General features: G+C 37.4%; 1 protein-coding gene across 2 annotated transcripts; it reads right to left on the bottom strand.

Moving 5' to 3' along the window:
* Positions 1-10,356: 10,356 nt before the first annotated feature.
* On the bottom strand, positions 10,357-95,981 carry zdhhc7 (zinc finger DHHC-type palmitoyltransferase 7). Of its 2 annotated transcripts, none has more exons than XM_028809855.2 (8): positions 95,463-95,981; positions 84,260-84,350; positions 43,070-43,390; positions 36,273-36,397; positions 28,625-28,721; positions 24,629-24,710; positions 24,117-24,247; positions 10,357-15,262 (listed from the first exon to the last, which is right to left on the bottom strand). In XM_028809855.2, the coding sequence occupies exons 3-8, from the start codon at positions 43,373-43,375 to the stop codon at positions 15,086-15,088; spliced, it is 918 nt and encodes a 305-aa protein (XP_028665688.1). In that variant the 5' UTR covers positions 43,376-43,390; positions 84,260-84,350; positions 95,463-95,981; the 3' UTR covers positions 10,357-15,085. The 2 variants fall into 2 exon arrangements, with proteins under 2 accessions (XP_028665688.1, XP_028665689.1); XM_028809856.2 differs by having other exon boundaries at positions 43,070-43,387.
* Positions 95,982-111,359: the final 15,378 nt, after the last annotated feature.

The following is a 111,359-nucleotide window of genomic DNA, read 5'->3' as shown; positions in this document are numbered from 1 at the left end:
AGCCGGATCACCCTTGGGGAATTGCACCACATGGCAATAGCGCCGTGACTGATGCTCCTTCACAATGCAGGTAACGTGCCTCATTTGGGACTCAGTGAGGAACTGCTCATGCAACACAAACTCAAACCAGCAGTACCCAGGGATTCTCTGACGGGACACAGTACTGAAGGAGTCCAGTCTTCATCTCAGGTCATTGGATAGTGTCCATGTCTTGCAATCTTATAGCAAAACAGGAATCACCAGGGGCCTCATGTATAAACGGTGCGTACACACAGAAATGTTGCGTACGAATGTTTCCACGCTCAATGTATAAAACCTAAACTTGGCGCAAAGCCACGCACATTTCCACGGTACCTCATACCCTGGCATACGCAATTTCTCCGCTCGGTTTTACAGACTGGCGGCACCCAGCGTCAAAGTTGTGCTACTGTTCCTGTGTGGTCACCCTTTCTTTCTTAGACCCACATTCCTGACTCGGCTTTATAAATACACTGAAATTAACTGTATATTGTTTATGAGTGTAATGCATCTGATTGTAATTAACCTGTAGCAATATAATGGTCCAGGGAATAGCCATAGTATTCCAAATACCATAACTGCTTTAGCATTGTTACGCTCACTGCATCTTCTTCTTCTTTCAGCTGCCCCCGTTAAGGGTTGCCACAGCAGATCATCTTTTTCCATATTACTCTCACTGCACCACTCCGAGTATTTATATCACTGTATCTGAGTGGGGAATCACAGCAGCAGTTGATCAGAAAGAGAATTATTGGTATACAGTTTCAAGCACACACTACCTCAGCCACAACGCGTCAAATCCTTTCCTGTACGGACCTCGCGTTTCAGAAACAGTTTCATCCCAAGAACTATAAACGCACTCAATCAGTCCATCAAGTGCTCCTTGTAGAACTGTTTGTACTTACTGTATATCACCCATGTGAAAACATAATTGCCCCTTCAATCACTCAGTCAACCATTGAACCAGATTTAAATAAGATAACTTAGACTAGACACACCCAAGCTTGATTGGTGTCAGCCCTACTAAATCTAAACATAACTTAAATAGAACCTTTCCAGCAGTGTGAAGTTGGCTAAATGATCTCAAACAACAATACTTCAATCAAAAGAAATTCAAGAAGATGTGAGAAAGAAAGTTACTGAAATACATGTACTGTATATCATTCGGGAAAGGGTTATAAAGCAAGAAAACTTGGAACAATGGTAAATTTGCCTGGGTGTGTCCTATCTAGCAAAATTACTCCCAAGAGTGCACTTAAATCTCATCTAGGAAGTCACAGAAGAATCCAGGTGAATATTTAAGGAACCGCAGGCCTCTCTCAGCTCAGTTAATGTCAGCATTTGTGATTCCACTATTAAGATGACACTGGACAAACATGGTATCTGTGGGAGAGTTGCAAAATGAAAACCGCTCATCTAACAGTTGCCTTTTTTTAACCCCAAAACAGTTGGGATTATGTTCTGGTGAATAAAAAGTACAACTTTTTGTAAGACATAGCTTTACGTAAGATATTACAGGACCTAACACAGCTTTCCACAATAAGAACGTCATGCCCATAGTTAAATGTGGTGGTTGTAGTGTGATGGTATAGGGATATTTTGCTGCTCCAAGGCCTGGGCGAGTTGTCATAATTGAGAGGACCATGATTTAAGCTCTCTACCAGAAAGAATCAAGGGAGAATGTCTGGTCATCAGTCCGTGATACGAAGTTCAAGCACAACTGGGTTATGCAGAAGAACAAAGGCTTGAAGCACAAAAGAAAGCCCACTTCTAAATGACTGGAGAAAAAAAAAAAACCAGTAACAAGAAAAGGTTTTGGAGAGGCCTAGTCGAAGTCATGACTTAAACCCCAATAAGATATTGAGTTCATAGTCTACAGAAAGCTTTAACAATAAAATGTTTATCAGTGAATCTTAAGGTGGGAGCTCTTTGACTCTGTATACGTATATCGATATGCTCGAAATACTGAGGGGGGCAGCCTCTCAAATAAAAAGTTTAATGAAGTTTAAGTGTAGACGTCCACAAAAATATACAGTAGAGTACTGGCAGTAATTTGCATCCAATTCAAGCAATAAGTAAAATATGTTTTAAAGTTAAATGAGAGTGGAAGAGCTCAGAGAAGGATGTACCTAGACACTCATAAAGGGGCTAAGATCCTGGTACCATCAAATTCTAGAAACAACCCTGAAAATGATTCTAACCACTCTGCAGTATATTAGTCAATGCACAAAAATATTTCAAAATTTACAGCTGCAATTACAACATATGTAAATTAAAATACATACTAACAGAGAAACACAGTGATGTTGTTATAATCATTGCTGCTACACTGTCCCAAGAGTCTAGGTTTGAATTGTACTCAGTTCACTGTATACAGTGCTGTGAAAGAGTATTTGCCCCCTTACCAATTTCTTCTATTTTGCTTACTCATAAAATGTAATTGTTTCTGATCTCCAAAAAATTAGTGTAATACAAAAGACAATCTGAGTAAACACAATACACCATTTAGAATGATCACTTGATTCATAAAAGGAAAAAAGATCACCAACACCTGTATCATTCTAGAGGAAAAGTAATTGCTCTTCTAAATGTAATACTTGTTCATGCCACCTTCAGCTACAACATTGCATTGGTATCTGGAAGGTTGCCAATTCAAATCCCATTACAGCCTGATGAAATCTTATTCCGTTGAGCCTTAGAGCAATTTTTTAGTTAAAGGTCTTGCTCAAGGGGTGCAATACAATGGTTGACCCCCAAAGTCATGCAAAAAGACAATTTCCCTTTGGGGATTAACAAAGTATATCACAAAAAAAAAAAATTAATTTTGCAATCACTCACTTCTGGTATGAGGAGCCCATTGCTGTCAATAAATTTAGGCCTGCACTTTTCTACAGAATTGTTTTAATGTGGCCATATTTTAGGGTTTTAGTGAGGGGATGATTTGTTCCCTTGGTGGAATGACATTGGTAAATTAAATGTACTCCTATGGATTGGTATAAGTAAATTATCAACCTTTCCCTCCCAATGCCTTTGCATATTTTTATTTTTTCAACCACTACTGTGTTTACTTAAAAGAAGAGGACGACATGCATCAAGACTCTTTGCAGTGTTGGCTCCTCAGTGGTGGAACGAACTTCCTCTTGCTGTACGAACAGCGGAGACCCTCACTGTCTTCAAACGTCGCCTGAAGACACACTTCTTTCAACAGCACTTGGACTAAAGTCCCCATACTTTTTTTTTCTCAAAAAAAAAAAAAAAAAAAAAAAAAAAATTTTGTACTAACTTACTATTTTCTTCTAGCAGGGTTTTGTATACAACTTGGTCAGCGGTAATTTGTTTAATGACAGTAGATTTAATCCTAGCCTTAAAGACTGAAGAACAGTCGTAGACTACTAAGCACTGTTGTAAGTCGCTCTGGATAAGAGCGTCTGCTAAATGATGTAAATGTATCACTTTTTTTTGTTTAGTGTGTTTACTATCAAATCTCCACAGCAGTAAAGAGTCCTAATGCTTATTGCTTTCTTAGTACTCCATTTCATATCATCATTAGCTTTAATTCTAAATAAAATAATACTTACTACTTTTAGATTTGCTACTGTTATTCAAATTAAACATTCTCAAAGTAGTTGCTGTTGTTCTGGGTCATTAAAGAGCAGACACTAACATAGAACCACTTGGAAAACTGAACCAACTCCAACCAAACAATTAGTGTGATTTTTACATCAGATAGTACAGTGGATAGTGTTGCTACTACACAGATGCAGCAACCTGGATTCAAATCTCACAACTTGTTGTGGTCCAAGAGCAGTTTGCATGTTTTTCCCATGTGTAGAAGGGTTTTCCTCTTGCTATTTCAGTGTTCCTCAAACTTCCCCAAAGATATACTGGCAAGGCTGTGAGTGCAACTGATAAACTGTAGCTTTGTCAAATTTTATTTCCTGCTTTTTTATATAAAAAGAGCAAAGCACGATAACAAAACAGAACCCAACATTAAAAAACAGCAAATACAATAATATGTTTTGGAGAAAAGCCATCAAACACAACACAGAGCAACCACCTGATTTAGAGAGCCCCACCTAAGGTGGTTCTTTATATAGAACAAAAACAGCAAATAAAATAAAATAAAAAGTTCAGCACAGGCCTGGCATGCCGACTTCACAATTACATTAATGAACTGTTACCAGATTCCAACAAAAACAGAACAGATCCTTACAAAGAGGATTATGTTTTTTTCCCAATTTGAGATAATATACTGTAGAATATCACCTTCCTGCTGAGTTATGGAAGATGGAGTAGGATTTTTCCAGTACAGCAAAATCAGTCTTTGTGCAGGTAGTGAAATATAGGATGACATAATGGATTTCTCATAGCATAATGTTAGCCCATCCAATTTTATTTCACCACTGCGCTAAGTCCACATCTTTGGCATTATTTTACAAACTTTTATCAAAGTATAAATGGCATTACAGTTACTAAGGGGATGTACATTTTCACAGAAAACTCTGGGTTTGGATCAGGTAACTGGTCATGGTCTGTGTGGAGTCTGCATGTTCTGGCTGTTTCTACGTAGGCTTTCTTCTCACATTTTCATAGAATAGCAGGATATGTTAACTGGCAACCATAAAGTGGCCCCAGTTTGAGTGTGTGTGCCCAGAGATAGTCTCATTCCAATGATTAACAGGATAGACTGTTTAAGAAAATGCATTCCTGAATTGCATTAAGTAAAGGTGGGTAGCACAACAGTTAGCATTTCTGCCAAAGTGGAGTTTGGACATTCTTCCCATATCTGAGTTTTCCCCTGATGTATTTTTACTTTAAAATTATATGTGTTCGGTTAATTGCTGACTATGCATTTCTCAAGCATAAGCAAGTTCAGGAGTGTGACATGTATCCTGTCCAAGGGTGGTTCCTGCTTTGCGCACAATACTACCAGGATAGGTTCTGTGCCCCATGATCCTGAATTATATTAAATTACCCTTAACTAGACTAAATGATAGTGATTTATTTGATCATGTTTCACACAGTTTTCACTTCACACTTTAAAGTAAATTAAATTCATAATTATTACTACACCAGAACATTCAATTTCCTACTCAGATCATACACTTAGATATCTTTCATGTTACCTTCAACTCATTCTATAAGTGAAGTGAATAAGCCAATAAAATGTGATAAAATTTAAAAGCACAATTTAAATGGCTAAGTTATATAATTTTTCATATGTGGCTTTATCCTATCTTTAAGATTATACAGTACATAAAAATTTGAAAGGACAATGGCACTCAAAATGATAGTTTCACACCTGTGTCAGACATGTGCACTCCAAATATAATTTCTTCTTTAAATAATCTAGACTATCTTTCTTGCTTAACTCAATTTAAACAATTTTATACTTATTCCATTCAGTTTTGAATTTACTCAGGGCTGGGGGAATATGAAGCCTATTCCAGCATGACTACACTTAAGAAAATAATCATTTATATATATATACATATCTACTGGAGTGTGAGACCTCGATTGCCTCCACTGGACTTTGGGTGAGGTGTTCAATATCTGCCTACAACTTTCTAACTACTTACTGTGGATCTTCTCCAAGTTAACTTTGAACAATCTACCCTACAGGTTCCTTATGGGTTCCATTCCATTCACACCCTGGCAATATTGTCTCTGTTTCTGTCTCATCACGGAACATGACCTCCAAATCTGTTCCTTGTTTTTGGGTCAAAAGTTTTTGATATACCTGACAAAGTATGGAGCTTATCTCAAATCACATTAAATACAAAGATGTGCATGTTCAACAGAATGTCAAATCAGTATTCTACAGCTGTGAGACACGAAAGACAATGAGGATAATGATTAATAAGCTCCAGCAGCGGCGTGCGTAGAACTCACACTATAACATGGCGTAAGCACAAAAGCGGGAATGTGCGTACGCACAGAAAAATCCAGATGCAGGAATCTGTGCGTACGCAAACTTTCACGTTCTTCCACTACATAAATCCCGATTAGCGTGAAAAGTAACGCACGTGCACGCGCCTTCTGTCCCGCCCCAACTCCTCCCAGAATTACGCCTCTTTGAATATGCAAATCGATATAAATAGCCTTCTGTGAAAAGACAATGGGAAAAGCACGGGAGAAAATATAAGAATTTCAGCGAATACCAAGTGGAAGCAAAGGAAAAACGTACTATTTGTTGGTTTAAACAGTGGTATAAATCAACAAAAGGCAGTTGATCGAGTGACAGAGTGTCGGAGAAACTCGAAGGCTCAAGTTCACAAAGTCGCACAGTGCCCGAAATAAAAAAGAAATCACATATCAAAGTCGACGTGAAAAGGCGAGTCGTAGCCCACCGTCTGAGTGTCATATGAAAGCTCATTAGGGTACAGACAAAACAAGTAGGCACACAGTGGGGGGAAAAAGCACGAAATGTCAACTTTAATCTCGAAATTTCCACTTTAATCACGTAGTTTATTTTGCCATTAAAGTAGAACATCATAAACTTAATCTTAAAATCTTTTAATTTACTAGTTTTTCAAATCCCATTGTAACTAAAGTGGCATGTTAAATGCTTTGTTCTGTATTTGATCTTCTATGTGCTCTATGTGTGAATCACTACCTACTTTTTAAACGGGCTTTCTCTTTCTCCGACAGGACACATAATCCATTACATTCGTGAAATTACAGCTCTCTGAATAATTAAAATACTGAGATGTATGTATACGTGATATCTTTTTCATGATGATAGGAATGAAAGCATGTTATTAAACATGGGAACACGGTGGGGCAGTGCTTGTTCGTCTCACGCAAGAGGCTTGCTGCGCCATGCGCGACCTTCAATGAAATAATTTATCACAGCAGTACAGGCTCTTTCAAACGTACTAACCTCCAATTCCTGTCCTTACTTTTCTTTCTCCAAAAACCCAATCGGCACACAATCAGCTATGTAATAGACGTGAAGCCATCTGTAAGCTTAGAACGCCGATTCTTCAAAGCTTGGAACATTGAAATATCTTCGTAGTACGTGTTTAATTATTATATCCGTCTATCTTTCCAGTGTCGCGTCAGCACCAGCAAGAATACAATGCAATGCAGGAACAATTACTGAACTAGGTAGCGCTGCGGCACCGTGTCCTCACATGTTTAATTATTAACAATACAGATTATTTAAATGAAGATAAAGTTTTATCTGTATAATATAATCAACATATTTTGCTGCATTTCATCTTAAAAATGAATACCGTCATCATATGTAAATACGCGCTTTATAAAGTAGCGCAGGTTGTGCAATATTATAACTATCCCAAGTTTACAGTGAGGTGATTGTACTTATAAGTACAAACAGTTCTACAAGGAGCACTTGTTGGACTGATGTAGTGCGTTTATAGTTCTTGGGATGAAACGGTTTCTAAACCGCGAAGTCCGTACAGGGAAGTCTCTAAGCGTTTTGCTGTGGCTCAGGCAGCATCTGTTTCATGCTGTGTACCGATAATTCTCTTTCCGATCAGCTGCTGCTGTGATTTCCCACTCAGATACAGTGATAAATACTCCGAGTGGTGCAGTGAGAGTAATATGGAAAAAGATGATCTGCTGTTATAACCCTTAACGGAAGCAGCTGAAAGAAGATGATGCAGCGAGAGTTACAACGCTAAAGTAGTTATGGTACTTGGAATACTATGGCTACTCCCTGGACCATTATATTGCTACAGGTTAATTACAATCAGATGCATTACACTAATAAACAATATGCAGTTAATTTCAGTGTATTTATAAAGCCGCGCCAGGAATGTGGATCTAAGAAAGAAAGGTTGATCACACAGGAACAGTAGCACTGCTTTGACGCTGGGTGCCGCCAGTCTGCAAAACCGGGCGGATACATTGCGTACGCCAAGGTATGAATTACCGTGGAAATGTGCGTGGCTTTACGGCAAGTTTAGGTTTTATACATCGCGATTTGAGCGTGGAAACGTTCGTACGCAACATTTCTGTACGTATGCACCGTTTATACATGAGGCAGGTCTTTGTCAATAAATATCTGAGAAAAATAAGTGGAAGAATAAACATCCAGAATATAGAATTGGATTGGTCACGTCCCAACAAAAAAGGGAGAGACAATATTGCCAAGATGTGAATGGAATGGAACATGTAAGAAAACTGCTGGGTAAATTGTCCAAAGTCAACCTGGAGAAGATCCACGCTAAATGAAGCCAAACATGTCAGTAATTTGTAGGTAGAAATCAAACGCTTCTTTGTCTTTGAAGCAAGATCACATAAAATCAATGTGAAAACTCACCATTTAATCTTGATTTTGTAAAACAACCTGCGCAATCTGTCTGCCGTTAATAACATAGCAGTAGCAAATATTGCTAGCACTAGCTTTCTAGATTATAATTTAAACACTATTTCCCATCTGAGCCTGCCTGGCAGAATATGTCTACTGACCATGTTAGCTTTGTGCAGGAATTTACTGGACTCAGATTAGCATCAGCATGTACCAAATCTAATCGGGGTACTCACTATGGCTCATCAGAACTGAGGTAAACAGCCTTCTGTTTTATGTATGGTACATCCATTTACTGTACCTGAGGAGCAGATTAATGCAAAGGTAAAAGGCCCATGCATAACAAATACTACAGAAATAAAACACACCTATAAGGATCTCAACATTATATCACACAAAATGGCAAGTGAGACTACAGAATTTAAATGAACACTAATATACTTGAGCAAACAGCAGTTTCTTTCAGATTTGATCTACACCATGAAATTCTACCTTTTATTTTTTTTGGTCATATGTGGTGAGCTACCTTAAACACCATACTACAGTATAATTTGTACTTTGGCCAATACCATGTGAGTGTTTCTGTATTATATACTATACTATAAATGCATGTAAAAATTCTCAAACAAGCTTAAATAAAATGTTCCTGCAATTATTTCTAGAACCTATTAACCAAAAGCAATTATTATTTATATGGTAGAGAAAGTAAATGGCCTAGTTTTTTGCACACATTTTATTTATAAATTAAAAAAAAAAAAAAAAACCTGCTAAGATGAGAGTGTTTTATCAGCTTGAACACCAGCATATACTTCTTACACTGAAAACATACCTAGGAACACAAAGTAAGATGCTGCCCTACCCCCATATGTATTAGTGGTTAAAAGTAGACGTGGTTACAGAAATCACTTATATATAAAAAAAAAAAGGTTTCACCATTTTCCAACCCGCTGAATCCAAACACAGGGTCACGGGGGGTCTGCTGGAGCCAATCCCAGCCAACACAGGGCACAAGGCAGGAACCAATTCGGTGTGTGGATGTGTTTGTGTGTGTCCTGCGGTGGGTTGGCACCCTGCCCAGGATTGGTTCCTGCCTTGTGCCCTGTGTTGGCTGGGATTGGCTCCAGCAGACCCCCGTGACCCTGTGTTCGGATTCAGCGGGTTGGAAAATGGATGGATGGTTTCACCATGATTTGATAAAAGTGTGAAGAGTTAAGCTATTATGCTGAAGCATTTTAAATATTTGCTGAAAGCACTATATAGAAACTTTTGTGTAAATGAGCAAAATATACCTGTACTTGCTGTCACACTTTTTATATTCTGCAACTTAATAATAAAAAAAATAATAAAAGCAAAAATTTTTTTAATCAGTGAGAGAAGAAGTACATTTTTCATTTCTTGTAGCTCCAATATATTACATAGCAATAAATAAGATTTTGCCTTCTTTTTTAAGACCACTGTTGTTTTAGTATATTATTTGTTGCTTACATGTTAGTATCAGATACTGGGATGTTAAAAGAATTACTGACCTCAGTTTTGTACATATTACTCTGAAACATTAGGAGTATGCATAAAAACTGCAATTTTATTACCTGAAAATGTAATGTACCACACTCGTGTAAGGCTCTTGTGGCAGAGTAGCCCAGCTCTTCTTCAGAAATGTAAATCTCTCATTGCTCACATGAAAACAGGTATTATCTTTATACTTTTAATATTTAATTAAATGTTACATTTTTAGGAAAATTATGTAGAATATCCAGCACGATAAATGTAATTACCTATTTAATCTATATACCACTACGGTATGTTTTATGAGAAAACAGTACATAAAAATTAATAGAACTGATGTGTAATAAAAATACCAACATTTTTGTTAATCTAGAGCAATCTGGTAAAAAATGCAAAGATGAGCTAGTTTTGTAATGAATGTCTATTTGCCTGAAATTGTATTTTTTTAAATGAAAAAGAAATCATTCAAGAAAGTACTTTTTCACCCTCTCCTACTCACCATATGTTACTAACAAAACTGTAACACATTAACAGAAAATTAAATAAACAAAACCAGTTTGTTTGCAATATTTATTTTGTTTTCCAAGAGTCATCCTGATCAATACACTGCAAACATAGGCTTAAGTTAATATACCAATAAAAAAAACAATAACAAAATTACATTGCATTTCTCTTTGTAATCTACAATATTATAATAATTTCTAAAATAGATCTGTAACTCAAATAAATCTTAGCTGTAGTCTTCAACATTTCATCAAGATGAAGTTTTGCTTAAGCAGTGTAATGACTTAATTTTGAACTTTGGCAGAAGCCTTGATTTACCAATGTGTAAATAAACTAAACCCTGTAGCACCATTTTAAAAACCAATTTAAAAAAAAGAAAGGGAAAAACGATTACCAGTATTTTTATACAATATTTGGTGATATGAAATAGGTACCCAACATGATATTGTAATAAAAAAATCACTTTTCAGATATTTTACATTAAACTTTTTTTTCTAAATAGTTATATATGATTAAATATTTACATACAATAATTGAAACTTAGGACAATGGGCAACATGACTATTTAACACTACATTAGAAACCTGCCAACACTTTAAATGTTACAGAATCCATCCACATCCATCATGGACTGGAATATCAACGAACTCTGTACTTTGTAGACCCTCAATAACAGTTTCAGAAATTTATTAATGTTAGTTTTATCTCCTGTATGAAGAGAAGGCTTTTGAAAACATTTAATGGATATGCTTCTTGAACTCATCTGACCACTTAGTGTACACCAAATGTAGGTGCCAATAACTGCTGCATCTAATCTTACTAAGAAATTTGCTCTTAGGAAATTGTTAATTAGAAACAAAATAAATATGAAGCCGTCTGGGAGTTGGTAAAGTAATTTTGCTTTCAATATATTAATTTTAAAGTATAGACATACCCAACTGGGACATATATTGAATGTTAAAAGTAAAATGTACATTCTAAGTCACTTACAACTTAAACTGAAAAGAAAACAATATTTAGAATTTGGCTTGTAGATTTAACATAAAATGCTAAGACTAACATTTGTTTAAATAAAAATACTAATATATTTGGCAAATATATTTTCTTAGCTAGTACTGCTAAATATTTTAGTGGTTTGGTTCATGATCGGAGTATAAATAAAATCCATGATTATTATAAACCTCAAGTAATGTTTTAATAATTGATTTATATGAAAATGTTCTTTATTTATTTATAGTCTTTTTTTAAATTAAGTACTTGAAGACGTTTTCTTTAATACAGAGGTTCTCGATGTCGGTCCTGGGGGCCCACTGTGGCTGCAGGTTTTTGTTCCAACCAGCTTCTATTTTTAATTGGACTCCTGGGCTAATTAATCGAACTGTTATTTGTCAAATTCTGTGTTTTGGGAAAAATGTAGAAATTTGAATGTATATTAAAATGTACCAAGCAGTTATATTGGAATAATGTATTTTGTTTTCTTTTCAACAATATTTTCATCTTGATTTTCATTCTGTTTTTTGCAGAGTGTTCTAATTGTTTAATTAATTCATTATTTTCTAATTAGTGGGTCTAACGCTGAAGTAGTTGCAGCCTTTGATTATTCATTGTTGTTTACCTGGCTGTCTGCTGCTCTGCTGGTTGTCATTATTAAGATACAATGAAGGGAGCAAACTGCACAGAGAAGGGGCAAAATACAATGAAATCATATAATGCTATAATTAAATCTATAGCAAAAATGGAAATATTCCTAAATGTCTTATTAATGTAAAAATCATGCTGTGGTGCTTTCTTAATGTAGAATAAGAGAAAAAAACCCAGCTAATTAAATGAGATCAGTGTTGTCTGGTGTTGTCACCGATTATGAATCTGGTTGGAACAAAAACCTTAAGCCACAGTGGGCCCCCAGGACCAACTTTGACAACCCCTGCTTTAATACTATACTTTGGCCATTAAGTATGTATATCAGCATCATCTACTGCATGTCCTAGTAAGTGGAAGAAAAAATAATAAATCTAGTGATATGAATTAAAATTAAATTTTAATATTGCCATCTAATTAAGGTAAATAATTCTTTACACACTTAAGCTAGAGTAATAAAGGAAGTAAAAATGAAAATTTTTCATTTCTCCCTGCAACTTTAACATTTAGTTCAATAATAAAATATTAAAAATACTGTCAAGAAATTGAAATCTTTGCTCAGTCTTTTTTCTGAAATATAATATACTACTAAAGATTATTTTTACTTCTTGTTACTAAATATTCATGCAGGGTTTTGAACATGCCAGGATTTACAGTGTCAAGTAATAGGCAACACACTTCTGACAAAACTATTGCAAATCAATTTTCATACTAAAGCGGATTTTATTTTCAACTTTCTTTTACACACATACCTAATCAACTATTTTTAATATTTATTTTGTAATTAAAACACATTCAATCTCAGATGTTTATACAGTAAAATATAATGACCTGGTGGTATATGAAAAACATCAAAAATTTATAAGGCTTAGAGATTTTAGGTAAATTGTTTTACACAATAAAAATACTCATTGTACTGTGATGGGCTTTGGAATACTGTGATAATGTTGACTATCAAACAGGACCACAAAAAAGAAACTTATTAGTATCACAACCATGAATAAAAATGTTACTGTGCCACTCCATCCTAAAATTGTTATCTGTTATGAAACAAGCAAATAAAGAAAATAATTGATCTACCTTCATTTATTAATTTCTCATAATAAATGCATCTTGCGCTCAGTTGCCTTATTTTGGAAGTTTTTTACTTACAATAACTTCTTATTAATTCATATTTATCAGTTGCTTAAACGAGTCAGAGAAGGGATTTACATTAAAGATATAGGCTATGCTTTAAAACCAAAGTCATTTGATCAAGGTTATTGTTATTAAGCATTGCATAGTATTGTAGTGATTTTTCCTAAGTATTTCATGATGTAAACGTAAAAGTACACATATCAATATTGACAAAGTAATCTAGCATTTTTACCCATACACAGTACCAATACATTACTCAAGTTTATTTTTCTTAAAATAACAGCAGCAACAATGCTTAAGACAGAATAGCATTATAAATGCTGCTGCATATGATGTATTCTGATTAATTTAACTTCCTTATTGATAATTCTGTTTTAGAATACACGCAGGATGGTTAAGTATTTTTCCATTTTTATACTGAATATACTTTCCCAAAGTAGCATAATTATGCATAATTTAAAAAAAATGCATATTTGAACCTTACTTAAACAATGTTTTCAAATACTGTACTAAATAACATCAGGTAGAGAAATTACAGTTGACTTACTTTCATTAATCATTTTAATAAATGCAAGTTATTTAAATCATATGTAATATGATCAACTAAGAATCTAGACATAATCAGCATAATATCTAAATGTTGCCTTAATTGAATGTCTGAATGTTTTATGAAAAAAGATTAAACACTGCATAACCTGCATCATTCTGAGTGAGCAAAGTTGTCCATTTTACTTGACAATTAAAATATTTGTATTTACTAAACACATCATGATACTATTATAGTTATTATTTACTTTTTGTGCTATGATTTTAATTTAAATGTTTTGCACACTATACTGATTACACATAAACGCAAAGTTTAACTAGGAAAAGACGAAATCCCACAAAATAATTTTAAACATAAAAAAGTGGTTGCATAATCAGTGCATTGGAGAGATTTTATCATCGAGCTGAGCATGCTATTGCCAGCCAATGTACAAATTCTCACACAGCATAAATACTTATCCCCTTCCACATGTATGAAATTAAACATGTGATACTGTAATAAGTTTTACAGCAGGTGTCAAAGAAATCCTTAAGCCAGTCCCTAGGTTTTTAAAATCCAAAAACCCTGAAGAATCTTATATTCATCAGTATAAACCAGATTGTTCTTCATTCCACGGGTAGTGTTACAATATCGTAATGGAAATTAATCTTTAACAAAAGGCTGACTCTTCCAAAGACAACCATTTAGAGTAAACACAATTTAAGAAGGAGGAACAAAACCACTTTGCCAACTGAGATGAAATAAAGAAAAAATGGCAATGCTGGATCAAAGTACACTGTGTTATGGATTATATTTTTATTTTAAAATGTGCCATACTTGAAAATAAGTACCACTGGATTTTGGTAATAATATTATGAGATTATAAATTCAACTCATAAATACATTTAACAGTGGCATAACATTTGTTTGGTAATCTTTATAAGTGTATGTTAGCCAATCGTTAATTGCCTTTCCCAATAAAGTAATAGACTTTGAATGTCCACAAAAATACATTTGAATTTCATCATTTAGGTTCTTTGTTTTTACATAAACGTTAGGTTTGAGAATCTAGACAGCTTTTTTGAGGGGTGACATTTGGTAATCCAAAACTAGTACAATGATTTTGCCATTTATTCTCATATTTCCTATAAATACCAATTTTATGGTCAGAAGCAATCATGTTCCTTTTAACAGAATTCTTTAATTGCTTACATAGCATATTTAAATTCATAATTTAAAAAGCAAATCAGGCACATTAATACTTATTCAAAATAAAAAAGAAAATTTGGAAATTCAGGCAATCTCATGGAGATTCTAGCTGTCCACATATAGTAAGACATCAGTCCTGCCAGCAGAAAAAAAGCAATATTTCTATAATTGCAGCTTAAAATAAGGGTGTAGTCCAGAATGACACCTTATGATACATACAGAAGACCAATTTCGATTTAAAATTTTTTCAACACAGTACATAATTGGACTCAAACAGAGAACTCTGGTCCTCCTTTTCTTGTCCTCATCAATATGCGTCGCAGTCGAATGCCAGCAAATGGATTGATCCATAACAAAGATGGCTTCCCTCCAAATACTGTTTTCATTCCTTCCCACCGCATTCTTCGTTCCCAAGTTGGTTTTTCATTCTTCAACCGCTCAATTTCCTATTTAAAACAAAAAATCTTACTATTACTGCTTCTAAACAATTTATTGTAATCATAAATCAAGAATGATAAACTTTCTTGCTTATTGTATTTAAAATATTTACATTCTGAAGATCTCCGTCCAAAGTAATCTTTTTATGTTTAGTATACTTTCCTATACAATATATTGTTGGCATGGATGCTTGCTTCATGCATTATATCAAACAGCTATATCCAATTTTATAATGCTACAATTTATACTTTATAACTTGAACCTAGGTATTAAGCATCACATCAAATAATAATCTAATTTAAAATCTTTGATGCAAAGCAATCATTCACTGTTATTATTTAAAAGAAGTTGTTCCTTTGTGGGCAGCCTTCACAATTATGCAGTGTTGAGTAAGGGAAGCTGAACCCACTGCAGTTGTCCAGTCAAACCCAAGACAAAAGAAATCTTTCAGATTAAGCCATATATTTTTACCACCTTTTTACAATTAGAACTGTAACAAAGAATCCTATTTTCAATACAATACACATGGTTTTCTGAAAGACAAACAAAATGAACTTTCATAAATCAGCAAAGTTAAAATACTACATTATTACCACTGTATATCTGCAAGATGGCAACAAACGATTAATAGTGTACCTTACTAAACTTGCTTGAAAGGAATGTCAAGTTGTACATTTAGAATACTGATATATGAATCTGCTGAAACATAACATTTGGCTGTCCACATTAACATAGGTAAATATAACAAAAGTATTGAACTTAAATGAAATGAGAACATTAAAAGGGTAATATATTGCATACACAGAAATATTTATTCACCATTCTTAAAAAAATAAAAATTCCACACAAAAATTATGTTTTAAGTTAATTTCCCTGTGTATTTTGTAAATCAAGATATTGAATTGACTATCACCAATGCCCCATCCTCACAGGTGGCGCAGTGGTAGTGCTGCTGCTTTGCAGCAAGGAGACTGTGGAAGATTGTGGGTTCTCTTCCCGGTTCCTCCCTGTGTGGATAGCGCTTTGAGTACTGAGAAAAGCGCTATATAAATGTAATGAATTATTATTATTATTATTGGTTAAGAATCCTACCAATTCAAAAGTGCAACCCTGTGTGAAGGGGCTTTCTGTTTGTAAACCTTCCTTAAATAGTCATTTACAAATATTTTAGAAAAAAATACATGTGGTTTTAACGCTGCAAGCATCCAAATGGATGATTTGACATGTAGATTATGTGACACAAATAACACAAGAGTTCTTCATGAGTGTTTTTTGATTTTTTTCTGTTGTCCAGAGCTGGACACCATAATCTTCCATTGTATCAGACATTTTGTTATCCCGATTCTACATAAACACATGAGAATAAAGTTTTCTTAGCAATTACTACAAACTACATGGGGTTAGTAACGTGTGAGAAAAAAAAAATTTGTGTGGAGTGTTCCATTAAACAGAAACAGTAGCCAGCATGCCACTCTTCAATGAACATTCTAACACCAATACATTCCCAGAGGACAACATCCACTGACAACTTCAAGTGAAATCACTTATTTTATTTTCTTATTTTCAAGTACAATCTGAAAGAAACAGAATTTAAGCACGTCAGTTTCCTGTTGACTATACCATAAGAAGGCATCCTTGTGGTCTTGTAGGCAGGAGCAATTTCAGTGCAGCAATTTTCAGGAAAGGCAGAGATACCAGCAATATCAGAATAAATCAAAGGGAGAACATTTTTAACTATCACCTTGTCATCATGTTTTAAGTTTCATTATAATTATATTTTGTGAGCATACACCTAATAAAAATGCTCTATTAAATATAAAAGCTGTTGCGCATTATTCTGACCACAACTAGGCATCATGTTTAATCTTTCATGTACATATAACAGGATGACTATTACAGCATATTAGAATTTTTTTAACCGTTTAAGATGCACATTCAGAGACATTTTATTATTATCTGAAATTAAATTTTTTCCACAAGATCTCTGCAAATATGCCAGCTAATGAAATGCCTGTTACAGGTTATCTCCCAATCCTAATGTATGGATAGATGTAAGACAAACTACAAAACCAGTAAATGGAGAAGAAAACTGAAACAAAGGTAAAAGGTTAATATATTATTTACAATTCATGATGATAATGAGCACAAATTCTCAGCCATACATATTACAATAGAAAAAAAATTAATATAAAACCCAATATGAAATAACTTATTATATTTAACATTCTAATCTTCTCTGCTTTTTTAAAGAAGGAGTGCAAAAGTTCTTGAAATTCCCAGGTAAAATTTTCCCAGATCATAAAAGTTGCTCTGCTACTTACATGAATTCAGCAACTGAAAAGCTTAAATCAAAACCACATTCTAGAATAATGGAACCACATACCATGTTTTACTGCCTACTGCAATTTATTTCAAAGAACTTGCAGGCTACAAAATACGTTTTAGTAATAAGGCACTCAGTTCCAAAATACTTCAGTACAATTTTAATAATGCATTTCTCTGTTCTATGAGAATAATATAATACAATTTTGTTCAAAGAAACTGTAAATCACAGTGTTCTTTGATATTGACTGGATAAATCATGCTCTCTTTGATGGAAAATATATTGCTTTTACTTTTCAATATGTAAATAATACATTCAAAAACGAATAAACCGTTTGTATTATGAAACCATTTATGAGACATGCCCCATACTATCCAATAGTTAAGACCAATATGAATGCTTCTCAAGCTGAAAACAAGGTAAAACAATTTATTGTATAGGGACTAAAACATGAACATAAAATAAAATTGCCAGGGTATCAATTCATTTATATATTTTTTTTTTTATTTAATATTGATTAATGGTGTATTTCTGGGCCATTTATGTCTGTAAGTAAATACTATGCAAGACAAAAACTTTCAGACTAATATAGTTAGTACATTTATTTTGGTATTTGGTACATTGTATTAATCCCTGAAGGGAAATCGTTTTTTCCTTTAGGGGTCAGAGCGCAGGATCAGTTCTTAAGTGGGTTTACATTAACAACTGGAAAAAATGTAAACATAATGACTATAACTGTGACTTTTACTTCTTCTTCTTTCGGCTGCTCCCGTTAGGGGTTGCCACAGCGGATCATCTTCTTCCATATCTTTCTGTCCTCTTCATCTTGTTCTGTTACACCCATCACCTGCATTTGCTAACTGTGACATACTTTTTAGTTTAAGACATATAGTATATAATCAGTTACTAAACAAATGGATTTTAAATTATAGGATTTAAGTGCTAATTTTCATATCAAAGTGTTAGGTGTCATTACACAATAAAGTACCTCAAATCTGACATCAGCCTATCACCTTTAGAAATACCGTAAATGAATGACTATGCTATGCAAATAAAGAGCCTTCAACTTTACATACCTGTGCCAAATACCAAAAATGCCTCTTGGGTAATTCCATGTCAAATCATCACACTTTTGGACCTCATCGTCACAGATTTTTAAAGATGCTGATTTGGTCATATAAGTAACCCATGGAACTGAAATTGCACATGTCCATAATCAATATTAAGGGAGACTTAAGGTAACAAAGCCTGAACTTATTGTGGGGGGGGGGGGTTGGGGTGGGGGCTTATTTGACTTTGACTGATTATATCACCTGTGGGGAACAGCCCGGACACAGACAGGTAGACACGATGGTTTCACCACACACGTTTATTTACACTATTTACAGCCATTACAGTGCACATACCCAGTGCAGCAGCACCAATCACCCCTCAAGTCCTTGGCCACAACACAATGCCTTCTACAGTCTCTGGTCCGCCTCCACTCCTCTCCATCAAGCTTCGTCCTCTTCCACCCGACTCTTGCCCCTGACTGGAGGGAGGCAGCCCCTTTTATACACCCCGGATGGGCTCTAGGTGCATCCTAAGGGCTTCTGTAGCCACACCCCTGTGTGGCGGAAGCTCTGTTGGTGTATCCGGAAGTCCTCTGGGTGTCCCCAATACTCTTCCCCCCCAGCACTTCCGGGTGTGGCGGAAGTACTGAGGTCCAGGGCTCCCAAGGAATCAGGGCACCCCCTGGCAGTGACCACGGGCCCCTACAGGGTCGAGCTTCCAAGCTCTGTACCCATGGCCTCCACAGCAACCAGGGAGGACGCCCCCTCATGTTCTGGAGGAGGCACAAGCCCTCCTCCGGTCCTCCTGGGCATCCCAGCCGGGCATGAACCCCCGCCGGGTACCACACTCACTACATATAAACTGCACAGAAATGGTTCCCATATTAAGAGCTCTTTTTCAACTCATTTTGCATAAATATGCTATCCCCAAAGTGAAAAATTACCATGTTATGAGTGATTATAATATTACAAAATGAATAAGGAAAAAAATCTATATTTTAAAATTGGTCTTTTTTTTTTTTTTTTTATAAAACTAAAGCTAGCTTATAATGTCAAACATCTCCAGAAAATGTGGTCTTTGGTTTTTGAGTAGTTGCTAAGCTATCTATACTTATAGATGGCATCACATGGATTCATATCACTAATGGGCCGTTTCAAAGCAGCCATATTCACATGAATTAGTATTGCAAGCACAGGTGTAAGTAATGACATTAATTAAAGTTGCAATTATGCTACACTGAAATTGAACAGAAACTTTATGAGACATTAATGACATTTGTGCTACCCATCATCGCTAAGTAAACTTCCCAAGGGTAAAAATTTCACAACAAAATATAGCCTATGGTCTTCCCCTGTACACATGGGGAATTATGTGCATAATTTGTAAGACAGATTCAACGCTGTGGATATGCAGATTAGTCAAACACACTTTTGGCATTTATTTATGTTTCTTGTCATATCTGGGTTACAGGGTTGCACAGGCTATGGAGGTACTTTATTTTGGTACATGGAGGATCAGCACTCAAGCTTTATTCCCCAAGTGTATGGCACGGTGGCGCAGTGGTAGCGCTGCTGCCTCGCAGTAAGGAGAACTGGGTTCACTTCCCGGGTCCTCCCTGCATGGAGTTTGCATGTTCTCCCCATGTCTGTGTGGGTTTCCTCCCACAGTCCAAAGACATGCAGGTTCGGTGTATTGGCAATCCTAAATTGTCCCTAGTGTGTGCTTGGTGTATGGGTGTGTGTGCATATGCGTGTGTGTGTCCTGCGGTGGGCTGGTGCCCTGTCCGGGATTTGTTCCTGCCTTGCACCCTGTGTTGGCTGAGATTGGCTCCAGCAGACCCCCGTGACCCTGTGTTAGGATATAGCGGGTTGGACAATGACTGACTGTATGTAAATTTCTGACTTCAACTGTACATCATCCCATATACTTTAAATCATGTCTAGATTACTTATAATAACTAATACATTATAAATGCTAGGTTAATAGTTATTACAGTAAAGTATCATTTAGGGAGTAATGACAACAAATACAGACGCAAACATGAGTATGCCTAACCACACTTAGTTTGCTATAATTTAATGACCTGAAAGAGAAATACATGCATTAAAACATAGACAATTTAAAAAGTAAGTACATATGGAAAATATAATGAATAGAGAATATATAAAATTATTTGCTTGCTCACACACACACATATACTCTCACACATCTGTGCTAACACTCCAATTGCAGACTTTGATGTGTTGGAGGACACTAAATAATAATACTGTAATAATCTGTGGGATGCTAGAGATAGATAGATAGATGAATGTATTTAGTGTCTTTATGCTACTTATTGGTGAATGGCCCTAAAAAGGACTGTCTGGCTTTTACAGTGCAAAGCTGTTTCTACCTTGCCTCTCAGGTCTTCAGCCTCACCATACGCTCCCAGCTGTTTTCTCTCTTTGCAATCTCATACATGCCGCCTGGCTTGAAATCACTATGTGTGTCACAGGCAGCTCACAAATGCCACACTGATCCCTCCCCCAGCTCTCACCAAGCAAACCCAAGGACATAGTCCAAATGTGAGACTTGTTGATGACCAAGCATTCAGCCTGATGGGCTGTAGCAGCTGGGATATGTAATCAAAATGCTCTGTAAGTGCTGTATCCATGCCCCACCTTTACCTACCGCTCATGGTGTTGTTTCATAGCCGGCTTCTCTGGGTATTCCTGTCCCATCAGGCAGTCCACAGCCACATGAAGAGCATTTCCTTCACAGGTTCAGACTATGAGGTTGCTACAAAACTAAAGTCAGGATCTGTGGAGGTTAAGGGCTGAGGTTCAAGAGTTGAAGGTTGAGGCTTCACAATTGCACATGATTTAGTTAGAAACATTGTTATAGGAAGCTGTTTCTTCTTTTTCTTTGCATCATCAAACAACTCTTGCAATGGTTATGGGCATGTTTGTTATCCCTTGGGTAGGCGGGAGGCTACAGCAGGGTATGCCCACATATCACTTCATTTGTGTGGATTCAGCGTAGTGCTCAGCAAGCAAATTTAAGTTTTGGTTTTTGGAACTTTCTGAATTTTTCTTTTTTTGGTCTACGGTTGGTTACATCTATGGATGCAGAACATAGTTGGATGTTTCTTATGAAATCTTTGGTAAAATTGTGATTTCTTAAAACTGGATAAGACAACAAAGAAGCTTTCAAATCAGAAAAAAATATTATGCAATCATCTGACCAGACAATAGGTTGATTCTTGGGACCTTTTGTCAAGGATACAGCCCTACTAACAAAGTTGGGAATAAAACGCCTGTAATGGCCGGCTAGCCCAAAGAAAGCACAAACCTGTTTTTTGTGTTTCAGGACATGGTATGCAAGGACCTTTCCAATCCTTTTTATTTGTGGTCTAATCAACTTCTTACTGAATGAACAACCAAAGCAGTCAGTCTGACATCCCAAACGTAGGCTCATTTAATGGCTGATCCAAAGAAGTGTTTCTTGGGATATTGAGAACCACTTGCAGCCATGTCAAATGCGTCTGCAAGTCATTACTTAAAATCAAAATGTCATCGAGATACACTCCAGGTCCATCATATGGTGGAATGTGACTGACTTTTTTGGCCATAATAATTGGTCCAAAATAGATTGCAGATGCTTCCCTAGCAATCAGGAATACTTAAATGATGATTCCACCATCATAATCCACTCAAAACTAGTTCCTCCTTCCTACTTTGATTTCAAGGCATTTCACAGAGTTAGGTGGAAGTTCCCAAACATTTCTGTGATTTGGCCGAGATCATTATTCACAAATAACAGTCTGATACGAAGGAGCTGCACACGTGTCTTGTGTGATGAATTGTGCAAGCAGTGTACTAAAATGTGGGGGATGTGTTGAGAGAGATCTACAAAGGAGGTTGTCATATTCCTTTGTGTTGATGGGAGCAAGAAAACACCCACAGACACTCTCTGATGTGCACCAGAAGGATAGAATTGTGTTGTTGTTCTATTAACAGAATTAATACCAGATATTACAATTAGTAGTTAGTTATTTTGTTTGACTGTTGTGTTTCATTTTACTTAGCGGCTGGGTCTTATTGTGCAACCTAGTATGTTTCAGGTTTATATTGAGCTGTATTGCTTAGTGTTTGAATGGGTCAGAATTTTTAATTTTATATTTACAAGACATTATTTGTAGTCCAAATGCTCCATGTATTTGAATATACCTGGTATGAAATAACTGCTAAACTAAAGTCAACTGCTCAGCAATCCACATTTATCGCAAGCGATTGGTAAACAAATTGAGAAGCCTACTTTTTTCAACATATTAGTTTGAAAAGTAAAACAGTCCATAAAACAGGTACTAGTAAAACCAATAAAATTAAATAAAACATATTGAACCTTACAAATAGTTCATAAGGAAACCAATATCAAGGCCCACAAAACAGTATATGAAACAGATACTAATAAATTAATACAATTTAACATTCATATTTTGTGCCTCACAAATACTATAAAGCTAACAGAAACCAAGGTCAAGTTCATAATTTTTGTAACTTGCCACCTACCTAGGATTAAACCCCAGGTCTCATGATTTCACCCCTGCTATAGACATACACTTAAGCAAGCATATTGGGCTGGTGTCACTACCTTCTGCAGGGTCTAAATATAAATGCATTGCAGTTGTGAACATGGTTACAATATGCACAATGGGGTAAAAGTATTTTGTATCTTGGCTCTTTATTGATGGTTACTATATGCAAAAGTAGCCTTGATGAAGCTTAATGGTGGATTTGCAAATTTTCTTTTATACTATTTTGCCACAGTAAAAATAGCATCCGAAGAAAGGAAGCAGGGCAAAGAAATGAGGCAAATTTAGTTGTTATTTAGTTAAAAAAAATCCAGGACCTGGGAGACTGATACACTGACCAAACTTTTAATCTAATGAAATTGAAAGACACACGTTTCTTAAATGATTGTTTAATAAGGATGCTCTCAGAAATATTTTTCACAACATCCACAAACACTGAAACCTGTATTACCACGGCACCAGATCAAATAGGGTTACCATGTTGATGTTACACATTGCAACTTCCAGGTGTCATGTGCTAGGATGTTGTTACCAACAACAAAGACATGCAAAATGCTTAAAAATGACAGTGAGATAATAATGGAAATCCCAGCAAAAAATGTCAAGTCCAAAAAACCAAAAGGACAGCAAAAAACAAAACTAAATATCCAATACAGAACAAAGAACCTAATTCATGAAACACACAGGGTATTTGCATATAAGCAAAGGCTGCAAAATATTCAGGAACCACCAAGCAAATCAGCGACAACTGTTTTATTCTAAAACTGATGTTTAAAAATGACAGTGGAGTCATCAGTAACCCTAAAATTAAACTGCGAATAAAATTCTTAATATTGAAACCTATAGTTTTTTAATATGACCATGGAACATACTGACAGAGTACGTAAAAGTCTAAATGCTCTTAACTTCTTACCGTTTCATCATTACATATTGAGTGGATCTGGGTTCCAAACATCACAGCAGTAAAGGTGAGGAAGAGCATTCCTTCAAGGCAGAGGAAGATCATCAATATAACTGTCACTGGAGGTGAAAAGTCACTACATTCTAGGAAACAAAAATTACATTTTGTGCTGTTTTAAATGTTATTGAGAACAAAGTAAAATTACCAAATTATCAGCTTTCATTCACAAACACGGCCATTTCTCAACAAGAACAACACCCATCCTATATTTATGTACATGATTTCATTTATTGATTAATGAAGGTAAACAATTCAGAACTATAAGTCTTTAAAAAAAACAGTGAAATACTTCCCCGACTTTGGTTCAAAAATTTTTTGCATTTTTGCATGTAAATTAGTAATTAATTAAGCAAAGGACCATGCATTGTCATATTATTTATTAACATAATCTGTACCTTGACAAACTTTTAGAAATATTAAGACAAGGCAAAATGTAAATTTACATTATTAATCCACAAACTTACCACTCCACTGGTCTTTTACGCAAGAGACAAACTGGAAGCCGCACATTATGAGAGCATGAGCTGAAATCATTGCTATATACATCTGAAAGGAGAAACATTTATTAAAATGGAGTTTAAAAGCTATTAAGGACATACAGAAATATGTGGATTATGCAAGGTGATGCACTGGCTCTATATTGCTTCTGCTTTTCAAAAAAACACAATTTTATTTAAGAGGTTTGTTGGAATGATAATTGTAGACAGCAACACTCATTACATTAGTATGTTTAAAGTCACCTTTTCCTATAAACCCTAAATCAGTAGGCAGGAAATATGCACTACTGGCTCTGATTATGTTCAATAGCTTACATGTAAACAGAAAATAATTCTATTTTGTACTTTATTATTATTTACATTGTTGTACTCTGTTAATTTGAATGTAGAACTACATAATTTGTATCTACAATTTGTGATACAAGGTTGCTTTTTTATGTAGTACCGGAGAAGGGCTTTGGAAGATAGAGGGTTGAAGATAAATATAAAGAAGACAGTATATATGAAGTTCAGTGATGATCAGGATTCAAAAGTTAGCCTGCATGGAGAGCTACTAAACAGAGTTGATAAATTTAAATATCTAGGATCAGTGGTAGCCTGAGATGGGAAAACTAGATGCATAGATAACTCAAAGTGCAGTGTGGATGGAACAGTTAGAAGAAGGTAACATATTGTGTTGAAGAATTAAGGTGAAGGTTAAAGATAAGCAGTGATGGATGGTTGAGACATAGGCAGTAGAGGGAGTGCAGGAGAAGAAGTTAGATGTGGCTGAAATGAGCATGTTAAGATGGGTGTGTGGAGTTACAAAAAGGACAGAATAAAAAATAAGACAATCAGAGGTAGAACAAAATTGGAGAGATATCTAAGAGTACTGGAAAGTAGGTTGAAGATGTATGGACATGTGAGGAGGAGAGACAATGAATATGTGGGCAAAAGAATGATGGGAATGGACGTACAGGGTAAGAGAAAGTGTGGGAGGCCAAAGTGGAGGTGGATGGATAAAGTAAAAGAAGATCTGAAGCAAAAAGACTTGACTGGTGAGGAGGTACAGGACTGAGCTGACAAAGGCTGATCAAGCACATTGACCACACATAGAACAGGAAAAGATGAAGACTATCTGCTTTAAAATCATAAAACAACACAACTACTACTGCAAATAATAACAACATTAAAAGAAAATTCTCAAAAAGCATTGATTCTTGGAAGGCTAGTATAAATACTTATGCAGAAATAATTACAATTTTTTACCATATTTAGACAGATTTATCTTTTACTAATGCAGCAAATATATATGTAAAATATTTTAGCTTGCACTACAAATATTTACACACTTTTCAGAATAATCTTTAAACTTTAAAGCAAGCTCTTTTTCATACTCCTTTATCTTTCAAGAAGTTAAGGTAAACTTAAAGTCAAACTAAGTCTTTCTCATTTGAGTGTTTCATTCTCCCATCTCCTCTTGTTTAGTCTAAATATATATTATATTTATTAGTTGTTTATGCGTATATTTTGTGTGCAACTATAACATACACAATGTGTGGATAAACTTAATGATAAGGGACTTCTCAGGTTGATTATACAAGAATATTTGTATATTTCATTTGTTTAAAGCTTGGTTCTATGGGTAGGTCCTATAATTACTTTTCTGGGCAAGGTTCTCATAGTTTTTGTTTAAACTATCATCACAGTCTATTGCTAATAACATAAGTTCCATTCAAAATTATTGTTGCTTCTGTTTATGATGGAACTGTCTACAGTTAAAGTGTCCTAAAAAACCCTATTAAAACATATAAATGTGAGTAGCGTGTGCAGAGTGCACACTGCACATTTAAAAAAAAAAACGTTTATAAAAATATAATCTGAGGCAAGTAAAAAGCCTTTTTATAGCATCAGATTATACAATAGCATTCAACAGCATCAAAGGACAAACCGTAAACATGAACAATATATTTGGGCAGGTGATGTGTGCACTGTGGTGTTAAGTGTGAACGATACAGCAGGTGCTATGTGTGTAATCTGTTCAGTGTTACAATAGTGTAGCAGTTGATGAAAGCTTGAAAGAATTAGGAGCTATATTTATGAAAATATGAACTACAAAATAAACATTTGACGTAAATGGTGGGTTACACTGCATTAAAAAGACTGTCATTAAGAGAGCTGATGATGAAGTCACAGGAGATGTAGATTTCACTTGAATCAACAAATCTGCCTAATGATACCAGTAAATGCACGGATAAGGTTGCATCTTCACCTTCTGACTGTACGTCTAAACTAATAACTAAAAAAACATAACCTTACTGTCTAACTTGAAATGCAAACAGGCCATGACAAAAAAGCCACAGCATTTTAACACATTGTACACCCATAGACCACAATGCTTATCTAAACTCTATTTGCAGTTGTTATATCATATAGTGATGCAACAGTTATAATGCCGGTGAGGCACTTTTCAAACGTGTGAAACCCAGTAGCTACGTGTGTTTGTCTGTCTCAACTGTTGCAGTGGTCTTTACAAAATGCAAATTTTGTTAAGCTTCAGTTACCTTGTGCTATAGAGCTCCTGAATGAATAACAGCAATTTTAGTTTTTATTTTCTATCAAGACTTACATTCAGTATCTTTTGCTCTGTCCCTGTATCCTCGGCAATGGTTTAAAATTCACAGACTGTAGAAACTGGTGGTGGGTGTTTTAAGAAGAAGCTCTGTGGTGTAAACTTTGTAGCACAGGATTTAACTGGTATTCACTACACACTTTTTAACGTGTTGTCCCCAGATGTGTACTTTCATATGAAAATCTCATCTGACTCCGCTAAACTAAATGAAAATCCACAGTAAAAAGTGTACCATAGCTCAACACATGTTCAAAAACTGTATATTTAGTATATACAGTACATTTTGTTTGGTTTTGTTACTTGTGTGTGTTGGAGAGAAGACATGCTGCATTCATTGGAACTATGTATCTCAATTACGGAGTTTCATGTTCATAAAGGCTCCTTTAAGTTGACATGTGAGGGTTTTTTTTGTTAGAAAAATGTCCCTTTGCAAGTGCTCTAGGGAAATGCAAACTTCAGCAATTGGCGAAAAACAAGAGTATGACTTTGTCATGGCACCAAAACCATTCTGTTCATACCCCAGAGGTTGTCGCGGATATTGAGAATCATATGGAAAGATCACCTTTGCTATGCTCTCTCAAGGATGTCATTCTTGGTGCTCAGATAGAGAACGACCAGACCAGCTTTTCCAAGTAATTCTGTTATAAATTATACGGCAGTTGCCTGTAATACTATCAGTAACATTACTTTCTGTTTTTGCTATAACATTTTATAATGTCCTGTTAGTGGTTTGTCATATTTGTTGTGGTCTGCTTTCTTGTTTATTTTCAATGCTAGTTGTTTGTCATGTACGAAGCACTGTCTACAGTGCACTAATTAGATGCTTTGAGTGGTTGTGCAGACTTTTGTCCAGTTTCTGTGGTGTTGTGGTATGTGTAAGCACTGTAACTTGAGTTAAAGATGCAAGTGTGGGTTCTACTAATGGATTTTAAGTGGAGAATTAAAAATATAAAAAAATGAATTAAATGTATGAATCATTATAAGACACTGAACTGAGTACTAACCCCACCCCACCAAACAAGCACCAAAACTCTTCTTTGCCTACTGGCATACTCTCCCAAAACCACTTCAAACAGATCCTAAAACAAGCAGGTTTCTCTATGTATAATGCTTGCAATAAAATAATATCCATTACATTTAATATTCAGAAAATGGGAGAAATGGAGACACAAGTGGTATTTGGACTGCATGGGTAATTAACTTTTCCTAATTTTGACAGGGACAATATTGACCCTGTATTTTTCACTAAGTCACACTGATGGACAAGTTTCAGTATATTACGCAACAATTATAAAGTAGGAATTAATGGTACCTAAGTTGAAAAGTAAAGCAGTGAAATAATAAACACTTACAGTAAAGAGAACAAAGAACTTCTGATTGTTTTCCCCAACACAGTTATTTACCCAAGGACAGTGGTGATCCATTTTCCGAATACATCTCTTACAAATACTGTTTAACAGAAAGGAAAATTGGTTATTTTACTATTTTAGAAAATGAATAACAAGCTACAATAAATATTTTCTCATTGGAATTTTCTAATGACACTTAAGCAAGAATTTCCTTGTTTCCCCTTAGTATAAAAATAATTACTTATACAAAGATAAGTGTTTTGGCCAGCCTCAAAAGCCAGCAATTGTCAGGTGTATATGCTTAAAAATACTGTGTCCTTAAAACAGAATGGATCTCAACTCCCACCAGAACACAAAGGTCTAAAGATTAGTCTCATTCTATGGCCTACATGGATGTGGGTGGGAGAAGGAGAAATACAATTGCCTAAGTCATTCTGTTTATATCAATGTAAATCTGAAATAAAACAAAACCACAATGTAAGCATCATTTTTAGAATCAATTTTTAGACGTGATGTTCCTTGCAAAACAAACTGTAAAGTAAAGTACAGTATGTAGGTAAAAAAGTCACATTAGACTGGAAACACAAACATGATTAATGAACATTAAAAAAATATAATCTACACAGTAAATATATACTGTATCTATTATTTTGCTCTGTGATCTACTGTTCCCCTACCCAGTGTTGGTTCCTACTTGTGCCAGATGCTGCCAGGATAGGCTTTGGCTCTTTCCAATTTAAACTTTACTAAACTGCTCTCAATAATTCATATATTTTATTTTTATAACAAAGGTATACCCTAAACCCAAGTACACTCAATACACAAAGAAGCAGGCACAGTCATATCCCTTAGGGACAGTTTATACTTCATGCACAGAACACATATGCGCATGTATCATGCCTGCCATGCATTCCCAGCATTCACTTGACGCATTCTTCGAGCACATCTTTAGAAATTAACGTGTCGTGTGTGTGATTTGCAGTTCCAGCAAAAAACTGGGGGGCGCAGTGTGTTCAAGTTGGAATAGGACGTCAGACTCTCTGTTTACTATTAACATGTGCCAGCAAGCCGCTTTGCAGAACTTACAGGATCAATGTCCGTGCTTTGATGTTTGAAGAATGGTTCAATGTGGTGAAGCAAAATACTGACATACAAATGTACTGTATTTGTGGTACTTTTCCTTTCAAGCGATGCATATTGCACCTTCACAACACCATCAGAATGCACGGAAGCATATTTGATCAACAGAGAAAAAAAAATTAGGGACACAGTGAAAAGGTCTATTTTGTGATTAAAGTGGATTAAAACCGACCCAGTTGTTAATCACTATGTGCTACCAGGGCTTCCTCCTGCACTGACAGCAGTAGCAGGCAGCAACTGCCACAGAACATATTAAATTTACTATATTCCAGCTCACTGAACACTGAATCCTTAGATTAATACTTGATATCACTTTCATGATGAAATGAATTAAAATATGTATATTACATTTTACAGATAAGTCGTTAACTTCATTTAAATACTGAATCTTCTTCTTCTTTCGGCTGCTCCTGTTAGGGGTTGCCACAGCGGATCATCTTCTTCCATATCTTTCTGACCTCTGTATCTTGTTCTGTTACACCCATCACCTGCATGTTTTCTCTCACCACATCCATAAACCTTCTCTTAGGCCTTCCTCTTTCTTTGGCCTGGTAGCTCTATCCTTAGGACCTTTCTCCCAATATATTCAGCATCTGTCCTCTGCACATGTCCAAACCAAAGAAATCTCGCCTCTCTGACTTTGTCTAATACTGATAATAATTACACATGTGGGGGTGACACTGTCGCAGAACGGTAGCGCTGCTGCCTCGCAGGGAGTCACATCCCTGCCTGGAATTTGCATGTTGTCCTGTTGAGTTTCCACAGTGTGCTTCAGTTTCCTTCCAAGGAGACGCAGGCTTGGGGATTTGGTGATGCTAAAATGACGCTAATGTATGTGTGTGCTTTTTTTCACCTTGCGATGAGCTGATGCCCCATCCAAGGAATGTTTCTGCCTCGCGCCCAATGCTTGCTGGAATGGGCGCACCCCTGGATTGATGGAGGTAATCATTAAACATCCATACTTTTCAGAGATATTTTGGCAAGGTGTCCTAAATTTAATGGATGTTTCAGGCAATTCACAACGCAGCGAAGCCAAATGTTGTTATCTCACCGTGAATATATCTTCCACTGCCACCTAGTGGAATCTTCTAGATTTATGTAAAGTACACGTGCAAGTATAAACAGTACACCGCTTGTGTAGCAGTAGCATCTGCAGGAGCATGCGTCGCGTCACTTGAAGTATAAACCCAGCCTTAAGCTTCTTCATGTAACAATATAAATATCTACAGTTTATTTCAAAGACTGTTGAATTTTTGAAAGTTGTCTCAACTTTCTATGCAAAGACATAGTTTAGAAATATTATGTACTGTATGTCTATGCTTATGATCAATTTACTGTATAAATGGACAGAAAATACAAATATTCCAATACTAGGAAGAAAAGTGCAAAGGCAAACTAGCTGAATCGAGCTGTTTTAAGTGCAAAATGATGTATAATTCATTAAAGACTTCATTTCATTAAATGTAACCCTGCTTCCAATGTACTAAAGAGTGTTTCCTTATACTGTTACATACTTGTATCTAATAATTTATCTTCAATTCCTGCTGTTTACTATTTAAGTTGATGCTTGCTTTGGCTCTCTGTTTGCAAGTTTAGAAATTGCCAAAAGTTGTAATCTTCTTTCTTTCTTAGCCAATTAACTGAGAAGCGCAAACAATGCAACATTTAGCTCCACTGATCCTGTATTTGTAATGAATAATCCGTTTTAACAGATTATTCTGAGAGAACTGAGAAAGAAATGTTGAGGAATGAGGGAAAGTAATCTACTCTATACCACTCAATGAAAGATTTTTGCTTTTTCTTAGGAAAGGACAGCATACATTGCTAGGATTTTTTGAAATAGCAAAAAGAAAGCAGATTGAAGACACATAATTAAATGACACTAACTCTTAAATGCAACAATGAGTTTCTAATTGGATGGAATAAAATCCTGTGGCTACTCTGGCATCCAGCGATCTAAGATCGCTACTCCGATACAAACAATAAGGCAAATGTTTAAAAAGAGATTATCGTGATGACAAAAACTTTTTAAAGAAAATCAGCAATATGTGAAATGTTTTTGTGGCAGTAGATGCACAGCCTTTATTTAAAAGTTGCAGCACACAACTAATAAGTACACTAGCACACATGGAGAACATGATTCTCGCTACATTTTCATTCAAATTTGGAATCTCTTTATTTTCTGCATAATTTTACTGGTTAAATAAACTGAGGGGGGTTCAGGGCAACAATTTAGATGCGTTAGGAGGATAAAGTCCTCAAGAAAAACTAATGCTATGTTCACACCACAGGATAGTTCTGATTTGTTCTCTCATATGGGATGAAGATTGAATCATTTTAAAAGAAACTGCAACATCAAAAATCCACATGGAATCATAACATTTCAGAACACATTAACACATCATTTATAAGTGGTACTAAACAACACATACATTCAGTATATGGCTTGAATGTGACTGGATCTGACCGCTTGAATCAAAATTGTCTAGAAATTTACACTATTGTTCCTCACTCTTTATACCACTTTTTTTATATCACTATTAATATTCAAAATGGATTATAGTACCAAAGCTGCATAATAGTGGAAAGAAAGGAAGGTGGGTGGACTTAATGATTTAAGCCAATAGGTTCCAGCAAAATTGGACTAATTGCTGTATGCTTTGAGAAATGGCGTTTCTCAAAAATTTGCAAATATTTTTTCCAAGGGAGTCTTGCAAATAGACATCATAAGTAATTCTACATTCCTCTCAATATTCATAAATTGTCAAGCCACTGTTTTGCATCCAAACCATCTAAATCTTTCCAGGAACACGATGTAAAAAGATCTTTCAATAAAGTGAACACCAGGAAGGCAGCAGGTCCAGACAGCATTACAGGATGTGTTTTCAAGATCTGTGTACCAGTGTTCTTGTAATATTTCTTCTCTCCTTAACCCAGTCTATTATACCTATGCGCTTCAAAAGCTCCAACATTGTACCTGTACCTAAGAAATCGCATCCAACCTGCCTGAATGATTACTGTCCTGTTGCACTAACACCAATAGCAGTTTTGAGAAAATAGTCAAAGATTACATATGCTCTTCACTGGGGCTGCAACGATTAGTCGATGTTATCAATGACGTCGACTACAAAAAATCGTCGACGCGGATTTTTTTTTATTGTCGACGCGTCATAAACAGAACCTTCAATAAAGGCTCCAGTTACAAAGAACCACATTAGTTTTAGTAACTGCAATGCACTACATGAACGTCTAGGGGAAGTATCATTTTTTATTGTTTGTCAAGACTGCACACAGTCCTACCAACGAAGAAGAACGTCTGAGTAGAAGAAGAATGTAGAGGAAAATAAACGTGGTTGCAATGGCAAGTCGGATAGAGGAGGGAGAAGGAGATGGAAAAAAATTGAGACAGAAACATTCTAAAGTGTGGGAGCCCTTCACCAAAAAAGAAAAAAAAGTTGAATGCTAATTATGCAAAGCGGAAATTTCTTTTCAGGGCAGCACCACCGCGATGCATGAGCATCTGAAATGCAAGCATCCTGAAGCTGTGATGCTGCCGTCTCTTGAGAGGTTAAGTTTTAGCGAGTAAAGTTAGTGTCACATGTTAACGTTGATGTTTGTACTATAATGTGTATATCAAGGTTTTGACAATGATAGTTAACCCTTAAACCGACACATACTTGGGGATTAATGCAGCTAAAAAGTATTTGGCGTCCAGGGGTACACTTTTTAAGTAAATGTCACAATTCACAAAGAAAATGTGAAATTTTAATGGAACACTCAAATTCATGCAAAGAGCATCACAATTACTGCAACACTGATCATTTTACACACTGCAAATGTACTATAAAAAAAACTACTGAAATAATCTATTATGTGTTCAAGGTGCAACTGAAGACATTGATGAAATTCAGTAAATCACCAAGCCAACTGCGCTTGAACTGGCTGCATGCAGGCACACAGAAGTAAGCGCTGACGCTTGCAGACCAGTATAGTGCAGTGGCTGAATCCCGGGGACAGTGATGCTGCAAGGCGCCAGTGTTCATGAGCTGACTGCTCAACGAATATACGGCACTGACCGATCAGCTCCGGCGTGCTGGCAAATTGCTTTGTGAAGTGACTATAGCCGGGTGCAGCACTCGATGAATGTACGTCGCCGAATATACTCGTCCCCAGCGTGCTGACAAATTGCACTGAGACACGACTATAGCTGGTTGCAGCATTCAATGAATATACATCGCTGAATATACTTGGCTCTGGCATGCTGGCAAATTGCACTGAGAAACAACTTTAGCCGGTTGCGGAGTTCAATGAATGTATGTCACCGAATGTATGTTGCCGCATATACTCGGCGTGCTCCCAAATTGCACTGGAAACCAACTCTAGCTGGTTGCGGCGTTCAACAAATGTACTTTTCCGAATATACTCGGCTCCGGCGTGCTGGCAAATTGCGGTGGTAAACGCCGGTTTAAGGGTTAAGCAATTATAATTTCAGTTACATTTGCTAAACGAGTGAATAGGAGTAGCTGAGCCGTCCTAGTTTTTTTTTTCTTCTTTTTTGGTATAATATTTGAGTTCATATGAATAGTAAACCATCTCTAACTAAAGTTAGGTAACTTGTGTTTTGGAGTATATCAGTAATTAGCTTGTTACATATTTTAGTCCGTTATTTTTTTTATTTTGGCATAATATAGTACATGATGTGATAAACTACAACACTTTTCCTTCAGAGTGTTATGATTAAAACATCTTTGTCTGCAAAATCATTCTTGTGTTTTCCTGCTACCTCTACTCCCTCTGAGCATCTCTTCTCAGTAGCTGGGAACATTGTCTCAAAGAACAGAGCCAGCCTCACACCAGAGCATGTCGAAATGCTCACGTTTCTGCACTGCAATCAGGACTATATGAACTGAATCTTTTATAAACTGTACATTATTTTTTATTTTATTTGAACTGAAGCTTTATTTAAACTTTTGGACTTTAAGACACACCAGTGGCCATTTTTGGTTAAGTTAAATGCACTTTTTTTGTTTAAAGACTATGTGCACTTTAGTTTCTATTGTTTAATGTATTTCTTTTTTATTGTGATGGTCACACTAATATAAAACATCTGATTATTTTCAAATTCATATGTTTCACTGGTTATTTTAATTTGATTATTATTCATTTTTATCGTGTTAATACCGAGACATCAGGGTGACATTCACAGGTGGACAGACGTGAGCAGATGAGGTAAGACATGCACTGGAGCCCAGAACAGAATGTGCAACCACAGGTCGCAGGCATCAAAACAGTCAGGCATGAAATAATCGTGACTAATCGAAAAAAAAAATAAAAATTAACAATTAGTCGACTACCAAAATAATCATTAGTTGCAGCCGTACTCTTCACTACCCAAAGAACTACATCCATGACAGTTTGCATATTGCTCCAGCAGATCAACGGATGATGCCATTACCTTGATCCTACATATAATACTGATAAACCTGGACAACAGGAGAGGGAATATTTGTAAATGCTGTTTATAGACTATAATTCAGCAATTAAACAAAATAACATCCCTCAAATCTCATCACCAGGCTCAGGGACTGCATGTGAACACTATGCTATGCAGCTGTTTTTTTTTTTTTTAACTTCTTGTTGGGCAGACCACAGAGGGTTTGAGTGTGTGGTCACAATTCATCATCCCTAACCCTCAACACAGGGGCTCCACAGGACTGTGTTCTGTGTTCTTCATCCTCTGCTGCACTTCCTCAATACATATGACTGTATGGTTGCACTGATCTCCAACAACAATGTGCAGGCTTACCTGGATGAAGTGGAGTGTCTGATATGTCGGCATCAGAACAGCAGTCTTATGAATATCAGCATTGACAAAAGAGTTGATTGTGTACTTATCTGTTATGCAACATGACCAAACAGATTTTTTCATGAACATTTTGATATTTTTTGCTGTTTGTTCAGCATTAGTCCCTATAAAAGCCTACTGTGTTAGGTACATTGTTATCTCTATTCTCCATAAAAATTACATTACAAATTATTCGGCCATTACCTATAAATGACACTGGGTATGAAAAAGACACAAAAATCATTATTTTTAGGTTGAGTATTCCTGTAATGGTGAATGAACAACTGTTACCATCTGTAGCCTCTGTAGAATGTAGTATACTAGAATGCAATTTCATAATCTCCTAATTATTGATACTAATAATAATAATAATAATTCATTACATTTATATAGTGCTTTTCTCAGTACTTAAAGTGCTATCCACACAGGGAGGAACCGGGAAGCGAACCCACAATCTTCCACAGATTCCTTACTGCAAAGCAGCAGCACTACCACTGTGCCACCTGTGAGGACTAATCTCTTTCCTAATTTATAATATGACAGTTCATCTCAAAATGGATACTACATCATATTTAAAGTATAAATTACAGTTTGAATTACCCTTTTATAATCAATAAATGTATTACTACATTGCTTAACACTTACCACTATCTAAGCATTTCATACCTGCAATGGTGGGCCCTCTCAGGTTTGATACTGCAACATTTGGGGCACTTGTAGATTACTTCTCCTGGCTTTAATTGCAAACTTTCCATGTATTCCTTTGTGGCATTTCCCTTTGGCACAGCTCCCTAAATTTGTGAGGGTAACACAAACATACACGAACAGACTGCCATTAAACATAACTCAGCTTTCATAATCTAGTGTGAACTAAAGAACAGCAGAATGTTATGCTAGAACTGGATACAACCTACAATAAACAAGCAATACAATTACCATTACATAAAAGTCTTGCAAAAGTTACTAGCTAATAATAACAATAATAATAATAGTAATAATAATAATTATAAAATAGTATTCATTTACAGTGGCATTGTATGAAATTGTAAACTTTGCTCAAAGATTTATAGTTTTTTTAGTACACTATACTTAACTGAAGTTATGCCTTGATGGCTGATTATACTTACGGCATAAGATACTATTACTTTGGCATATTTACATTGTGTCATGAAACATTATTATAAAATAATCAGCATTTGCAGAGAAGCAGTTTGAAGCTATAAGTACATTACACATTATGCCACAGACTTCCAAGGCTCTGTAGTTTGCTGCACTACATCTGCATATAATGTTATTTTGCAAGAAGATGTGTACTTTTGTAAGAAAGAGCTGATTTGCCTTTGGCATATTTAACACCACTTTTCCAATAGCATCAGGCCGATGCAGATTAAATCTGCTTTCCTTTGTGCTTTTGCTCTTCTCCTCTCCCAAAAGTTCCTAGAATCACCTGTTAAATTTAATGATTTAGTTGGCTCCAGCTGAGAATTAAAAACTTGTACTAACCAAGTGATGACCAACCAGTGTGAAGTGACACAGCAGTCACTAACCAGCTTCAGCTAATGTCAACATGCAGTAGACAAGGCTACAGTCAATGTATCGTTGCCTGCGTTAGCAGTAGTCTATATTTTTTTAAGGAAGATTAGTTGCTTTTTGTGTTAAATGTAAACATCATGGAACTAGAAGGGAGACAAAGTGTAACAATTTTTGCAGGTATAGGCTTATTACTATGTTCAATGTGACTTGAAAAGTACTACATTGGAAAATTGGTGCCCAAATAATTTCCTTTATATTCTATGGATAAGTAATTGTTCTGTGGTACCTGCTATTTATTTATGTGGGATTCAAGGCTGGGGGTGTGTCAAAAACAGGCACCATTAAAGCCCACTGAGGAATTCCTTGTATGATTTTGGGATATACAATAAATAAATTGTTGTTGTTATGTTTGATGTAAGCAATATACAATAAATGGATGTGTAGCATATTTGCATTTTATTAAACACCAGCAACAAGGCCAACAGAATAAAACTGGTTTTCAGGTGGTTCTCGTTGTTAATGGAAAAGCCAACTAAATTTAACATATTGCATTTAGTTATTCATCATTCATATCACTAAAGTGCAAGTCTCCACAATCTATACCCAAGAACATTTTTTAACCACCAAGCATTAAACATAAAATTAAGAGTGTGCCATTTTCAATAATCGTGCATTTTGAAAACTCAGAACTATAGTGCCTATTAAGGTAGTCACAAACCAACAACAATACTTTTAAAGTGCTCACTCACTGTTGTTACTCCATTAACACTTACTACATCAACAAAAAATTAGCACTGCATAAAGGTTAATCTATAACTGCATGTTAAAACCAGATTAATAACATCAAATCATTTATGTTGTAACCCTGCAATCTGAATTTCCCATATACTTAAATTTGTTTAAATTATTCTGAAAACTATTCAAGAAAACTGGATACCTTCAGTATTATATAGATCACAGAATTACTCAAATAAGTTTTATTTTTGTTTAGTGTACCGTACTTGAGAAGAAAAGCATCACATTTACACCTGAGAAAGATTTGATGCACTGAAAATACATTAGCAAAATGAGCAGTTATGTTTACAGTCTTGAGCTAAATTATTAGCTATTAGATTAAAGATACATCTTGCTTAAGACCTTATACTAATATAATTTAACTAAAAGAAAGTAATTTCCCCATAGCATGTAGCAGATATACAGTGGATGGAATGCTATTGGAATTTTAACTTTTTTTAATAATCCATTTATTTTCTCCAAAATATTTTTGGTTAAAGTACCCTATCAATGGTGCAAAAAATCTGACATGACTTATCTTGATTTTAGCCTCGACATCAAAAACAACTAACATTTTACTATGGGTGTAGAGGCTTTTTGATATGCATTTCAGATTATTTAAGTAGTTTGCATAAGCTTCATTTATAGTAGACAGTACTATAATTTTACTTTATAGACAACTTACTAGGATTGATCTAAACTCTAAGAAGTGAGGTTGGTATGTATTCTTGCTGTAATGTTAAAAGTATTTAAACACAGACAATGTAAAAAGACTTTCATTATATTATCCTTATTAAATGGTTTACTTCTATATAAATTTGAGATTTAAAAGCTTTTTAGATAATATAATTTATGCATATCTATGACACTCCTTCTGTATTACAGTTGGAATTGTGAATATATAGTCATACTATAAATAACTAATACTTAATTCTGGCTAAGTATACATAATTAATAAATCTAATTAAATAAATAACTCTTGAAGCAAAGTTTGTTACCAAAAAAAAAATAAATCAGCCAATAAGATGCTGTGTGTGGGGGTGGGAGGGGTCGACCTGCACCTTTGGTGACAAGCAGAGATAACTTGTTATAAGTATTGTATACGTTTCAAAAAAAATAAAATTTTGAGAACCTGCATAATTTACTTATCTGTTAAGCTTTTTAACACCATTATCTCCTTAGCACCATTGGTTTCTATGAAGTCTGCATGTTCTTTTTATATCTGCATGAGTTTTCTCTGTTAACCCCAAGTTTCCTCCATTGTTTAAATCTGTAGAGTGCCAGCTAGCAGACTAGTGATACTGTGAGCATGATTGTGTGCTCTTCATAGTGCCAACCACTGTACAACTGTGCTTCCGTGAGATCAAAGAAGAAAGAACATAGTAAGAGATGCGCAAACTTTGTAAATAGTTTGACGAACATGGGCAAATGCAGCAAATTTGCTGTGAAGACACTTCAGCGAAATTTGCTGATCAACACTATTGGGCACATACAATTTATTCATTCAATTAATGAAGTCGAACAGATATATTGCATTTTGCTCATGAGCAAAAATTAAAAAAAATGTGGATTAAACAAAGCTAGATTATTAAAAATCATTCACAGCTCATTTAAATTTTCTAAAAATCACAATTATCTATTGGCATCAGAGTCTAAGAGAACAGTTGCCTGCTTCATAACATTCTGGACTTGCAAAACTAATTTACTCGCAGGAAAAATTTATATTTTTTGAAAAAGAATAATGTTTTCCATCCATAAATTCATGAATGACCAAATCCGCCTAATATAGTATAGCTTATACAGGGATGGACTGGTATCAAAAATTGGCCCTGAACTTTTGTTGAGATTGGATAACTTTAAGCACCAACAACTCTTGACAGGATATGTGCAAATAGCATTCAACATCAATTTGCAACTGAAGAAGCACTATGTTCTGATTAACATAAAAGTAGAGACTTTGGTGCTGAAGTGTCCTTTTTCTCTATAATACTCTTACCACTCCAATGTCCTCCTGCCTCTGGCAAACTATTTTATTTTGCTCTAAAGATGCTGCAACTGGCTGTAGTCACTTTTACTAATAAGTATAACATCTATTTATATTATAAAACTCAATGACCGATAGTTTACTTTATGGCCATTATAACAATAGGGGCATAAAGTATATTTTGATGAAACTCACAAAAGTATAGTACTATTATACAACAGTAACAGTTCAAAATGTCTCCCAAACAACCAACTTAAAAAACCCTTTGGAAATACTGTGTCAAGCAGATAAATAAAACAAAGAGTCAGAGTAAGAGACACGGAGATCAACATGATAGGCTAACAAATGTCACAACTTGCATGTAATGTGGTAATAAAAGTTCTGCTCATGATAGACCTAAGTTGTTTATCAGAAAGAAGGAAAGTGAACAGGGTGCTGTGGGATAGATAGGCTCTAATTTTTAGTCTAGATGAGATGAAAAGAGGGGAGAATAATTATAAGAGAGACATGATGTTCTCTGTATGTTACTGACACACCAGTAAAGCAAACTGTCAAAATCCTTTCAATTACATATCTCTAGAAAAGGTTCATTACTCTCTATAAAAGTCTAAACTTCTTAACTTGCCCATGAAAAGTCTCTAGTGATAACTCTGCCTTAACAGATGCACTGCACTCCTATGAACAGTATGCTGGAATTAGCCCCATTTAACAAAATTTGTATGTGATGCATTGAAGGTAAATCTACTTCCTGTTAGTTAGCCAGCAATGAATCATGTTTATTCCATTTTTCTACTTTTACTTCCAATCATCAGTTTTTTCACTGTAAAACATACTGTTGAAAAGCACTACACAAAAATTAAAACTGCAAAAGGCTATGATATTTTATGGGTGAATTCTTCTATACTTACCTAGGTATGTTTATTAACTTTCTTATGCCAATATACCAACAGTTTTAGTTACTGTGTTTCTAATGATTTCAGTATATTGTAACATAGAATAAACAAAGTAAATTAGCTGTAATCTTACAAAACAATTGTATTTCATCTGTTTACCTAATGACCATGTATCTTTGCATCGTTTTCAAAAGTTTTTTCATGTTTGTTGTACATGAGTTAAGTTCCTATCATCAAACAAAATCAGCATACAGAATTTAAACTATTATTCTGAAAAAAAATGTTTAATCATGCTGCAGTTACGTTAAGTTGTATTTACTGACCAGAAGCAGGTGAGAAGGGACCTGCTGTGGTATTTCCCACACCTTAACAGTGAGACAAGCATATGCTTTTTCAAAAGCCGATCCCCATGTCAGTACAATATAGATGTCATTCAAGTTAAAAAGGAACAGCATCAATCTTAAATCAGCACATAAAATATATATACTCATCAGATTTATAGTGGCAGCTGCAAACCTAAGTACTGTTAAGTAGCACAAAATTGTGGTCCTTTATCTCTTTTGACTGCTTAAATCAATTTTACTCAGTTTTTTTGGTGGGAAAGCTGTTGAAACAAGGATGGTTTTTTTTAGAATTTAAACACACAGGGACACTACAGAGTTCTTGTTTTATGATTTTGCCATTGTTTTGAGTAACCAGAAGAGTCTACTTGTCAATGGCACTCAATGACACCTCCTAGAGGAAAAAATACGGACGTGTGACTAATTGGGCTAATTGGAAATAAGGATTTAACATCTGGCCACTGATGTATAAATTAATGGCCAGCTGGTAAATTTCCTTGTTTAATAGTTAGCTACAATTTATTTTTCTTAACTGAAATTTACTTCTTGTTTTTATTTTAAGCTATAACAACTGAATTAATTACCAAATGGCTGAAAGCATACTCAATAAAAAATTAGTTCTGATTCCAGTAAGAATGCTGTAATTAGCAACATGGACATTCCAAAAGAATCAGAATGTAAAATTCAGTGACTACTGTAGAATGAAAAAATGAGCTACAACAATAGTCTAAGTCGGCTAGGCATTATTTGTTGTTAATTTCACTTACCCTTAACAAATCCCTTTTAATAATGCTACATATTTGAAATAAAAGCAGAGAACATAATTAAGCATAAGAGAGGAGAAAAACACTTTCTCATCTATAAGCAAGTACTCTTTAGACAGTGAAAGATTTCATGTATTGTAATTTTCAAAATTCTCCCAGAAATGGAGACTCCAATTACCCAGTTCTATGAATTTTACAAAAAAATCTTCATTGCCACAAGAGTATTTATGTGTTAGTTGGGGTTGGTAAGAAGGTATAATGTATATTTTAATATTTACTAATCTGTTTTGTAAATATGCATGTATATTAGAAGGTAAAGGGAAATGCGTCTAAATTTGCTAAACTACTGTATAAAATCTAAAGGACATACGCTCTCTTATTGTATTTACTATAAGACATGAGTAAATACCTATAGAAAAAATGCAATGTCAATATCTTAAATAATACAATTCTCGCAATGACATTAAGGTGAGTCAATCAACTGTGACAAAATTCTTAGTCTTTTTGTCCCTCTTTATAACTAGTATTAATGTGTTTTATAGATTTATGGACTGTATCAAATTAAATCAACTTCCACTTGCATGGTTGTTGCATGTAGACACAAAATGCGGTGGCATTCAGAGTTTTGTTAAAAGTGGTTGCCATCCACTTCTGCCCATTTCTGGATGTTGTCTGAATGATTCACATGTGCATTTACACCCAGGCTTTAATGAAGCAAAGTATTGATTATGATAAGATCACCAAAAATGCATGTTAATTCTTGATGTAAAAGGTGTCTTGGTTGCCAGGTTCAGATTAGGTGAACCCATGTAAATAGATACCAGAGGTTCTAGAAACTAAAGATGCAAGGTTCTGAAAAGTAACCAAAAAAGAAGACTGAAATTAAACATTGATTAATTGGTCTAACAATAACATTCTTCTAGCACTTACTAAAACAGAAATTAAACAGGTGGTAAACTTCAGCACATATGTTTTGTATATACAAATTAATCATTGTAAGAACAGAAACTACTAAACTCTAGCAACTGCAAAAGCAGGCGTTGATTTCAAAATAAAAACAAAAAATTTAATTTATAAGAAAATTATATAAACTTAAATGCAACTATTCTGTCATGTTAACAGATATTCCAGGTCATGTCAGCTCTTAGATATAAATGTTCATTTCTTTACTTACTGGATCTGTTAGCATTGTCCTGAGATGAGAAGAAAGGGCTAGCACCGCCAAAAAATTGAAAGCCACTCCATTGATCAATGAATACCAAAAGTTCTTGGAGGGTAACAACATGACAAATGTCACTACAAAGTCTGCATACAGCACCAAAAACCAAGTCATGATGGCACAGATCATACCACAGCCATCTCGAATGAACCAAATGCGGTCAGAAATTTCATTTTCAGATGGGGGACCATCATAATCCTCTTCTCCTGTGATGAGTGGATGATGCTCCACATCTCTGAGTCGGTGACCCGAAGACTGCATCTTCCCTCACTCCTGCTGAAAAATAAGGAAAAGAGTAAAAGAACATATAAAAGAAAAAGCAGATGCTAGAAAGTAATTTTAGAAATACATTTTGTCATATGCAAATTAAAAATTATCAAGGTAAAAATATTGATTTTCATTATATAAGCAAACAGTTACTGAATTGCACTGGGGTATCACGTGATTCAAGCACCGCAATCGGTTTAGAAATCAGGGACTCTTTCAAGTTAGCATTGTTACCCACTTTAACCACCAATGCAGAGGCGTAGAATTTCAGGGAACGGGGGGAATCCCCTTTCAAAGTCCATAAATGTGACATGCATGTAACTGTAAATGATTTTGGAGGTTGAGAGTGGGGTTCCCCTTCCAAAGTCTGTAAATGTGAACGTATAGTACAATGAAGTAGCTGATGCTGTTGTCCTAGGAGTGTTTCTACAATTTGCAGGTATCCGGTCTATGCGCCCCACCTTCATGGGATTGTTGTGAGTGGTGTTACATGTAAATAAAATCAACAATTGGACAGAGATGGATGGGTCCCTTTGGCCTTTCATGCACACTCATATACTGGTGTAATATGATCAGGAGCTATAATGTATATGATGGACAAAAGGATCAGGGGCTTACCACTATTGTTATGTACATAATCAAGAAAAAGATCAGGAGCTAGGTGCAATAGATCAGGGACCACTGTGTTACTCCTAGCGGGTCTTGGATCAGAGAACACTACATCTATCTCTACTTCTCTCTCACTCCATTTTTTCTTCTACTGATGAAATACCTACTCATAAATACAGCACCTGGCACCAGCACTTGGTTTACCACGCTTGCTAACCATTCACCTACACATCTTCCTTGAACTTTCCCAAACTTTCTCTTTCCATTTCATGCCTGACCGTAGATGTCAAAATGTGATCAAGTCTTTTTTTTCCTGTCCAGGATACTGACACTTCTTCAGTTGTTTGTCTACTCTGACGATTTGTGCAGCTGTTGGGCCTATCAATTACTTCAGCTGCAAAACATTTTCGGGTACTTTTCTTCTTTCTAGAATGATACCAAATTTCATTCAAATCTGTCAAGACATTTGAGATTTTGCCATATTTACATTTTTCTATTTATATATCAAGATGTCCTTTCTTAGCACATGCTGTATCTAGCACCTTAAATGTACCATCCTGTCAAATTTCAGCTTTTTAACTGAACAGAAATTGTGTTTGTGTTAATGAGTGAGTGAATAAGTCAGTCAACTCTGCATATATATTATATATATATATATATATTTATCTATCCTTCAGTGGTGGGCCGTCAGAGCCTGCAAGGCCTTCTCTGCTGGCCTAAAAAAAATATCTGAATTACAAACTGATGTTAATTATATTTTGTCCATGAATCCTTATTAAATAATTCCAAATAGTCTGTCCGCTTCCTTTCATAGCTTTTCCGATGGTTGTGCTGCTTCCAGACATGTATTTTTGTATTAAAGCATTTAACCAATCACATTTCAGTCATCATTTGTTGCCAGGCAGGGTCAAAGTCAAAGAAGTCTGCCTGGAGGCCATCACAATCCGTTCTGCAGGCCCTCTAACACAAAATAAATGTCGATTAAACTGTTGCTTCAACCAATCAGATTTTGAGTTAGTGTCACTAGGGCCCTCTAGCAGGCATACGGCAACGTCACCGTATTCAGACCCGTTGATTGGATAGGATGGTGTAATAGAAAAATCTGAATGAGAGCATGGGGCAGATGTACACATTGGTATGTTTGACAGTGACCATTCCCATGTCCACTGCTTCTGTCGAGTGGACATTTTCAGCCCTAAAGCGAATTAAAACTTATGCCAGAAATACGACAGGGCAGGTTCGACTTTCAGCATTAGCTTCAATGGCGATAGAAAGGGACTTCGTGACGGAACTGAAGCGCACGGATAATCTGTAAGACAGAGTAATTGAACTGTTTTTGAGGAAAGAGAGGAGGATGGATTTTGTTTACAAATACAGTAATCCCTCCTCCATCGCGGGGGTTGCGTTCCACAGCCACCCGCGAAATAAGAAAATCCGCGAAGTAGAAACCATATGTTTATATGATTATTTTTATATTGTCATGCTTGGGTCACAGATTTGCGCAGAAACACAGGAGGTTGTAGAGAGACAGGAACGTTATTCAAACACTGCAAACAAACATTTGTCTCTTTTTCAAAAGTTTAAACTGTGCTCCATGACAAGACAGAGATGACAGTTCCGTCTCACAATTAAAAGAATGCAAACATATCTTCCTCTTGAAAGGAGTGCGCGTCAGGAGCACAGACTGTCAGAAACAGAGAGGAAAGCAAACAAATCAATAGGGCTGTTTGGCTTTTAAGTATGCGAAGCACTGCGGCACAAAGCTGTTGAAGGCGGCAGCTCACACCCCCTCCGTCAGGAGCAGGGAGAGAGAGAGAGAGACAGAGAAAAACAAACAGTCAAAAATCAATACGTGCCCTTCGAGCTTTTAAGTATGCGAAGCACCGTGCAGCATGTCGCTTCACGAAGCAGCTGCACAGAAGGTAGCAACTTGAAGATAATCTTTCAACATTTTTAGACGAGCGTCCGTATCGTCTAGGTGTGCGAACAGCCCCCCTGCTCAATCCCCCTACGTCAGGATCAGAGAAAGTCAGCGCAAGAGAGAGAGAAAAGTAAGTTGGGTTTCTTCTCAGCCATCTGCCAATAGCGTCCCTTGTATGAAATCAACTGGGCAAACCAACTGAGGAAGCATGTACCAGAAATTAAAAGACCCATTGTCCGCAGAAATCCGCGAACCAGCAAAAAATCTGCGATATATATTTAAATATGCTTACATATAAAATCCGCGATAGAGTGAAGCTGCGAAAGGCGAAGCGCGATATAGCGAGGGATCACTGTAATCCGAATTTTTGGTGAGTAAAATGTTGCGATTTTCCTAAATAATATTGCAAGTTTATGAGTTATTATTGTTGTTTTTTATGTGTGTCGCGGCTGTAGCTGCAGTAGAAAGGAACTTGTTCACTCCTGGTTTGTCTACTCAATAAAGGCATTTATTGTGGCTACAGGAGTTATCTATCTGCGATGCAACGGCTCTTTATACTGTATTTCTGCATATTAAGATGGTTTTTATAACCATAAATTAGTTTTTGAGGGGTGGGTTGATTCAGACGGAGCACTACTGAAGGCCTAGGTGTGAAATGCATGGTCCGCCACTTATAATTATATATACATACACACTCACTGCGCCATTAACAGAATGTTCAAAATACTCAAATATAAAAAAAATCCCTCTAAAATTCATATCAGTTGTCAGCCTAAAAGGTGGTCCAACTTATAACTTATCTGAAGGACTTTTTCATATGGTCAAACATTTAACATATGATTCAGAATATTCTGTTAATAGCGCCTAGATGGCATTACAGCTACTGAAAAATGTATCCATCACTGAGGATGAAACCATGGTCTTGTTTGATATTGTGTCACTGTTCACCATGATTCCAATTCATCTGGCCACAGAAACTCTACAAACAAAGCTAAACAATGACCTCACCATAACGACATGAATGAAGCTTGCCACAAACAATATAATGCATCTAATTTCCCTTTGCCATAAAACTCACTTTCATTATGATGGGAAATACTACTGTATATTACAGACAAAAAGAAGGTAGGCCAATGGGATCACCATTGTCAGGACTTTTAGTGAAACAGGTAAAGCAGAGATTTGAAAAAGTGTGGCTCTAACTCAGTACACACTGAAACTTTTGATACACTACGTTGACAACACATTCGTCATGTTAAAAAGTGACCAAATTAACAATTTTCATAACCACATCAACGCAATATTCCCTGCGATACAGTTTACTATGGAAAAAGAAATAAACTGAGGCATCAATTTGCTAGACATATCCACTGAAAGAGGTAATAATGTTATGCACACAAAATATTACACTTTGCTAACAATCACCCATCATCGCATAAAAGGAACTGTGTTAAGACTCTGTTCAGAAGAGTTCACACCCATTGTAATACCAAGGAGACTAAAAAGAATGAAAGGTGCCATCTTTTTTTAACTGTTCACATTGAACGGCTACCCAAAGACAATAATCAAGCAATGCTTATATAGGAGATGCCAGAGACCCAAGCAAACAAACCACTCCAACCTGAACCCCCCATCCCACCTGGCACACACTTCGTTACCATCATGGGATATCAGAAGGTACAGCACATATCCTGTCCAGAGTGGGCATCAAAATAATGCACAAGCCTACAAACACTCTGTGCACAGTCCTTTTTAATGCTAAAAGCAAGAAATCGGCAGATGAGACACAGAAGACTGTTTACAACATACCACATAATTCATGTCCAGTGATATATTTGGGACAAACATCAAAAACACTTGCCACACATATACAGGAAAATCACAATTAGGGAATCCATTCCCGGACATTTTTCATTCCCGGGAATGAAACTGCTGGAATTCCCGGGTGAATGGGAACGGCCAAGCTCGCATATATAGCGTGTAGAAGTGTAAAAATCGATCAAGAAATAACAGAGTTATAGTTGAAAATAATTAAGTGGCACAGTTTTTTGGCCCACGGTGTAGTGTGTTGCTGATTAATTCAGTCAACAACAGACCAGCAGCAGTCAGTCTCCAGGCTCCCACTAAGACTGATCACAGTGGACTGGGAGGAGTCTGCACTCTGCAGCTCACGAATGCCAGGACGGGGCAAAGTTCATTGACGTCTGTGCTGTTGACAGCTTTGAACAGCAACTTGAAATTGCAATGCGTCAGTCTGTTACATCCACATTATCTGTGCCAAGAAACTTTAACCATCACAGAATGACGACAAGAAACTGGATTCATCAGTAAAAGCTGAAATGGCGGTGTTTTAGAGCAACGGCAAGCACGGGCGTTGTTTAGAACAAGTGTATCAGTATCTGATGACTGTGCCGCCTACTTCAGTGGAGGCACAGCGTGCTTTCTCAGCGGCTGGCGTACTCTGCACGAAGGTGCGCTCTCGCCTGGACGACTGCATGCTGGACACGTTGTGCGTTCTACGCTCTTATTACCGCAACTAACTAGATATATGTACTTATATGACAGCATGAACTGCTTGTAGATAAGGTTAGTCTTTTATTGGTGTCAACATATTGCAGTAGTTTTATTAAAAATAAGTGTCGGTCGTTCTAAAACCGTTCACATGTGAGATGCCCATGCACTGTGTCATCCCGGGAGCCTGGGATTCCCGGGAATGACATGCGGGATTCCCGAATTCCCAGGAATGGATAAACCCGTCCGGGAATGGATTCCCTAATCACAACGCAGTCAGAAGAAAGGATTCACAGTCTTTGATTCACACACATACAAGTTTGACTGGACACACATTTAACTGGGACTCAGTGCAAGTAAAATTCAAGGCTAATATTAAAAGAGCTAGAGAACTGACTGAAACATGGATATCCAATAAATAAGCCATTAACAGGACCCTGCATATGCAGGCTTGAAAAGAAGAACATTCAAGTAATAAATAAAACTTTATGACCAACACCCTCCGAACCCCACATCATCAATCTCCCCCGCACATCCACCTCCCCTCCCCTCCTTATTTTCTATATATTGCCTTGGATTCCTGAAAGTCTAATCATTTTCCTCTGAAGATAATAATAATAATAATAATTCATTACATTTATATAGCACTTTTCTCAGTACTCAAAGCGCTATCCACACAGGGAGGAACCGGGAAGCAAACCCACAATCTTCCACAGTCTCCTTACTGCAAAGTAGCAGCACTACCACTGCGCCACCTGTGAGGACAGGTAGGAATCAAAAGTTTAGAATTAAAAAAACTATTTTAAAGATATGTGATTCATTTGCTCCCTTTGTGGATTTCTAGCTACAAACTGTGTCACAGACCTTCACCTCCATATACAGTACTGTGCAAAAGTTTTAGGCAGGTGTGAAAAAAATGCTGTAAACAAAGAATGCTTTCAGAAATATAAATAATGATTGCTTATTGTTATCTATTTACAAAATGCAAAGTGAGCGAACAAAAGAAAAATGTAAATCAAATCAATATTTGGTGTTACTACCTTTTGCCTTCAAACCAGCATCAATTCTTATATGTACACTTGCACAAAGTCAGGGATTTTGTAGGATTATAGTCAGGTGTACGATCAACCAATTATACCAAACAGGTGCTAATGATCATCAATGTCACACGTAGGTTGAAACACTGTCATTAACTGAAACAAACAGCTGTGTAGGAGGCTTAAAACTGGGTGAGGAACAGCCAAACTCTGCTATCAAGGTGAGGTTGTGGAAGACAGTTTCATGTCATGGCAAGATTGAGGACAGCAACAAGACACAAGGTAGTTATACTGCATCAGCAAGGTCTCTCCCAGACAAAGACTTCAAAGCAGACTGGGGTTTCAAGATGTGCTGTTCAAGTTCTTTTGAAGAAGCACAAAGAAACGGGCAACGCTGAGGATTGTCGACGCAGTGGTCGGCCAAGGAAACTTAGTGCAGCAGATGAAAGACATATCAAGCTTATTACCCTTGGAAATCGGAAGATGTCCAGCAGTGCCATCAGCTCAGAACTGTCAGAAACCAGTGGGACCCAGTTACACCCATCTACTGTCCGGAGAAGTCTGGCCAGAAGTGGTCTTCATGGAAGACTTGCAGCCAAAAAGCCATACCTCTGACGTGGAAACAAGGCCAAGCGACTCAAGTATGCATGAAAACATAGGAACTGGGGTGCAGAAAAATGGCAGCAGATGCTCTGGACTGATGAGTCAAAATTTGAAATAGTTGGCTGTAGCAGAAGGCAGTTTGTTCGTCGAAGGGCTGGAGAGCGGTACAATAATGAGTGTCTGCAGGCAACAGTGAAGCATGGTGGAGGTTCCTTGAACGTTTGGGGCTGCATTTCTGCAAATGGAGTTGGAGATTTGGTCAGGATTAATGGTGTTCTCAATGCTGAGAAATACAGGCAGATACTTATCTATCATGCAATACCATCAGGAAGGCATATGATTGGCCCCAAATTTATTCTGCAGCAGGACAACGACCCCAAACATACAGCCAAAGTCATTAAGAACTATCTTCAGTATAAAGAAGAACAAGAAGTCCTGGAAGTGATGGTATGGCCCCCACAGAGCCCTGATCTCAACATCATCGAGTGTGTCTGGGATTACATGAAGAGACAGAAGGATGTGAGGAAGCCTACATCTACAGAAGATCTGTGGTTAGTTCTCCAAGATGTTTGGAACAACCTACCAGCCGAGTTCCTTCAAAAACTGTGTGCAGGTGTACCTAGAAGAATTGATGCTGTTTTGAAGGCAAAGGGTGGTCACACCAAATACTGATTTGATTTAGATTTCTCTTTTGTTCTTTCACTGCATTTTGTTGATTGATGAAAATAAATGATTAACACTTCCATTTTTGAAAGCATTCTTTGTTTACAGCATTTTTTCACACCTGCCTAAAACTTTTGCACAGTACTGTATATTTATAAATACTGTATATTTATAAATACTGTATATAATATATATATATACCTGTACATACTGTATACACACACACACACACACATATATACAGGTATATATACATACATATATACAGTAGGAGAAATAAGTATTTGATCCCCTGCTGAATTTGTAAGTTTGCTCACTTACAAAGAAATGAAGCCTCTAATAATTTTTATGGTAGTTTCATTTTAATGGAGAGAGAGAGAGACTATCAATGAAAATCCAGAAAAAACACATTACATAAAAGTTATAAATTGATTTGCATGTTATTGAGAGAAATAAGTATTTGATCCACTACAACCCAGCCAGATTGGCTGTGTGCCCATGTGGCACACAGATTACAATCAATCAATTACAAATACTCCTGATCTCAACTCGTTATGTATAGAAAACACACCTGTCCACAGAATCAATTTCTTCCATTCCAACCTCTCCATCACCATGGGCAAGACCAAAGAGCTGTCAAAGGACATCAGAGACAAGATTGTAGACCTGCACAAGTCTGGAATGGACTATAAGATCATCAGCAAGAATCTTGGTGAGAAGATGAAAAATATTGGTGGGATTATTTAGAAATGGAAGAAATATAAAATGACCATTAATCGCCCTCGGTCTGGAGCTCCATGCAAGATCTTGCCTCATGGGGTGAGGATGATCATGAGGAAGTTGAGGGATTAGCCCAAAACTATACAGGAGGAGCTTGTTAATGATCTGAAGGCAGTTGGGACCACAGTCACCAAGAACACCATTGGAAACGCACTATGCCATAGTGGATTGAAATCTTGCAGCGTCCACAAGGTCCCCTTGCTCAAGAAGGCACATGTACAGCTACATCTTAAGTTTGCCAGTGAACATCCGAGCCTGTACATCCTGAGCAAGGGGACCTTCCGCTGATCAGGGGAGGGAGGGCATTGGTAGCAGAACTTCTTTCTTTCAGGGTAATCACCAGTTGTTGCAGAACTTGGTAATGCCTCCAAGTGTAGCAACGTTGGACAGACTGATTTTACAGCTGGTGAGGAACTGTTTTAACGTTGCTGGGTGAGGCAGAGAGAATATGATGAATCTTCTCCAACCCACTGATTTAGGTTCATGGGTGTGGCAAGAACATCATAGGTGGCTCTGATGATGAAGTTGATTCGGCTTTCCTCTATCTCCCACAGATCATTCCAGGTGAGATTACAATGCTCTAGATTCTGCCAGTTAGTCCACTGACTCTTTTTCGATTGTGAGCCTGCCCTTGCATATTCTCTTTGCGTTCTCTTGTTGCAGAACCTCAGCAACCACCAGCTGTCTTCTCTAGGTAGATGTTGCCCTATGCCATGTGGGTTGAGTTGTCCCCAACCCAAACCTGACTCTTCCTTGTTGCACCTGTCCCACAATGTCTTGTGCCTAAAAGCATATATTGCTAGCTGTACAGCATCAGATGGAGTCCTCTTCCTCCCTGTTGCCTATCTAGGAGCAGCTGGTCGTATTATAGCATCCTGAGATTCTGTCAGAGTCATGTCCAGCCTTACTTTGGTGCATTTGTACTACTCCATGAGGCTTGAGACAGGCAGCTCCGGTACACTATGTCCATATAATGATCTAAATAATTCAACTAACATAAATACATCATCTGTTTATATCTCTCCCTGTTTTCCCACTCCATCCAGCTCCTTCTCTAAGTTCTCACCAATCACATCTGCGTCTGTTAATAAACTGCTTTGTAAGATGAGGCCGACTACTTGTGTACTGAATCCCATCCCCACCACACTACTTAAATCCTGCCTTCATGCCATAATCCCGACTGTTACAACAATAATAAACTCATCCCTTGACACTGGCTCTGTGCCGCTCACTTTTAAAATTGCTTCTGTAACCCCAATGTTAAAAAAGTCTGGTGTTGATGCTGACAATCTTAACAATTTCCGGCTTATTTCCCACTTACCTTTCCTGTCGAAAGTTCTTGAGCATGTTGTAGCTTCCCAACTCACCAATTATCTAACCTCTAATAATTTGACGGAACCCTTTCAGTCTGGTTTCAGGGCACGGCACAGCTGTGAAACTGCTCTGCTACGGGTAACCAATGATTTGCTTATGGCAGCAGACTCTGGACAAACCAGCATATTAATTCTGTTAGACCTCAGTGCAGCATTTGACACTGTCAGACATGACATCCTACTGTCCAGAAGGGAGAACATGCTGGGTATCTCTGGCACTGCCCTCCAGTGGTTCAAGTCCTATCTGACTGATAGGCAAGAGTTTGTTAGTCTTGGCAAGAGCAGATCCAGCTCAGCACCAGTCACACAAGGAGTCCCTCAAGGCTCTGTCCTCGGTCCTCTGCTTTTCTGTATTTACATGCTTCCCCTTGGCCATATTATCCGTAGCTATGGACTGGGTTATCATTTTTATGCAGATGATACTCAACTCTACTTCAATGTTAAAAGTGGAACTTCATCAGAGCTTTCTCAGCTCACAACCTGCCTTAGTGAAATTAAAACCTGGATGGTGCAGAACTCTTTAAAATTAAATTGCAATAAAACTGAACTCCTACAAATTGGGACTAAAATGCAACTTAATAAAATGAGCTCCTTCCCAGTCTATCTTGGTGGTGATCTTATCAGACCTGCCTCTACTGTAAAAAATCTTGGTGTCATTTTTGATTCCTCCCTCTTATTCCGCCCACATAAATCACATTAAGAAACTTTCTTACTTTCACCTCCGTAACATATCCCGTGTTCGCTCCTTTCTCTCCTTCTCTAATGCTGAGAAACTTGTCCATGCTTTTATCACATCCCGCATCGATTATTGTAATTCCCTACTGGCAGGTGCCCCTTCCAATCTTATATCACAGCTCCAGCTTATTCAAAACTCAGCTGCAAAAGTCCTTACTCGAACCAGCAGCAGCGAGCACATAACACCCATCCTGCTCCATCTCCACTGGCTCCTTGTGTCTTACAGAATCAAATATAAAATCCTACTAATAACTTACAAAGCCTTAAATAACCTCGCGCCAAACTACATCAGTGACCTTCTCCATCACTATGTGCCTGCCTGCCCACTAAGGTCCTCTGATTCTGGCAATCTTGTTGTACTCCACACTAATCTACACTCCATGGGTGACAGGGCCTTCAGCTGTATAGCGCCCAGACTCTGGAATGACCTACCGAAATTAATCAGGTCAGCAGACTCCTTGAATTGTTTTAAAAAACAACTCAAAACTCATCTGTTCAGGAAGGCTTTTAGCTCTATTTGACTTTATTACCCTTCTCTCAGTTTACTTCTCTGTCAAGATGCTAATGTAACCTGTGTGTGTGTGCTAGACCATCAATTATGTTGTCTGTTTCTTTTTTTTCAGAATTCACTGTCTTAATCTTCTTTATTTATTTATCTGGTTTGTACAATGCTCTATACTGTATACGCTGCCGTTCTTTATTATATTCTGTAAGTGCCTTGAGCATGGGAAAGGCGCTATATAAATAAAATGTATTATTATTATATAAGCCGATGCTGCTATGGCAGCGCGGAAGACCTAGCCACTTCTTGATAAATGAACTGATTGTCCTCTCCAGCTTCTGGATTTTGGTAATGGGAACGACGTAGACCATTACAGGACACATCAGACAGAGGAGCAATCTGAACTGTAGACACCACAGTTTCAATTTGCCGGGTGTCAATGTCTTGTCTATAATAGCAAGGCCTTTGATGGTTTCTTCCCATAACTGGTCACTCTGGACTGAGTCTTTGAAACTTGGGTTGTACCACCACCCTAGGCTCTTCACTGGCATCTCTGACACTATCAGAATTGGTGTTTCGTCAAAATTAAATTTCTGGTGCACAAGTTTTCCTCTGACAATGGATATGGCTCCTGGATTTGCTGGGTTTCAAATTCATTCTTGCCCATGTTATATTGGCATGCAGCTTTTCTAGCAAATGCTTGGTACATGCGACAGTTGATATCAGGGTGGTGATGTGATCCATGTAGGCATGAATGGGAGGTAATCGTTGTCCACAATACAGACGCTCTCGTCCACAACCCATTTTGGGGTTTGGATGATCACTTCCATTGCCATAGTGAAAGCTAATAGGGAGATACTGCACCGTTATTATTCCCACTTCCAGAGGGAGAGCAAGAGTGAGCAAGAGAATGATCTGCAAAAGAAAGGATGTTGCGGATCTCACAATTTCTTAACATGCACGAGGGTATGAAGTATAGATGCTCTCATGCTCTGAATACATTTTACTGTGTAATTCAGATGGTATTTACATATAAAAAAATCCTGAAAATTGCAGAGAATTATAGAGTTGCACAAAATGAAAGGCTGGTTACTTTGAATATGCAAGCAAGATACAGCACAGCTAGAGTTTGGATGGTCCAATGGAAAAATTATACTTTATTAAACACATGATCCCTTTGTATGAAAGATTCTTATTATGGGAAAAAAAAACAAGCCTGATTAGAAGTGGTAATGTACTACATATCTGAGGGCCGTTCAAAAAGTTTCTGCACTTTCATATTTTCGTTGGAAATGGTGAAGGCGGGAAGAGTAGTAATTGGGCATTAAAAAGTTGGTGCAACGCTAGGAAAATTGCATCACAAATGAAGGTGACTATGTAGAAAAGTGATGTAATTTGTTTTTGAAACTCTTTATTAAGAGTTTAAAAAAAAAAGTGCAGAATCTTTTTGAATGTCCCTCGTAATTTGCTGGCAACGAATGCTGAGTTCCTAGTTTTAAATTCATATATAAATATACACTAAAATCATAGTGTCAACTGGCAGAGCATTATTATTTTTTTATTATTATTTATTAGTTAATATTATTGATTTGTATTAAGAATGAAAAAAAAAAAACCTTACTTTTCAAGACAAATGCAAGGATCTGCAGTACTGCCTTGAAAATCTCTGCCTATTTTCATCTTGAGACTCTAATGACAAAATTTACATAAAATAAAAGGTGTCATTTTGCTTGACTTTTCACTACATACATAAACTAAAAATAAGGAGTATTTTTGATCACCCATAAACTAGTTTGGACAATGCATAAACGTTACAGTTAAGTTCCAACATCTTTAAATTTACACTGCTGAGTAGTAAACTTGTCAACAGTCAAATTAATCACTCCTGGATATAAATGATACAAAAAAGGTGCCAGTGCTGTAGGAAATGCCTGTTTCATTACTGAACACACTATGTCTTACATTCATATTCACTTAAAACTAGCAAATTTAGATTTACCACTAACCCATCAAAAGAACATTTTCACAGTAATACATAAATGGACTACAGAACAGATATGCAAGCTCCCTCGGTTTGGCAAAAGCTAGGAAAATGCTGAATAATCAAATCTGACCTCAAACAAGAAATGTGTCAGTGAGAGAAAGGTTTTGCTTAAATTTCTGATTTTTCATTTACAACTCAAACACAAAATGATGTTGTCAACAATCTTGCATCATCTTCTGCTTAAGCCCTGAGTGTTTTCAATATGGTACAAACACCATCATGCAATGTCAGCAACACAACAATATCAAAGTAATAGGCAATCAAGCTGTGCAATATTAGCACTGTTTCATACTTCACAACACCAACATATGCTGCATGTGCAAATAAGATAATAAATTTGCTATTTAACTGATTAAAAATTATGACAAAATTTTATAGTTTTTACAACATAATAAACTTAAGTTAAAGCGGGAGTGTTTAAGATACACCCAATCTTTATCATTTTATTACTTTACCTTTTTACTCCATTACTTTCAATCAACAAGAAATACCAGGTAAGTATGATTTACATCATATGCAGATGACATTATTACACAGACTGCTGTTATAAGTATACCATCTATAGTTTTCATGTAGACTTTAAAGATGCATCACATAACATCTTCAAGTTAGGATCATAATCATCTCAGAACACTTCTGTAGTACTCTAAAACAGAACTTGTAGGCTAGGGGCTGACTGTGAAAGGGCTGCTTTTTATAAGGGCTTAATTATTTCTCCAAAACTTTTAATTTCAAACCAGTTTTTATTTTTTTAGAATAATAAGGGTTAAAACAATTCCTCAATAAAAATTATGTCTCCAATACCTCTTTAACATTGGATTCTGTCCAGGGATTATAAACATTTTAATTCCTTTCAACTTTCATGCTAACCAAATTAAACCCGGACAGGGGGTGATGAGGAGGCTCCTCAAAACAGAAAAGACGACATTCCTTAGAAACATCACAATATTTGTGCTTTTAATTTCTCATTATGACCTTGCAGATTAGGTTTTGGCACAATCATGACATGTGTTATTCAGAACCACTACTTGGTTAAAATACAACTAGATATTTTAATTGGGTTGGCTAAATCAAAAAGATGCATTTAATAATTATTCTCTCTCTTTAATGAAGGTCACCTTGTACACACCTGCCATACTTACTATATATATACTTGACTACTTTAATTTTCCTTACACCTCATTTTGTTTTTTTCTTTAGATCTGGTCTGCTTTTACAACCACTGGAGTGTTCCTACATTCTAAACCTTCATCCCACAATTTTGGTATTTCTGTCTTCTCTTCCTCTTAGTGAAAGCCACAATAAAGGCCATCTATATATTACTGTGTAAATCCTCTTATAAATGTCTTACTCATATTTTAGTTTGGATTAATTAGTTATCCCATTTCAAACAAAAAAGTGAATGCTGAAATTTCCACAGCCATCTTCTTTGAGAAAAGAAGCAATTGCATAATGGCCTTCTTTATTGACTTTAGCTCAGAATACAACACTATCACTTATCTGAAGCTAATGAACAGCACCCATAATTGTGTGACCAAAAATGTATATCACAATATGAATGATCACAGCTACAGCATACTGTATATCACAATTTAATCTATGTGCATACATTTTTCAGGCTGATTCCAGCTCTGGTGCTTCTGATAGTCCAATTTCATAGACTAACAGTGGGTAGCTCTACTTTCATCTTTCTTTCTACGAGTGCCATTTTAATCAACTACAGTAATAGTAATAATAATATATTTTACTTATAAAGCACCTTGTCAATGTTCTGTGCACTTCACAGACTTCCAAAATAAACAAGTAAATCAGGAAAAATATCATACATAAAAATGGATACAAAATAATATCAGAATAAAAAACTACATAAAGATAAATACAGTAAACATAGCCTGAGCACCTGGACAGAGAGAACAACTGAAAGAAAGGGTCAGAATGTCAATTCTTGAGTTTTAAGTTGTTTTTCAAAAGAATGAATTGAGTCAGCTAATTTAAAGTTACTAATATTGAAAATATCTTTATTTTGCAAAATACTAACATAAGGATTGAACAAAAAAATAAACATACTGTATATTGCACATGCCATTAAAAAAACAATATTTGAAAATGTATACTATATAGACTATAAGGTAAAAAAGAAAATGAGTCAAAATTGACAGTAAAAAGTACATACAGCTATTCTTCCCAATTCCTTAAGTCACACATTCAACAAAAACAAGCAGGGCTAACTAGACTTTACTATTGTCTTTCAAATCATCTTTGTGAACAAGAAGAAAAATTATATAAAGACAAACCAAAGAAAATTTGCATCTTCACTGACTGAATACTGTCTCAGCAGAAGTTATAATAATAATAATACATTTTACTTATATAGCACCTTTAAACCAAACCATAAAATATAGCCTACTAAAGAATGCTTTCCCACTTGTCACAGTACTGATTTTTAGAATTCTCTTTCTACAGAAATCGATGTTGGTGGACAATTTTTTAAAAAGACATTCTAATGAAGAAACATTATTTGTATGAAACAAAACGTCTTCCATTCCTTTACTTTCTAACCTTGAAGATATACAACATTTCAAAATACATGGATCACAAAATGAAAAAATAATGCTTATTTTGGCCAATTTTATTTATACTTAACTAACTTCATTTATATTGACATTTTTCTCCTACTTTTTCAAAAACACTACAGTGCTGTAAGGTTGGTCTTGTTCTGCTTAATGGTTAATCATGGCTAAATTATTATCATTATCATCAGTGTTTGAAACAGAACAGATAACTGCCTGTTGAGAGTGGGGGAAAGGACCCCACTCAAAGTCAATAGACATGATGAAATATAAAAATAATTTCATAGAGTGTTGGGACTGGGATATCCAACAAAGTCCAAAGATGATATAAATTAAAACAATTTTGAGGGGGTGGCATTTGTCATGGTTTAGGGATTGGGGTGCGTTGTGAGATGTGCCGGTACACATTGGTGCTCATACATTTATTGCCAGTACTCTTAAGGCAAAAAAAAAGAAAAATGCCTGTACTGAAATCAAGTGCGCAAAGGCCCACTTCCAGGACTAATTATTTATAAAGCTGGGAGAGTACAGTATCTGCAAGCTGCAAGTATACATTAAACAACATCAAAAATGTATTTTCTGTTGGAAGCACACTGTCTTGACAACATGTTAACTATCATTGGTTTGTAGAAAAGGAGGTCTTCATTTTCATATTTGGGACACCTTTCCAAATAGCTAGAAGCATAGCAATGAAAAAGGCATTTCCCTCAGTAAGATGATGAAGACTGGACATTACAGTTAGTAGGTCGGCTTAATCTCCATGACTTCTAATCATATTAGAATGATTTCATGATTTCAGTGAATATTTCAACAGCCACATTTTGTTTTTTAGGTTATTTTCTCTCTTTGTCCTCAGATGTCTCCTTGTATTAATTTATAAAATGATGACAAATATTTTATTATTGATATGTGGCCATGCAGTTCAGTGTTGAATTACAAGGGTACACAGTGGGAGACTTAGACTCATTTTCTCTGAGTGAATGCAATTACTGTAATTGAATTAGGAAACATTAAATACTGTAAATAAGCAAAAAAAATACATTGTGTAATGTGACAGTAAATAAAACACAAAATATAAGAGCATAAAAAATTAAGTGTCATGAAATAGGGTTTTTGTTACTTATCTCTAGGTATTTTTAAATTATTCTATTTATTTATTTCAGTGACACCTCAGGTACCATGAATATGTATTGAAATGAATTAAATAGTGTTGTTTTTAACTATCAAAGTTGCTATTCCTTTTTTTGTTTGACTGTTACATAAAATAACAGAGTCAGAACTGGGGTGGTTATTCAAAGAAAGAAATCCATTGATTACATTTCTTAAATTGTGACAGTATTAAAAACAGAACTGATTTAACGAATTGAACACTTGTAACATGGGGATGATTAATGATAAAATTATTGCTAGTGAAACTGCCAGCAGACAACATCACTTACTGATTGGATGAGGCCAGCTACCTGCAATGATTTTTGTGTCAAACAGTCAATACCTTAGTTGTACAGAGACTTCCCTATTTCTGGAACGTTAAAAAGATGTGACAAAAAATTTAAATAGATGACAGGATACAACACTACATTATATGGCCTTTTACCTCCTTAAATCCAATTCCTTATGAACTCTTTTATCATGAGGTTATACATCACAAGAAACAAAAATATTACAGCAGCTATCATATTATTACATTGACGAATACACACCATGGTTCAGTTTGCTTCGTTTTCTTTAAACTAGAATAAATCTTCTCCATTAAACATTATTTAAATGCATTGTAAAAACTAAAAAGGTGTTATTTTTTTTAAAGTAAAATTCAAAATCTTTATTTCTTAATAAAGGCAAATTCATCATCAATACATTACTATATGATTGAATGAAAATAGTGTGCATGTGCAGTACAAGCCAGACTACGGATGCAAATTAGGTAGCCACGCTCATCTCCTTGAAACATTTTGTGAAACAGAATTCCTACTTTTCAAAACATTTATGACTTTTACTTATTCATATACAAACATGTGTAATACAAGTATCAAAAGTCCCTAACTATAATGAAACTACAAGAATGTAAAATGTAACACTACTTCATTATTAGGAAATGTAAGTTGACTACAGTAACCAATGTGACTTTGTACTGCTTTATACCTGGTTCTTCACTGAGTAAATGGGTCCCCTCTTGTCAAAGTTAATTTCTTTTCTAAAGTGTAAAAAGAACTTCTGCAAAGAAATATTTGTACAGTAATTCTAAATGTAATAAATGCTCCATTGATTTACAATTTGGTTGCTTTTCTCAATTCCATTGTGAAAAAAAAAAAGACAAAATACAATGAGTTCTGAAACAAAGACAACGCCAGAATACATAACACCTCTAGCTGGCATGGTTGCATTGACTTGGTACCTGTATTAAAGATATTTTACAACCATTGTGCAAATGAAAAAAACTGAATGTGTACACATAAAAATATCATTGTACAGTGTATACTGGTTGAAAAAAAAACTTTGGACTAAAACATAGTTATCAATAACTTCTCCATCTTAAAGCTGAGAAACTGCATCAATCTCAGTTAAAAGGGAAAGAATGTTCAGCAGCAGAGAAAACCCTGATACCTCAAGTGATAGAAAACCTACACTGAAAGAGTCAAGTATTTAGCAGTAGGTAACAATATTAGAAATGAGAAAAAAGTGTTCCTGTTAACTATTGTTCGGATTCAAAACATGTTGATTACTCTACAACCTAATCACACCAGGAAAAAAAAAAAAAGTTATGCCAACATAGTAAGAGTGTTACTGCAGCACTATTTTCCCCAAAACCCTTGGTCACTGTTAGTGCCCAACAGATATGGATTTTTAATACCAATAACAATATTGATATGTGTTCAGCAAAAATGACTGATTAGCTGTACATATTGTACAGATATTAATGATGAGTTTCAGTATTAAATTTTCCTGAAAAACAAATGAAAAGAAAAAGATTATATGTATGACATTTTCACATTAATATATTTTAATAATGCCTATATATTTTAATGGAGTAAATCACATTATTTTTTTAACCAGCCCAAAGCACATCTGAAGTTTGTTTCTCTCTCTTAAGTGTACACTGCAGGTGGGGTGAGCACAAGAATCTAATTGTTAAATTGATACCTTTAAAAAACAACATAGCCCATACTGACTTAAATATAAAGAATAAAGTTCACTGACCATAAAGTTATGTTATACACTCTCATCTCATTTTTGCATGATGTAAGAAAATATTTAAGGTAAAAACAAATAAATGAATCAGTCCATGTAAATATCTCCTGTGATATGTGTGCATTAATAAATTAAGCTGAAATTAATGTTTCTTCATATATCTGCATATATTTCACATTATTGTTATTGCTATACCAACAGAAGTGTACTTGCCATAGACTTATCCAGTTTTATTTATTGATTTTTAGTTAATTTTTTTTGCCTTACAAAGTTTAATTTGCACATATTATGATAGGTGAAAGAAAGAGTACCTGTTTATTTGACTTGACAGCCTACTGGAATATTTAAATTTGTATATCTCTCAGACACCTACTTGGCATGAGACTGGCAGTAACCTCTCACATTAACAGATTCTGAAAATGAATGCAAAAGAGCAGGGAGGAGAAACAGCTAAGGCTAGAAAATGAGATGAGCGATCATCACAAAAGACAAAAACAAAACAACATTTGAATGAATTTTAATTACACAAGCCACAGGGCACCAGTCACAGCTCATAAAATATTGGAAAATGGTATTGAAATTTACAAATGGCACTTGTCCTAAGTAAAAAAAGCCATTTGGAAACTAATAGATCTGGCTTTTGCTCCCAGTCTAAGCCAAATAGACTTGATTCACTAAAAAGATTCTGAATGTCTATCGATAGCTTGAGCTTTCTTTTTCACTTCAGCAGTTGTCTGCCTGAATAAACTACATTCCCCATAATGCATTCCATTGGAGAAGTCACATAACTGGTTAAATAACTTTTCTCTGCTGTTATACAGGGCCAGTAAGGAACACTTTTTTCATTACAGCTATTTGTAAAAGTAAATTACCACTGCTTTATAAAAGGACGAGTAACATATGTTTTTTGAAGAAACACCCCTTTGCTCACAGGCAACAAAAGGCAGCTTCAGAATGTGTTTTATTTGAAGTTCTCTCCACACTAACATGTCATGGCTCTTTTGAGAGAAGGCGATTTCAGTTACGTTACTGGCAATAAAACGGCTAATATGAAAACACGCTGTTAAGCTGACATGCATTTATTGACAATTAATTTAACTTTACAAACAATCACTGCAGCTTATACAGGCAAGTCCGCATATCTTAGGAAGACAATCCTCAGCTCTTCAAAAGCTGAGAGACTGGGCTTTTTAAAAATCCAACCAAATAAATACTTTATATCTATAAAGTGATTTTGTGCAAACTTCCAGCTTATTAGTAAGCTACTCTGTCTTTGTTCTGGTAGTTGCAAGTTATGTTCTACTAAGTGGTTGCATTTTACTGTACCTCAGGTTTTGACAAATCTGGGGAAAACTGCATTTCTTATTATGCACCACGGACATGGAATCATTTAAAGAAAGATCTAAAATTAGATACATTTATATCCATTGATGAATTTAAGGGTATCATAAAGAATGTAGTGAAGGAGACATGTATTTGTTTTTGTTAAGAGGTTAGTGTGTTTATGTACAGTAGTTATCTAATTGTGGAGATTGTATATTATATTGTACCAGTAATGGCGCACTGCATGATAACATGCAGTGAATACACTTGACTTGAGCATTCATAGTTTTCATACTCTTTCTCTGTATGTTTAGCATTCGTTTGCTCAGAGGTTGATGCACTTGCTGCTTCCTGAGCAGCTCTTCTTTTCTCCACCCTAGCAACCCGCTTCTTCTCTTCTTTCGTCAGGCATCTTTTTGCATTGTGTTGCAATTACTTAGTACGTTTTCCTTAACTTTTCACTTAAGCTGGCACTTAAGTCTTCAATCTGCCTCAAGAATGATTTAAGATATGAAGAGGTAGGGGAAGTGATGGCGAAGGTGGTAGGGATGAGAACGGCGCCCGTATACATACACCGCACGGCCGCCCTGCCGATAGTTGTTTCTACAATAAAATAAAATAAAAATAAAAGGAATAACCTTGGAGGTCAATCCTCACCCCAAAAGCGGATAATAGACGTCACGTAATATGTGTACCAAATTTCAGGTCAATAGTTTAAACGGTAGACAAACAAACAGCCACGGTAGCGAATTATATATAAAGATATGCCGTATGTTACATTATATATGCTTTCATTGAATATATGTCATATATTAAATTGTATATGTTGTACTTTAACATGTTGTGAGTGTGTACAGCTGCTACCTTGGCCAGGTCTCTCCTGTAAAAGAGATTATAATCTCAGTGGGATTTCCGGTTACATAAAGGTATATATAAACTACCTGAACGTTACTTTGATAAGAAGACAGATGCTGTAATAGGAACAAGTGCTTATCTGCGAACTCTCACAGTGTAAGCGTTCTATCAGGAAATTGATGTGGACTATAGACAAACGCATAACCATTTGAAGGCAAAATTTGTGAAGTTTTTATTTATTTTTATTTTTTTTTTTAAAACTGGATAAATGCCTGAATTTTGAAACAAAAAACATCATTGCTGAGTGTAAACTTTGTGCATGCTTTATGTAGACTATACAGCAGTCATTTTAGCAGACTATGAAAACAATAGAGAAATGTTGAAAAATATTGATATAGCATATTATCAGGAAAATTGTCAACTTCATGCATAACAGTAAGTAAACTAATGACTTTATTCATCCTCTGTACAAATTTGCTTAATTGCCTTCACTGGGAACAATGAATAAAGGCAAAGTTCAGCATTTTGAAGCCAAAACTGTATCATGTACATTGTAATTTTTGTGATTTGTTACCTTGTGTGTATAAACAATGGGGAATGGCTTTTTAAACTGAGGATGTTTGTAATGGAAAAATAACCTAGTAAATCTGTGCTGCCTTGAAACAGTTTCAGCATTACAATATCTGTTGGATCCTATTCATTACAGACCAGTCTCTTTTTCACAAAAGGGTCCAGGAAGAGAGAGAGGGAAACATTGGCTCAGTATTTGACAGTCAGAATCTTCAGGATGTTGACAGGTTTATATATGGCTTAAGGAGTAAAGCAACACAGAGGCACTTGTTAATTGGGGCTACACTCTCATACAGGAAAGCAATGGAGATAACAATCTCAACAGAGACAGTGCTGCAAAAGCCCTAGCAATTCAGTATATCAATAAAGGTAAATGCTGTTACATTGCCATCAAGTAACACTGCAAACAAGTGTATATGATGTGGTAAAGCATATCATCATTAAGATGTCTGCTAGTTTAAGACTCTTAAATGTAATACACGTGGCATGAAGGGACTCATTTGCATGTTTGCAAAGCCAAAAAGTCAGTGGTGAAAGAGAAACCAAAAGGCAAGGTAAAAACTGGGCTAAAAACAGGTGTATGCACCAAGTGGAGAAAGACAAAATAGCCACATTGGCTCAGATTCTGAGCTTACAATACACATTGTGTCACACACCAAAGGACACTTGCATATTACTACGAGGTCATAATAAAGGCAGTCCATCAAAACATGGTAGAAGGTATGTTGCATAAACATGCTGTAGTCTCTTCTAAAGAACTTGTAGTAATGGACAAAAGCCACATGCATCACTTAATACTGAAAATAAATCTAAAAATGTGTAGACTCTAGGTTGTTTCATATTGTTCCAGTGTTACAGCCAAAACTTAAAGCTGGATTAAACTATCTCAACAGAAATCAGCTGCATAACAGAATCAAAGATCACCACTAAAATGCAGATGTCCCTTTTTGACTTAAAGTGTGGAACACAAAGACAAACTGGTTACAGTACAGATGTTCAGCACCAAAATCTGTCAGTAGATGTATAATGATTCTTTTCTGCAAACTGTACTGGACCTTGTGACTTAAAGAAACAAGATAACAGACATTGCTCAATGTATTTTTTTTTTTTTTTTTTGCAGTTTTTTCATACTCCTAGAGAAACCAGCTTAAAATTTAAATATGCCTATATAAGATTATGACCGCAGGTGGAAGGGAATTGTAGTTTTATGATTGCTGCAATGCACATTAAGGTAAATGCCAACTTTACTGACTACTACTGTAGGTAGGCAGGTAGGTATATAGACAGATAGACATACTTTGTCTCCAAGGGGAAATGAGAACTTTACAGAAGCTAGAGAAAAATACAGAAATAATATATAAATAATAAAATAAACAACTTTCTAAACACACATGAGAACTTCTGGTTTGGATACTTTAGAACAGCTGCAATCAATAACAGGGCTATAGGTGGCAATAGATAGATAGATAGATAGATAAGAGTCTCATCTATCCAGATGTTCATTTGAAGGCATTAACATCTGAATAAAGCATGTCCAGCTTGCTGTGCCCAAAAAAGGAACATGCCGTTGGTTCAGAATTACTCATCTATATGTTGAAGAGTTTAAAAATAAACAGCAACAGGATGATGCAACCACTCCTATGTAGTAATGTGAAAAATTTAAGTCAGTTTTTCAAAATCTGGATCACACTTATCAGCTTTAATTGTACTGTGTTCATATGCCTGTGCTTTAATGATTACAATGTCTAATATTTGTTTTCATCAATGTAAACATATTAATGCATACAGAATTTAAATATTTTTATTGAGTTATGTTAAATACTGTATTAGGTATCAAAAACTGGTAACAAATTTCAATACTTAGCATTTTATCGAAGTTTGAAATGTTGGTATTGTGACAACCCTACAAGAATGACTCGTGGCAACAGTTACTGGTAAATTTTCCCTAAACAAGAGAAGAACACATTTTAACAGTCATGGTTGATACTCGTATGAACTGGCCTAAAATGCAGAGAATGGATTTTGCAGTCACAGACAAGATCATTAAAGTACTGAGAAGCCTGTGTAGCAGTTATGATCCCTAATAACAATGAACCACAATTCACAGCACAAGTATATTACACATTTCCGAAGGCATACCATGTTAGACACATTCACTCCACTCCATACAATCACACTACTAATGTCCAAGTTGAGAGCTATGTACAAACTCTTAAGTAATCACCAAAATCCTCTGAGGATTCAACCAATATTCAGCAATGACTGGGTACGTTTTTATTGACATACTGCAAGACTCCACAATTTACAAAAAAACTCTTCAGTAATTCTTTTTATGTGCTTCCAGTTATTCACTCCCCGAGTATAGCGGAAATTCAAGATTAAAGACAGAAAATTTGCTGTGCAAGATTATGCATTTGCTTATGATTATAAGAAGAATGTGACGGATACTGCCACCAGTGACAACTGAATGAGGACCCGTCTCTTATACTATGGATGTTGGGACTACAGGGAAAAAGAAAAATCATGTTGATCGATCTCTCCCTCAGCAGAACAAGAAAGATTCTCAAAAGCCAAGAGATCCACAGGATGCACTGTCATCTGACTTTTCCACAGTGTCTTCCTCTGCTAAAATTGCCTTGGATTTCAATATCTCCATGCCTAAAGAATGCCAGCCACACACCTCTAATGGTACTCCTTATGCTGAAGAAACTCACATGTCACCTGATGTCTCATCAACAAAACGGCACCACAGATAGAATACGGTTTGTGATAGTTCCCATCCCCATTCCAATGGATTAGTCTAGAATACCTTATAGCTGGTCACTATGCATTCCACAGAAAAAGAAAGTGAAGCACTGACAAAATTAACACAAGGAACAGTATTCATTTTGCTAACAGCCAGTTAAGAAAGGAAAGACTGGAGAAGGCAACATGAGAGGGAATCCTTTATACACATTACAGGGCAGCAGTTAATAGAAATAGAAATGTTTTGCATTGATGTAGAAGCATTAATTATGACATATTTAGAAGACTTTGCCAATGGGACAGATGGCAGAATTTGATTGTTGACAAATGTGGCTTAAGGGGAGGTGGCCAGATTTGGAATAATTAATTTTATGGTCAGACAGGGCCTCATCTGCATTAAATAGCTTAAGATGTGAGGAAAAAAAATCAGAGATGCATTGCCAAGCAGTATATCATCAACATATACTAAGTTTTTTTTTTTGAGGAGAGACAACAAGTAAAAACTACGTGGGTAGTCCGGACAATTTACAGAGGATGATGGAAGGAGACTCGAGAGAGAGAGAGAGAGATTAAATAGTAAATAAGAGTGGGAACAGCAATGTCTGGCACTTATATAAATAGAACAAAGTCTAAATTTGTAAATATAACTAGCCCAGGAATGAAGAGTTTTGATCATATTAGTAAATGTCTCAACAAACTCTACTGAACATAACATACACAAGAGAAATGTCCAGTGCATTTGGTCAAATGATTTCTCGCATTTAATGTGGACAAAGCATTGCTTATGCAACAAAACTAGAGCTGTATTAATAACATGGAGAAGGTGACAGATGATATTTGCTGCATGGTAACTGAATGAAACTGGTCTGGTTGAGATGAATACATTTGTATATGACTATTTCCAGGTGCCAGGCAAGTTAAGCAGGAAAATTTGGTGTTAAGATCAATGTTCAGGGGGCTCATTTCCCTGTTCTGAAGGAATTTGACCATAGCCAGATTAACTGATGAGGAATTCTTCTAATGGAGTCAATAGTAGCATTTAATATTTGAGAGATTAGGGTTACCTCCTCCTGGCCTTAAAGGTTTACACTTAAGGTGCTTTCACATTCATAGTCTGTTTGCTTTGTTCCAGGTCAAGGGACATTTCATTATTTTGTTTCAATTTCCAGTGAGTTTACTTGCGTTTCCCATTGTAAATTTTCAAGCAAACTAAACATCTCAATAAACATGATGTGGACTTCTTTCATTGGGAAGAAAAAGTTTTCCCCACTGAGAAAAAAAAGATACGGGTATTTGCAGTTACTTCACAGCTAATCCTTGGTTTCTCTTGCTTACTTTACAAACATGCTGCACAATTTCACTATATTGCTCACTAGTGGGTGTATGCGTGCAGACCCACTGACCAAAAGCCATGAAGATGGGTTACATATAACATTCTCACAAATTGATAACCTGTTGCATCATATACAGCCGTTCAGTTTTCATTCTGGCACCCACGTAACCAATCTCTTCTTGAAATTCACTACCTAGGGTACGCAATGCCACTCCTGCATAGTTACAAAAAACTATGTGCAAAATGCATGGTGATATACAGTAATATGATTACATATATAGTAATCCCTTGCCATATCGTGCTTTGACTTTCGCGGCTTCACTCTATCGCGGATTTTGTATGTAAGCATATTTAAATACATATCGCAGATTTTTCGCTGGTTTGTGGGTTTCAGTGGACAAGGGGTCTTTCAAGATCTGGTACATGCTTCCTCAGTTGGTCTGCCCAGTTGATTTCATACAAGGGACGTTATTGGCAGATGGCTGAGAAGCTACCCAATCAGAGCACGTATTACGTATTAAATAAAACTCCTCAAATATATTGTGAGCAGGGGGGCTGTTCGCACCCCTAGAGGATATGAACGCTCGTCGAAAAAATGCTGAAAGACTACCTTCAAATTGCTCCCTTCCTTGCTGGGCTTTCTTGCAGCTGCTTTGTCAAGCGATATGTTTCCCGCACGGTATGCTTCATACTTAAAAGCCCAAACAGCAACTATTGATTTTTGATTGTTTCCTTTTCTCTCTGACATTCTCTGCTCCTGACGCGCACTCCTTTGAAAAGGAAGATATGCTTGCATTCCTTTAATTGTGAGACAGAACTGTCATCTCTGTCTTGTCATGGAGCACGTTTAAACTTTTGAAAAAGAGAAATGTTTGTTTGCAGTGTTTGAATAAAGTTCCTGTCTCTCTACAGCCTCCTGTGTTTCTGTGCAAATCTGTGACCCAAGCATGACAATATAAAAATAACCATATAAACATATGGTTTTTACTTTGTGGATTTTCACCCATCGCGGGGGGCGAGGGATGACTGTACATTTGTGTCTGACGTTATTTTTGCTGTGCTGCCCTCACAACTAGCACAGATGTGCAAGCTTTAGATGGGGGTTACACAGTCTGTTGCGGTTTAAGCAGCCGTTTTTAAAAGTGATACCAAAGTTAAGATTGTACATGAAGAACTTTTGCTTTAATCAAAATGTTTTTTGATAAGGAAGATACTGAATGGACCAAAGATCCAAGACATCTAGGAGTCCACAGTTTGGTTGTATGGAATTAAAATCTGGTAGCCCCAGGCTTCTGACCTACCAATTTGTCCACCCACTAATCTATTTAGCCACCTCATCTGACTCCTCTCGATGCGGATGAGCAGCGGCTCTACTCTGAGCCCCTCCCGGATGACTGAGCTTCTCACCCTATCATTAACGGAGAGCCCAGACACCCTGCGGAGAAAACTCATTTTAGCCACTTGTATTCGCGATCTCGTTCTTTCGGTCACTACCCATAGCTCATGACCATAGGTGAGGGTAGGAACATAGATCGACTAGTAAATTGAGAGCTTTGCCTTCCGGCTCAGCTCCGTTTTCACCACGACAGACCGATGCAGAGCCCGCATCACTGCAGACGCCGCACCAATCCGCCTGTCGATCTCACGCTCCATTCTTCCCTCACTCGTGAAGAAGACCCCGAGATACTTGAACTCCTCCACTTGGGGCAGGATCTCACTCCCAACCCTGAGAGGGCACTCCACCCTTTTCCGGCTGAGGACCATAGTCTCGGATTTGGAGGTGCCGATTCCCATCCCAGCCGCTTCACACTCAGCTGCGAACCGATCCAGAGAGAGAGATGAAGATCACGGCCTGATGAAGCAAACAGGACAACATCATCTGCAAAAAGCAGTGACCCAATCCTGAGTCCACCAAGCTGGACCCCCTCAACACCCTGGCTGCGCCTAGAAATTCTGTCCATAAAAGTTATGAACAGAATCGGTGACAAAGGGCAGCCCTGGCAGAGTCCAACTCTCACTGGAAACGGGTTCGACTTACTGCCGGCAATGCGGACCAAGCTCTGAAACCGATCGTACAGGGACCGAACAGCTCTTATCAGGGGGTCTGGTACCCCATACTCTCGGAGCACCCCCCACAGGATTCCCCGAGGGACACGGTCGAACGTCTTTTCCAAGTCCACAAAACACATGTAGACTGGTTGGGCAAACTCCCATGCACCCTCCAGGACCCTGCTAAGGGTGTAGAGCTGGTCCACTGTTCCGCGACCGGGACAAAAACCACATTGTTCCTCCTGAATCTGAGGTTCGACTACCCGACGGACCCTCCTCTCCAGAACCCTCGAATAGACTTCTCCAGGGAGGCTGAGGAGTGTGATCCCTCTGTAGTTGGAACACACCCTCCGGTCCCCCTTCTTAAAGAGGGGGACCACCACCCCGGTCTGCCAATCCAGAGGCACTGTCCCTGATGTCCATGCGATGTTGCAGAGATGTGTCAACCAAGACAGCCCTACAACATCCAGAGTCTTGAGGAACTCCGGGCGTATCTCATCCACCCCTGGGGCCCTGCCACCAAGGAGTTTTTTGACCACCTCGGTGACCTCAGTCCCAGAGATGGGGGAGCCCACCTCCGAGTCCCCAGGCTCTGCTTCCTCATTGGAAGGCATGTTAGTGGGATTGAGGAGGTCTTCGAAGTACTCCCCCCACCGACCCACAACGTCCCGAGTCGAGGTCAGCAGCGCACCATCCCCACCATACACAGTGTTGTCACTGCACTGCTTCCCCCTCCTGAGACGCCGGACGGTGGACCAGAATCTCCTCGAAGCCGTCCGAAAGTCGTTCTCCATGGCCTCCCCAAACTCCTCCCATGCCCGAGTTTTTGCCTCAGCAACCACCAAAGTCGCATTCCGCTTGGCCTGCCGGTACCTATCAGCTGCCTCCAGAGTCCCACAGGACAAAAGGGTCCTGTAGGACTCCTTCAGCTTGACAGCATCCCTCACCGCCGGCGTCCACCAACGGGTTCGGGGATTGCCGTCACGACAGGCATCGGACTACCTTACGGCCACAGCTCCGGTCAGCCGCCTCAATAATAGAGGCACGGAACATGGCCCATTCGGACTCAATGTCCCCCACCTCCCTCGGAACATGGTCGAAGTTCTGCCGGAGGTAGGAGCTGAAGCTACTTCTGACAGGGGGCTGTGCCAGACTTTCCCAGCAGACCCTCACAACACGTTTGGGCCTACCAGGCCTGACCGGCATCCTCCCCCACCATTGGAGCCAATTCACCACCAGGTGGTGATCAGTTGACAGCTCCGCCCCTCTCTTCACCAGAGTGTCCAAGACATGTGGCCGCAAGTCCGACGACACAACCACAAAGTCGATCATCGAACTGAGGCCTAGGGTGTCCTGGTGCCAAGTGCACATATGAACACTCCTATGCTTGAACATGGTGTTTGTTATGGACAATCCGTGACGAGCACAGAAGTCCAATAACAAAACACCACTCGGGTTCAGATCGGGGGGACCATTCCTCCCAATCACGCCCTTCCAGGTCTCACTGTCATTGCCCACGTGACCATTGAAGTCTCCCAGCAGAACGAGGGAGTCCCCAGAAGGTATGCCTTCCAGCACCCCCTCCAGGGACTCCAAAAAGGGTGGGTACTCCGAACTGCTGTTCGGTGCATACGCGCAAACAGTTAGGACCCGTCCCCTGACCCGAAGGCGGAGGGAGGCTTCCCTCTCGTCCACCGGGGTAAACCTCAATGTACAGGCTCCAAGTCGGGGGGCAATAAATATGCCCACACCCGCTCTGCGCCTCTCACCGGGGGCAACTCCAGAGTGGTAGAGAGTCCAGCCCCTCTCAAGGAGATTGGTTCCAGAGTCCAAGCTGTGCGTCGAGGTGAGCCCAACTATATCTAGCCGGAACCTCTCAACCTCGCGCACTAGCTCAGGCTCCTTCCCCTTCAGAGAGGTGACATTCCACGTCCCAAGAGCCAGCTTCTATAGCCGAGGATCGGACCGCCAAGGTCCCCGCCTTCAGCCACCACCCAACTCACACTGCACCCAACCTCCTTGGCCCCTCCCATAGGTGGTGAGCCCTTGGGAAGGGGGACCCACGTTGCCTCTTTGGGCTGTGCCCGGCCAAGCCCCGTGGGTGTAAGCCCGACCACCAGGTGCTCGCCATCGAGCCCCACTTCCAGGCCTGGCTCCAGAGGAGGGCCCCGGTGACCCGCGTCCGGGAGAGGGAAAATGCTGTCCAAATTTTTTATTCATCATGGAATTTTTGTTGAACCGCACTTTGTCTCATCCCTCACCTAGGACCAGTTTGCCTTGGGTGACCCTACCAGGGGCATAAAGCCCCGGACAACAGAGCTCCTAGGATCATTGGGACACGCAAACCCCTCCACCACAATAAGGTGGCGGATTCGAGGATTCCTATATCAAACCCATTTAAGCACTTTCAATGTTGCAGAGGCCAGAGCCTTTTATCACCAGCATTATGCACAAACCTCATTGACGTGAGGCCAATTTAAAGTGTCCCATTAACCTAACCCACACATTTTTGAGATGAGAAAGGAAAACAGAAAGAAAAATGGATGTAGAGAACAGAACATGATGGCACTTAGACCTGGACATGAACCCAAGAATTGTGAGGCAGCAACACTAAACAGTGCAACCCCTGTGTAATCCCTAAATAGGTACAATAATGAAACATAAATCTGAAATGACCTATATAAAAATAAAAGGAATTAAATGGTTTCTTGAGCTGAAAACAGACATCAAACAGAAGAACCAATAGCACTGAAGATCAACAGTATATTTACTGACCATATTTATAAAGAAAGGCTGCATAGGCACCAAAAGAGAGGCATCAACAATTCATTCCTGCCTATATATATCACAGTGGAACCTCGGGTCACGACCATAATTCGTTCCAAAACTCTGGTCGTAACCCGATTTGGTTGTGACATGAAGTAATTTCCCCCATAGGATTGTATGTAAAGACAATTAATCCGTTCCAGACCATACGAACTATATATATATATATATATTTATTTATTTATTTATTTATTTTTTAAAGATTTTTAAGCACAAATATAGTTAATAACACCATAGAATGCACATCGTAATAGTAAACTAAATGTAAAAACATTGAACACTGAGAAAACCTTGAACAACAGAGAAAACTATCACTGCAAGAGTTCACGCTATAGCGCTACGAACCGCTCGCTAAAAACACATTTTTTTTTTTAATGAGTTTTAAGCACAGGGAAAAAAATTAACATTTAAAAAATCCGTAATTTAATAAACAACCAGGAAAAGTAACATTGCAACAATGCATGCTACGAAGTGATCGCTATAAACAGAATTGAAGTGGAGGTTAAAATCCAATAGAAAAAAGTCTTCTTTAAATTCAACGGGGTTAAAACAGTGCTCGAATCAGTCTCTTTAAAAACAAGCCCGGTGCATTCTTTAACCTTATGCGGCCAGCCCTCTCTCTCTCTCGTGTGTGTGTGTGTGTGTGTGTGTCTCTCTCGCTCGCTGCACAGGGAGAGACTGAACACGTGCGGAAATCATCGGCGCGCACAAACCGAAAGGGAAACTGGATTGTTCGTACACCGAGTGTGTGGTCGTGAACAGATGCAAAAGTTTGGCAAACTTTTTGGTCGTAACCCGATTTGTACGTGTTCAGAGACGTTCGTGAACCGAGATAAATATTATATATATATATTATACAGTATATATACACACACACATACATACATACATAGACACATATACACACACATGCATAGTACTGTGCAAAAGTTTTAGGCACGTGTGAAAAAATGCTGTAAACAAAGAATGCTTTCAAAAATGGAAGTGTTAATCATTTATTTTCATCAATCAACAAAATGTAGTGAATGAACAAAAGAGAAATCTAAATCAAATCAATATTTGGTGTGACCACCCTTTGCCTTCAAAACAGCATCAATTCTTCTAGGTACAGTTGCACACAGTTTTTGAAGGAACTCGGCTGGTAGGTTGTTCCAAACATCTTGGAGAACTAACCACAGATCTTCTGTGGACGTAGGCTTCCTCACATTCTTCTGTCTCTTCATGTAATCCCAGACACACTCGATGATGTTGAGAACAGGGCTCTGTGGGGGCCATACCATCCCTTCCAGGACTTGTTCTTCTTTACGCTGAAGATAGTTCTTAATGACTTTGGCTGTATGTTTGGGGTCATTGTTCTACTGCATAATAAATTTGGGGCCAATCATACGCCTCCCTGATGGTATTGCATGATGGATAAGTATCTGCCTGTATTTCTCAGCATTGAGAACACCATTAATCCTGACCAAATCTCCAACTCCATTTGCAGAAATGCAGCCCCAAATGTTCAAGGAACCTCCACCATGCTTCACTGTTGCCTGCAGACACTCATTATTGTACCGCTCTCCAGCCCTTCGACGAACAAACTGCCTTCTGCTACAGCCAATTATTTCAAATTTTGACTCATCAGTCCAGAACACCTGTTGCCATTTTTCTGCACCCCAGTTCCTATGTTTTCGCACATACTTGAGTCGCTTGGCCTTGTTTCCACGTCGGTGGTATGGCTTTTTGGCTGCAACTCTTCCATGAAGACCACTTCTGGCCAGACTTCTCCAGACAGTAGATGGGTGTACCTGGGTCCCACTGGTTTCTGACAGTTCTGAGCTGATGGCACTGCTGGACATCTTCCGATTTCATAGGGTAATAAGCTTGATGTGTCTTTCATCTGCTGCACTAAGTTTCCTTGGCCGACCACTGCATTGACGATCCTCAACGTTGCCCGTTTCTTTGTGCTTCTTCAAAAGAGCTTGAACAGCACATCTTGAAACCCCAGTCTGCTTTGAAATCTTTGTCTGGGAGAGACCTTGCTGATGCAGTATAACTACCTTGTGTCTTGTTGCTGTGATCAATCTTGCCATGACATGAAACTGTCTTCCACAAGCTCACCTTGGTAGCAGAGTTTGGCTGTTCCTCACCCAGTTTTAAGCCTCCTACACAGCTGTTTCTGTTTCAGTTAATGACTGCGTTTCAACCTACGTATGACATTGATGATTGTTTACTACTGGAGGTGTGGTGAACGCTGGCGTGACTGCTCGCCGCTGCCACCCCCCTTTTTTAGAGATTAATTCTTAAATACTTTTTAATTAACTTCTCTTGAGCATTTTTTGAACCCATAATAACTTATAACAACTTTTGTGGACTTTCTGTGAACTCTTCAAGTAAACTTTTAGCCAAATTGAACTCGATTTGAAACCTTATCGGGATTGTCGGCCGCGGTTAACAACTCCTAATGATGGCAGGATCAGTGCAAGGAAACTGGATATGCAGGGCTCTTACCTGTCTTGTACTAGCCCTTTGCCTCCTGTCAACGATGATTCAGCCGGTTTTAAGCCTGTATCAATATTCAGCGGCGGATCTTCTTCGATTTCGTCCAAGGATGACTGGATCTCCTGTGGACGTCCTGTTAACTTTCCCGGACATCTTTTTTCGGCCACGACGGAGATATACCCATAGAGGCTCCCGCCGGAATTTTCAACAGGATACACGAGCTCCAATAACCTCTTACTGGTCCACTTCTCGTCCATCGCCGAGGCCATCTGGCAGAACTTCGGATCCGAGTGTGTTAGCCAGCCTAGCTACGGTGGCTAGCGCTCCTGCTCATCTCAGCGAGGATACCATTAACTTTGCTCATCTCAACATCCGTTCCCTTACAGGTAAGACCCATCTCATTCAGGATCTTCTTACAGATCGTAACATCGACATCCTTTCTCTAAATGAGACGTGGTAGCAACCCCAGGACTTTACTTTGCTCAACGAAGCAACACCTCCCGGGTTTGTTTACATGGCGCAGCCTCGCAACTCTGATCGTGGAGGAGGTCTTGCGATATTTTACCGCGAGACAATGCGAGTTACGCCGCTGACAGTCTCTTCCTATGGTTCATTTGAGTCTCTTGTCTGTCAACTACCTGGCTCTATTCCCACCATTGTTGCAACTATTTACCGTCCTCCTAAATTCAACAAAGAGTTTCTGAATGACTTTTCTGCTTTTTTAGCTTATTTGTCCTCGTTATCTTCGAACATAATAATAATGGGTGATTTTAACATTCATTTGGATAACAGCAAGTCCTTGGCGACCAGAGATTTTATTTCTTGCCTTGATAACTTTGACTTTCAGCAGTTTATTGAAACCCCAACACATTTCAAAGGACATATCTTGGATTTGATTTGCTGTACTGGACTTACTCCGAATGACTGTACTGCGGAGGAATTTCCCTCTTCAGATCATTTTCTCCTTACATTTAATATGACTCTTACTGTCTACACCATTAAACCTCTTCGTGTAATAACTTTTAGGAATCTTAAAAATATCAACATGAGCAATTTTCAATTAGGTATTGATATACTTGTGGAATCATTACAAACTGTTTCTCCGCCAGATTTAGTTAACTTTTATAACGAAGGACTTCTTGACATTTTGAATTCGGTAGCCCCACTCAAAACCCGATCAGTTTCATTTACACACACTGCCCCATGGTTTACACCAGCTTTGCGCATTTTAAAATCTAAAGGTCGGCAGTTGGAACGGCTGTACAAGAAGACAGGTCTTAATGTTCATAAAGAAATGTATTTTAGCCATATGCATCACTATAGGGGCAGCATACGGCATGCTAAAGCTGCCTATTTTACTGCCCTAATTTCTTCCAACAAGGGGAACTCTGGAACACTTTTTTCCCTGCTTAGATCGCTAACAAGTCCCCCAGACTCTCTTTCCTTGCACTGCCTTTCTAATGAATTTTGTAACACCTTAATAACATTTTTTAATGATAAAATCCAGGCAATACATTATAATTTAGGCTCTATTGCTATTGACTCCACCATTGATGATTTTCCTCCTCCTACTCATTCATTTTCAATGTTTGAGCTTCCTTCCACCTCAGAAATCATGGATCTCATCAATAGCTCTAAGCCTTCAACCTGTCACTTGGATCCAATTCCCACTGTTCTGATTAAAACCTGCCTTCCCTCGCTAGCTCCTCTTGTTGTTTCAATTATTCACTCGTCACTTTCCACCGGAATTGTTCACCAGTCTATGAAAACTGCAGTGATTCACCCCCTACTGAAAAAACCTGGGGTTGACCCTACTGACTTTAATAATTTCCGACCAATTTCTAAGCTTCCTTTTATTTCAAAGGTTCTTGAAAAAACTGTGGCTTCCCAACTTCATCAGTATTTATCTGCTAACAGTTTATACGAACCATTCCAGTCAGGCTTCCGACGTTTTCACAGCACTGAGACGGCACTAGTTAAGATCACTAATGATCTTTTAGTGGCTGCAGACTCAGGCCTAATCACAATCCTTGTTCTTCTTGACCTCAGTGCTGCATTTGACACGGTCTGTCATTTCACCCTGCTAAAAAGGCTATCTGCACTAGGTATTTCTCACATTCTGTTAACTTGGTTTAAGTCATATCTTACAGACAGAACTCAATTCATTCAGCTGGATACATGTACCTCCACTCCCACTCCTGTAGTATCTGGGGTTCCTCAGGGTTCTGTCCTTGGCCCCTTGCTGTTTATCATTTATCTGCTTCCTTTGGGTGTCATTTTTCGTAAATGGAAGATAAACTTTCATTGTTACGCAGATGACACCCAGTTATATATTTCCACTTCACCATCTGCATCGCTTCCACCATCCTCACTTACTGATTGCCTTGCTGAGATCAAGTCTTGGTTATCTTCCAACTTCTTGCAGTTGAACTCTAATAAAACTGAGGTGCTTCTTATGGGCACGAAATCTGCAATAGCGAAGGCATCAAAGATCTCAGTATTAATAGACAATACTTCTGTTACCTGTACTGATCAGATAAAAAGCCTTGGTGTAATTCTGGACAGCACGTTATCTTTCCAGTCTCACATCAGTTCTGTTACTCGAGCAGCTTACTTTCACCTGCGAAACATTAATCGCTTGCGTCCATTTTTGTCAAATCACTCTACTGCCACTTTAGTCAACAGTTTGGTCACCTCCCGCCTGGACTATTGCAATTCACTTCTCTTTGGTCTGCCTCAAAAGTTACTACATAAACTTCAACTTGTTCAAAATTCGGCTGCTCGTATAATTACTAAAACACCCTATTCTGATCACATTACACCCGTTATTCAGCAGCTTCATTGGCTGCCAATAAAGTTTAGGGTCAACTACAAAATTTTAGTCCTTACATATAAGGCCATTCATAATCTTGCCCCCACATATCTCTCACAGCTCCTACAAGTCACTAAACCCTCTCGTATGCTCAGATCCTCTTTTTCCATTAATTTAAATAATCCACCAGCACGTCTTGTTACGATGGGATATCGCGCATTTAGCAGATCGGCACCTTCCTTATGGAACTCATTACCTGCTTATCTTAGGAATATGACTACCCTTCACCAATTTCAGGCTAATCTTAAAACTTATCTGTTCAAAATTGCTTATTCATTGTAACTGTTACTGGTGTTTTATCTGATGTTTTATTTGGATTTTAAATTTTCTAGTTATTGAATGTTTATTTTTTAACCTGATTGTACAGTGACCTTGAGCTTTTTGAAAGGCGCTTCAAATAAAATGTATTATTATTATTATTATTATTATTATCATTAGCACCTGTTTGGTATAATTGGTTGATCATACACCGGACTATAATCCTACAAAATCCCTGACTTTGTGCAAGTGTACCTATAAGAATTGATGCTGGTTTGAAGGCAAAAGGTAGTAACACCAAATATTGATTTGATTTAGATTTTTCTTTTGTTCGCTCATTTTGTATTTTGTAAATTGATAACAATAAACAATCATTATTTATATTTCTGAAAGCATTCTTTGTTTACAGCATTTTTTCACACCTGCCTAAAACTTTTGCACAGTACTGTATATTATATTAACCTGCACTTTATCTTTGAAAAGAATCATGGCTGGTGTGATTGAGTTTCTAAACTCTTGTGGGATTCCACCCAACGGGACGACACGCGGAAGAGCGCCCCAAAGCAATCGCAGTCTCCCTGGGCTGTAGCAGTTCGCCGTAAAAGTGAAACCGAAAAGATTGCGGACAGGCTATAAGCGCCTGCCGTCGATGGGTGATACAAGGAACAAGGAACATTATAAATGTGCAGGGCCCTGCCTGACTGCTGTGTCTGTTCAAGCTGAATAAAGCTGGTGTTGCTAAAGTACAGAGACTCAGCTTTGTGTTTTAGTGTGCAAGACAGGGACTCGCACATCACAGCACACACGCACGCACAAGCACACACACCTATACACAGCCTATATACATCGGACTTCCAATACAACTCGGGAGTCCTGCCACGTGCGAAAGTTCGCTGACGACACTGCTATCGTGGGCTGCATCAGGAGTGGGCAGGAGGAGGGGTATAGGAACCTAATCAAGGACTTTGTTAAATGGTGCGACTCAAACCACCTACACCTGAACACCAGCAAAACCAAAGAGCTGGTGGTGGATTTTAGGAGGCCCAGGCCCCTCCTGGACCCCGTGATTATCAGAGGTGACTGTGTGCAGAGGGTACAGACCTATAAATACCTGGGAGTGCAGCTGGATGATAAATTGGACTGGACTGCCAATACTGATTCTCTGTGCAAGAGAAGACAGAGCTGGCTATACTTCCTTAGAAGACTGGCATCCTTCAACATCTGTAATAAGATGCTGCAGATGTTCTATCAGACAGTTGTGGCGAGCGCCCTGTTCTACGTGGTGGTGTGCTGGGGAGGCAGCATTAAGAAGGATGCCTCACGCCTGGACAAACTGGTGAAGAAAGCAGGTTCTATTGTAGGCATGGAGCTGGACAGTTTAACATTCGTGGTAGAGCGACGGGCTTTCAGCAGGCTCCTACCAATTATGGAGAATCCACTGCATCCACTAAACAGTGTCATCTCCAGACAGAGGAGCAGCTTCAGCGACAGACTGCTGTCACTGCCCTGCTCCACTGACAGACTGAGGAGATCGTTCCTCCCCCAAACTATACGACTCTTCAATTCCACCCGGGGGGGTTAAACGTTAACATTATTCAAAGTTATTGTCTGTTTTTACCTGCATTTTTATTACTCTTTAATTTAATATTGTTTTTTGTATCATTATGCTGCTGCTGGAGTATGTGAATTTCCCCTTGGGATTAATAAAGTATCTATCTATCTAGATAACTATGCAACATTCTATGATCTGCTTCTCGCAACTGAAGAGGGCACCGTGGCGGATGTTTGCCGACTTGCAGACCAACCACAAGCGTTACCTGTTAAGTAACCACCCAAACAATCAGATTGTGATTCAGACTACAAATGCCATAGACTAACGTTTAAAAAAATTTTTTTTGAATGCAACGCAATCTACCTGCACTACCTTTCCGATCTACCGGTCGATCGTGATCAATGTATTGGGCACCCCTGGTCTAAATGAACACCACTATTGTTGCCTGATGATGAGGAGTGTGAGAAAAAAGTGAAGCAAAGACCAGAAGACAAGGGGTTTGGAACAGGCAAGGTTAGCACTGTTGTTTGTAAATAGCTTAATTTTACCTAGGATGACAGTTCAAGCTGTATAACATCTGAATATAAAATATGTTACTACATATAAAGAGGCCACCTAGGCACATGTAGCACCTGCAACATGCTCTTCTACCACCCTGGCAAAAAGGGTCCCCACTAAGCAAAGCTCCATAGAATGTTCACCATTCTGTTGCATACAGTGTGAGCAGACAAGCAGCAGGTGGAAGGAGATAACAGCTGCAGTAATTTATTGTATTGCAAAACACACTATTGGCTACTTAACTTGTGCCCTAAAAATTCTTTTTTCAGTTATCAGATAACTACACTAGACACTAATTCACATTTAGTCAGAAGCAAAACATCTAAACAGCAGAAACTTTCACCAAGCCATTTTACCTCTTTTCCGTTACATACCAAAATGACAGAAGTGAGAAAATAGCAGCCTTCGTAGCTATTTATTTGTGCATGTGTAAATTATTCAGTGTTTGTGTATGTGGTAAATTGCATTACTGACCATTTTATTTTACTTCTGAGTTTGTATTTTTAACAGGTCAACTGAGCTTTCTAATTACAATAATGTATATTAAACATATAGTGCATTCGTTTTATAAATGCATTGTCCTAGTGATCTTTGAATTGGTTAAGATTATTGGAGGAAGTAAAATATATAAATTTAGTTTAGAACCAGAGGTTACTAATAGAATAATAAAATATCAACTAATGGAATAAAAATGTGTGAGCTTACAATGCCAAAATTTAATAAGGAGATGTTAACGCACTGTTCATTGGGAGTGAAAATGAAAGTAAAGCTTCACTTTGAAGTTTAAACTGCTCCATTTCTACTGAAATATCAGAGGCCTCCCTTAGAATTTCAAAAGCACCTTATAGATTCTTCCATGGCCCTAAACATTTAAAGTACCTGTATCATAGACAAACAAAGATTCAAGAAGCTGTTAAGAACACAGGATGCAAAATATGAGTTGTCTGGCAGCAACTATAACACTTATTATGCTGGTAATTATTATAAAATAAATACCTGCATGCATCATACAGACTGTTACAGGCAAGAAAAATCATGCATATACAAATACATAATTTGGAACCATTTCAAATGATATAAACTATAAAAGAATACACATGCTGTATAATATGCACATGCACATGTATTATAATCTGTAATTACCATGGTAATAAAGAACTTTGTTTTTTAAAACAGTCTAACAGAGAAAGAGAGAAAAAGAGTGTGTAATATTTACTGACTGTTAAACTCAGATGCCAGCAGGGCAGGCAAGGTGTTGAATGCAATACATATAACGGAACTCAAAAACAAAAAATAAGGAGATATAAAACAAAATAGTTGGAAAAACATGTTACTAGAGCTGGTTCCTTGGAGGCACAGCAATTCATGAAACTGATACATTATGAAAAAGAAAAAAATATATATATACACATCAGGTTTTGGACTCTGTATAGAAAATGTGATACGTGTCTATGTAGAGCTGATCTTCAATTTTTAAGGTGTTCCGAGAACATAGAGCATTTTGCATGAAAATAATCGCAATATCAATTTAAGTCAACAAAACTCACCCCTACGAACAAGTTAGTATGGCAGGAACCATTAAGTACTGTCTTAAAGCAAGAATTATATAAATATGTAACTATTATTTACCATTTAAGATCTGTAATAATATAATACAAGCTAACTGCATTTTCTTCATTATCGAAGTCTCAATTTACTAAGTTATCTATTTTTATTTGATACTGGAAAATACCTTGGGCTACAGTTACACTGGCATTCCTATGAAACGTTTTACGTGTTAAGTATACAAATAATTTTGCCTCCTAAACATATATGTGTCTATCTTGACGATTTCTAACTAGAAACCTTTAAATGAGCTGTAAAATAAGTCAACAATTGCCTTTTAATAGCTTTTCTAAGTTATACTTACACCCAACATTCACTTTTATGACTCAAATCAGCCTAAATTTGGTTTTATAATTTATACATGATTGGTAAATTTTTTATTAAGATTACTTGACAGGCAAATGACGGTAATCTCTACTACTGGATTAATCCAAAGATTATCATGTGAAAACAAGTAAGAATAACTATTCAGTTCTATATCTACTTTCATTACCAGTACTAATGCAAGGGAGGAATGCACCATTAAGAAGACAGCTAATCCATTTCAGGAAACACACCAGCATATTTATTCAGTTGTACAGGAGCAATTCAAAAGATGCCAATATACCTAACAGCACATTTTTAACTTTCAGAGGAAACTGAAATGCTGACAAGAAACCCAAAAACAAACACAGAAATAACAAAAATATGAATGCTAATCGATGCTGAGCAAGATAAAACAAACTTAAAAAAAATACAATTTTACTATTACAAATCCCAATTTGTAAATATTGATAAAAAGAAATCAAAGTTAGATATCCTTTATATACTTTTCCAGTGAATTTACATTCTAGGTGTACGATTTCCCTGCATAGTCTCACATCTAAGCTAGAAATATTCAATGTGACTAATATGAAAAAATATTGTAATGTAAATTATATCTCTACCAGGAAGGCACTTAATGATTCTTGTGTTTGAAAAATGGGTACAGGCTCCTTTAAAATGAGTTAAAAGCCTGCACAGGGACAAACCAATCTAGAATTACATTTCAGAGAAGAGGACATATTGATTTTACAGCACAAAAAAGGTAACACAAATGGATACGATGACTGCTGCATTGTTTTTACAAAATATTTTTAAAACCTCAGAGAAACCATTATATATGATATAAAAAAAGATTTTTTTTTCAATTTCAATATCAACAAAGCAACCAGGAACTTAGAATTAAATAAACAGTCATTTATTTGAAATTGCTTGTGCCTTTAACAATATACATGCAGTATGCCAAATACAAGAAATGGTGTTCTTCATTCATTATAATGTAAAGCAACCTACCTTTACAAAATCAAAGTTTTATTGACATTGTGTTTTTTTTTCTGGCATGAGAGCTGACAAGGTCTGGAGATCTGCATTCACAACCAACTATCTAAAAAGCAAAGGAAGAAATCATTAAAAGATAAAAGCACACCAATATCTAATCTATCCCTAGAGAAAGAGACACAATAAATACTAAGATTACTGCATCTGGCATCTCTTCTCTCTGCCATCCACACCAGGTGTATTCAAAATGACTACATGTGAATAGTCTAGCACAAATGACAGCGTAATTTCTTCTCAGTGTTGCTACTTATAAGCTACCGATGCTAAAATAAATTTACACTTATACTAAATGCAAACACATATCAGCCGCAAAATAGAAAAAAATTCATCATTAAAAGGTAATGTTCACACAAAGGCATTAAATGTAAACATTAAAATTACTTTTGATTTTTACGATTAACTAATATCTTGTTAGGGCAGCATGGTGGCGCATTGGTAGCACTGCTGCCTCGCATTAAGGATATCTGGGTTCGCTTCCTGGGTCCTCCCTGCGTGGAGTTTGTATGTTCTCCCCATGTCAGCATGGGTTTCCTCTGGGTGCTCAGGTTTCCTCCCACAGTCCAAAGACATGCAGGTTAGGTGCATTGGCGATCCTAAATTGTCCCTAGTGTGTGCCTGTTGGGGGTGTGTGTGCCCTGCGGTGGGCTGGAGCCCTGCCCTAGGATTTCTTCCTGCCTTGCGCCCGGTGTTGGCTGGGATTGGCTCCAGCAGACCCCCCCCCCGTGACCCTGTGTTAGGATATAGCGGGTTGGAAAATGACTGACTGACTAATATCTTGTTATTAAAACAAGAAAAAAATTGTCAAAGCAACATTATTTTAAACACTGTATGAGGGATATGTATAACTCACTATAGATTAATGCTTTCTCTTTGAATACTTTCGTTGCAATATTGTTTTTGAAATTTTTTTGTTTTTTTTAAACTCGCCAGTCTTTGTCCTTTCTTTTTTCCTTATTGAGCTCTAATTAGTTCAGTTCTCTGGGATAAAAAAAAAAAAAAACCTTACACACAGTTTTACTTCCCAATAATATGCTTTTAAAAATCAGAACATGGCATATTCTAATTGTTCAGTTTGTGTATCACTTTGGCTGTACATGAAGAGTAATGTTTTGTTGTATTATACTAAATAGTTTCAATATATACTGTGCCTAACACTTATGTCCGTAATATTTTTTGTTTGCAGCACTCATTGACTATGATGTACAGGAAAGCTGCTTACTAAATACAAATAGTAGATATCCGAGACTTTCAGTAATAGTAAATGGGTAAATATGTGGATGTTGTATTATTCAAAGTTCTACTATACCTGTAGAAAGGAACAAAAAAAATGTAATTTGGAAGTTAAATCAATATGCAGTCGGAGTTAACCCTTGAGTCTTAAATCCTAGTAATGCAAAACCTCTGGGGAGCAAAGGATTTTCAACCAAGTATCAGAAATGAACATTTTATTTCCAGTTAATTTGTCCAATTACTTTTGAGCCCCTGAAATGAAGGGATTGTGTTAAAATGCTTTAGTTGCCTCACATTTTTATGCAATCATTTTGTTCACCCCACTGAATTAAAGCTGAAAGTCTGCACTTCAACTGCATCAGTTTCATTAAAATCATTGTGGTAATGTACAGAACCAAAATTAGAAAAAAGTTGTCTGTCCAAATATTTATGGACCTAACTGTATCCATATAGCAACATGTTCTAGCATTGCTTATAGACACTAGAGGCCAAAGCATTTTGTAATTACATATAAAACTGTACTCCTTCAGAAGAGGTAAGTATCAAATCAGATGAGATGCTGTGGTCGTATAGCACCTCTAAAGGCTTTTGAGACATAAAGAAGTGTGCAGTGTAAAAGAAGCACTACAACTCTCAATTGTCCTGGAGTTAGGACTGAGAGATGTGGCTTTAAAAAAAAAACAAAAAAAAAAAAAAAACTCAATTATTTTATATTTATGGGAGCTATTTTTACTTTACTATTTATTCAACTATTTTAAACTCACCAAAAAAACAACACAAAATGAAAAGGCTGTCCTCATTTTGCAAACTGAAAATACAACTGCATCCTTCCTAGAAATACAAAAACTTATATTCTCATTGTCAATGACAAAACTTAACTGACGAAGAAGGCAGCTAGAGAGGAGTCTGGAAATACTTCTGCTTTCTGGCACATGGGGACAGAAAATCACAAGATACAAGATTTGCAAGTGAGTCAATGCAAAAAATATTTCAAGGGGTTTCTTATTTCTAAATTATGAAACATTGTTAAGTATAAGAGATGTAAACTGTTGTGTTTGAAGTAGGGATGAGTTTATTTTGTTCTAGAATTTAAAAGTTTTTGTAGCCAGTTAAACATTTCATGCATCAAGACAGGGGTCTGCAATTATTTTTATCTGTACTTTTCATTCAGGAGCAACTCTCTTTGGCACTAGAGCTCTGTTGCTCTCTTGATTTTTAAACCCTTACCACAAGCTCTGCTGTCATAGCACATTACTTTATTACCTTCAATTTTACAGTTATTTTTCATCACATTTACTATAGAATTTAAAGTACTATAATTTATCAATGCTCAGTTGCATAAACAGTGGCACTACTCCTTCATATGCTCATATACTTCCAGATGTGCTTCACAGCATGCATTCAGTATGTCGTGGCTCATTTGCAGCACAACAAAAGGATGTCTCACTGAAAAGCATGGTGACACGTTGGCATTTCTTTCGAAACAATTTGGAAGTTACAAAGACACTGTAGTTTATTTACACAAAAAAATGCAATGTGTACTGTTTGCATTTATGCAAAGCCTGTAAGTATGTTAGCGGTCTGTTGTTTGTAGGTTACTTTTCTGAACAATTGTTTACAAAAGACCACATCTATGTTCATTTTACTTGAATGTTTGTTTAATGTTTTTATGAAAATTATGCTGAATGGCCGGGATGGACTGGTGTCCCATCTGGGATGGACACTGTTCCTCTGCCTGGCTGGGAGGCCAACATAATGGGTAGTCAGAGGCAAGGTGCTTCCTGTCTCAGCCAGAAGGTGGGCATGCTATGCCAAAATGGATGGAGTGGCATCCTGATAGGGATCGACAGAAGACCCTTGTCCAGTCAGTAGGCCACAGTGGTGGATGGACTTAGGGGAAATAGCCTTCCAAGACTGCATGCAACCCCTGTGCACTGGGTGGCAAAATTCCTGGGAAGCCCTGCTAGGGATCACTGGTACCACCCACCAGGGAGAGCTGCAGGGAATGACTGTCCCTGCTTTGTGGGGCTTTCGCCTGACCCAGAAGTGCTTCCTCCATGAAGAGATTTGACATTGGAAGTACTCCCGGGTCCTGCATAAAAGAAGCTGCCTCACATTCACTTGGAGAGTCTGAGTCAGGAAGAAGAGGACAAATCTTGCCTGGAGGAGAGTGGAGGAAAATAAAGAGACAAGGATTTGTAAGTGTGGTTGTACTATTTGAAGGAAGAAAGGAAGGAGGAAGAAACCTATACAAAGTATTTTTGTTGATAAAAAGGTTGGTTTTTAAACACAAGACTGTAGTTGGTGTAATTGTGTTTGAGATTTGGGGGAATGCCTCCTAATGGCCACTATGCTGTTTACAAAAGGTTGCAGTTTTTGTTCAATTAACATTTAATGACATTTGTAACATTTCATTGTAATACCTCAGTAACTGTTTTTTTTTTTTTACATTTATAAAAACAAGTAACTGTTAATCATATTTTAACTTATTTTTTTATTATTTACAGAACTTTACTATTACCTTTTACAAAAGATTACACTATAATTATTTGTGTTTCATAACTAAAATTTCTATTATTTGTTTTCATCAATGTTATGATTTTACAGAATTCTAATTTACTTAAATTTTTATTTACTGAGAGACATTATATACTGTATTGGGTATTGAATTTCAATACTTTTTTTAGTATCATATCGAAAGTTTTTAATTTTTGTATCGTGACAATCTGGGTGCAAAAAAAAAAAAAAAAAAAAAAAAAAAAAAAAGAAAAGAAAATGTCTTTCTGTACAGACTTTTCAGTAATTTTTTTTTTGTAATTTGTTTTTACATTTACAGCTTTCATTCCTCTTCCCTGTGGCCTCCACATTCCTTACAGGAACCTTTCCATAAATTTTTTGCAGGTTTTTTTTTTTTTTGTACGTTTTCTTTTTTTTGCAGCCCTCATTGCTCATCCTTGTACCTAAGACATGCTTTAGCCATAGGTGACTTTTTTCTTAACAGATTAGCTTGCAGAGCACCTCACCAGGCTTCTTTCCTCTGCTTTAAGTACTGGTCTCCACCTGTAAAGGAGTCTCTTCCTCCAAGTGCACTCTGGTAGCCCTCCATCCACCCACTAAAGACCGCTTGCTTATTCTTCTTCTCATCATAGATTAGCCACCATTTCAAGATAATAAGGTGTGATGGTCAGCTATGGCGTTTTCTTCCCCCAGCCCAAGACAAGGCAAGCTTGGCTCTTAATAAAATACATAACTGTGAGTGCACCTAGTGTGGTCCATGCTGAAGCAGGGTGAAGAATACTCTGGAGCTATTGGTTGGGGAAATGCTTTAACTTCATCCCAGGCTTTATCGCACCGGTTCCATTCTGCTGTTTCTATTTTAAGTGCTGAAATAAACTGGATGTGCTGCTACTTTTAACTAATATAGTCTTTTTGCAAACATTGTATTTTACTTTAGTTTGTTTGACACCTCATGTTTCATATCTTAACAAATTGCAGACAACTGACTTACTGTTACAGCCACTCTTTGGAACAAGCACATTCTTTAACAGAAGTGCCACTTGTCATATTTTTCATATTAATATTGTAATGCCCCTTCCCAGATGCTTGGAACAAAGACACACTGAATGTTCACTATGCAGAAATCAAACAGGTTTACAACAAAAACACTCAAAAAGTAATGCAATCAGTAATTATTTACAACCCTCTGATTGTTACGGCCACAGGAGAAGTGGTCTCCTAAGTCCTTATGAAAATAACATCAATATTGCACTTAAAATAGAAAAGTACAAAGATAAATTTTTTGTGACCATTATTTCGTATGATTCCATTTCATCAAAGAAAAATCACCAAAACACGGGATAACAGTGTCTTAAGTTCCTTGATGACCACTGATAAGACAGTTAAAAAGCTAGCTCAGATCATAAGATGCACTACTGTATTATGACAGCACTTTGAGTCTTCTAAACAACTATGGTTACTACACTACAAAAAATACACTACCACAACAGTATAATTGCATGTTCTACTCCAACTGGTTATGCTACCATCTTGTTCATAGTAGTCTTTTAAGTAAACAAATCCAAGAATTCAAATTCTCAGTACCTCAAAAAAGTTAAATATTTATTTAAAAAAGAAATAATGGAAAAAGTAAAGGAGTAAATTCATAGCAAACCACTTAGTGTTATGACTCAATAATGATGTCATGTCATTCATTATATGGGAAAATGAAAAAAATATGAACAAACCTTAAAATAGTTTATATAAATTGCTGATTTGGAATGAAATGTGGTATATGGCATATAGATTATTCTGGTACCTACAATTTTCTAGGTATATTTGAGATGCTATGTACCACTTCTGTGGGTATGAATGGGGCTCCTCAGTGATGCACCTCTGTCATAGTTATTTAAAAAATAAGGTGAAGTATTCTTAAGCATTTTCCAGAAACTAATGAGTCAACTAGAGCTATTTTGGCCAGTATTAAGGAATGCTTTGAGTGCATACATTGGTGCTCATATTTTGTGAGTATCATGTCAGTAACATTACACTTTTTATAAGAACACTATATCCCTGAACATTGCCACTACAGGTTTAATTGTCAGATCACTTTATACAACATTGCCATTGTACAGATCACTACTGCTTATGATGAATTCACTGTTGCATATGATTTTAGTCTTGCCGCTGGAATAGTAGAGAAGAAAAAAACACTGTTTCAACTATAACTTACTATTAAAAAAAATTATGATTTATGAATAATCACTTCTTTGTGTTACTGCACCAGGTGCAACTATATTACACTTAAAGTACTAATGTAAATATTTTGCCTACATTTGGAAACTCAGTAAGAGAATGTAGCTATTAACAAAGCAATTAACAAAGAGATATTGTACGAGGCTCGAAGTCCGTCATCGTCTTGCTTAGAAGCCGCTGAAAAAAGTTGATACAGTTGGCTGAGCTATGTACTTCTTTTCCAGGTCTTGAAAATAGGCCACATTTTTTTCTCTCTTATCTGGATGCATTTTATTCAAATGATCTTGTAGCCTAGAAGGCTTCATCGCTTCATTCGAAAATGTTTTTTGACAAAGAAGGCACATAGGCGAAGATGGATTTGTGGGATTTTCAACAAATCCGTATTTAGTATATTCCGCACTGTATTGCCATCTTTTCTTTTTGCTTCCGACATGGTTTTGTCTTTACAAATACGTGAGTAAAGTGTCAAGCTTAAAAAACTAACGATTGCACGCGAAAACGCTAATGAAAATAAAAAGTATTACGCCCTCTTATATAGGATTAAAATACAGCACGCACCGACAGGAATAAGACAAACATGCACAAACTCGTTTACCTCATTTGACGGAATTCGTACTGAGCAAGTTAAAATGGTAACCCTCATTTTTATCAAAAATAAAAAATATAGAAAATAAAAAATATCCAATTAAAAAATGTCAAAATTTTAGTATAAATAAAAAATTGGTTTAGGGGTTAAGGCTAGGGCTAAGATTAATTTTTTATTTATACGAAAATTTCGACTTTTTAATTCGATATTTTTTATTTTCTATATTTTTTATTTTCGATAAAAACGACCGGAATCAGTTAGAACAAGTATCGATGATCCGGCCGCTTGATACAGGATTGCACAAATCGCGCTGTTTAATAAAAACTTGTTAAAACTTGATTGCTCATGGGCTACCTACGAAAGCCATGATAAATTATTTATATTTATACAATCAAACAGGACAGGAATAAGAACAAAATAATCGATGTAGTATAGTAGGTAGGTTTTGATTTTAGTTTACAATTTTAAAATAGTAGAAAAAAAAAAACACAAATCAGCCATCGCCCCCCTAAACCGCTTCAACACCCCCCAATTTTCTCTGGGCCCTTTAACGCCCCCCTGTAGGCCTCCAGCGCCCACAAGGGGGCGTTATCGCCCACTTTGAGAAAGACTGTTCTAGAGCATGCCAGTTTTGTTTTCAACATTTTTCCACATTTCATTTGATGTTCACTTTAATCTTTTATTCTGTTAAAAAGGTAAACTGAAGTAGCTCTAAAATTATTCAGACTTGCTTCCAAAAGTGACGTCATGACCTCAAAAGAGTGTCATTTCGCTAAAATGTGCCAGAAACTTGCTCAAGAACACAAAGGCTTAAAGCAAACTGTCAAGCAAATTTGTCAGTTTAAAAAACCTTTTTAAAATTTCAAAACTGCAGATAAAGGATTGTGGACTTGGGAGTAATTCACATTTCCAATATATTTGAAGAGCAAAAATGTATTAACATTTTAGGATAAATACAAAATCAATAATTACAGTTAAAATAAAAAAGGGACTGGGCGGGGTGTCTAAAGACAGACAGAGACAGTAAGGGACAGATGTCTGATGCAAGTGCTGCAAATGCCGTGGCGGGGGAGATGCCAGCAAGCAGTATGTGCTTTGTCTCCAAGAAGGCCATTATTAAAGGGTACCTGTATGGGGAAGATAAAGAGTTGCACCCTGTCTTATCCTTAGGGCTTTTCCTTTTTAAGGCAAATGAAGGGATGTCACAGGGATACCAGGGGCTGCTAGTGGGAGTTCTAGCCTATGGTTCTGGATCAGAATTCACCCAAAAATAAGATTTAAAAGGTAACAACAGGCTATTAGCCCTTTGAGTCCTGTGCCAGGGGAGGTTGGTTCTATGGCGGTGGGCAGGAATTGGTGAGAGAGAGAGAGAGAGAGAGGGATGCAAAAACTGAGTATTTTGGTGTACTATTGTGACCAAGTAGGTGAGACACTCCAGCAGAAAGACAAGACTGTTAGTTAAGCCCTGGGAGCACCAGGTTTTAATTGTTTTACAATTGCTTGCTTGTTCTTTACATTCTCCCTGTAGTCATCCCTAATATGATTTTGTTTTTATAGGTATAATTTATGATGGTACTTTTGAGCACAAAACCAAACAATAACCATGGATGGAGGTCAGCCTCCCTAAGATCCAATTCATACACACACTTGAACTCACTCCTATTAGGACATTGTAGCACTGCAAATTAAAAATTTGAGGGGGGGGGGGGGGTGGGTTTGAAAAGAATCCTTGAAAGAAGCCTCTTTTTTTTTTTTTTTTAGGAAAAAAGGTCGGATTTTAGAGAAATTTACACGATCCACTTAATATTTCATAAAGCACTTTAATATAACACACCATTACAAGGCATTTTATTAAGCACAGAACAATATAACAATATAAAGTAATAAGAATACAAGTGCAGTTATTTAACAAAGCAGTACCTTTAAGCTATTTAGAAAATATGTAAGTCTAGTCTTGCCTCCAATATAAATGTTTTTAAAAAGGTTAAATTAGTAAAACCCACCTTCTTATATCGTGCATGCATGCTTTTGTTGAATACACTACTTTTCTCAACATGGTTATAAAATAAACCTGTGATAAGGCCAATCAAAATTATAATACAAAGACATTTTGAAAGACTGAAATACAGAAAAATGTCATTACACAATTTCCTATTCTTTGCATGCTCTTACAAAATGGACATAACTCATGGCTTTCTTCTGACTGACCTAAATACTGTACTACCTGGTTTTGTTTGGTTTATGTTCGAATTAAAAAAAAAAACAAAAAAAATTCTGTAGTCAGATCTTCCCTTAATAGTTAAATATATTCTCTAAATGCCAGAAAGCATTAATTTTCAAAACCAAAGTCAGTATAAAAGTATGTCACTGCCAAAAAATCCTAATGATTGCTTTCTAATTATTATTTCCAAACATTTACATTACAAGATGCATTAGGCCTCTTAAAGCTGATTAAGATTATTTGATGTGCTAATGATGTAGTGTAGAAAAATCAGGACGAGGTTATCACTAGATAGTCTAATTCCATCCTAGATAACTCCAGATACTTTGAGAGTATTTGGGACGATCGTAAATCCAGTTCTATATAATAAATAAGAAAATATCTTTGCCATGTAAGGTTTTAATTTAGAAAATTCCCACATGATATGCACTAACAAGAACTGACACTTTGCCAAAACATAAACTCTGACCAAATATATCATTTTATTAATTTCTGAATATTAAAATAAAAGTTTTACATAGGTCGCTACGATGTTGAGAAACAAACCAGAATATCTATTATTGTTTTGTATTAATAAAAAATCCAAAATTGTTTATGCCTAAACCAAAAAATCTAATTTTAGCATTCATGACTGCACAATTTGGTACTGATATTAATCTAAAAGATGAATACTGTACTATAACTTTGTTACACAAGTACATTTTAAAATTTTAAATATAAACATAGCCCACAGCAAAGGAAGATAAAAAACCGACATGCTGAAGATAATGCTGCATTAAGAAGTACTTCCTGCACATCTGACCAGTAAAGAGAGTACACAATATGGATAGGATAATAAAACATTAATTACTACACTGAACCAACGATTGCTGGAATCAATATCACACCTGTACTCAAAACCTTAAACCACTGTGACAAGCAAAGCTATTTTGCTACACTTTAATAAACAGCATTTATAATAGGCCATCTTCAAAAACAAATTTTCACAGTTCAGTTACTTTAATACTTGCTTAAATGCATATACAGTACTGCAAAAAATAAATAATCAAAGACTACCAATTCAACAACCATGTTGCGGGAAGATGGAAATAGTTGTCAACAACCACAATGTTTTCAAGTTCTTCATTAATGTAAAAGGTGTCGGTTACAGCATCTTACATGTTATATGGTATAATTTACATGCAGGATGCCAAACAGTAGCCTAAATATATTGTTAGAGATGCTGCTGTTCTGGAATGTTATTGCAAACATTAAACAAACAGTTTTAGAAGACTGTCTTGCTGCCACAGTTGGAGAATCAAACTGGAGCCACTGAATATTGTTTAAATATTTTTGCTCAAAGTTAACATGCTTTACAAAATGCCAAACTATGAAACACAGGCATTATGTTCATTCATTCGTGAGAATTATTTTTCGAAGTGGTAAAGAATTAATTATGAAAATGTAATCCTGCATTTGAACTGTACAACTGCTTACAGTTTTAAATAAGGAAAAATTCATGGACCGACGTGAACTGATTTAGGTATCTGAAGTCAACTTCTGGTGTACGTTATTAAATATAATATTGCAAGTACCTAAATTACGGCATACATTTAATCGTTGCTACAAAAACAATTAGAACCACAATTGTGGTGGTTTGAGATTATGCTTACTGATCACATAGTAAGTTTAAAATCACTTAGAAAGTTTACAGCTTCTTCCAAGTCTCCATGGTCATGCTGTAACACACAGGGTATCATCTCTGTCTGATAATCAACCTTTACTCCACTCAATGTTATCTGTCAAAAGCATGCACACTACAGATTATCAAAACGGCCCGCATGAATTCTTCTATGTGAAAATATGTTCCCTATTTAGGGCTAGGCTCCCACCTCCCCGTTCTTCCCCAGGATGAAATAACCAGCGTGTTCGATTGTCTTGTATATACTTTAAGACAATAAATCTCTAAATCGTCTTTCTCGTTACCCTTTTGTTGTCACTGCTAGATACCGAAATGTCCGATAAAGATCGACAGGTCCATTTTGTCAATGAACTGCTTGTTAACTCAAGAAACGTGAAGAAAACGCAAACAGTCAGGCCAAGAAAGGGTCAAATCAAAGCCGCCAGACCCCGCGCGGAACAGGAGACGTTGTAGTGTTAGGAAAACGCTCGTTTTTACTTTTTCTTTTATTTAAAATATTTTAAAAATGCCGTCCACTGTTTTCAGCGAAGAAACCGCTTACCCCAAGCATGTCAACCCAGTGGACATAATTATAGGGTACCCGTAACTAATGTCAGAAGCAATGACATGTGTAGCTAAGCCTCTTTATTTTTCACCTAATTTTAGTTTCGTCAAAAGCTAACCGTTTACTGCATTTGATCTCACTTACCGTGAAATTCCACAGTTCGCTTTCTTCTATGGGTCGTTTACCTGTAAAACAGAATGAAATTCTCTTCGTTTCATTGCAGACCTCTCCCCCCCCTCCCTACTCCTAAACCAGGCTCTCTCACAATACCGAAAGAGACCACTTCCGGGGTTCCCTTCGGCTCTTCCCGGAACCCATCGGAAAAAAAGTCGCTTATTGTCGACTATTTTCGGCAAGTCTCGGCATAGGCAACGAACCTTCGTCAAGGAGACGAGTGTTTTTTAACGCAAACGAAAGGGGGCTAACCGCAAAAAGATGATCTATCAAAAGCCACGATGTGCCGAAATCTGTCAGTCTGTTTCACCATCCGAAAACGAAAGCACGAGACTTGCAACCTTTTTCTGAAAGGCAATAGGACATTTTTCTTCGAGACTCGCCTAAACATTAATAATAATACTTTTTTTGTTTATATAGCGGCTTCACCATCTCAGAACTCTTCACACTATGGCAGGGGTGTCGAACTCCGGGCCTGGAGGGCCGCAGTGGCTGCAGGTTTTCATTGTAACCCATTTCCTAATCAGTGCCCAGTTTTCACTGCTAATTAACCTCTTTTCCATTTATTTTAATAGCCTTGTTTTTAAGGATTAAGTCCCCTTAATTTATTCTTTTCTTCACTAAATGACAGCCAAACAGAAATGAGAAGTGAAACGAGCCAATAGATGACCAGCTAAACTGGGATTTCAAACTCCAACCAATTTCTTAATGAGAAGCCGATTCTTGCTGTTAATTAAACCCATTATTTAATTCAATGGCTTGTTGCTGTTCTCATTCTGCCACAGCAGACATTTCCAAAACTGTTTATTTTCTGTTTTTTTCTAAGAACACCATCAAGATGTTTTGGTGACCTGAGAGATCAACCTTACCGAGACCTTCACCTTTCTTTATTTTCAGATATTGTGTGATGGGCACAGGTGAGCTGGTCATGTGGCAGCTCGTTTTGTGTCTTATTATTGTTTGTCTGCTAATTAAGGAAAAAGAGACAAACAACGGGCCTGAATTAAGTCAATTAAAATTAAATCAAAAGAAGTTAATTAGCAGCAAAAACTGGTCACTAATGAAGAAGATGGTTAGAATGAAAATATGCAGCCACTGCGGCCCTCTAGGACTGGAGTTTGACACCCGTGCACTATGGCAATGAAATATCTGCAACACAGTATAACTGGCCAAAAGGAAAACTGGTGATACATTTCACCAGGTGATAACGGAAAATAAAGATGGACTTCTGAAATGAAATTTCAACTACCAAAAAGTACACGGACCAATATTTCACCCAGTGTGTGGCTTTTTTTATAATTACTTTTATTCACGTTTGAATTCAAGATATTTGCTTTACTCTTTATCATAAGGAATTAATTTCTTGCACAAAATTTAGTCCAAAATGATCTAAAAACATTTTTTCGGGTCTTGAGGATCAAAAATATATGGGGAACCCAAAATGTTCAACATTTTATATAACTAGACATCAATATGAGTCAAAGAGTATATCATATGTGAGGGTTTTCTTGTACTTGTAAGAGGAGGCACTGGGCAAAAACATGAAGTGATTTCAAAGTATTGTAAATATTTTTCATGAATGCAATATCTAGAATTTACGGTCAGGTCCATATGTATTTGGACAGTGACACCATTTTCATAATTATAGCTCTGCATATCACCAAAATCAATTTGAAATTAACCAATCATTATGTGATTGAAGTGTAGACTTTCAGCTTTAATTTAAGGTATTTACCAAAAATATCATATAAGCCATTTAGGATTGATGGCCATTTTTCTGCATAGTCCCCACCATTTTCAGGGGCTCAAAAGTATATGGACATTTGACTAACAAGCTGTTCCATAGCCAGGTGGGAGCAGTTCCCTCATTATTTTATTAAATATTATGCAGGTAAAAGGTCTAGAATTGATTCCAAGTATGAAAATTGCATTTGGAAGGTGCTACTGTGAACTCTCAATATGAGGTCCAAAGAGCTATCCATGCAAGTAAAAACAGTTCATCAGTTGAGGTAACAAAACAAACCCTTTAGAGAGACAGCAGAAACAAGAGGAATGGTCAAATCAACCATTTGTTACATTCTTAAAAACCTTGCAACACCAGAATGTCTGGAAAGCCACAAAAGACAACTGCTCTGGATGACTGCAGAATTCTGTCCTTGGTGAAGAAAAACCCTTTCACAGTATTTAGCCAAACCAAGGACACTCTCTGGGAGGTAGACCTATCATTGCTAAAGTCTACAATCAAGGGAAGACTTCATGAAAGTGGTAAATCCTCTGGTAAACATCAAGCATAGCAAGGACAGATTAGACTTTGCAAAAAAACATTTTTTAAAAGCCTGTCCAGTTCTGGAACAATTTTCTTTGGACAGAAGAAACTAGTAAAAAGTCAAGCAAAATGACACCTTTTATTGTCTAACTAAATACTTTTCACTACATTCATAATGTCTATCACTGTACAACACCCTAGTACTACAGACAAAAGAAACTAAAATCAATATATACCAGAATGTTGGAAAGAGAAGAGTATGGAGAAGCAAAGAAATGGCTCATGATACGATGAATACCACATCATCTGCGAAACATGGTGGAGTCAGTTTTATGGAATGATCATGCATGTCTGCAAATGGAAGTCAGTCACTAGTGTTAAATGATAATATGACTGCTGAAAGAAGTAGCGGGATAAATTCTGAAGTATACAGGGATATACTAACTGCCCAGATCCAGCCAAATCCTGCAAAAGTGATAGGACAAAGCTTCACAGTACAGATGGACAATGAGCCAAAACATACTGCAAAAGCAAACCAAGAATTTTCAATGCAAAGTAGTTGAATATTCTTCAATGGCCAAGTCAATCAACTGACCGCAACCCAGTTGGACATGTATTTCACTTGCTGAAGACAAAACTGGTGGCAGAAAGTCCAATGAACAAGCAAAAACTGAAGACAGCTGCGGTAAAGGTCTGGAAAAGTCTGAGGAAGCTGTGATAGCATTGAATGCAAGACAGGAATCACCTAAATATCAGCAAAATGATAAAAAAAAAATAAAATGTTGGAATAGGACCAAAATTATCAAATTCATCTCCTTAGTCTCTTAATTTTTTTTCTTATACAGCATATCTTAATACATCAGGAACCATACATTTGATGAATTAACCTGCAGTAAGTAAAGTACGAACTATTTGCTCTGTTATTTGTTACCATTTTATTTGCCATCAATTTTAATTCTGGTTAAGTAAAACAGTACACAAATAGGATTTCAGAACGTTAAAAACTAATTTAATTAAAATGAAGATAAAAAATGAAAAAGGGAATAAATAAAAAAACTCATGTGCGGTAAAGCTCTTATAACATGTAGAATCTTTTAAAAAATTTTCATAGAAATAAAACCCACACTAGAAATTACAGAGGTTGCAGACTGAATGCTTTAGCAAGCAATCTAATGCAGAGATAAAAAACACTGACCTCAAAGAAAGAAGGAAAGTGGTTAGAATGAATACCTAAAGGCACTGTACTTCAAACCATCTGAGTCTAGAACCATTGTTCTTACCAATCTAGCAGACTTTATTTTTCCACACCCAGTATCAGCAAAGTAAATCATAAACCACATCTTAATCAGTTGTGGGTCATAAAATGATTCTTGAATTTTGCTCCTTGCCTCTTCGTTCTCAATAAGAAGTGTGTGTTTGTCAAATGTCCTCATTTAAAATAGCATTTGTCAAACCCTTACTTTACCTATAATGAAAACATAACTGTGATAGCTGAAATTATCAGTCATCCTCTCCTGAACTCATTCTTTTTTCTAACCTGTTTGTCCTAAAAAGAACTGCTGACCTTGTGGTGGTAAAAGGTTGAGCTGATAAGATGTCCCATTTATAAGCAATTGTCTCCAGCTCTTCCCAGACCTGCAGAGATTTGCAATATAATCTATTCAATATGTCATACATTCTCATTAAATGACCAAACCATCTCAGCTGGATTCCTTCAGACTGGAAATTCAGCAGTTCTTCTCCAGGATCTTCCTGGATTTTTCAACTCCCCACCTTAGCACAGACATTGAATACTGTAACATTGTGAGGAGATCTAATTTTGGCTGTTAACACAGAAAAGAACTGACATGTACATCGATTAGTTAAATAATACATTTCTGTAAGTGTTTGGCTCCCAATTTGCCTCTAATGCCTGCAGTACTGCCACTGACACAAACATACATTGGTCTCACAACTATTTTAAAATATTTAGCTGGTGCCTTTATCCAAAGAAGTTGACAAGATTGATATTCATTGTACAGTGCCCTCTTTAATGTTTAGGACAAAGACATATTTTGATTTACACCTCTGCTTCACAGTTTAAAATTACAAATCTAATTATTCAGACGTGATTAAAGTACACAATTCAGACTTTAATTTAAGGGTATTTGCATACATTTCAGTCACACTATGCAAATGTGAGAAGAAGAATACACAAGATCTACCAAATGGCAAATAATAAGAAATGGCAAAAATCAATTATGAATGTAGAATACAATAATAATATAAGAAACAAGTATATAATAACCATGCAAACATTTTTAAAGTTAAAAAAATAATACAAATGTTTATTACTCACAGGAAAGAAGAAGGAATTCCAGGGGTGACAATTATAGTAAAATAGTTACCATTGAAGAAACCAAGGCGTATAATACCATAGCAACATAAATAATGATAAACTTCTGTTACTGAGAGTTAAATGTCAGACAGAAAATAGAAAGTAAGCCTAAAAATAAAACAAATCAAAAGTAGAAAGTAAGGGGAACAAAGCACACAATTCATGTATATACTGTATATGTTGTCACACATCACACATATGTTGTCACTCATCGAAGAGTTTGTGCTGTCTTTAAATGGGTCTCCTCTTCCCCTAACCACAGGTCAGAAGGTTGACAGCTTAAAGACTTCTAATGCAACTTTGGGTCACCTGAGCCACCTCTTTCTGCCTGGCTACTTGAGATCCACCACCACTGCCATATTAAATCAGTCTCGCTGTAGACTTGTGTCTGGAAAGATGTTTTGGTCAACAGTGATCTCTCTTTGCCTTTTGTTACAATGTTAACTAAGAAGAATGTCACGATGGCATGGTGCACTTAGGTACAATTTCGTAAGTGCTTAAGTTGCTGGCCTTTATTGTTTACACATTCTTGTAGTCTACTTGCTACACTAATACTTATACTAATAATAATAAGAAGAAGAAGAAGAAGAAGAGGAAGATGGAGAAGACAAAGAATATAAATAATACAAATAAATAATACAATTATTAATAAATAAATAATAATAAAAGAGTAAAGTCTGTGTTTTGTGTACTCACAACTGTAAAGCTACTTTTGCACAACCCTCTACACTGATATATAGTGAGGGATGGTCGGCAACTTTACCCAGCTGGAATGCCTCCTTTAAGGAAGGACAGGGGGAGATGGCTTCTGAAGGGCGCTATCTCTCCCAAACTACTACTTGGCAGCCGCAGTGGGTTGCAATGGCACCTCGAATTCCCACAGGACTGAATAGGAATTGCTATTTGTCGGTTGAGCCTTGTTGGGTTCCGTGGATGCCGTCAGGAGGAGCTGCAGAGCCCTACTTTGGGCTTCTGCCACTCCTGCGAGTAATTCCAGTCCTCCCTAACAAGCCACCTGTATATTGTGATGGGGGAACAAAGGGAAAGTGTTTCCTCCTATGTAAATGAAACGTGTGTTGTGCTGGACTTTTGCCTAGCGTCTGTTTGTAATCGGGTGTTGGGGAGCTGGTGTGCCCCCTGGTGGCCAGTATATATATATCAAGACTTATTGGCAAGATATTTTTTTCAAGTCCTGCGAGGCACAACTATTGGCATACGTACTATTGTCCTGCCCATAGACATAGAATTACTAGACGCCTCATGACCAGCAGCATCGTACGTCAACGTCGCTGCCATATTGCGAATGGCACTGTTGTGGTGTGAAGTAATGGGTGTGTAAAGATGCCTCACGCATGTGCTGCTTGGGATTGTACAAACCGCTGTACGCTCCAAACCAGATCACAGGGATTACATTTCATAGGTAAAGCTGAACAATTGTTTTGGTTATATTTGGCCATTAGAAAATCCCGTTTTATTATCTTAACTTTAGCTACGCCAGGCTAAACTAGCAAAGCTATGCATTTATGTGTTCAAGTGAGCCTCCAAAGAACGTTTTGGCTAAACGTATTTAGTCACTATGTAGATTGTTGTTAGCTGTTAACATTTCTCAAACTTTGAATGTTTCCCAAAGAAATCCACCTGAGGAAGCAGTAGGAGGTAGAATTTAGACGGGATTTTGAGAAAGCTGACCTGTGATGTCTGCCATGCTACTCTGGTAACAGATGCTGTACCAGCATAGATAGATAGATAGATAGAGTAGCAGTAGAGGCTTTTATCGACCTCTCGAACCCTCAGGTACCACTCCAAACACCAGGTAAAAGTCCAAGACTTCTTTATTTTATAATAATTACGTGCACAAAGCACCCTCCACTCCACACTACACATATAATAAATCAACACTATTCTCTATAAACACAATACTAATCCTCCTCTCCCAGACACTTCGCCACCCTTCCTCCCAGCTCAGCTCAGTGTCTGGGCTTTCCCAGAATCCTTTTTTACCCCCTTACCCGGAAGTGGTTCCTGTCCAATCATCCACAAGTCCTCATTACTTCCGGGTCAGAGTGAAAGCCCTTCTTTTCAACCTGGAAGCACGTCGTTTCTCCTGTTCATGTGACCAGGACGTACTTCCAGGTTATAGGGCACATAACAGTCTGTCAGCTTCCCTACAGCGACTCCCGGTGGCTCCCATGGTATCCAGCAGGGCTGTGCATACAAACTACAAGGTCCATGAGGCCCTGCTGGAATTCGGGGAACCTCCATTCTGTCGGGAGAGCTCCACCTGGCAGCCTGGGGGTGAGGGCTGGAATATTTAGCTGGCCATCGACCACAAAAGATAGATAGATAGATAGATAGATAGATAGATAGATAGATAGATAGATAGATAGATAGATAGATAGATAGATAGATGCTTTATTAATCCCAAGGGGAAATTCACAATATGATTCATAATTCATAATTCACATATGATCAAAGCTACCACTTGCTCACATTAAAAAAACAAAGGAGGTTTGATGATTCCTTCTGAGGGTACAGTCAAGGTGGTCAAAGTAGCTGAGTGTGTTATCCAACAGTCGACATTAGGGCAAGCTGTAGGTAGATCTTTGATCAATCAGTTTGTTCGGGCTGAAATTGGTTCAGATGATGTGTTTTTTCTCAAGGAGCACATTGAGGAAACACAGTTTGAAATTGACAACCATCATTTTATGCTCATGTCTTTAGATGTGTCTGTCTTCCACAAACTAAGGCTGCACCATATTGTCAGACTGAATACTCTCAAATTACAGAGCGGAAACACATGGAAAAAGCTATGTAAGACAGTTCTGTTTCATGGATTTTAGATCCTATCCTGTATATATTTAAGTAACCACATTGTGTGTGTGTGAAAGAGAGAGACATTGAGAGAGTAATGAGTGAAATGTTTTCAGAAATTATTAAGCCAATTTGTATACAATAAAATTGTTTATTTTTGTCATTGAGTGTATCATTTCACTGTTAAAAGAAAGACAAACACCTGCGGTGGGTTGGCACCCTGCCTGGGATTGGTTCCTGCCTTGTGCCCTGTGTTGGCTGTGATTGGCTCCAGCAGACCCCTGTGACCCTGTGTTCGGATTCAGCGGGTTGGAAAATGGATGGATGGATGGATGGAAGAAAGACAAACAAAGATAACTGGCAGTAACAGTGCAAAATTCACAATTGGTATGTCAGTTTGAAAAGATAAGTTTTGAGGATAGTTTTAAAATGTGTTATTGAATCGAGCTGACGAATATGAGAGGGAAGAGAATTCCTGAGTTGAGGAGCACTATGAGAGACGCTCGAGATCCCATAGAACAGAGTTTGATGTGCGGTACAGAAAGTAGAGTTGCAGAGGAGGATCTGAGTGAGCGAGAGGGAGTGTAAGTCTGTTGGAGATCAGTGAGGTGGGGGAGCTTTAAATGTTAAGAGCAGTATTTTGTATTGTATTCTGTAGTTAACAGGGAGCCAGTGAAGTTGAGAGAGAATAGGTGTAATATGTTCAGTGGATTTAGAACAGCAGGTTATTATCCTGGCAGCAGAATTTTGAAGAAGTTGTAAGCGATGGATAAGTTTTTGTGGGATAGATAGAATAGCATTACAGTAATCTATACGTGAGGTGACTAGGGCATTAACCAATACTTCAGTACTGTGTTGCATAAGAACAGGACAAAGTCTAGAAATGTTTCGGAGATGGAAGAAGGCAGTTCGAGAAATGTTACTTATATAGGAGGAATTATTTAATAATAATAATTATTATTATTGAATTATTGTCATTATTAGTGTATAAATGGACTTAAATAATTGCATTTAAATGATTTGCCAAAATCTGTTATATGTAAATGATTCTGTTTTAAACGTTATTGTTTTTTCATCAGAAAACCCAGTTTCCACATTTACCTGTATTAGTTTAAATGGCACTTTTGCCACTCGCAATATGGCGTACGCGCTGACGTATCGTGTCAACTGGGCAACACAGTGAATGCTGCGTCTATCTATATATGTCTATGGTCCTGCCCTCCTCTCAACCATTTTTCAACCACGCCCATGGTCCTCTCACCTCTCATTCGTGTGAATGCTTTTATCAGACACAGTTCCTGCTCTCTCAGCTCTTATAAACTTTTTACGTTTTTCTCACTTTAAGTTCCCAATAAAAGAAGACTTATTATGTCAAAATCTTATTGAAGAATTTCAAATCTTATTGAAGGAGTCAAACGAATTAATGTGAAAATTGTTAATCGGTTACTCAGCAAATTGGTTAAATGCGTTATCAATAGACTATGCTGAAACAGTTGTTGGTGGTGGTGTGGAAGATGAAAACATCAACTTACAATATTCCATAGAATATCTACAACCATTAACCCTTCCGGTCTTTTACCAGCCGAATTACTGTTGAAAGAAGGATGTTTCGTAATGTTATTGTGTAATTTATGTCTGAATGATGGGCAATGCAATAGGACAACATTAGTTGTATTCAAAATTGATCGAACAATTCTGACATGTAAAGTTTTAGCAGGCGACAAGAAAGGTAATGTAGTACATCTTCTGTGTATAGCATTAGACACCAAAGGAGATCTTGATATGCCATTCGTATTAAAAAGTTTAAAGTTTCCTGTTAGAATAGCTTTTGCTATGACAATTAACAAATCACAGGGAGAAACATTTGAAAAAGTTCGTTCACTCGACGAGCGGTTATATGTTGCATTGTCACAATGTAAGTCCAAACACGAAATCAACATTCAAGGCGATATTGACGAAAACTTAATTAAAAAAATTGTTTTTACTGAAGCTTTACAGTAAAAGTGTAAGTTTAAAAAGTATTTGCGTATTAATTTCAAAGCCAAACAGAACAAAAACATATAACACAATGAATACCTCTAATGCAACATGAAACATAATTTTCTTTCAATTTATTACATTTTACTATTTTTACTATGGTTAATTACTTGCTGTAATGTAAAATAGTTAGTTCTATTATGCATATGTAACAAGTCCCATGAAAATAACAATCTGTTTAAATTGTACATCCGCTTCCCCACACATGAGCGGCAGATCCACGAAGTGGCTAGCGCATAGTGCCTACCTTGGGGTTGTTGAGCGAAGCGAGCACATATATTGTAATGAGCAGCTGGAACCCTTACCCAGGGGAGAGAGTATTTTCTATTTTCAGGACACTTTTCCCCCAGGCCAATAGAGGGCAGCCCCCTTGGTTTCCAGTAGGGCCATGGGTCATGAGCATGGGAGCTCAACCCTGTTAGCAACCATGACTGCTGCCAGGGGGCGCATGGACCTTTCTAGGGCCTTATTTGGCCACACTTCCGCCATACCCGGAAGTGTGGCTGGAAGAAGCTCGTTGGGCACCTGGAGTCTTTCCGAGTGCCCTATAAAAAAGGGGCCAATCCCCACCATTCTAGAGCTGGAGTCGGGAGAAAGAAGACAAAGCCTGAGGAGGAGTGGAGGGAGAAGGACTGGCGGCAAGAAGAGACTGAAGGGTATTGTGTTGACTGGTATTTTGGGCACTTTAAACTGTAAATAAACACGTAGTGTGGCAAAACCTGTTGGCTTCACACTATATATATATATATACTGTATATTGTCACAAAAACTACACAAATTTATCAAGAAGGTTTGGGGCAGCCAGCCGTATAATTGGTTTCCTGGCTGCAAAGTTTCAAATTAATGATAGCACCAATGTACACAAAATGGAGTCCAAAACAGAACTGAGGGAATAAGGAAAAGGTGGAGGCTTTTTAAGGTCAGGGTAGGAAGTGACATCAAATGGACCAGGATCGGAAAGGTCTTCCTCTATAGGTCTGGACATGGACGTGACATCAACAGGACCAGGTGGAACTTCACCTGAATAATATGCAAGAAAGCGAGAAAAAGAGTCAGTGCACTCTGCCACATCCCAGTCAGATTCGGAATTGCCCTCACTCAAGCCCTTTAGCTGCCTCTAATGCGCACGTGTGTGACAATATATATATATATATATATATATATATATATATATATATATATATATATATATATATTGTCACACACGTGCGAGTAGGAGGCAGCTAAAGGGTCTGAGTAAGTGTAATAAAACATCCGACCAGGGGACGGCGGAGTGCACTGACTATCTTTCTCAGTTCCCTACAGACCTTTCCCGGGAAATCCTGCAAGGTTCCGGCGCCTCAGAAGATGTCACTTCCAAAGCCGGCCCCTTTGATGATGTCACTTCCGAAGCCATCCCCTTTGATGACATCACTCCCGAAGCTGGCCCCTTTGTTGACGTCACTTCTGGTTCCGGCCATTTTGATGACATCAGTTCCTCTCCAGACCTTTAAAGCCTCTATCTTGGGCTACTATAGTCAGTTCTGTTTTGGACTCTGCGATATGTACATCATGCTTCTGATTTGAAACCCTTTTGCAGCTGGGAAAAACAATATACGGGTGGCTGCCCCAAACCTTTATGATGTCTTGGACTCTTAATTGTCACAATATAATATAATATAATATAATATAATATAATATAATATAATATAATATAATATAATATAATATAATATAATATAATCCATCCATCCATTATCCAACCCGCTGAATCCGAACACAGGGTCACGGGGGTCTGCTGGAGCCAATCCCAGCCAACACAGGGCACAAGGCAGGAACCAATCCCGGGCAGGGTGCCAACCCACCGCAGGACACACACAAACACACCCACACACCAAGCACACACTAGGGCCAATGTAGAATTGCCAATCCACCTAACCTGCATGTCTTTGGACTGTGGGAGGAAACCGGAGCGCCCGGAGGAAACCCACGCAGACACGGGGAGAACATGCAAACTTATAATATAATATAATATAATATAATATAATATAATATAATATAATATAATATAATATAATATAATATAATATAATATAGGACTGATCACAATCTGATATTTGGGTTGTTACCTACCAGGCCATGTCCTCTCAGTTGCAAGAAGCAGATCATTCATGAAAATACTGTATATAGTACCTGTCAAATAATACAAAGAGTACACAACACATGTTTTGCCCTATTTGAGACTCGTCAGGTGTATGCAGATTTTGCTTCTAATTGTGGGGATTGAACCTTGGATGTTAGCTCCTGAGGTGAAGCCTCTGATGTTGCGCGACAGTGGCTGGTTTGCTTATTTGACATGGTGTAGATCAGAATATTGCATACATAGGTCTGATCACAATTTGATATTTGGGTGTTTACTTACCAGGAAACACTTATGAATGGTCAGCTAGCTGGCAGACATCCACCATGAACTCTCATTTGCGAACACAGGGTGAAATGTGTTTGTGTTGTGTACTCTTTGTATTTTATATATATATATATATATATATATATATATATATATATATATATATATATATATATATATATATATATATATAGTGGTGGATTGCCGGCTTCTTTCTCCGGCCCTCACCCCCAGGCCGCCAGGAGGAGCTCTCCCAGCAGCGTGGACATGCCCCGAGTTCCAGCAGGGCCTCATGGACTATGTAGTTTTTATACACAGCCCTGCTGGATACCTTGGGGGCCACCAGGCGTCGCTGTAGGGGGGCTCGTAGGCTCGCATGGGCCCTATAACCCGGGAGTACGTCACGGTCACGTGACAGGAAGAAACGATGTGCTCCCGGGTTGAAGAAAAGGACTGTTTACCCTGACCCGGAAGGGAAAAGGAACTGTGGACTGTTGAATGGGAACACCTCCGGGTCAGGGTGTATAAAAGGACTCTGGGAAGCCCAGTACACTGAGCTGAGCTGGGAGGAAGGGTGGTGAAGTGTCTGGGAGTGTGGAGGATTATTGATTATTGTGTTTATTATTGATTAATTATATGAGTATTGTGGAGTGGAGGGTGCTTGGTGCACATTATTATTATATAATAAATAATAATTGGACTTTTATCTGGTGTCTGACGTCTGATCCAAGGGTTCAAGGGGTCACGGAGACGCGTAATCTTTTACAATATATATATATATATATATATATATTGTGAAGGATTGCTGGCTTTCTACTCCGGCCCTCACCCCCAGGCCGCCAGGAGGAGCTCTCCCAGCAGCGTGGACGTGCCCCGAATTCCAGCAGGGCATCATGGACTCTGTAGTTTATATGCACAGCCCTGCTGGATACCATGGGGACCACCAGGAGTCGCTGTAGGGAGGCTGTCGGACTCTTACGTGCCCTATAACCCGGAGGTGCATCATGATCACATGACAGGAAACGATGTGCCTCCGGGGTGAAGAAGAGTTTTTATATGACCCGGAAGTGTTCCTAGTCACGTGGACAGAGAGGGTGAAACACTTCCGGATCAAGGACTATAAAAGGACTATGGGAAATCCCAGACGTCGAGCTGAGCTGGGTGGAAGGGTGGCAACGCGTCTGGGAGTGGAGGATTGATTATTGTGTATTGTTTATTGATTAGTTATATGAGTATTGGGGAGTGGAGGGTGCTTTGTGCACATAATTGTCTAAATAAATATTATATTTGGACTTTTACCTGGTGTCTGACGTCTAGTCTGAGGGTTCAAGGGGTCACGGAGACCTCTATCTATCACAATATATATATATAGTCACACACATGCGCATAGGAGGCAGCTAGGAGGACCAAAAGAAGGTAATTTCATGGCAGGTCAGGAAATTCTGACTGATTCGGAAGATGTCACTTCTGGGTGTGTATAGTGTAACAGACAGCTGGGTCTCTTATTAATTTATTTGTAGATTATGTCAGTGTTATTTCACTAAATGCATTGAAGACATGGTCCTTAGGATGACTGTTTGCAGATACTCAAATCAAAAACCATGAGCAGATGGAGAATATGTACTAAGCTTACAGCTAGGACAACTGCTGTTACCTCTAGAGACATAAAATCTAGATATGACCTTAGAAAAGCTATCAAAATCACCAAATCCTCTTTAATAAAACCCCTGTGTGCGTCCATGTGTCCGTGTGTCATCTGGTGAAGTGAGCATGCGCGGGGCACTCTTTAATAAAAGACATCACTGCTGGGGAGAGTGCTGATTGGGTAGTCGCGGCTGCGCACATAAAATCCATTGCTGGGGAGACGCCACACATACAATAATCAGCTGCACGCCAGCACAGATTAAAATACTTGCTGGGGAACTGCACAGTACTTGCTGGAGAGACGCCACAGGCACGATTATCAGCTGCACGCCACACATTACATCAGTTGCTGGGGACACTCTGCTGATTGCCCACTGTTGTGACAGAAAATTAAACGCATATTACGGACATCAAAGCCAGTATTACTGTCAGAGAAAATTACAGGCATTTTACGGAAATACAAACCAGTATTACTGCGAGAGAAAATTAAAGGCACACAATACAGTGACGCATATTACAGCCACATACAAGCCAGTATTACTGTAACAGAAAATATTACAGACGTACAAGCCTATATTACTGTGACTATCTACTAACATGCCACCCAAAAAAAGGACACGTCAAGTAGGACAAAAGACACAGACAATCAAATCCTATATAAGCAACATCTCCTGGAAGAACGGTCAGCTCAGCAAGTAAACATCAACAAAAGAAAGGCTGAAAGACAAAGAAAAATACAAGCAAATAGATCGATTGAAGAAAAAGAAAATGATCGTCAGAAAAGCGCTAAAAGAGAAAGACTCGGAAGACCAAATAGATCTATAGAAGAACAGGAAAATGAGCGTAAAAAAATTCTCAAAGAGAAAGACAAAGACAAGCAAATAGATCTATTGAAGAAGAGGAAAATGAGCATCACAAAAATGCCAAAACACACAGAGCTAAGACAGCAAGTCTTACTGCGGATGAACGAAAATCACTACGTCAGCAACAAGCTACAATAAGCAGAGGCACGATAATAGATCTTCAAACAAACACAACACATCAATCAACAGCCACAGTATTCAGCCACGGTCAGTTATATGTTGCATTATCAAGAGTTAGAAGTTTTCCAGATGTTGTTGTCAAGGTTGTAGATGGTCCTGAACAAGGCAAACTGTTGCCAAACTCAGACAGAATATTTACAAGAAATGTTGTCTATAATGAAATTTTATAGAAAAATTTCATGAGGTAAAAAAATAGAAAATTTTTCCTAAATATCTCCATCCATCCATCCATTTTCCAACCCGCTGAATCCGAACACAGGGTCACGGGGGTCTGCTGGAGCCAATCCCAGCCAACACAGGGCACAAGGCAGGGAACCAATCCTGGCCAGGGTGCCAACCCACCGCAGGACACACACAATCACACCCACAGCACACACTAGGGCCAATTTAGAATCGCCAGTCCACCTAACCTGCATGTCTTTGGACTGTAGGAGGAAACCGGAGCACCCGGAGGAAACCCACGCAGACACGGGGAGAACATGCAAACTCCACGCAGGGCGGACCCGGGAAGCGAACCCAGGTCCCCAGATCTCCCAACTGCGAGGCAGCAGCACTCTTCTTCAGATATTGTGTATTACAGATTGTTACAAAGTTTTACACTAAGGCAATATTAATTATACTTGCTGTATTGTCATATACGTTTCTATTTTATTTCTATTATTATTTTACTTTAGGCTTCTTGCAAAAATATTTTTGACAAAAAAAAATGAAGACAAACAGAATGAGGTCAAGGTCCCTTGCCATTTAATATAGACTGTTCCCACTAATGTTTATGCACTACTGTTCTATTGTAGCGGGCTTAATGTCTAGTATAATTATAAAGTTTATTTAGAGTCACATTAAATTTCAAGACCCAAAGACGCTACAGTTTTAAATCTGCCCCTTGGACCTATTTGGTTCAGTTGCAGAACTGAAGTATATTTGCAGCAGATCAAGATCAGACTACATAATACATTACTAAGAGGAGACGATCTGTTACATCTGCACAGCGTTGCAACAAGTATTGTATTTCATGCTGACTTTTACAATGCTTTAATAAAGTGTGCATTTTTTCGGAAACGCATACGCTATCACATAAAGAGTTGTTGATTGCATACTTAAATATCAGTTACCTTCATTTTGGCACTATAACACAATCTTCAGATCTAAGTGCTGTCTCAGTGAACAGCGGAACAAGATCAATACCAAATTTAACTAATCTACGGCTAGTCTTATTTTGGCTTCGTGTTTCTCCTCGGTTTGCTCAGTTGGTTGTCTAATTGCCAGTTAATGTCACCGCGCTGGCAATTAAGTGTCTCAACTA

This window comes from Erpetoichthys calabaricus, chromosome 9 (assembly GCF_900747795.2).
Source record: "Erpetoichthys calabaricus chromosome 9, fErpCal1.3, whole genome shotgun sequence".
Classification (NCBI taxonomy): domain Eukaryota; kingdom Metazoa; phylum Chordata; class Cladistia; order Polypteriformes; family Polypteridae; genus Erpetoichthys; species Erpetoichthys calabaricus.
The sequence above is the reverse complement of the archived record's forward strand: the minus strand, read 5'-3'. Positions and strand labels throughout refer to the sequence as shown.

Coding starts and splice junctions, on each gene's coding strand:
- zdhhc7 (XM_028809855.2), bottom strand. CDS start 43,375: ATGCAGTCTTCGGGTCACCGACTCAGAGATGTGGAGCATCATCCACTC. Junction 36,398..43,069: donor GGACAATGCTAACAGATCCA/GTAAGTAAAGAA, acceptor TCACAAATTTAG/GGAGCTGTGCCAAAGGGAAA. Junction 24,711..28,624: donor AGTTCTTTGTTCTCTTTACT/GTAAGTGTTTAT, acceptor TTCTCCTTTCAG/ATGTATATAGCAATGATTTC.